The sequence below is a fragment of the Cornus florida genome, unplaced genomic scaffold (assembly GCF_030987335.1).
Source record: "Cornus florida cultivar Cherokee Brave unplaced genomic scaffold, ASM3098733v1 CherokeeBrave_3.0.0_Hap2_Chr01, whole genome shotgun sequence".
NCBI classification, from domain to species: Eukaryota; Viridiplantae; Streptophyta; class Magnoliopsida; order Cornales; family Cornaceae; genus Cornus; species Cornus florida.
Genome location: NW_026775571.1, coordinates 40,084,564 through 40,228,742, shown reverse-complemented (window position 1 = coordinate 40,228,742; position 144,179 = coordinate 40,084,564). Strand labels below are relative to the sequence as shown.

General features: G+C 37.4%; 1 pseudogene; it reads right to left on the bottom strand.

Annotated features, from left to right (window-relative positions):
- Positions 1-102,084: 102,084 nt before the first annotated feature.
- Positions 102,085-102,182, bottom strand: LOC132282996 (small nucleolar RNA R71; annotated as a pseudogene).
- Positions 102,183-144,179: the final 41,997 nt, after the last annotated feature.

The window sequence follows — 144,179 nt, the reverse complement described above, 5'->3', positions numbered from 1 at the left end:
CTAGTTTAATGTAGTTAGGTAGATGGTTCATACCAACCGTGGATGGATTATACTTAGTCTTTAATTACATGTGCATTTACCATACAAAGTAAGGGATTTGATAGGCCATTCCTAGGGGATTATACTTAGATGGTTTATACTTAGCTCTGATTGTATGAACTTCTTGAAGATAGTGTAGTTATCATGCATCTCTATATATCATGGTCATTTACATAAGTAGTTCCCCAAGTTAATTGCAAGCTAGCATGTTTATGAGGTGTGTGGTGGATTCATTTCCCTAGTCCTCTCCACCTAAGTTTCACTCCTTTTAATCTCCTTCAATTTATCGTTTTATGCATTCTGAATTCGTAGTTTCAGTGACAAACAAACAAACCCTTATTACCCATTATCATTCTAAGAACGATTCTAGACACTTAGGTTGCCATAGACTAGCGCAGTCCCAGTGATTCGACTTACCCGACCAATAGCCCTATTTTACAATGATTCGTGCTATTGCGAAGGTTGATGTTTAATTGACCAACCGATCAGCCGGCATGCACGCCGGTGGGCTCGCGCATGGGCGCCGTGTGCGCCATGGCCCCTCGTCGGGCCGCCGCGACGTCAATTATTCTTTTAGGCTTTTCTCCTTCGTCCGGATTCCGATTCAAGTGAATTTTTTTTTGAACTTGACTAATTTTTTGCTGTCTTTCCAACGGAATGCTCGGTTGCACCCGGTTCTTCCTGGATAATTACCATTTTACCCTTTTTGCTTTAAGTGCTCGTTTTTCTTCGTCATGCCGTTTCTCCTTCGTTCAGACTCCGAATGATCGGATCCGTTATCGGGTCAATTTTCGGTTCATCACAGGACACGCTGGCCTAAAAACCAGGGTCATCACAATAATACATTACCAAAACAACCACATCAACAATCTCCTCAAGATTGCCCATCATCATCATCTTTCCATTCAACACAAAATATTTACATAGTCTCACTTCCCCTTAAAATACCGACAAGAGTTATAGTTTACAATATATGACCATGGCTTGCAAAATGCATACACTTCACTATGGTTTTGAGACTTTACAAAAGTGTAGCAAATATACAACAGATAGCAAAAAATATATTCCTTGTCCTCCTTAAGTTTGTGAAGGGTCTGCGTCTCCTACTTCCTTCCCGAGTCCTAAAAAAATGTTAAATGTAATGGGGTGAGCAAATTAGTCAGTAGGTGGTTCCTAAGACACATCTCTTGTGGCCTTGTGAATCCAAATAATGAATAAGAATAGAGGATGGGGGTCATGCTATGTCGGGAAAGAATACAACATTAATTCCAATTTTCAAATAAACAATGCCATGCCATGATATGCGATGCCATGTATGTCGCTCCCCACTTTCAAAATCCAAATCCATCACTTTTCAAACTGTTAATATAACCCGTCCGTTGGTGACTCCGCAGCGACACAAGAGAAGGATTGGCTGCTGTCCCTGCCCCTTGGTACCCCCGCGGCATCATTTGGGGCCTAGATAGCTCAACCACGCTAGGGTGTTTTCCCTAATTCCCTCTAGGTTACATTAACACATCGGCCCTTTGGTGACTCCGTGGCGACCGGGTTTTCTCAAAACCATTTAATCAATATTTCTTCCTAAAAATCCCATTTTTTTTTTTCAAAACATTTCCTGTCCTTCATGCCCCATGACATGCATGTATGTCTCATGCCTTCAATACCATGGAAGCAAGATATTTTCAAGTAACATAATTAATCATTCTTTGCCAAAATTTTCAAAGAAAACACATATAGTTACATACATCATTTCTAGCACAATTCATAACATGATAGACATAGGAAATCAACATTTAAGCATGCTTTTCATACAAATCAACATGTATATATAGAATCATAAACTTTATATATTACTACATGATCATTCTAGGATAATTATCATCAATTAGACAAATTAACAACAATTACATGAAATTAACTTACAAAGGAACAAGAAAATGTGGGTTAGAGACCCCTACCTCAATTTTATACAAAACCCCCAATTTGTGCCCTAGATCCCAATTCTCCTAGAGTGCACCAAACACCAAATTACTCCAATCAACTTAAAGATCTTGTCGTGGGCTTTAGTTTGCCGCAAATGGCACTTAAAAACACTAAGTATTGAAGGAGAAATCTGAACTTGAAGTTTTGATAGAAAATAAAAAAGAAAGAAACAAGAAAAGTGAGGTGAAGGAAAGACCAGCGGGAGAGAGAAGGTGAAGGAGGAAATGAGACCAAAAATAGGTCTCTTGGCCTTTTTGTGTGTTAATGGTGGGTCCCACCTATTTCAATTTTATTTCCCTTTTATTTTTGGTTTCTTTCTACACCACATAAATACTTATACACATTAAATAATGCATAACCTTATACAACACATTAAACAAGATAAATATGATACAAATGGAACCAACCAAAATACCCATATGCAACAATTCCAGTAGCGGGTCACACACGGAACCGTCCAGCCCGAAAAATGGAAAAAATACAGAAATGGTCACCCTGGCATTTCAAAGAGTCCTGGACTCAGTGTAATGTCCCAAATAACTCTAGGACACAACCAGCACACTCCGCAGTGTCCGGTACGTAAGATGGTAAAAGACGAAATTGCCTTTGCAATTACAAAAATTTCTGAAAAAATAAAAAATGGAAATATCACATCAACCCTAGTTATACTCATGAGGGTCCATCATCAACATTGCCTTCATCACAACCTAAAAAATGTTAAAGGAAAGGGTGAGCACGGAGGCTCAGTAGAAGATGCCTAAGGCGCCAACTTTGGATTTCTTTGAGCCACACATCACACATTAGGGATTAAAGTAAATCGGGATCATACACTGGGAATTTTCATAACATCTAATTCATAAACAATCTCAACAATAATATTTAAGCATTTCATCACAAGTGTACATAGAATGCAATGCCATGTCCCACGATTCCCTTTCCTGACTTTAGTCTCAACCGACTCTAAACTTAGCCTTTACCTGCCCCAATTCCCACCTATGCTAACCGACTTTACTGAGCTGAGATAATGACCCTAGTTCCAATTCTGACAACTTTTTGAGGCCTAGTACCAACATTTCACGTCCTACACCAGCACACCCTCCTTCTAGGTCGATTTAGCATTGGGCTCGCGATACCCGGTCCATTTCTAAATTCCTCTTTTTTCGCCCATTCTAAGATGGCTTACTTTTCAATCTCATCCAACTTTTCTACCATTCTAAAATGGCTCAAATGCTATTCTCATTCAAATTCCCCACTATGCTATGCTTGTGATTCAATTGCATCAATTCAACTTTAATTCTTAATTATACAATAGCATTGACACCAACATTGCTTTCTTCATATAATAGATACAAGCATGACATTTCATAGATATTAAATACAACCATGACATTTACTATAATGTAGATACAAGCATGCTTATTTCATAATTTCATATCATCACACAATCATACTAGCATTTACATTTCCTGTAATTTTACACCAAGGCAACATCATACACTTCATTAACATGAGAATACACATTTGCCCACACAATAGTATGCTGTCACCACTTCAACATATCACCATCATTTTAATCCACAACTTAACATCCAATAATGAAATTAAGAGAAATCAAACAAGGATGTTCATTGAAAGACAAAGTTTAGAGTATTAGAAATCCTTACCTCATGTGTGCTAGCCAAATATGCCCTTAGTGAAGCCAAACAAACCCTAAGGCCTCCCAAATTTCAAAACCCCTCCAAACCCATGCTTGAATGGTGTCAAATGGAAGCTCTCTCCAAGCTCATCGTATTTTCCTTCTTGGTCTCCCTTCAAATCTTATTCTAAACCCTTCAAATTAAGGTTTGAAACAATATGTGTATATATGTATATAGATATATATATATAGAGAAGAAGACTAGAGAGAGAAGGGAAATCTCAAAAATGAAGAGGAAGGGGATGGGGTGGCTTGTCTCTATTTGGTTTCCATGGCTCACAATTGCCAAGTGTCAAACTTTGGTAGGTTACTAATTTTGGTAAAGTTATAATCTTGCCCTCATTCATCCACTTCAATGCCCTCTATATCCCACAAAATATCCCCTCTAATGTATACTTACAGATATATATATATATATATGTCTGTGTGTGTGTGTGTGTGTGTGTGTGTGTGTGTGTGTGTGTGTGTATGTGTGTGTGTGTGAAATACCAATAACGCCCCTTAATAAAAATGGCAAAACTAAGAGAAGTTCTTAAGCTCGGGAATTGTCTTGACTTTTGAAAAATTCTAAAATCAATTACGTCGCCTCTAATTGACTTAAAATAATTAAAATACACCTCCAAAATCCTTGGCTCAAGAAAATGACCTAAATGGCCATCAGGGCCCGCGTGGCACGCAAAACGAGTCACGAAAAATAAATAAATAAATACAAATTTGAAAAAAATCCAAAAAAATCGAGGACATTACAATCTACCATTCTTAAAGAGATTTCGTCCTCAAAATCTACCCTCCTTATGAAGGAGGCCTACAACTGTTAACCTTCCCGGGGAATACCTCATAAGACCCGTAAGACTTTGAGCTTACAAACCTTCATGACTTTGACACCGAATGTCAATAGGCAATCACGCAACACTGAAAATAGTAGCACAATGCTCACCACCCTATGTGGGCACTCATCACACGACATCCTACCATGCAAACCATTGGATTCTATACTTGACTTAAACCAACAACGACACATTCAACACATCACATTCAATGCATCTGTAATGACCCGGTCATTTTCATTCCTTTCTTTTTCCTCAAATTTCACGGATATATATATATATATTTTCTTCTGAGTTTGGTTTCTTGTCATCTCGAGTACTCAGGAATGGTTTCCGAGACTCTTTGCCTTGGATTGACAACTTCCTTAAAGGACTACGTCATTTCCACATTTTTCATTTTTTGATATTATTCATTTTTCGTCTTGTTCTCCTTTGGTCACTTTTTGGCATAACCTCACTTTTTGTGCTCGGAGTTAGTTTTTGACTTCACGTACCTTCATTCTAAGTGGTTTCCATGAAATATGTATCTTTACATTTGTAGAAAGGTACTCTGGTTGCTCCCAGTGTCCATAGGGGCATGGATGCATAGTTCTTTAGAAACATTTTCTTTTCTTTGGGTGTTTTTCATAAATATCTTTTGAAGATATTTTATTTTAGGGGTTTTTAAGAAAATATTTTTGGAAGATATTTTCATTCTGGGTCATTTGTGCAGTTATCACTTTTTGGAGGGGCTATTGTGCAATTAATGAAAGTTATTACAAAAATGCCTCATTTTAAGCTTGGATCCTTGATGAGTACTGAAAAGTGCACATTTAAACCCCTTAAACTCGAGTATTATAGGACCTTTATTTATCTTACTTTCCCATTTTAGACTAGTTTCATGTGATTGCCTTTTTCAGGTTTATCCCCAAAATAAGTCAATTAAGCCAAATTAGAGCATAAAAGAAGCAATCTCAAGCTGAATGGAAGAATGGAGCAAAGTGGAAGCAAAGTGGTGGAAATCAGCAAACTTCGATCGATCAGGAATATTTTCGATTGATTTCACATTGATTGATTTCACCTCACCTAGATGGATCAGACCCCCCATCCTTATCCTTAAAGAATTTCCAACTTCGATTGATCTAACTTTTTCCAGATCGATCAAACTTCCTTGATCTTATCCTCACCTACCACTTTTTTCTTTTTCCCAAAATATTCCAAAAATATCTCAGATTTGTCTTATTCTAAAAAGGTGCCGCCAAGGATTGATCGATCTGGCCTAACTTTGATCGATCTGGCCACGGTTCGATCGATCTCATATGAACTCGATCGATCGAACCTCCTCAAGTCCGAATTAAAACAAAGTCCAGCTCATTAAAAGATGGCTCATGGTGCAATCATTGAGGGGACCCTAGTACACAGACCTGACCATTGGGTGTCACACTGAGCTACCAATAAAAGGATTTTGCGCCATTTTTACATCATATCATCATATCTTGAGAGAACATAACTTAGAATCATATATCTTGGAGAGGAGGCTAGAGTTTAGAGAGACATACACTATTTTGGGAGTTCTTCCATTCTTCTAGGGTTTCCATCAAGAAGAAGAGCATTTCTACCATGGAGATGGCCCTTGAGGGTTGGATGACTACATTAATGAGTGGCTAAACATCTTCTTGGGGCTAGAGTTCACCCTAAGCATGCCTCTAGACCTTAATGGTTTGTATTTTGAAGGGATTTGTGTTGTAATGTTGTCTTGACACTTGATTTATATATGAATCTTGTTCTTACAATGATTTGTGTTGATTAATACTTCCAATTGATCATTTCATTCTATCCATATATCTATGTATGCTAGAGTATATTTTCATGTGTTTATCTCTTGGTTTTGTGATATTGATGCATGTCTATGTGTATTAATGCTATGAATCTAGAGATTGTCAAGGCATAGTGCTTAAATAGAATACTCTTGTGGTTTATTTGATGGTTCATACTCATTTCTTGATGGATTGTGCCTCTACCTTAGTTTAATTAGTTTAATTTTCATGTCCTTAGCTTAGAAGTAGTGTAACTGTTTTACTTTCTTAGATGTGAAGACAATCCATGCTTGTTGTTTGATGTTCCATACTTACGAATACAAGTAGCTAGTATAATTCTCTAACTTGTTAGTGTGTTGATTGAGAGCCTAAAGGAAGGAATAATGGCTGAGTTTGATATATTGTGCTATTTACTAGGTTGTTTAGATAATGCATACTTAATTAGTCAATCCATACTTGTTGATTCAATCAATCACACCTTATTATATTGCAACACATGTTTCCCCTCATTCATTACACATTGAGTGTCTAGAATGGTGATGTTTAGTGGTGACCTTTAGATCCCAGGACCTCTCTCTCTTGTTCTCTACCCTTTTATTTACTTTAGTTGTTTACTATTGAATTCATTTACATTGTACTTTAATTAACCAAACAAACAATCTTTTGATCATTGGACCTACTAATCTGACTTTGTTTCCATATCAACATAGCCCCCAATCCTTTGGGATGATCCCTACTCACTTTAGCCATATTAGTAGTTAGAGTTAGTGGTGGCCACTTTATAAATTTAAACTTGGCCACACTTTCATTGCAACTTTGGGTGTTAATACGACCTTGAGAAAGAAGCACACCAAGTTTTGGTGCCGTTGTTGGGGATTGAATTGGCAATACCGTGTTTTGGAACAATTAGGAATTAGTACTCTTTTGATCGTGTCTTTATTTACTTTATATTTTAGTTACTTATTGTGTTTGTTCTTATTTGGCTGGGTGAATTGAGCAAGGAAATCAAGCAAGGGAGAATTGAAAAGTAAGGAGCTAAGCTAAGCACAAAAAGGGTCTAAAATCAAAAAATTGCAAAGCTAAGCGAAAAAATTGAAAAATGAATTGAAGTTACTTAAGGACCATTTGTGAGATCTTTCTAACTCAATCTTAGTTAAATTGTCGGCCTGTGTGGTGGTAAGTTCTTAAATTCATCGTGAGCCCGCATGGAGGCAATTTACTTTTCTTTGCATATTGTTCAAGCATGGGAGTATTGGATCGTTGTATGTGGAAATTTGTTGATTCATTTGTTGTGGGGGCGAAGTGATTGCTAATTACTTGTTATTTGTTTTGCTAGTGCATGCATGGTCGTAGGTCATTAAATCCTACTTTTGTCCCTCCTAATTTGCATCTTGAATCGGTTGTTTGTAATCCTAGGGGAAGAGGTAGTTCTCATCACTCCATTTCATCAATGTAGGAGCAACATGACGACCATGTGGAGGACCTTGGTTACGTAGACCAACAAGGCATCCTCCACCCTAATGTGCACCATGATAACATCCAAGTACTATTAGGCATGCCTAGACCATTCAACCCACCACAACAACAAGGCCAAATTCCATTGGGAATGCCTCGATCAATTTTTGCTCCATAACCTCCCATGGTTCAAGTTAATCACGGTGTTCGTTTAACATCACCGGTTGGAAATCCTCCCATTGCTTTGCGTGATCATTATGTTCCAAATGAATACAATGCACTGATATGCATTCAATTACCCCCATTTAGAGCACATCATTATGAGATTAAATCGTAAACCATTCAAATGCTTCATAACTATCATGGACTTCCAAATGAAGAACCGTACAAGCATTTGGATGAGTTTCTTGAAGTGTGTTCCACCGTGAAATACACGGACATGCCAGAAGAAGTGTTAAGACTCAAACTTTTTTCCTTTTACCCTTAAGGACAAAGCAAAATATTGGTTCAACAATTTTAGGCCTTTTTCGATAACTTCTTGGGCAGAAATGCAACAAGAGTTCTTGAAGAAGTACTACCCAATATGAAAGACCAATGCTATGAGAACTTCCATTCGTGAATTTTTTAAAGGGGAAAGGGAACTGTTTCATGAAGCGTAGGAAAGATTTAATGATTTTCTTAGGAAGTGTCCACATCATGACATTCCTAAATGGCAATTAGTCCAATAGTTCTTCAAAAATTTGCCGGATAATAAAAAAGGAATGGTAGATGCATCTATGGGTGGTTCTTACCTTGATAAACATGAGAATGATGTTTGGCAATTGTATGAAAGTATGAGTGAAAATTTCATGCAAAGATCTTTGTCCTCTAAAAATAGTAGAATTCTAGGTGGAAGGAAGAATGTCGGCTTATATCAAGTTGACAATTCAAATGACATAGCCGTCGAGGTGAAATCTTTAACTCAAAAGTTTGATCAATTTTTGGTCAACCACAATTCGGCAAATCAGATATCTTCTTCCCCTAATCATGTTCATCATCATGCATCAAATGAATCTTGTATGACTTGTTCTAGTGTCTTACATACTACTTCCAATTGTCCCCATGGACATGTGCAAAATAAGCATCATGAACAAGTTAATGCGGCATTTGTAAACCAAGGGAATAATCCCTATGGCTCATACTACAATGCCGGATGGAGGAACCATCCAAACTTCTCTTGGAAAAGACAAGGGGAAGGCTCAAACCCTCCCCAAGGTGGTTTTCAAGGCAAATATGTTCCACCTCCAATGCAACGCCAAGGTTCCCAAGGTTATAGATCTTCGTTTCAATCATCACATGGAAACCAATTTTCTAATCAATCATCTAATTCCCAAGGAAATTCTGGGAGTCTCGCTTTTGAGGAGAAAATGTTGACTGCTTTGGGTATTTTAGAGGCAAACACTCAATTGCTTCATTCCCATTCTCAATCCATTGCTAAGCTAGAAACCCAAGTCAGGCAAATAGCTAGTACCTTGAATGATAGAGAGAAAGGGAAAATGCCTCTAAATGCCCCGCCAAAGCAATAATTCGTTGTAGAAACCAATGAAGGTCACACAATTGAACATGTCAATGCGGTGACGACCTTGAGAAGTGGGAGAATTGTGGACAATCAAATTGGTGTTTCTAATGAAGAGAGTGAACCGGTGCAACAAAAAGTTGACACCCGTCCCGTTTCACATTCTATTCCTCCTTCATTGCATGTGCATGATCATCTTGTTGAGACAGTGATGAAAAATGATTTAAAGAATGAGTTGAAAACTTTTTATGTTGAAATTGATCCAAAGAAAGATTTTGAAAAAGACTTTGAGCCCAGAGCTCCATTTCCAGATGCCTTGAAAGGGTCTATTTCCATTGATAAACAAAAGACCAAGGTAAATGAAATCATTGAAGTGTTTAGGCAAGTGAAGATCAATCTTCCACTTTTGGATACAATTAAGCAAATTTTGGCTTATGCTAAGTTTTTAAAAGATCTTTGCACCTAAAAGAGGAAGAACAAGAGCCAAGCACCAAAGAAAGTGGGTTTGACCGAGTAAGTAAGCTCCATCTTGCAACACAACACTCTCCCAAAGTTTAAGAACCCCAGTTCACCTACTACTTCTTGCATCATTGGTGACCATGTCATTAATCAGGCTCTTCTTGACTTAGGAGCAAGTGTCAATCTTTTTCCATACTCGGTATATGTTAAATTAGGCTTAGGAGACTTAAAACCGATATCGGTAGTGTTGCAACTTGCCGACCGATCCATCAAAAAGCCCTGGGGTATTATTAAGGATGTTTTAATTAAGATTGATAAGTTCTTCTTCCCCGTTGATTTCGTTGTCATTGACACGGAATCGGTCCCAAATCCCAAGAATCAAATTCTCGTTATCCTTGGCCGTCCTTTCGCGGCAACCGCAAATGCCAAGATAAATTATAGGATGGGGATAATGAAAATATCATTTGGGCATATGAAAGTGAAGTTGAACATTTTTAATCCAACTCCCAATTCAATGGATAAGCATAAAGAAGTGTGTGTTGTGGAGAAGTGTGTTGACAATGAATGTGACAAAGTTGAGTCTTTGCTTGAAGGTCAAATTTCCAAAAGTTCATTTTCTAATAGGATTTCTAAAAATGTTGTTTCGAAAACAAAGTTTGAAAGGGCATAAAAGCCCAAAAATTGTATAGACCAAGGACAATCAATCTCCTTTGATTCAAATCCAATGAGTACTTCAGGGAACAATTTGTTGGGTGGGATTCAAAGTGCCATTCACCCCGTCAATGTGGGCATGCACAACAAGATTTTCGATCGAGGCTAGAAAAACCCAATGTCTTACTAGAGACGTTAAAGACTAGTGCTTCGTAGTGTTTACAACCCTATTCCTTCGTCATTTCTATTTTAACTTTCATTTCTTGCGTCGTCTAGATATATTTTGGGTCATACACATTGATAAGGACTTTGGTTGGGAATGCATGCACTGTCATTTTCAAATTAAGCATTTTGTACCTGTTCAATCGATCTCGAAAGAGGTTTGATCGATCGAACTGCCAACCTTGTATCCAGTCATCTCTCTATCCCATCGAGCGTAATTTTCCTGGATATTTCATCTCTCTATGTATCTTGCGAACTTCATTTCTGATCGATCTGAGCGTTCCAAGATTGATCGAGATTTTTCTCAAATCGATTTTCAGACCATACTTAGAAAAATTTTTGGAACCCAAGAAAAAGGCCTCTCTGTGCATTGATCTGAGTCCCTTTCAGATCAATCTTTGTTCGATCGATCTGATTTCCTAGTGATCGATTGAGCTCGTCAGAAACAATTTGTAAAAATAGAACCCAAGGGTCATTTGGATTGATTCCAAAGATCGATCTAAGACCCCAGCTCTCTCCCGTCGCTGTTCATCATCTCTCCCACGTCCGGCGAGTCTCCGGCGACCATCCCAAGCCTTCGAACTCCATCTCTGGCCCCCGATTTCACTTTTCTCTCTCGGTTTCCACTTCTCTCGTTTCATTTTGGTAAGTTTTGAGATTCATTTCCATTTTTGAGCTTTAATTTTTATGATTCTTGATGATGCCATGTTATATCTAGGATTGCCATGTTCCATTGTTGCCGATTTTGATCTTTGAAGCATATGTATATATATATGTATATATCTATGTATATATTTTGCCCGATTTCAATTTTGGGGGTCACATGCCTATATAAGTGACTATTTGTGATTTGTTAAACTATAGAGGGACCCACAAGCTTGCTTGGGTGCCTCCTATGTTGTCCACGTCACAGATCTGTGACTTTTCGTATTTTTACAGAGTTCGATCGATCATGTTCTTCTATGATTGATTAGGGAAAGATTGATCTCACTCAATTCCTGATCGATCCAAGTTAGATCAATCCAACTTGGATCGATCTCATCTTTTTCTTGATCGATCGAACATCACAGATTTGCATATCCACTTCACATGCTATCTTTTGTGTTCCATGTTATCTTATATTTGCCCAATGCTTGTGTTTTCCACATTGGGTGCATTTTATTCTGTCATATTTAGCATGTTTCACTTATAACTTACATAGATTTATGTCAATTTTTATGTGTTGTCCATCTTACTTGTCATACATGTTTTTATATATTGTACTTCAATTCTTTATTCCTGTACTGACTTCATCTGCAAGTTTTCTTTACTTTTTGCAGGCCATGGCTCGAGTAAATACTGCCGCCCGTAGGCAGTATGAGCACAGAGTGAGACGGCAGATAGAGGAGCCCGCAGAGCCTTCCTATGCTTAGGGCCCAGCTCTAGAGCCGGCTATAGCTCAGTCCTCATTAGCTGATACTAGATTACAGTCCTCTACTTCCTCAATCTTCTTCTGATGAGGATGAGCATGTACCACCTCCTTCACCACCACCAGCACTGCCAGGCCAGATCTGAGATAGGCCTACAGGAGATATATACGTCTTTAGGTGGCGCATAAGTCGGTCTTCGACATTACCTTCTTTTCCCAGTTAGTTCTGACCCGGGCGGCATTCGATGATATTCACTAGCGGGGCATATCAGCCATTTTACTTTAGTCTCTTATCTAGTTTACCCGAGGCTCGTCCGGTTATTCTTCCAGAACCTCCGACCAGCCTCGAGTAACCTATCGGAGTTGCGGACTACTATAGATGGCCATCTCATCCGCATCACTGTTGAGTCATTGGCCACTTCTTCTCGATGCCCGCATATCTGCCCTCCCGGCCTTCATTATCTATTCTTAGGTGGCCCTCTGAAGCAGATATGGCCGTTGCCCTTAATGGCCACTACAGTGATGGCGAGACATTCGCCATGAGGCCTTATTTGCCCGAAGATCTTTGTTTCTTTGATTCGGTCTTGTATCGAAACGTATTTATGACGGGCCATAAGATCCAGCGGCGCTCAGATTTTCTGGCTGCTCTTTATGCCTTCTATACAGGGCATTGGTTCTCTGTTCTTGCACTCATCTAGAGTGTCATGATGAGGTTATATGCGAGCTACATCAGCAAGGACAAGCCTAAGTGAGCCACTTTCCTCCCATTTGGACACCTTATTACACAGATCCTCCGGGACCAACACTGTTCCTTTTACTCGGAGGAGCATAATGAGTCAGAGGATTGCCACTACGGTAAAAAGGATTGGAATAAGAGCTATAATGCTCTTATCAGGAGCTTGGAGTAGGAGGTCATTTTGGCAGCTGAGGAGGCAGCAGAGGAGGAGGCTGTAGAGGCAGAGCAAGCAGCGTAAGCAGCAACAGCAGAGCATGATCCAGTAGACCCACCGGTGGCTGCGGATGCATATATGGATATTGATTTAGAGTGAGAGCCTTCAGCAGAGTCACTACGTCACTCTTTGGCAGGGTCGTCATTATATTCTCAGGAACAGTGTTAGGATATACCTCCAGTTCATGATCCAGTTATCCCTGATGCTCTAGTTCTGACACCTGGCCTAGGAGAGTGTATACCGACCTTGGAGGACGCCTCTCTTTGGTAGATGTGGCCTTTCTCAGCACTGACGTGACTACCCTCCGCTAAGATGTTATAGCTGTGCTACAGGATTTATCTAGAGATATCCGGGGATCACGCCCCGCTCGCCTTACTTCCTCTGCCTGATCTCTATACCTCTCTTTCATCTATTTATATATCTGTGATATATTACTATTATTTTGATACTGCTATTTTTGCGGCTAGTCTGTTGGCCCTAATACTGTGATGCACTGTACATTATTTTTCTCTATATGCTATGTTTGGATGTCAGATTCTTGTATTGATACATTTATCTGTTCTTGACTCCATTATTAGGTGCATTCTAGTGATTTCAGTGAGAGAGAGTGCTGCTCAAAATTTTTCAAGACCATCCTTATTCCTATTTCCTTAGTTCATTTATCATCCCATTTACACTTACATATCCACTGTGCATTGTTATTATCCCATTTGTTATCTGATTAGTTTTTATCTCAATGCCATCTTTTTAGGACCACAATCAATCCCAAGTTTGGGGGAGTTATATCACCCACTTCAGATATTTGTGTCTTGGCCATTCTTTGCCTTAGCTACACTAGTATACTCTTTCCTTTATTCTCTTTGCACATTGAGGACACTGTGCCGTTTAAGTTTGGGGGTAATGGGTGTTAATTACAGTGTTTGCTTTCAATTCAAAATTTTGAGCATGACTTGTGTATTTGAGGGATTTTCTATGATTGGTGCATGACTAGTTGTGATTTTGATCTTTTGAGGAGTATATTGCTTAAAATTTAAAAATTGCTTGACTTGAGAGTCCAATACTCCTTGTATGCCTTGTGAATACCATTTAGGAGTAATTTTTTTGAAAGATTGATATCATGCTTGCACTTGTGGTCCATATCATCTTGATTTTATGATTGTTTTGAGATTCACTTTAGGATTCTACATTAGCACAGGCGAACACTAGCATTCATTTGTGGGGTACATGCTTTGTTGATTATTGAATTGGTTATATCCCAGTTAGGCTAGTAGTGCATTGAAAACTTTCATTCTTGATAAAGGTGGATAACAAACCCTTTTCATTGAGTAGCCGGGATTCTAGCCTCATAAAGCACTGAATTTCTTGCGTCGAAAGGTGGAGGGTCCAAACTCTAGGTTAATAATTGAACTTACAAAAAAAAAAACAAACAAAAAAAAGTTGCAAAAGCAATAAAAGTGAGGACTTCTCCCAAAAAATGAGAAGTGGTAAATGACTAGATGGAGGTTATTTTGATTTGTAGCCTAGTTGATTTAAGCTTGTAAGTCCTTAGGGGTGTTTGAACACTTAATGCCTTAAAGCCGTCCGGTTTGGGAGTCATTGACCTGACGCTTGACCTCATGGATTGCTAGAAAGCTTAATAGATCAACATATTGCATTATACTTCCATCTTTGATCCTTAGGATTAGAAAAAAAAAAAAATGAGTGAAAAGAATAAGTGCACCTAGATTAATAAAGCTTTAATAAAAGGTTCACTCTTTGTCTTGATGATCGGTACTAGATTTTTGTGCTAGTTTGAGGGTAAGGATGTAATCATTTATTTAGTTGGCTAAGATAGCAATATATTTGATACCGGTCCACTCAAAAAGGATTTTAGAGTTGTTTTGATTTACATGATCATTTTCTTGATGTGTGGAGGACCATACTTGTTTACTTGATGTTGAAATTTTGGGAGATTGCCTGGAAATGATTAAAAAATTACATATTTAATGTAGTTTTCTCCCAATGCTTGTTTGCAATATTGGTGCCTCTTTTGTGAGAATGAGCTTAATGTTTGTGGGTATCATTTCTGGAAACCCTCATGAGATTTCACTCGTCCACTAGGGGTAACCTAGGGGTTTAAAAGGCTTGTTGCATATGCTAAATGCAATCGTGTTCCCTACGAAAGTGGCGTTATCTATTTATTGCTTTGTAGTTCATAGTTGTATAGATGATCATTTCATTCCTTTACTTTATAGTTCATTGTTAGGGACTAGCAATATTTAAGTTTCGGGGTGTGATGAGCATTGAAAAGTGCTCATTTAAACCCCTTAAGTTCGAGTATTCTAGGAACTTTATTTATCTTACTTTTCCGTTTTAGACTAATTTCATGTTACTTTTCAGGTGCTTATCCCCAAAATAAGTCAATTCAGCCAAATTAGAGCATAAAAGAAACAATCTCAAGCTGAATGGAAGAATGGTGCAAAGTGGTGGAAATCAACAAACTTTGATCGATCAGGAATATTTTCAATCGATCTCACATTGATCGATCTCACCTCACCAAGATGGATCAGACCCCTTGTCCTTATCCTCAAAGAATTTCCATCTTCGATCGATCCAACTTTCTTCAGATCGATCGAACTTCTTTGATCTTATCCTCACCTATCATTTTTGTCTTTTTCCCAAAATATCCCAAAATAATCTCAGATTTGTCTTATTCCAAAAAGGTGCCGGTAAGGATTGATCGATCTGGCCTAACTTCGATGGATCTGGCCACAGTTCGATCGATCTCATCTAAACTCAATCGATTGAACCTCCTCAAGTCCGAATTAAAACAGAGTCCAGCTCACTAAAAGATGGCTCATGGTACAATCATTGAGGGGACCCTAGTGCACAGACCTGACCATTGGGTGTCACACTTGAGCTACATATAAAAGGATTTTGAGCCATTTTTACATCATATCATCATATCTTGAGAGAACATAACTTAGAATCACATATCTTGGAGAGGAGGCTAGAGTTTGGAGAGACATACACTATTTTAGGAGTTTTTCTATTCTTCTAGGGTTTCCATCAAGAAGAAGAGCATTTCTACCATGGAGATGGCCCTTGAGGGTTGGATGACTACATCAATGAGTGGCTAAACATCTTCTTGGGGCTAGAGTCCCTAAGCATGCCTTCTAGACCTTAATGCTTTGTATTTTGAGGGGATTTGTGTTATAATGTTGTCTTGACACTTGATTTATATATGAATCTTGTTCTTACAATGATTTATGTTGATTAATACTTCCAATTGATCATTTCATTCTATCTATATGTCTATGTATGCTAGAGTAAATGTTCTTGTGTTTATCTCTTGGTTTTGTGATATTGATGCATGTCTATGTGTATTAATGCTATGAATCTAGAGATTGTTAAGGCATAGTGCTTAAATAGAATACTCTTGTGCTTTGTTTGATGGTTCATACTCATTTCTTGATGGATTGTGCCTCTACCTTAGTTTAATTAGTTTAATTTTTATATCTTTAGCTTAGAAGTAGTGTAGTTGCTTTACTTTTTTAGATGTGAGGACAATCCATGCTTGTTGTTTGATGTTCCATACTTATAAATGCAAGTAGTATAATTCTCTAACTTTTTAGTGTGTTGATTGAGAGCTTAAAGGAAGGAATAATGGCTTAGTTTGATAAATTGTGCTATTCACTACGTTATTTAGACAATGTATACTTAATTAGTCAATTCATGCTTGTTGATTCAATCAATCACACCTTATTGTATTGCAACACATGTTTCCCCTCATTCTGTGACGGCCCAAGTTTTTCAACTCGGTGCGTCAGTGATGAACCGAAAGATGACCCGATAATGGATCCAAAATGTGGAAGTAAAGGACAAAACAATGGTCTCTAGAGATACTACATGGCTCTAAGACACCACTATGACCCTCAACGAGGTCATGGAACCCAAAGGAATCAAATGCGGAAGCAACGATTAAAAAACGAACAAAAATGAACCTAGGGGAAAAATTATCATTTCCAGCTTAAAAGTGGGTACCACCGAGCACACCATTGGAAATACAATGAAAAATTAATGAATTTAGACTCAAGAATCACTTGATTCAGAGTCCGGATGAAGAAGATATGGCTAACGGAAGAAGAAGGGGCAAAACGGTCCAAAAGAGGCAACCCATGAACATCTAACCGGTTAGGAGACCTTCCTAACATGTTAGGAGGCCAAAATTCATGAGAAATACACTGCCCACACTCATCTAACTGGTTATGAAACCCCTCATAACTGTTTAAATGTGAAGGCGGCAGAATGGGTAGCAAGAAACTCTGGCAGCAGGGGTTTTTTCGGGAAAAATGGAAATTTAAGCGTTAAGATGACATTTTCTGGAAAAACTCAAAGAAGAAACTCATTTTCTGTAAAATGCCCAAAATTCCCTCCCAAGAAAACTGGTCCAGAGGGTCCAAAAAGCTGCTAAATTTAAAAACTGAGAGCTAAACTTCGGATGCGATTTCCGATGCCAAGATGGCATTTTCTGGAAAAACACGAAGAAGAAACCCCCCCTAAAATCACATTTTCTAAGCGATCATGTGAAGTACGAAATTAATTTGTCAAGGTAAAATTCCTAAAATGCCCTCACATCAGATTTACAATTTAAAATGTCAAAAAGTATCCAAAGGAAGTTCATTTCATGAAATGGTGTGAATTTTGCCCAAGTGAGCATGCACGCAAATGTATTATGATGAAATAGACGTGCTACAATGGCCTACGACCTCATGGGACGTCATATGCAAAATATGACCCTTCAATGGATGAAATCCCTTAAGTTTCACATACAAACTATAAAGATAAAGTAGCATACATGGCATATATGTGTCCTTGGCCATTGGTCTCATTACATACATATTCTAAGAGTGTCAAAAGGTGCACTTAAGTGCACATTACGTAACTTAGACAATAAGTACAAGTTTTATCAAAGTAAGCAAAGTAGGACAAGATATGCTAACATATGCATATTCTATGTCATCAAAAATACTTTAAGAACTCTAGTAAGTCTAAGAATGCTATGCGTCCCACACTAAGGCTTCTTTACCTACAAAACACCCATTAACTTAGGGGTGAGTAAACAGTTTACTCGTAGGGAATGCATGGGTTTATCTTTGTAGCAAGTTACAATCTAATACCTTTTAATTCATGCTATCAAGTGACAATAGAACTTTCAACATAACTCAATGAGATGGAATTTCACAAAGTTAACAACATGGAATTTAAATGCGAAATCAAACCAAAGTGGATACTTGGACGTCATGTCGGATCAAACCGACAATGTGATTACTTTAGGGTTACTAGCCCATGGGTAACCTCCCTATGTGCGCACTAGACTTGTAGAGGGACTTTCTCCCTTACTAGAACCATGCCCTAGCCATAGTCATAACAACGACATCCCCAAGTTTCCAAAATCAACATTTTGTGCACATTACATATATGTATCAACATAACATATATATATACAATGTAAAGCCATCAACATGCACAAATCAATTTTGGAAACACAATACATGCCCTAAGTTCTCAACTAAAATGGCATGAAGAATATTGAATAATGATTATGCAATTTTCCACTAATTACAACAATATCATTCAACAACAAGAACATAGCCTCACAAGTATGATATAAGTTTAAAATCATAATTTGAACAATTAAATAAAACAACTAAATTCCCTAGATTTCACTTCTCATCTAAACATGCTCAATTTAATATATGTTGTTGTACATGTCATGGTTATTATATAAATCACTTCAAAACTTGATTTAAGTCACAGGAGCATATAAATAAAAAATAATTAAATTAATTCATTAATCCCTTTAGATTTTCAAAACGACTCTAAATGACCTCAAATTAACATATGTTATGAATCAAGCCATGGTCATGTTATTTATAAAGTCTAAAGTGAATTACATTCAAGTTACAATCAATCATTTATTTCTCATTTTAATACAAGACAAACATATAACTTAGATATCACTATAGGAACAAATAAAATCACTTGGAAGATAAATGATAACACCCCCTACATCACAAGAGGATTGTTCCTCTTGAATCCAATGCAACCAAGCTTAAAAATGAAAAACCAAACAAGGGTTTTGTAAAGGGGAGTGGGAGGAACCTAAAGTATTCCAAGTTCAAAGTTCTAAGGTGAGTGAAATGGCACAAAAAATGAAGTCAAAGCTACTAGTCAAGCTTTTCTCCAATGGTGGCTTCCTTAGGGTTCTTGAGAAGAAAGTGATGAATGAATTAAAATGTGTAAACCCAAAGCTAATTTGGTGGGCTTCTCCACTCACTAGGTGCTCTTGCACTACCTTTCCCACACACACTAATGCAAGACTAAAGGTGAGTCCTACACTTGTCATGAATCCAAGTAAGCTTCCAAGATTAAATATTAACCCTACACTTGTCAACCATCCATGCCAACAAGTGCACCAATCCTAGGACAACAAGTTGGTGAATCTCTACCCTCCATGTGTCATGAGATTAAGCCTCTAAGTGGTTTCACCACAAAATCAACAAGTGGCACCATAGTAATGTGACACTTGTCACATTTTTTAAAAATTGCAAAAAGGTCCTTTCTGAAAATATCTTCCAAATTAATTTACAAAATGGTCCCTAAGACGAAAAATAATTACTTAATTACCAAAAAACCCCTCAAGTTATAGATAATTACAAAAAGTCTTGTTTTCATGGCTTTTACAAAGAAAGTAAGCATTTCATATGCATTTCTTCAAAAGTAAAAATGTAGATGTCATGGAATTTAAATATCATGGACGTATGCAAAACCAGAATCAAATCTGAGCACAAAAAATGGGGTTATGCAAGTAAAAGTGAAAAACGAGAAGAGGACGAAAAAAGGAAAAGACGAAAATAGATAATTTCTGAAAAAAGAAAGGCCGTAAAATGACAGGGTCATTACAACCTACCCTCCTTAAAGGGATTTCATCCCCGAAATCGAACCGTACTTGAAAGAAAGAACAAATTGGGATACCGAGAGCGAACCTCCTGTTCGAGCTCCTAGGTAGCCTCCTCAATGCCATGGTGTCTCCATAAGACCTTGACCAATGGGGTGGTCTTGGTCCGCAAGACCTACTCCCGTGAATAAAAAATCAGGACCGGACCTTCCTCGTAGGTCACGTCTTTATCTATAACCACATCAGTCCACCGCAGAACATGCGATGGGTCTGGCTCGTACTTCCTCAACATAGAGACATGAAAGACGTCGTGAACCCTATCTAGGTCTGGCGGAAATACCAACCGATAAGCAACTTCGCCGACGCGCTCCAAAATCTCAAATGGTCCGATGAACCTAGGAGACAACTTACCAGTCTGTCAAAATCTCAGGAGCCCCTTACGTGGAGAAATCTTAAGAAAGACATGGTCCCCTACCTCAAAAGACAGTGATTGCCTCCTCCTGTCAGCGTAACTCTTCTGTCTACTCTGTAAGGTAGCCAACCGCTGCCGAATCAACTTGATCTTCTCTGTAGTCTCAATAACAATGTCGGGACCCAAGGCAACAGTATCACCGACCTTGGTCCAACAAACTGGAGATCTGCAAGGTCTGCCATACAACGCCTCAAAAGGTGCCATGCCAATACTGGCCTGGTAACTGTTGTTGTAGGCAAACTCAACTAAAGGCAAGTAGTCCTCCCAACTACCACCGAAATCCAAGATACAAGCCCGTAACATATCCTCTAATACCTGAATGGTGCATTTTGACTGTCCATCAGTCTGAGGATGGAATGCCGTGCTAAAATGAAGCCCCGTGTCAAGAGCCTCCTGAAAACTTTGCCAAAAGTGAGAGGTGAACCACGGATCCCTATCCGAAACAATGGATATAGGAACCCCGTGAAGCTTGACAATCTGTCTCACATACAGTCCACTCAGTCTCTCTACACTATCTGTCATTGCCATGGGTAAGAAGTGAGTCGTCTTAATCAACCTGTCAACTATGACCCAAACGACATCATTCCCTGCTTGAGACCTCGAAAGTCCCGTCACGAAATCCATAGTGATATGCTCCCATTTCCACTCAGCTACTGGTAATGGTTGCAATAATCCTGCCGATCGCTGATGCTCTGCCGTCACTTGTTGACAAGTAAGGCATCGAGCCACGAATTGTGAAACATCCCGTTTCATGCCCTACCACCAAAACTGTCGTCGCAGATTGTGATACATCTTTGTACCACCAGGATGAACTGCGAGCCTAGAGTGGTGGAAATCCCGAAGAACGTCCTCACGACAAGACAATGGAACAAACATAATCCCCTTGTACCTGAGACCACTGTCTGAATGTAAGGTCCAACCCTCTACATTCTCGTCGCCTGAAATCCGAACATGGATGGCCTTCATCTCCCCATCCTCCAACTGTCCCTCAATAACTTTACTAACAAGTGCCGGTTGGGCCACAAGGCTAAACAAAATAGCCGGTGAAACATCCTCATAACACTATAAACCAAGATCTGCCAGCTCTTCTAGCATCTTCCATCTGTGAATGGAAATGCTAGCAAGAGTTCCTCGTGACTTCCTACTCAATGCATCAGCCACCATATTGGCCTTACCCGGGTGATACTGTAATTGAAAATCGTAATCCTCTATGATCTCAACCCATCGGTGCTGTCTCAAGTTCAAATCCTTCTAAGAGAAGAGATACTTGAGACTCTTGTGGTCGGAGAAAACTTCAAACTTCTCCCCGTACAAATAGTGTCTCCACCCCTTTAGGGCAAAGATAACTGCTGCTAACTCCAAGTCATGTGTTGGATAGTTCAACTCGTGAGTCTTCAACTGTCGAGACCCATAAGCAACCACCCGCTCTGTCTGCATCAAGACACAACCCAAACCTTCTCGTGAAGCATCACAAAAGATCACATAACCTAAACCACGTTCTGGAATGATCAAAACTGGAGCCGATGTCAACCTGACCTTCAACTCCTGAAAAGCAAACTCACATGCCTCGTTCCATACGAACTTGACCCCCTTGTGGGTAAGTCGAGTCATAGGTGCTGCTAAACGAGAGAAATCCCGAACAATTCTCCGGTAATAGCCGGCTAGGCCAAGAAAACTCCAAATCTCAAACACTGTCTTCGGACGCTCCCAATCCATTACTGACTCAATCTTTATTGGATCCACTACAACACCGCCCCTTGACACAACATGTCCAAGGAACTTCTCTTCTGGTAGCCAAAATTCGCATTTCTTGAATTTGGTGTATAACCGATTATCCCTAAGGATCTGCAACACTGTCCTCAAATGATACTCATGCTCCTCCACCAAAGCTGAGTATACAAGAATGTCATCGACAAAGACTACAACGAACTGATCAAGATGGTCACTAAATACACGGTTCATCAAGTTCATAAAAGCTGCTAGAGCATTTGTTAAACTGAATGGCATCACTAGAAACTTATAATGGCCATACCGTGTGCGGAAAGCGGTCTTAGATACATCCTCATCCTTAACCCTCAACTGATAGTAACCCGATCTCAGATCAATCTTTGAAAAGCATGTTGCTCCCTTTAACTGATCAAACAAGTCATCAATCATAGGCAAAGGATACCTGTTCTTGATTGTGACATGGTTCAGCTTGCGATAATCAATGCAAAGTCTCAAAGACCCATCCTTCTTCTTCGCAAAAAGAACCGGTGCTCCCCAGGGTGAAGCACTAGGACGTATAAAACCCTTAGCTTTCAGATCCTCCAATTAAGACTTCAGCTCATCAAGCTCTGTCGGTGCCATACGGTATGGTGCTATAAAAATAGGTGCAGTACTGAAAATGACATCGATGGCAAAGACAACCTCCTGAAGAGGAGGGAGTTCTATCAACTCCTCCGGGAAGACATCCAGAAAATGGTCTACAATTGTTGGAAAAACGCGGCCTAGACTGCTACCCTCGTCAACTAACAGGCTAGCCAAGTAGGACCTGTGGCAACTCCAGTCACCGATACTGAAAATCATCGTCGGGTGGGAATTGCTCCGATCTTCCACGAAGTGAAAACAATCCCCCGCGGGAGTGCAAACAGACACTCACCCACGGAAGCAATCGATCGTGGCACGAAAGAAGGACAACCAATCCATCCCGAGAATGACGTCAAAGCCCGTCATGTCGAGAACAACAAAATCAAACTCCAATGTCCGTCTAGCTATCTCGATAGCACAACCCCGACAAACACGGTCTAAAAACACTGGACCACCAACTGGTGTGTTAACACAAAGGAAACCATCCCATTGCGTGACCTCCAGACCCAAAGAATGTGCAAATGATGCAGATATGAATGAATGTGCTGCACTTGTGTCAACAAGAACTCTAGCCCAAGAACTGAAAACTGGAAAGATACCTCGAACTGTAGAAGTCCCTACGGAGGTATCGGCTTGTGGCAGTGCATAAACTCGTCCTTGAGCCCCCGACTGCTGTGAACTGCCCTGCTGAGCTGACCGATGTCCGGAAGCAGTAGGTGTAGGGTTCCTACCCGGATACGAACTGACTGGTGCAACTGGCTGTGGTGCTTGAGGCACCCTGAAACCTGACTGTGCAACTATCGACTGTGCTGGTGTGGCCTGTGGGCCTGCGCCACTCTGTGCCCTGTTCTGTAGGCGCGGACACTCCCTCTTGAAATGTCCAGGTTGCTTGCAGTAATTGCAAACCCCCTGAAGTCCCTGCGTCGAAGCTGAAGACTTACTAGTCTGAGAACGACTGTCCTGAGACTGCAACTGTGGGCAACGAGGCTTGATGTGTCCCGGCTGCTGACAGTGGTGACAAATGACTCCCCAGGCTGACCCCGAAGATACTGGACCTTCAGATGCAGACCGAGCCTACTGTGACTATCCCTGAGTGCGTGAACTGTCCCCGGCCTTAGCCTTCTTCCACTGACCCCCAACGGATATTGATGAAGCCTCTCCACGTGGATGCTTATATGAACCCTTGATCCTAAGCTGATCTCAGTCCTCTGCCTCAACTAGCATAGCCTTCTGTACTACCTCTCCATAAGTCCTCAGATCCAACATTGAAATCCGTGGCCTAATATTAAGATGTAACCCATCCTGAAACTTTTTTGCCCTTAGCTCATCGGTAGCTACCATCTCCGGTGCATAGCGGGAAAGAGAAGTGAAGCATGTCTCATACTCAATGACACTCATCCTGCCCTGATAGAGACCTATAAACTGCACTCTCATATCATGCCTCATAGCCCTTGGAAAGAAGCGGTCAAAGAACGATGTCCGGAACTCCTCCCAAGTCATCACCTCCACATCGTGGATATTGGTCATAGACCTCCACCAGATATCGGTATCTCCCATGAATAGAAGCTGTCAAGGAGATCCTCAATTGGTCTGTAGGTACTGCCATGCTATCGAGCTTACATACCATGAGATCAAACCATGCCTCTGAGGCAAGCGGATCCATACTCCCTGCAAACTCGTCGATCTTAACCCTCTGTAACTTCATGAAGTAGTCCAATGCCTCATTAGCAACTGGTACCGGTGCTGGTGCCGGTACCGGAATCTGTATCCCCGCCATTTGTTGGCGAAACATCGCCTGAATGGACTCTAACATCCCCAGAGCCACTCCCTGTGCAATCTGCTCCTCGTAAGTCAGAGCTCGTGGTGGATTTGGACCTGTGCCACGAACTGGAATCCTAGGCCTCCCTGGACCCCTCGTAAACTCGGTGTGGTACACCTGCTCCTCAACATCCTGAAGTGAAGACTCCCCACGTGTGACAACCATGATGCTAAGCATATGCAATAAAAGAGGTCAACAATAACACAAGTTATTATGACCAAATACAACTCGTACTATGAAAGTAAGAGATACGAAGCAAAATGAGGTATGTAACATACGGTCATGATAAAGCAATCAAGGAAGGCTGTTTAAACAGTTAAACATTTAAGCAATATGTCAAATAAGGATGCTTCTTAAACATATAAGTATACAAATATAGAGACATATCATAATAACAAGTATGTCACCAAGAAACATGTAATCATGTTATAATGCCAAAAACATGTTATCAAAGGTATGCTAATAAATCAAAGTACAATAACAAAAGCATGTTATGCACCCAAAACCCGTCGTCTTAAGGTTTTCGAACCTAGGGACTCTGATACCACTTGTGACGACCCAAGTTTTTCAACCCGGTGCGTCAGTGATGAACCGAAAGATGACCCGATAACAGATCCAAAATGCGGAAGGAAAAGACAAAATAACAGTGTCTAGAGATACTACATGGCTCTAAGACACCACTATGACCCTCAACGAGGTCACGGAACCCAAAGGAATCAAATGCGGAAGTAACGTTTCAAAAACGAACAAAAATGAACCTAGGGGCAAAATCATCAGTTCTAGCTTAAAAGTGGGTACCACCAAGCACACCATTGGAAAGACAACGAAAAATTAATGAATTTAGACTCAAGAATCACTTGATTCGGAGTCCGGATGAAGAAGATATGGCTAACGGAAAAAGAAATGGCAAAACGGTCCAAAAGAGGCAACCCATGAACATCTAACCGGTTAGGAGACCTTCCTAACCGGTTAGGAGGCCAAAATTCACGAGAAATACACTGCCCACACTCATCTAACCGGTTACGAAACCCCTCCTAGCCGTTTAGATGTGAAGGCGGCAGAATGGGTAGCAAGAAACCCTGGCAGTAGGGGTTTTTCCGGGAAAAATAGAAATTTGAGGGTCAAAATGACATTTTCTGGAAAAACTCAAAGAAGAAACCTCCCTCAAAATCGAGTTTTCTACATGAGTCGCTAGAAAAATAAAAAAATACGCAATGTGAAATGCCCAAAATTACCTCCCAAGAAAATTGGTCCAGAGGGTCCAAAAAGCTGCTAAATTTAAAAACTGAGAGCTGAACTTCGGATGCGATTTTCGATGCCAAGATGGCATTTTCTGGAAAAACACGAAGAAGAAAGCCCCCCTAAAATCACATTTTCTAGGCGATCATGTGAAGAATGGAATTAATTTGTCAAGTAAAAATCCCTAAAATTCCCTCACATCAGATTTGCAATTTAAAATGTGAAAAAAGTGTCCAAAGGAAGTTCATTTCATGAAATGGTGTGAATTTTGCCCAAGTGAGCATGCACGCAAATGTATTATAATGAAATAGACGTGTTACAATGGCCTACAACCTCATGGGACATCATATACAAAATATGACCTTTCAATGGATGAAATCCCTTAAGTTCCATATATAAACTATAAAGATAAAGTAGCATACATGGCATATATGTGTCTTTGGCTATTGGCCTCATTACATACATATTCTAAGAGCGTCAAAAGGTGCACTTAAGTGCACATTACGTAATTTAGACAATAAGTACAAGTTTTATCAAAGTAAGTAAAGTAGGACAAGATATGCTAACATATGCATATTCTATGTCATCAAAAATACTTCAAGAACTCTAGTAAGTCTGAGAATGCTGTGCGTCCCACACTAAGGCTTCTTTACCTGCAAAACACCCATTAACTTAGGGGTGAGTAAACAAGTTTACTCGTAGGGATTGCATGGGTTTATCTTTGTACCAAGTTACAATCCAATACCATTTAATTCATGCTATCAAGTGATAATAGAACTTTCAACATAACTCAATGAGATGTAATTTCACAAAGTTAACAACATGGAATTTAAATGCGAAATCAAACCAAAGTGCATACTTGGACGTCAAGCCGGAACAAACCGACAATGTGATTACTTTAGGGTTACTAGCCCATGGGTAACCTCCCTATGTGCGCACTAGACTTGTAGAAGGACTTTCCCTCGTACTAGAACCATGCCCTAGCCATAATCATAACAACGACATCCCCAAGTTTCCAAAATCAACATTTTATGCACATTACATATATGTATAAACATAACATATATATATACAATGTAAAGCCATCAACATGCACAAATCAATTTTGGAAACATAATACATGCCCTAAGTTCTCAACTAAAATGGCATGAACAATATTGAACAATCATTATACAATTTGCCACTAATTACAATAATATCATTCAACAACAAGAACATAGCCTCACAAGTACGATATAAGTTTAAAATCATAATTTGAACAATTAAATAAAACAACTAAATTCCCTAGATTTCACTTCTCATCTAAACATGCTCAATTTAATATATGTTGTAGTACATGTCATGGTTATTATATAAATCACTTCAAAACTTGATTTAAGGCATAGGAGCATATAAATAAAAATTAATTAAATTAATTCATTAATCCCTCTAGATTTTCAAAACGACTCTAAATGACCTCAAATTAACATATGTTATGAATCAAGCCATAATCATGTTATTTATCAAGTCTAAAGTGAATTACATTCAAGTTACAATTAATCATTTATTTCTCATTTTAATACAAGACAAACATATAACTTAGATATCACTATAGGAACAAATAAAATCACTTGGAAGATAAATGATAACACCCCCTACCTCACAAGAGGATTGTTCCTATTGAATCCAAGGCAACCAAGCTTAAAAATGAAAAACTAAACAAGGGTTTTGTTTAGGGGTGTGGGAGGAACCTAAAGTATTCCAAGTTCAAAGTTCTAAGGGTAGTGAAAGGGCACAAAAAATGAAGTCAAAGCTACTAGTCAAGGTTTTCTCCAATGGTGGCTTCCTTAGGGTTCTTGAGAAGAAAGTGATGAATGAATTAAAATGTGTAAACCCTAAGCTAATTTGGTGGACTTCTCCACTCACTAGGTGCTCTTGCACTACCTCTCACACACATACTAATGCAAGACTAAAGGTGAGTCCTACACTTGTCATGAATCCAAGTAAGCTTCCAAGATTTAATATTAACCCTACACTTGTCAACCATCCATGCCAACAAGTGCACCAATCTTAGGACAACAAGTGGGTGAATCTCCACCCTCCATGTGTCATGAGATTAAGCCTCCAAGTGGTTTAGCACAAAATCAACAAGTGGCACCATATGAATGTGACACTTGTCACATTTTTTGAAAATTGCAAAAAGGTCCTTTTTGAAAATATCTTCCAAATTAATTTGCAAAATGGTCCCTAAGACGAAAAATAATTACTTTACTTAATTACCCAAAAACCCCTCAAGTTATAGATAATTACAAAAAGTCTTGTTTTCATGGCTTTTAGAAAGAAAGTAAGCATTTAATATGGATTTATTCAAAAGTAAAAATGTAGATGTTATGGAATTTAAATATCATGGACGTATGCAAAACCAGAATCAAATCCGAGCACAAAAAATGAGGTTATGCAAGTAAAAGTGAAAAATGAGAAGAGAACGAAAAAAGGAAAAGACGAAAAAAGATAATTTCTGAAAAAAGAAAGGACGTAAAATGACAGGGTCATTCCAACCTACCCTCTTTAAAGGGATTTCATCCCCGAAATCGAACCGTACCTGAAAGAGAGAACAAATGGGGATACCGAGAGCGAACCTCCTGTTCGAGCTCCCAGGTAGCCTCCTCAAAGCCATGGTGTCTCCACAAGACCTTAACCAATGGGATGGTCTTGGTCCGCAAGACCTACTCCAGTGAATCAACAATCTGGTCCGGTCCTTCCTCGTAGGTCACGTCCTCATCTATAACCACATCAGTCCACCGCAGAACATGCGATGGGTCCGGCTCGTACTTCCTCAACATAGAGACATGAAAGACGTCGTGAACCCTATCTAGGTCTAGCAAAAATGCCAACCGATAAGCAACTTTGCCGACGCGCTCCAAAATCTCAAATGGTCTGATGAACTTAGGAGACAACTTACCAGTCTGTAAAAACTCAGGAGCCCCTTACGCGGAGAAATATTAAGAAAGACAGTGATTGCCTCCTCCTGTCAGCGTAACTCTTCTGTCTACTCTGTAAGGTAGCCAACCGTTGCCAAATTAACTTGATCTTCTCTGTAGTCTCAATAACAATGTCGGGACCCAAGGCAACAGTATCACCGACCTCAGTCCAACAAACTGGAGATCTGCAAGGTCTGCCATACAATGCCTCAAAAGGTGCCATGCCAATACGGGCCTGGTAACTGTTGTTGTAAGCAAACTCAACTAAAGGCAAGTAGTCCTCCCAACTACCACCGAAATCCAAGATACAAGCCCGTAACATATCCTCTAATACCTGAATGGTGCGTTTTGACTGTCCATCAGTCTGAGGATGGAATGCCGTGCTAAACTCTGCCAAAAGTGAGAGGTGAACCGCGGATCCCTATCCGAAACAATGGATATAGGAACCCCGTGAAGCTTGAAAATCTGTCTCACATACAGTCCACTCAGTCTCTCTGCACTATCTGTCATTGCCATGGGTAAGAAGTGAGCCGTCTTAGTCAACCTGTCACCCAAACGACATCATTCCCTGCTTGAGACCTCGGAAGTCCCGTCACGAAATCCATAGTGATATGCTCCCATTTCCACTCAGCTACTGGTAATGGTTACAACAATCCTACCGGTCGCTGATGCTCTGCCTTCACTTGTTAACAAGTAAGGCATCGAGCCATGAATTATGAAACATCTCGTTTCATGCCCTGCCACCAAAACTGTCGTCGCAGATTATGATACATCTTTGTACGACCAGGATGAACTACGAGCCTAGAGTGGTGGAAATCCCGAAGAACGTCCTCACGACAAGACAATGGAACAAACATAATCCCCTTGTACCTGAGACCACCGTCTGAATGTAAGGTCCAACCCTCTACATTCTCGCCGCCTGAAATCCGAACATGGATGGCCTTCATCTCCCTATCCTCCAACTGTCCCTCAATAACTCTGCTAACAAGTGCCGGTTGAGCCACAAGGCTAAACAAAATAGCCGATGAAGCATCCTCATAACACTCTAAACCAAGATCTGCAAGCTCTTCTAGTATCTTCCATCTATGAATGGAAATGCTAGCAAGAGTTCCCCGTGACTTCCTACTCAATGCATCAGCCACCACATTGGCCTTACCCCGGTGATACTGTAACTCAAAATCGTAATCCTCCATGAACTCAACCCATTTGCGCTGTCTCAAGTTCAAATCCTTCTGAGAGAAGAGATACTTGAGACTCTTGTGGTCGGAGAAAACTTCAAACTTCTCCCCGTACAAATAGTGTTTCCACCCTTTCAGGGAAAAGATAACTGCTGCTAACTCCAAGTCATGTGTTGGATAGTTCAACTCGTGAGTCTTCAACTGTCGAGACCTATAAGCAACCACCCGCTCTGTCTGCATCAAGACACAACCCAAACCTTCTCGTGAAGCATCACAAAAGATCACATAACCTAAACCACGTTCAAGAATGATCAAAACTGGAGCCGATGTCAACCTGACCTTCAACTCCTGAAAAACAAACTCACATGCCTCGTTCCATACGAACTTGACCCCCTTGCGGGTAAGTCGAGTCATACGTGCTGCTAAACAAGAGAAATCCCGAACAAATCTCCGGTAATAGCCGGCTAGGCCAAGAAAACTCCGAATCTCAAACACTGTTTTCGGACGCTCCCAATCCATCACTGACTCAATCTTCGTTGGATCCACTGCAACACCGCCCCTTGACACAACATGTCCAAGGAACTTCACTTCTGGTAGCCAAAATTCGCATTTCTCGAATTTGGCGTATAACCGATTATCCCTAAGGATCTGCAACACTGTCCTCAAATGATAGTCATGCTCCTCCACCGAAGCTGAGTATACAAGAATGTCATCGACAAAGACTACAACGAACTGATCAAGATGGTCACTAAATACACGGTTCATCAAGTCCATAAAAGCTGCTGGAGCATTTGTCAAACCGAATGGCATCACTAGAAACTCATAATGGCCATACCGTGTGCGGAAAGCGGTCTTAGATACATCCTCATCCTTAACCCTCAATTGATAGTAACCCGATCTCAGATCAATCTTTGAAAAGCATGTCGCTCCCTTCAACTGATCAAACAAGTCATCAATCCTAGGCAAAGGATACCTGTTCTTGATTGTGACATGGTTCAACTTGCGATAATCGATGCAAAGTCTCAAAGACCTATCCTTCTTCTTCACAAAAAGAACCGGTGCTCCCCAGGGTGAAGCACTAGGACGTATAAAACCCTTAGCTTTCAAATCCTCCAATTGAGCCTTCAGCTTATCAGGCTCTGCCGGTGCCATATGGTATGGTGCCATAGAAATAGGTGCAGTACCGGGATTGACATGATGAATGCATATCTATTCAAATTTATATATGCACCTCACGCGCCATGAAGCAGGCAACAAGTCAGACCCTCAGGAGCGTGAAAAACACACACTGACCAAGTCAGCCGCCTCAAGGCGCGTGTGCGGCGCTTGGAACGCGTTGCGCACTCCTACACGTGCGTGGGGGCGCGTGAGAGACACTCTCAACTCCCTCCAGCGCGTGCAAGCGCGTGGCACGCGCTGGAAACCTAACAAGGCATGTGGCTGCTCGTGCATTACCTTTCAGGCGCGTCCTAAGCGCTATTTTACCTTTTCAGGCGCATACCAACCTCCTGCGAGTGTTTAAAAGTCGACGAAGGACCCTCGCACAATACTTAGAGCAATTGAATGTTAAAAGCTGATTCCATTGGCCATTTTATTTGTTTTATCTGTTATTTATTGATATATATGATGCATGAAATATATAATTGTTGATTAATTATTATTCATGCATTGGATCCATGATATTTAATTAAATGACTTGATTTATATTAATTAAATTATGAAAATTAATTGGATTTGATTACTAATTAATTTGAGGGCACTTATTAGGAAACGAAAAATTATTTTTGTAAATTATTTTTAAAGTGTGCTTCAAATTAAGCATTAGTGAATCATTTAAATGTCCAAATATTTTCTAAATTTAATTGGATTAAAATCAAGGCGTTTTACATGCATTATATCATGTAAATGAATAAATTCAAAACCCTAATTATTAATGATTAAAAATTGAGTGGGAGTGGGGATTTTTATACATTGCCCCATGGCCTTCGTTATTAAAACCATTGTAATTAGATCTTCAAAAATAAGGCCTCACGCATGACTTGAAGAGCCTTCATATTACAAGAATGGTTGTCTCATGAAAATAAAAATATTAAATGTTCATTGTAATTAGATCTTTAAAAATAAGGCCCTACGCATGATTTAAAGAGTCTAGATTATAATGACAAGATATTTAATGTTTTATTTTTCATTAAAGCATTAATAACGTTATACACTCAATCTAAAATCAATAGTGTTAGCTCCCCAACGGAGTGATCTACACTAGGTGATTTTAGAAAGGCTAAACATAATCGAGAATCATTTCATATAGATAGACAAGGCATTATCTTAAGAGATATGGAGATGATGGGATTTGCCCGCTAATAGCAACAATGAACTTCGCCAACCGAATAAGTTATTGGCGTATTGGTTATCGATTTTTCATGCAGTGGTTAAGGGACCCACATACTATTTTAATGGAAGTGCTCGCCTAATAGTAAATGAATCTCAACAATAGTAATAATGAACTCCTCCAACAGGATAAGTTATTGACATATTGATTGGTTGATTTATTATGCTACAGAGTTAAGGGACCCGCATTAATGAAAAGGGATTGTTCACCAATAATGATAGGGATCTCTTGTTCGATTGAGATTTATTATATTATGTGGTTAACAAACTCATTTTAATTTTAAATATGCATGATAGTATTAATAATTCACCTTGCATATTGTATGAATGCATTTATATTCAGATTAATTATGTCTAATCCATTTTATCTGCTTGCTAACATATTCAATGTATGTGGACCTCATTTATAATGACTGGAAAAGGAACTTAGATATTTTATTCACAACGCAAGGGTACAAAATGTATTTAATACTCCTACACCTAGTTCCTTTACTTTAAGATACTTAATGAGATGTTTTAGTGAGATTAGATAGAGAGTATGCCAAAGTACTATGTCAGACTTGAATACCATCAAGATAGCCTAAGGAACTCTAGTATGAGATCGAATTTTGGAAAATGATTGTTTATTATTTAAAAATTGAACTGGAGGTCAAAAAGGCTGCCTTGAATGGTAAGTTTAAGTTGACATGATTATTGCCTTGTTACCAAACTGGTTTGGCTCTTTCAGAGTAAACTAAATAAGGAATCAGTTTGAGTTCACACTTGCTGATATTCTTATGGACTTGGTAACAGATAAAGGGATAATCAAAAGTATAGGCATTCCTATCAATCTAACCTAGTCTATACCATCTTCTTCTAGGCCCAAGTGGATGGGCAATGGAAAGAAGAAGGATGATAATAGGACTAGGCTAGCACAAAACATGGGTATCCAAAAGGTTAAAGGGAATAAGGTAGTGTATGTTGAGGGCGAAGGAAACTGTTTCTTTTGCCCCTAACTAAGACACTAAAGGACGAACTGTCTAAGCAATGACGTGGCATAAGAAAATGTATATTTAATCATTGAGCTATGTTATGTGGTTGTATCTATTGATTCCTGATGAATAGATTCTGGAACCACTAAACATGTTTGCAATTCATTGCAAGGATTTCAGGAATCCAGAAGCCTTGATGATATGGATATATATTTGTCTTTTAACCTAATGCCAAGGTTGTAGCAAAGTCAGTGGGAGTATTACATCTGAAATTAGAGAGTATGAGGATATTAGTATTAGAGAACTATCTTAATGCACAGAAGTTAGACGCAATCTAATTCATGTTTCACTTGTGGTTTATAAAACTGGTTTTATAAAATTGAATAGATATGTGATTGCTTCTGGTGCATTGAAAGATGGTTAATATACTATAATCACAAACTCTTAAGATTTGTAGGATGTAGAAACTAATGTTACATCTTCTAGATTGAATGTTAAGAGAAAAATTGTTATTCCTGACTCATTGTATTTTTAGTGTTTATTTTTGGATTGTAATCAGTCAAAATGAGATTCAAAGATTGGTCAAAGAAAGTTAATTACCTAGTGAGGCAGAAGAGCCTAAACCAAACTTGTGAACCCTGTTTTGAAGGATAGATAACTCTAAGGGCTTAATCAGCTAGATGAAATAGACATAAAGGACAATTGGAGTCGGTACACACTAACACGTGTGGTCTTATGAACATCCAAGCAAGATTACTCACGTTTTGGATAAATTTATCTAATGCGACACAAGTCTTAAATTTTTGGTATATTCCGGAAGTGTCAAGACTGACGTGGAGCACAGATTAGGTAAACTTATCAAAACACTTTGATCTGATCGTGGATATAAGTATTTCTTGGGATAGTGCAAAGACTATATAGTCAATGAGGGTATTGTGTACCAGTTTTCTGCAATTGACGCTCAATGGGTTGAGGTGTCAAATAGGAATAATAGAATTTCTGCTTAACATGGTTAGATCTATGAACAATTATACTATATTATCTCTTTCATTTAAGAGTTTAGCGTTAATGATGTCGATGCGTATTATGAACTGCATTCCATCTTAGTCTGTCTCAAGGATACCGTTTGAGCTGTGTTTTTGACTAAATATTAGTTTGAATCACATGCATATATGGGGTAATCTTGCACATGTGCGCTTGATATGGACAAGTAAGTTGGAAGCAGATAATAGGCATGCTAGATTTGATAGCTACTCTAAAGTCACTAGGATGGATTATTTTATGATCTCAAGGATAAAAGTTGATTGTTTTCACTCACTATTTATCTATAGGAGAATCATATTATGAATCATATCCCTAGTAACATAATGTTAGAGAATTTGGTATAAGTACCATATGTACCACATGTGAACATACTTATTATAGAGATTGAGAATAATATATGAATTCCCTATTGATGCGTTAGCATCATCTAGTATACAGATTCTTGCATCGGTACATTGATGTAGTGGGAGGATTATCATCCAATCCGATAGAATCATGTTTTTAGGTGAGACCATTATGGACATCCCTGTTAAACATGAGTTGGACCCAGTAAGCTACCCGGAAGCATGAATCGATATGGATACAGATTGTTTTGGCGAGTTACTATGAAATCAGAGTTGGAATCTATGTATTCTAATAAATTCTGGGATCTTGTAGAACTTTCTAGTAGGGTGATTCCTATGGAAGATAATTTAATCTACAAAAAGATACCAGAAGATTTCTCAGTGAATAAATCATGAGTGTACAAGGGAATGTTATTATTTTTCTGATTCTATATATATTGATGACATCCTACTCATTTAGAATGTTGTGGAAGTTTTGTCATCGATAAAGAGGTAGTTGTTCAATTACTTTTAAATGAAGGATTTTCAAGATGTAAGCTATATTCCTAGGATCAAGCTTTTGCAAGATCAGGTTAAAAGGAAAATAGGCTTATCTCAATAATCCTACATTGATAAAGTTTTGACCAGGTTTGGTATGCATAACTCAAAGAATGAGTTCTTGCTTTATTGATATGGATTGCTCTCTCTAGTAAGTAGTTTTTCAAGACTAGCAGAGGAGATTGAGCAAATGAGACTGGAACTATATGCTTTGGCATATGGAAGTCTCATATATGCCATGGTCTATACCAAATAGGACATCCGTTACATAGTAGGGATAGTCAAAAGATATCAATCCAATCCTGGACTTGATAACTGGTCTGTTGTGAAAAATATCATTAAGTACCTAAGGAGGACCAAGGATATCATACTCATTTATGGATGTGATGATATGGTCCTAGTCAGGTATGCTAGTTCTGATTTTCAATCAGAAGTAGATACTATGAGGTTCATGACTTAGTGTATGTTCACTTAATGGAAGGGAAATCAGTTGGTAGATTGTTAAGCAGATTTCAACTGCTGACTCAAACCTGCAGGTGGAATATATTGCAGCCTTAAAGGCGGCAAAGGAAGCCTATTGGTTTGATCTCACTGATTTAGAGGTTGTGGAGTATACTAGGCTGCCTATTGAGCTATGTTGTGACAATAGTGCAGAAGTAGTCTAAACCAATGACCCAAGGTTCTATAGAGGAACAAGATACACTGAGAGGAAGTATCATGTTCTACATGATATTGTTCGGCAAGAAAATGTACTTGTAGCTAGAACATTGCATTGGAACATAACTTTGTTGATCCATTATCAAATGTGTCATTGATTAATAATTTTAATCATCATCTGGATAACATTGGAGTTAGGTGCAATTTGAATTAGCTATGAAGGCAAGTGGGAGCTGTTGGGATTTATATGCCCTGGCATAGCAAATTCCTGTTTGGATTAAAGTGACATATGTTCCTGACGTTTCTGAAATATTTATGTTTTATACAATTGGTGAATTCAATGTATTATATTTCGATTCATTATAGAATTGATAGTGTCCATTTGATTACAAGAGATATTTATATATATATGTATGTGATGGCAATCAATGCATGATATATAAATAGTAATCATAAATGGTTCATAGTCGGTAATTATGGATGGACTCATAATTAATTAAGATTTGAACTGGATCCGCGTTAGGTTGAGATATATTGTGAGAGCCGTCGTATGCAATTGCTCTCTATCACCGTCGTGGCATTTGACTCTTAAGCATGAGAAAATTATAGACTCTTTTATTAATTAATAATTACTTTGATTTGTTCGGCAGATTCTTCGGGATCCTTAGACCGACACTTTGGGTAGTTATGTAATTAATAGTTAGAGGGTTATATTTTCAATATTTGCATCATTGCTACTTGTAGTTATTTTGTATTGATTATGGTTGATCACAAAGTAAATTCAAAGGCCTTCGTGTGTTTTTAGACAAAATGATTTATTATATATTTATTTATTTAAATTATTATTTTTGTCAAACAAATGTTTTATTGTGATCGAGCCAGAAATAATTAAAGGTACCAAAATAAATATATTAATTAAGTAGTCGGATTGATGGCTTTATTTATCCGATAACTAATTATGCATAGAGGGGTCAAAGTGTAATATTGACTTAGAGGTTATTTATTATTTAATTAGAGTTCAATTAATTTCTTTTAGTGGAATAGAAATTAATTTATGAATTAATTGAATTGGGTCCATGGACCGGGCCAATTATTAATTCATTGCAGCCAGTAAAATAATAGGCCCAATGGATTCTCACTCATAGCCCAACTTGATATTTGAATCATATTAGATTTGAGACATGTGAATTAGAGATTGAGAAGGATTAGTTGTTTCCTTTTCTTTACCTTTATGTTGCCTATAAATATACATGGTCTATGTATATTTTAGGTGTGATTTTTAGAAGAAGGAAAAAGGAATTTATTTTATTTCTCTAGAAAATTAGGATTTATGTTCTCATCTAATGGAGACTCCCACAAGCCTAATTTTCCAAGGTCATTCATGGAGGCTTATGAGTGATTCCTAAAGGCAAAACAATTATCAAGAAGATGGAGATCCAAGGAGAAGGCATCTTGCTAAGGGATCTACAATAAGTGAGAACATTCACTTTAGAGGAAAGATTTAAAGGTTTACTCAGACCTTTGATGTAAGTATTCAATCCATTAATTGAATGGTACATCATATTTTTATTTTTGCATAAAACTTGTCTCTATGTGATTGAAGATGCAAGAAATTCTTCCTCCCTTTCTTGCATTTCAACCAAAAATATCTCCCCCTACTCTATCCATTACTTCTCCTATTTATAGATATTTACAAATGTCGATGGACTGCTGGATCTAGGCCCGTTCCTCTATAAGTTCTGGTCATCTTTGATGGGCTTATTCGCGTTCGGCCCATATGGCAGTGTCTTTCTATGGGCCTGACCCATCTGTACGGACCGGATGTCGCGTTTGCAAGTCATATCCAGCCCATGTCACTTCGGGCCTCCTCAACTGCCCCCATAATTACCCCTTGTTGAATAAGGGGGTAATTATTGAAGGCGTCTCATCATGACGTTGACGGCTCGAGAAACCCACATGGGGGAACGGACGGTCAGATCCAGAATCAATGTTCCGGGGCTCGATGAATTTCTCGCCTTCCTGACGCTTCGGCCCTCGGGTCCCCCTCGCCTTTATAAGACTCTAGAATACCACTTCATGCCTTTTTACCGTCTCCATCATCAGTCAAATCGCTCGCTCATCTTTTTAGAACAGTGCTAAATTTCTTCCGGTGAAATCCTTCAAGAGTCATTCTTCCAGCGGTCTTGCAGTGCTTTTTGTTACTTTCTACCTCAGAGGTTAGTTTTGTTCCTTTTTACTTTCGGCAGGCTTCTTTTCACCCTTTTAGATCCTTCAATCACTTCCACCATGGTTGTAGATCTAGATGTTCTTCGTATGAGACTTAGACTTCCTGACAACATCCAAGTTAGGGTTTGCCCTAAGGATGTTAATATTATGACCGGTGTCGGCCTCCTTCCCAGCGAAGTTTTATTTTCAAACCTTCAACTAAATGTCGTTAGGTTCCCTCTGCACCCCTTCTTTAATTATGTCTTCAATAGACTGGGGATATCCCCCCTGCAGGTAAACCCCAATTTCTTTAGAATCATATCCGTTATGCTACTGTTGATTCGTGACAGAAGTCTGGACCTTGACCTCATAGATCTTCTTCTGTGTTATAAGGTCAGTAAGATCTGAACTAACGAGCCCTTCTACCACCTCTACCCGATCGACAAGATGTCCATATGTACGGACACAATCAAATCTGAAAAGGGTTGGAGGGATAACATTGTGGGCATTAGTGGGGCCTGGTCTTCGCCGGCTGCAGAGGATTACCCAATCCCGAGCGCCTTTGGCGTCTGTTTTGTTTCCTCATATAAGAAATTCAAATCTCATAAAAACGATTGTCCCTGCGAAACATGCGTTCCTCGCTTTTGTACTTTCTTATGTCGCTCCTTAGGCATACCTTGTGATGACTTGAGCTACAATGTTTGTAGGAATAGGAGTAATTACTTGAAGAAATACGTTCTGAACGATATTCCTTCTTGCTCAGACCTCCTCACTTTAGACAACCTTCTAGCGCTCTCATCCCTCGTCTATACCATGAGCAGGCTTCAGATTTCATCCTTTGGTAGGAAGAAAAATACTCCCCCAGCCACTTCTGCTGCTGGAGCAACCTCCTCTCCTGCATCAGCCTCTTCCTCAGCCACCATCTCTGACACCATCCCGAGCACGGTGGCTATTGATTCTGTTGTCAGCACCCCTGCTACCAACCCGAGCGCGTCTCCACAAATCATTACTGCCCCTGCTGCCACTGGGGGCGCTCGGGACAAAGAACGAGGCAAAAGGCCTCATCCTGACGGTGGAGTCGACCCTGAGGAGGAACCTCTTATAAGAAGGACCCGGGTCTCTGGGCCGAGTGCTCTCTTGCATCGCCCAGTCAGAGCTCCTGCCCCCTCCGGGCCTATTGCAGCTGGTGCCTCTGCTTCTGCTTCAGCTTCCCCTTCTCTTCCCACTTTACCACCATGGGCTCCTCGGTACACCCGAACGGATGGGACGTTCGTGAAGCTGAACGAGACCATGCTAAAGGATGGCCAGACCGCCATGGCGTATTATAGGAGCATGTGGACTCCGAAAGACCTTGAGGCGGTGAAAGGTCTATCCCAAAAGGATGTGTTCAGCCGCTTTCCCCAATCTACCATGGAGGTGACTTTTATTTTCCAACTCATGAATCCTCTCATACTATTTGGTCTTGCCTTCGTCCGACCAGACTATCTGTTTAACCATTATTAATGTATATCTATGCAGACTTTGTTCGGTATGATGGCTATGCAGAAGCAGGTGGAAATAGGGAACGCCAGGGCCCGTAAGTTCTCTGATAGCCTGGAGGTGGCCAATAAGGAAAACGACCTTCTCGCCAGCAAGAATACCGAGGTATTGGCTAGGTTTGAAAAAACCGAACAAGAAAGGGATGTCTTGAAGAAGGAAAACAACTCTCTTCAGGATGAGAAGGATGCCCTCCAGCTTGAGAAGAGTGTCTGGCAGACTGAATGTGATTCAATCAGAGACGAAAAGGCAGAGCTCCAGCGCCTTCTGGCTGATGAACAGTCTGCTCGGATGGCTTTTGAGAAGAGAGCTCTGGACGAGCGTACTGCTCTGATTGATACCATCAGCAGAGTGAACGGTGGGATGCTGGCTCTTCATGCTCGGTTCTCAAGAGTCAGAGCTCTTAGATATGCTCAGGGATTCCGAGAAGGTTTCTCCGACCGAGTTCCGGCTGAGGGACAGACCAGCTCAACTCCAGATGAGGTCGATAAGGATTTAGGGATTGATCCTCTGGGGGTCTATGTTGACCCAGAACCCACCGAAGCGGAGCACATATTTGATGAATGTCAGGATATTGCTTCCTCTAGGATCACTACAGCTCCTCCTACCGTTGAGCCTCTAACCGCTCCTCATTCGTCAACTGTGGTATCTCCCATAGTCACTGCTGACGTTAGCCCCCAGCAGAATGACTCTGTTATTCATCTTGATTCCCCACCTCGTGAGGGTGAGATGGCTGACGGGACCGAGGAGGCGGATCGGCACAACCAGGAGGCTGTCGGTACTGGGGCAGCTAGCTAGGACTCCTCCAGACTCTTCGATTCCATACTTTTTTGTAACAATGTGACTTGAATACTTCATTTTTTGTAACTCCAATGTTTATCATGAATGAGATGACAGAACTCTTTTTTCTCTTTTTCCTTCGTGTTACGCTCTGTTCAAACCCATTTTCAATATATATATACCTTTTCTTCTTTTTTTTATATTAACTTTGTCGTGTGCGTGTTTATGGCAAGTGCCTGGCGTTCGGCTTGTGGTGCCAGCTGCCACTTATCTTGCTCAAGTGCCTGGCGCTCGGCTAGAATGCCACTTGCCACATGGCTTTTCATTTTTTTAGCAAGTACCTGGCGTTCGGCTTATGGTGCCAGCTGCCACTTATCTTGCTTAAGTGCCTGGCGCTCGGCTAGAATGCCACTTGCCACATGGCTTTTCATTTTTTTTAGCAAGTGCCTGGCGTTCGGCTTATGGTGCCAGCTGCCACTTATCTTGCTTAAGTGCCTGGCGCTCAGCTAGAATGCCACTTGCCACTTGGCTTTTCATTTTTTTAGCAAGTACCTAGCGTTCAGCTTATGGTGCCAGCTGCCACTTATCTTGCTTAAGTGCCTGGCGCTCGGCTAGAATGCCACTTGCCACTTGGCTTTTCATTTTTTTAGCAAGTGCCTGGCGTTCGGCTTATGGTGCCAGCTGCCACTTATCTTGCTTAAGTGCCTGGCGCTCGGCTAGAATGCCACTTGCCACATGGCTTTTCATTTTTTTTAGCAAGTGCCTGGCGTTCGGCTTATGGTGCCAGCTGCCACTTATCTTGCTTAAGTGCCTGGCGCTCGGCTAGAATGCCACTTGCCACTTGGCTTTTCATTTTTTTAGCAAGTGCCTGGCGTTCGGCTTATGGTGCCAGCTGCCACTTATCTTGCTTAAGTGCCTGGCGCTCGGCTAGAATGCCACTTGCCACTTGGCTTTTCATTTTTTTTTTTAGCAAGTGCCTGGCGTTCGGCTTATGGTGCCAGCTGCCACTTATCTTGCTCAAGTGCCTGGCGCTCGGCTAGAATGCCACTTGCCACTTGGCTTTTCATTTTTTTAGCAAGTGCCTGGCGTTCGGCTTATGGTGCCAGCTGCCACTTATCTTGCTCAAGTGCCTAGCGCTCGGCTAGAATGCCACTTGCCACTTGGTTTTTCATTTTTTTAACAAGTGCCTGGCGTTCGGCTTATGGTGCCAGCTGCCACTTATCTTGCTTAAGTGCCTGGCGCTCGGCTAGAATGCCACTTGCCACTTGGCTTTTCATTTTTTTTTTAGCAAGTGCCTGGCATTCGGCTTATGGTGCCAGCTGCCACTTATCTTGCTCAAGTGCCTGGCGCTCGGCTAGAATGCCACTTGCCACTTGGCTTTTCATTTTTTTTTTTAGCAAGTGCCTGGTGTTCGGCTTATGGTGCCAGCTGCCACTTATCTTGCTCAAGTGCCTGGCGCTCGGCTAGAATACCACTTGCCACTTGGCTTTTCATTTTTTTAGCAAGTGCCTGGCGTTCGGCTTATGGTGCTAGCTGCCACTTATCTTGCTTAAGTGCCTGGCGCTTGGCTAGAATGCCACTTGCCACTTGGCTTTTCATTCATTTTTTTTTAAAAAAAACCCATTGAAGAGGAAAGTTATTTTTATAAATTTCAGGAATTTGCACATTCATACGTACTTGATTGACAACAAACAACACCCAATAAAGCCGAAACTTAGCTTTTATTGGTAGTACTTCTTCAGAGACGTGGCATTCCAGGGTTTGCTGACCAATCTTCCCGCCATGGTCTCTTACGTATATGCTCCCTTGCCTATGACTTCTACAATTCTGTATGGGCCTTCCCAGGGTGGCATCATTTTTTTGACTATCCCCACCTTTCTTTTAAGAACCAGATCGCCAGGGGCAAAATCTCTGTGTTTCACTCTTTTGTTGTGACTATTTGCCAATACTTGCTGGTATAATGCTAAACTTATTGCTGCAGCGTCCCTCCTTTCGTCTATCATATCGAGGTTCAATCTTAACATTCTGTCGTTCTGATCTCGACTCCATGCTAAGCTTCTGATAGTTGGGACCAAGTGCTCAACCTATATAACCGCCTCGGTACCATATGCCATTGCAAACGGGCTCTCCCCAGTCGGCCGCCTTGGGGTGGTTCTGTAAGCCCATAGGACGTTCGGGAGCTCATCCAACCACTTCCCTTTATGGTCCTCCAGCTTCTTCTTAATGCAGGCGAAAATTGTTCTGTTTGTAATTTCTGCTTGTCCATTGGCCTGAGGATGACTTACTGTAGCCAACTTCTGATTAATTCCATACTCCTCCAGTAGCTCTCTTACTTGCTTGCTGTCGAGGTTTGTACCATTATCCATGACTATTGACCTTGGAATGCCGAAACGGCAGATAATATTGCTCCAAATAAATCGTCTCACATGAGTCTGAGTCACGCTTGGATATGGTTCTGCTTCCACCCACTTAGTGAAGTAATCTGTGTCCAGTAACACATACTTGTTCTGAGCTCTTGCCGTTGGCAGAGGACCGACCATATCCATCCCCTATTGCGCGAAAGGCCATGGCCAGGCCATTACGTGCAATTCCTCAGGTGGTTGGTGGATCAATGGTCCATATCGTTGGCATTTATCGCACCTTCGAGAGAACTCCTCCGCATCTCTTGACATGTTCGGCCAGAAATACCCTTGTGTCATTGCTTTATGCGCTAACGATCTTCCCCCAGAATGATTGCCACATACGCCTTCATGAATAGCTCGTAATACCTGCTGCGACTCTGCGAGGGTGACACACTTCAAGTATGGGCCAGAGTAGGACCTTCTATACAGCTGGTTATGCACGATGGCGTATTTTGCAGCATTCTTTTTGATTTTCCTAGCTTCATCCCTTTGCATAGGCAAAACGCCATCTCGAATATAAGTGATGATGGGGTCAATCCAACTCGGTTCATACGGTATGACATTGACTTGCCAAGGGTCAGAGTCCAAAGGTTCTTCAAAAATAGATGGCTGGGTTAGTATTCCTATTGGAATCACCCTCGCCAATGTCTAGCCAGAACTCAAAGCACTACATGCTAACCGGTCCGCATCTGCGTTCTGTTCCCTCGGTAACTGTATGAATTCAATCTTTGTAAAGTCCTTGGCTTTCTGCAGAACGGCAGAACTATATGCCTCCATCGTGTCATCCTTGGTCGCGTACTCACCATTTACCTGTCGAACAATCAACTGTGAGTCACTATAAACAGTCAAACTTCTGACCTGTAGCTCTCTAGCCAACTTTAACCCATTCAGTGCTTGACTCAAAGAAGTACCCTCTGGGGTTTGCAGTTTAACCCCAATTCCAGCCTCCATCTGGTTAGAGGGGCCATCTACATAAAGTTTCCAAGAGCCGCACCTAAGGTCTTCTTCCGTATCCTCAGAGTCACATTCTAGCAGGAAATCGGCTACCACTTGTCCTTTGACAGCTGTTCTCGGCTCATATGTTATGTCAAATAAACTTAACTCTATGGCCCACTTTGTCATTCTGCCCGAGAGTTCTGGCTTGTGCATAAGCACTCTGATTGGAAAAGTTATTAGAACATCTATAGGGTGGGATTCGAAATAATGCCTCAACTTTCTTTTTGCGTTTACAAGTGCAAGTATCACCCGTTCGGCCTTCGAGTATTTTCGTTCTGCCTCGGTCATTGTTTTACTGACATAAAATACTGGGTGTTGCACCCCTTCCTTGCAACGAATCAGAACGGCACTTGTCGCAACACTAGATACTCCAAGATACAAAAATAACTTTTCTTCTGGATCCAGGGCTGACAGGACTGGTGGATTCTGCATATATTCCTTCAAATGGGTCAATGCTTGTCGTTGCTCATCTCCCCAGACCTGTCTTCCATGACTCCGAATCGTGTCAAAGAACGGCTTGCAGCGGTCTGACAACTTAGAAATGAATCGACTTAATGCAGCTATTCGTCCTGTGAGGGCTTGCACCTCTCTGATCGTCTTTGGCTCGGCATTCTTAATCAAAGCCTCTGCTTGAGTGGGGCTAACTTCGATGCCTCTGCGGTTGACCACGTGTCCCAAAAACTGACCGGAACTCACACCGAATGAGCACTTGGTTGGATTGAGCCTCATCCCATATCGCCTCAGCACATCAAATATATCTTGCAGATGTTTCAGATGATCATCCTTCTTCCTACTCTTTACCACCATATCATCAATATAGGCTTCCACAATCTTTCCTATTTGATCCTTGAAAATTTTGCTAACAAGTCTTTGATAAGTTGCTCCCGCGTTCTTTAGTCCGAAAGGCATAACTTTGTAGCAGTATGTCCCTCGCTCAGTTACAAAAGAAGTTTTTTCTTCATCTACCGGGTCCATAGGGATCTGATTATAACCTGAATAAGCGTCCAGAAAGGTTAAACGCTCATACCCGGTGGTGGCATCCACCATATGATCAATCTTTGGCAGCGGGAAGCTATCCTTAGGACAGGCTTTGTTCAAATTGGTGAAATCAATGCATACTCGCCATTTCCCATTCTTCTTCTGCACGATAACGACGTTGGACAGCCAATCTGGGTAGTGTACTTCTCTGATAAATCCCGCATCAAGCAACCTATCAACTTCCTCGGCTATGATTTGGTTGCGTTCTGGAGCAAATCTTCGTTGCTTCTGTTTTACTGATTTGAAATTGGGATTGACATTCAAGGAATGACAGGATACGGAGGGATTAATTCCAGGCATGTCTAGGTGACTCCATGCAAATACATCGGCATTGTGAGACAAGAAGTCAACTAGCTCTTGCTGCTCTTCCCTGGTCAGTCTTATTCCTACTCTGGTAGTTCGCTCTGGCCTGGACTGATCGATCTGCACATCCAGAAGAGGCTCTTCGGTCAAGTCAACTGACTCCTCCACCCTGTTCTGCTTGGGCGGAGGTTCCTGTAATTGCTATCTGGGGCTTGCCGATCGGACGGGCGCCTTCCCTTTCCCAGCATACTTTAGTGTGACGGAATAACACTCTTTGGCTGCAACTTGATCCCCACGAATGTCTATCACCTTATTTCCATCGGGTCCGAGGCACCTCATGACTTGATGCAAAGTTGAGGGTACACCTTGGACTTTGTGAATCCATCCTCTTCCCATCAGGAGATTGTACGAGGGGTGAATCTCTACAACCACAAAAGTTTCCATAAGAGCTCGTTCTGCAGCTTGAACTTCTACTTCCACCATTCCAACGGGATCCACCCTCTTGCCATCGAATCCTAACAGGGGATTTCCAGTGGGCTTGAGCCTCTCTGGTTTAATCTCGAGCCAATCAAATGTGTCCCTCGGCATGACATTCGCACTGCTCCCGGGATCGATCAGAACTCTGCGCACCAGGCAGTCCACCACTATCAAACTGACTACCAACGGGTCTTCATGGGGGATTTGAACACGCTGCAGGTCTGTCCTGTCGAACTTTATCTGTATCGATGTGATCTGCTGGTGTAGAGTATTCACACTGCTGACCCTTTTCTTCATCTGCGCCTGCCGTAGGCGCACTCGGAGTAGCTCATCTGAATCTTCGCTGGGCTCAGGTCGACCGTGGATAGCATTGATTATACAAACTGGTTGTGAATTGTGGGAGCTTTGTTTATGACTCCTTTTTACTTGTTCCATCGGTCGATTCTGCCCTGTCGTCGAGCCTTGAATATAACTCGCGAACTCCCCTCTAGCTATCAACATCTCCACTTGCCTTCTCAAATTCTTGTATTCATTAGTCTGATGACCGAAATCGTAATGGAAAGCACAATGTTTAGTCTGATCCCTCTGTTCGAGGGGTTGCCTAATTGGCAGTGGTGGATGAAACTTATCTTTGTTCTCCTGATATAGCCTCGCCAGAGTGACCTTCAGCGGAGTGATCAGCTCTTCCTCCCTAGACCTCTTTTCTGTCTTCCAGGAGGTCTGACGCTGCGGCTGAGCCTGCTTCTGCCTGATCTTTGCCTTGGACTTTTCCTCGGTCGACACGAGCGACGCTGTCCGAGCATTGGCTGCCTCCTCTTCTTCTAGGCGCAAAAAGCTGTCGGCTCTTTCATTGAGTTCATCCATAGTCGTCGGCATGTTCACTACCAGACTGGTATGGAACGGAGTGCCACGTGTCATGGCTAACTTGAAGGCTTGAACCACTGTAGAAGGGTGGCATTCGATCACCATACTCTTAGTGAGATTAAACCTGGTGAGAAAAGCCTGGAGACGTTCATCTTTGTGCTGTCTCATTATGAATAGGCTTGAGATGTCCTTTGGTGGATGCTTGTTCCCATAGTACTGGCTTATGAACCGATCGCACAGGTCTCGGAAGCTACCAATGGAGCTCCTAGGCAAGTTCTTGAACCAGCTGAGCGCCGGTCCAGCTAGGCTTGTAGGGAAACATTTGCACATTAAAGCGTCGTTTTCCGTATTTAGGGCCATCTTCAACTGGATATGGTACACATGATCGATCGGATCGGTTGTTCCGTCAAACAGAATAAAGACTGGCATAGCAAACTTCCTTGGATGCGGGGCATTCAGGATCTCGTCGGTGAATGGTGAATCAACCGTCCGAGCCGCGGATCGGAGTGCTTCATTCTCTCTTTGGCGCCCAGTGGTAGCTCTGTGAGCTACGGTTCTGCTCTCCAAACTGCGATTAGTAATTGTAGCCATGGAGGGCCGGTAGGACGGATCGAACGACCGTTCCTCTATGAGCTCTCTTTGCCAGGGCGACGCAACTTGGCGGCGATCAACCTCTATCACCTCCTCTCGGTTGAACCTTTCCCGATGCGGATCGAAGGTCATGGCTTCGTTCTGTCTGATCTGCTCATGTCGCGGATCAACGTGAGTCGATCCTTCGTGATCCTCAACTCAACGAGCATTTGGCGGCAAATCATCCATCCTCCTTTCATCACGGTGGAGAGCTGACTGATTGTTCTCGTCCTGCTCGCCTTGATGCGCGATATTAAATTGAACACCTCCTTCACCGCCCGGAAGTGGACGCGAAACCGCGGGTATTTGCTGATGTTGTATTCCAGCTTTCAATTCTGCATTCTCTTTTTTGAGAGCCTCGATCAAGTTCATCAACTCCTCAAGCTTCGTTTGCTGGACAGCCTCCATCGGATTGGAGCTTTCACCTATCATTATTCCTGAACGGAGTAAAGGCATTAATCTCAAGTTCGTGAGTAGATCCGAGCTTCGTGAGTGGGAATTTTTTAGATCTGGATTCGAATTCTCCGAATTATGCTCACGGTTGACGAGATCTGAATTGTCCGAATTCTAAATCCGTCAGATCCTGCCACAATTGAACAACTCGTTGTTGCATAGATCTAAAGCCACTTCTGCCAAAGCAACAGGAATTCCTCCAGAGTAGGTCACAATCGCTCAGATCTGGATCTAACTCCCAAAGATTGAGTTTCGTTCCCACGGATTGGTCTGAATCCACGCGATATTAATCAATGATCAATCAATCTTCCACGCTTCCCACAGACGGCGCCAATTGAAGATGCAAGAAATTCTTCCTCCCTTTCTTGCATTTCAACCAAAAATATCTCCCCCTACTCTATCCATTACTTCTCCTATTTATAGATATTTACAAATGTCGATGGACTGCTGGATCTAGGCCCGTTCCTCTATGAGTTCTGGTCATCTTTGATGGGCTTATTCGCGTTCGGCCCATATGGCAGTGTCTTTCTATGGGCCTGACCCATCTGTACGGACCGGATGTCGCGTTTGCAAGTCATATCCGGCCCATGTCACTTCGGGCCTCCTCAGTGATGAATCAAGATCTATGAATCAAAATCACTCGAAAAGTTTTTAAAACTTGCACGTTTCCCAACACTGGCATCAAAATGTGTTGCATATCCTAGCAAATCAAAGTAATTGTATAGCCTCAGACTAGCATACAGATATAGTACCAATCATCAAGACATTGAATGAACCTTTTTTATCAATCAAACATTTTTTTTTTTATTATTTTTATTTTTATTTTTATTTTTTTGGGATCAAAGAAGAGTATGGTGCAATGTGTTGATCGCTTAAGCTCTCTAGAGGATTCATAAAGTGAGCATTAGGTCAATAATTCCGAAACCGGATGGTTATAGGGCATTAGGTGTAAAAACACCCCTAAAGACTTACAAGCTTAAATCAACTAGGGTACAAATCAAAATAACTGTAATTTTCATTTCCTCTTTTTCTCACCTTTGGTGAGTGCTTTTATTTCTTTTCTTTGCAAGGTCATTTTATCAAGAATGAAAGCTTTCAAAGCATACTACCTCAATTGGGATAAACCAAGACAATAATCAATTAAGCAAGTACCCTACAAATTGAATGCTAGTGTGCACAAGTGCAATTGTAGAATTCTAGAATCAACACTCAAAGTATGTACCCTACAAGATGATGTGTACCACAAGAGTAAATGATAAGTGCTTAAATGTTGCACATTTCAGCATCTAAGCTAAGGTATTTTAGTCTTTGCATCTATCTTAATTTTATGTTTTAGTCATAATTTATGTTTATGTGTATTTCAGGGTAATAAAGTTAAAATGAGTTAAGAACGGTCCAATTAAGCCTTTTTGGAGTTAAGCAAAGATTTTCAGACAATGGCACAAAGCGGTCAATTTCGGGCCTTTGATGATGTTCCCAAAGATGGAGAAGCAAACCAAATAGCCCGGGGCAAAAATGGAGCTGAATAAGGCTTAAAGGAATTTGTCAACTCTGGGGGGATCGATCCCCAGGGTGGGGGGATCGATCCCCCAGGACTTAGCAACATTACAGTTTTTATTTAATTTTTGGGCTCATTTTGGGAACTGTTGGGCTTTAATGAGATTGTTACTTAAGGCCCAGTGAGCCATTAGATTAGGGTTAGTTTTAGTTTTTATTTAGCTAAAGATTATTAGAGAAAAAAAAAGAAAGTTTTATATTATTTCTGTATCGTAGTATCGTATTTTCTCTCTGGAAAAACACGCAAAAAAAGAGAAAAAGCAAGAACAGGCTAGGGTTTGGAAGAAAAGTTCAGAGAAGATGAAGCAGATGATGGGGATTGTCCTGTCTTCGACTCCATCAACCATGAGTGGCTGATTCTTCTACTTAGGGTTGGATAAACCCTAAGCATGTAACCTATTCTCTCTCTCTTTTCATACTTTTTGGGGATTAATTTATGTAATTAGTGTATAGTCTTGAATATTATGAATCAAATTCTTCCAATTGATTATCTGTATTAATCTCATATTGTCTTATGTGTGGTTGATTAATAAACAAATTTTACACATGAATTCTTTGTTAATTGATTCTTGTGATGGCTATGCATGGTATTGCTTAGTTGTAATTGTGTTTCAGTAAACATGATATCAAAAATTAAAATTTACCCCTAAATGGCATCCTAGAGCATACAGGAAGTATTAGACTCTAATAACTTGCTTTTCAAAGGCACTTTGCTTCAAAAGTTCGAAATCATTGCCAAATATATCTCAAATCTCAATCATGCATTGAAAGCTCAACTTAAAGTGGAATGTAATAAGTGCTTAAATGTTGCACATTTCAGCACCTAAGTCATGGTATTTTAGTCTTTGCATTTATCTTAATTTCATGTTTTAGTCTTAATTAATTTTTATGTGTATTTCAGGGTAATAAAGTTCAAACGGGTTTAAATCGGTCCATTTCCGCATTTTTGGAGTCAAGCCAGAGCATCGCGATAAATTCTTGAAGAAAGCAAAGATGCAGCCAATCGTCAGATCCGGACGCCATTCCTCGCGTTCGGACGCCAAGCTCCTGGCAGCAGACCAATTATGGGATTGACTTATTTTAAGGGTTACAAGATTAACTCTTTTGAGCTTATTTTGTAACCTATTTGGCTCTAATGGGCTTGTTACCTAAGGGCCTAGTGAACCATTATTTTTAGGGTTAGGTTTCATTATTTAAATAGTGAGGTTTATGATTTTATTATTAACTTTTATTATTTTGGAATTGATATTTTTTCTGGAAAAACACGCGAAAGAGGAGAAACGAAGAACGGGCTAGGGTATGGAAGAAAAGCTCAGAGAAGATGAACCAGATGATGGAGATTGTCCTGTCTTCAACTCCATCAACTATGAGTGACTAATTCTTTTACTTAGGATTGGATAAACCCTAAGCATGTAACCTAAACTTTCTCCCTTTTCATATTTTTTGGGAATTTATTTATGTAATTGATGTATAGGCTTGAATAACATGATTTAAATTACCCTTTGGGGATCGATCCCCGAGGCTGGGGGATCGATACCCCAGCCTCTGGCAACATTGGGGGATTTATCTTTTATTTTGCTATGGGATTTTCTTATTTTGGGCTTATTTTGTGAACTATTGGCCTCTAATAGGGTTGGTATTAAAGGAAAAACAAGACCCATTAGTTGGGAGGAATTTTATTCATCAATTTAGTTTTTGTAATAGTTTTTCATATCATGTTCTCTTTGGGAAAAAGAAAAATAGCTATGGTTTTAAGAAGATGAACAGGCTATCTATCTACAATTGAAGGATTAAGAAAAAGGAGCCAAAAGATGGGGATTGGCCTTGTTGACACCGTAATTATCTGCTCCGTGAGCTAGTTCTTCACTTAGGGCTTGGATGAGCCCTAAGTTCATGTAAACTAAACCTTTGTATTTCGATTCTTGGGGAATTAATATGTTGTAATTAAATGTATGGCATTGTGATTTTTTTTTATTTTTTATACATACATGTGTGATTTGACAAATTAGGGCTTGTATTGATGAATTCTTCCATTGAAATCTCCAATTGATTGTATGTCTATGTATGATTAATTAGGGATTTTATTCTTCATTTGATGATTGAAAATTAATTCTTCCATTGATTCTATATGTAAATTGCATGTCTATGTGTGATTGATTTAGAATTATACTCTACATTAGATACTTCTTATAGTTGTGTTTGGTGATGGCCATGGCATAGTACTTATGTGATACAATTGTTAATTAATTTGATGGATAAAGGCTGAATCTTAACGACTTGTTCTACAAATTAGCTTACTTGTCATTAGTTAATTGTAGTTAAGTAGGCAATTTGTGCATGAATATGTTAATTTATGTTTCTAATTACTATTAGTATTATCCTCTTGATTAATGTGTGCTCTTATTGGATACATTTGTGAATGTGTATGGTGGGTTATGACGTAGTCTTGAATGGGTTTTATACTTTAGTTTAATTGTCATTAAGTAAATAATTCATTCTTGATGTTGATAATCTATGCTTATAATTGTGATTTGTGATGATAATTTGGTCACATCTATAACTACACTAATGATTTCCCCATTAATTGAAAGCAAATGGTTATTTGCATGAGCATTGTGACGGCCTTGTTTTTCAAACCAGTGCGTCCTATAATGAACCGAAGATTGACCCGATAACGGATCCGAATATGGAAGAGAAAATAGAAAACAGGACTCTAAGAAGTCAAAGTGACCTTCCATGAGGTCGTGGAACTCAATGAGAACTGATGCGGAAGCAAAAGATCAGAAATATGACAAATAAGCCCCTAGGGGTAAAATGGTAATTTTCTAAAAATATGAATTCGGGTGCCACCAGTACACCACTAGAAATACAATGAAAAACTAATTAAGATGGACTCAAGAATCACATGATTTGGAGTTCGGACGAAGGAGAAACGGCATGACGAAGAAAAACGAGCACTTAAGGCTAAAAGGATAAATTGGTAATTTTTCAGGAAAATATGGGTGCAACCGAATACACCATTGGAAAGACAGTGAAAAATTAGTCAAGTTTAAAAAAAAGTTCACTTGATTTGGAGTCCGGACAAAGGAGAACGAGCGAAAACAAGAATTGACATAATAATGTCGAGACGATCACCCCACGAGCACCCCACGGGCATCCCCACGAGCATCCTGACATGCTAGGGGAAGAAAAAAGGCTCAGCCAGAACTGAGAGCCAAAATAAGGTCCGAAATGACTTTTTATGGAAAAACACAAAGAAAAAACCTCCCTTAAAATTGAGTTTTCTACCCGACTACACAGAAGAAAACGAAAAAAACTCACTATGAAATCCCTAAAATGCCCCTAGATCAGAAGAGGTCAAGGGGGTTAAAAAGAACTGCTACAGTAATTGTCCACATCTGAGAGCAAAAATGGGCTATCATACTAATTTTTCTGGAAAAACATGAAAAAGAACCACCCCTCCCTCCCGAAATTGAGTTTTCTACTCGGCAGCACAAAAGAAAACGAAAAAAACATAATGTGAAATACCCAAAATGCCCCTAGATCAGAAGAGGTCAAGAGGGCCCAAAATGAGGCTACAGTGACTGTCCACATCTGAGATCAAAAACAGGCTATCAAACGAATTTTTCTAGAAAAAAATGAAGAAGAAACCCCTCTCGAAATCAAATTTTCTACCTAGCTGAGTGAGAGAAAATGAAAAAAGCACAATGCCCCTAGATCAGTAAGAGCTTAAAAACTCAAAAAATGCAACTTTGCACCAAGTATGCATTTGACCCTAAATGCATTTCTAGGTTAAAACGAATGTGCACGCAAGTGTAATAAATGATTCTAAGCGCGCGGGAATGGTCTGCGGCTCCCGAGAAGCCCCGACTCAAAATCCAACCCCCCGACGACAAAAAATGATAAAAATGAACAAGAAATGGGAAATTTGAAAACCAAAATTAACAAATGATTTCAAATTACCATTTGACCTTTGGCCATACTTCAAACATGATTAATGAGACCCTATAAAAGAATAAAAATGGAATTTCCACACCCAATGCAAACATGGTGAAGCAATGACTTGTCATTTTCTAATATTTTCATAACATTTCATGAAATCAAGAATTACATAAGATGCAATATAAATGTCATTGGCCTCCAGCCTTATCTCACATAAGTCAAATACATCGTAAAATGTGTACTTATGTACACATTACATATATGGAATCAAAGATACAAGTTTAGACATAGAAGGCTACAAAATGACATTTCATGCTAACATTTGCATGAAATGGAAACTTAAAAGCTATAAGTCATCCAAAGTCTGATGAGCATCACGAACCAAGTCTTCATACCTGAAACAAATCCCCATTTACTTCAGGGTGAGTAATATAAGGTTACTCGTAGGAAATGAGCATACATTGACCTAGCATTTTACAAAATTATCACCTTAAGGTGAAACAAGTCAAAGGGGCTCATGCTACCTAACGTTTATGTTAAGATGAGACTTGGGGAGCATTCTAAGCTACCTTAGATCATTTCTAGCATAAATCACATCATTCATGCAATTTAACAACATGGAAGCATGTTATACAAAGTAACAAGATATAGATTCTCAAAGTCCTCAACTTGAAATCTAAAACACGAAAACAACTAAAGTGGATCATGCCACCTAACGTTTATGTTCTAAATGAATCTATAGGATTGTTCCTAAGTTACATTTGAACATCAAAACACAAATCACAATATCGATGCATTTTAACCAACATTGGAACTTCCAATACAACGCATAAAACATGATTTCTCAGAGTTAACATCTTGAAACTCAAAATGGCAAATCAATTAAGGAACAACAAGTTACGATATCATCTAGTTATCAAATTGAAATGATAAGTGAAATAAAACAAGGTGGATACTTGGACATTACGCCGAATCAGACCGATACCATAGTTACTTTAGGGTTACTAGCCAATAGGTAACCTCCCTATGTGCGCACTAGACTCTAGAAGGACAATCCCCCGTACTAGAACCATGTCCTAGCCGTAGTCAAATAACAACATCCCCAAGTTTCCAAAATCAACAAGTTATGCAACAGCGTATATATCAACATGTATATACAAGATAATCAACTATCTACCATGCACAATCGAATTTGGAAACACATACAGTACATGCACTAAGTCCACAACTACTATGGCATGACAAATGTCGAATCTTCAGTGTGTGATTCATTACACGTTATAGTAATATATTTCAACATTGAAAACATAAACTCATGAATCTAATACAAATCCAAAATCATGATTTAAACATATAACAAATGTCAAACACATGATTAAATCATTAACGCTATAGAAATAGAAATTAATTAAATAAACTAATTAATTTCTTTAAGTTTAAAATCTCAATCAAATGACCCCTAATTAACACATATTAAACAACATTGCATGGTCATTACAACCATCCATTCAAAATCTTAATTAGGTCAATAGAACAACAAAGTAGAATTTAATTAAATCATGATAATTAAATCTTTAACTTCTAAACCAACTTCAAATGGTCTCAAATTAATATATATGCTAGTAAACAAGTCCTAGTCATTTCAAATATCAAGTTTAAAACTCAATTAAGCTAATGGAACCCTTAAATCGATTTTAATTAATTCTTTTAATTAAAATCTCTAGATTTTCATACTCATCCAAATGCTCCAAAATTAAAGTATGTTAAAGAGCATGCCAAGACTTAATTTAATAGCCTATCACAAGTTAATTCCATGCAAGGTACGACCATAATAATTAAACTTTCACAAAAAAAATTATTAAATAAAAGATGCAATCTTTATTCAAATAATCCCAATTTAATATATGTTAACAAACATACCAAAGCCTAATTTACTAGCATGCCACATTTTAATTCTAAGTTGAATATCATCATAAGAATTAAATCTTAAATATAGAAAATAATTAAATTAAATTCTAGATTTTGAACAAAAGCATGTGTTCAAGTTATATAAGCATCAATAGCATGCAATTCAACAAAAATAATAACCTATAACACCATCTACCTCAATTTGAGATGAAAATCTCAAAGGCCACCAAGATAAAACGGCTTCGAATTCAACAATACTTCGGGGTTTTGTCGGGGACAACGCTGTGATCATTGAACTCCAAAGAAGACATACCAAAATCTTAACTTGACCTCAATCCCGAACTCAAAAAATGGTCAAAAACGGATTCTAATAAGGACAAAAGATGCGCGTAGTCAAGACAAACATAAAACACAAAGGCACTACGACTTTTTAACAAAGGGAAGAAGCTCAAAAGAAGAGAGAGAAGGTGGCAGCCCCTTGGCTGCCATGGAATAGGGCGAAGAGAGGGACGAAGAAGGTGAAAAAGTGATTTTTTACTTTAAGGCATTATATTTATAGTAAAACCCTAAAAGTGTCCCGCCGAGTACGAAAAGTGAAATTTGCGCAGACGCACTCAAACGGCAAAACTCTGTGAAAAAAAAAAACCGAAATAAAAAAAGATGAACAACGGAAGAAATGGCGTCGAAAACTGAGTCCCGAGCAGGGAGATATGACCCGAACAAGTTCGGCGGTAACTAGAGCCAGAAACCTTACAACTGGGGGAAAATGACCAGAAGACAATTCTAAGAGTACATGACTCAACGAAAAGTGAAAATGAATCATGTACAAGGATCCAGGCTCAAAATGAGGCATTTTTGTATTAACTTTCCTTAATTGCACAATGGCCCCTCTAAAAAGTGAAAACTGCACTAATGACTCAGAATAAAAATATCTTCAAAAAATATTTTCTTAAAAACCCCTAAAATAAAATATCTTCAAAAGATATTTACGAAAAGCACCCCAAGAAAAGAAAAAGATTCTGAAAAACTATGCACCCATGCCCCTATGGACACCAGGAGCAACCAGAGTACTTTACTACAAAAGTAAAGATACGTATTTCATGGAAACCACTTAGAATGAAGATACGTGAAGTCAAAAATTAACTCCAAACACAAAAAGTGAGGTTATGCCAACAAAGTGATAAACGGGGAAAAGACAAAATAGGGAAAATGACGAAAAATGAATAGTGTTGAAAAAATAAAAATGTGGAAATGACGTGGTCCTCAAAGGAAGTTGTCAATCCAAAGAAAAGAGTCTCGGAAATCATTCCAGAGCACCTGAGATGATACTAAGTGACGAGAAACCGAACTTAATAAGGAAAAGATGAACGGAAAAAAAATATCCGTGAAAATCTGAAAAAAAAAAAGAAAGGAAGGAAAATGACATGGTCATTACAACCTACCCTCCTTAAAGGGATTTCTTCCCCGAAATCAGGAATAGATGCCAATGCAAAATATGACCCCTTGACGGCCAAAAATGGCAATAATGAACTAGAAATGGAAAATTTGAAAACCAAAATTAACAAATGATTTCAAATTACCATTTGGCCCTTGGCCATACTTCATACATGATTAATGAGACCCTATGAAAGAATAAAAATGGAATTCCCACACCCGATGCAAACATGGTGAAGCAATGACTTATCATTTTTCAGTATTTCCATAATATTTCATGAAGTTAAAAGTTACATAGGATACAAAAAAATAGTCATTGGCCTCCGGCCTCATCTCATACATGTCAAATATATCGTAAAAGGTGTACTTATGTACACGTTACATATATGGAATCAAAGATACAAGTTTTGACATATAAACCTATAAATAGCATTTCTTGCTAACATTTTCATGAAATAACATACTTCAAGTCTACAAGACATCCCAAAGCAAATGCAAAGCCCCAAGTCTTGAATCTTGTACCTGAAAAATGTCCCCACTATGTGGGTGAGTAACATAAAGCTACTCGTAGGAGATGAGCATGCATAGACCTAGCATTTTACAAACTTATTAAGTTGATATAAATCAATTCATACGGTCATGCCACCTAGTGTCAACGTCAAAGGTGAACATCCTAAGCTACCTTAGAGCATTTCTAGCATAAACCGCATCATTCATGCAATTTAACAACATATGAGCTTATAGTGTAACGTAACAAGACATAGGTATTCAAAGTTATCAACTTGGAGCCTAAAATGCTAAAATAACTAAAACGGTTCATGCCACCTAACGTTTATGTTCCAAATGAGTCTAAGGAATCATCCTATGCTACATTGAACAATTAAAACACAAATTACAATTTCAATGCAATTTTAACTAACAATAGAACTTCTAATACAACGCATCAAAGCACAGATTATCAAAGTTAACAACTTGAAATCTAAAATACGGAAACAAGAAGTTATAACAAATTAGTGCTATTAACTTATAATGAAAAGTAAGGTATACAAGTATACTAAGCACATGTATACTACACTTTATTGAAATGTCAAACACCACATCACAAGCTATAAATAATCCATATTAAACAACTTAGAATTGAATGTGAAATCAACGAGTGGCGGAAAGATAAGGACATACGGTCTCAATAACCAAGCAAGCTTATCTCGGGTTACTAGCCCACAAGGTACTACCTAGTGCGCTCTAAACCCGGAATCAAACTGTATATTGGTGCTTTAGGATTATTAGCCCTCAGGGAACCACCCAGGGTGCACTATATGTTGTAGGGGGACCTTTTATCCCCCGTACTAGAGCTATGCCCTAGCCGTAACACATTTCAATGTCTGTGTAAGCTTTCCTAAAATAAACAAGTTGTGAATCAAGGTATAATACATATACATAATATAATAGTCAACTACCATGTATAAACAAGTCAAGTAAAACACACAATATTCATCTTATGTCTTCAAGCTACAATGACATAAGACATGTCAAATGTATAATGTGTATATAAGTAAGTTAAACTATAACTTCTACTCATAGAATACTATAATGTAATCATACAACAAGTTTCAAATTTACAAGTTAAGCATGAAAACAATTTCAATACCTAACTACCTCAATGGAAGCATATAATGAAATTTAATTATATTAAATAATTAAATTCTTAAGATTAGAAAGTAACTCCAAATATTCTAAAATTAATACAAGTCAAAGGTCATGGCAAAGCCTAGTTTAATATCACATTACAAGTTTATTTCTATCTAAATTACAACTAGGTAAATTAAACTTCATACAAAAAAATAATTAAATAAAGTTCTCTACACTCATTCAAATATTTTCCTTTTCATAAATGTTAATGAACATACTAAGGCCTAATTTAATATCCAATTGCAAGTTCATTCCATGCTAGGTATAATCATGTGAATTAAATTCCATACAAGAAAATAATTAAATTCTTAAAGTTATAAAGCAACTCAAAAAGGTCCCAAATTAATACTTGCTAGTAAACAAGTCCTAGTGATTCCAAATATTAAGTTAAAACATAATCAAGCCAATGGAACCATTAAATGGATTTTAATTAATTCTTTTAGTTAAAATCCATAGATTCTAAAACTCAACCAAATGCTTTCAATTTCAAGTATGTCAAGGAACATGCCCAGACCTAATTTAATATCATATCACAAGTTAATTCTAAGTTAGATACAATTAGGTGAATTTAACTTTCATACAAGAAAATTATTAAAATAAAAGTTTCAAAACCTTTTCAAATATTCTCAATTTAATATATAAGGAAGAACATAGCATGCTTATCAACAATATCAAGTTAAAAATCTATTTAAGTGATTAGAACACCTAAAATATAATTACTTAATCTAATTAATTAATTATTACTAGATTTTAAAACAACTCCAAATGCTCTCAAATTCACATATGTAGAAGAACATTCTAAGGCCAAAATAATGCACATCACTTTAGGTTTAGAAATAATGTCAAGTGGATATCATATTTTATAATTTATAAAACCACTAAATACTTATACTATGGAGTATGAAGCGAGTAAGGATCATCCCAAGAGATCTAAACAATTATTGGTTTTCGGAATTGAATTCTACTTTAGTGCTTATGTGATTGCTAAAAAGGGTTTTGTTTGTGATGAAAACTAATTTTAAACTAAATGATTGCAATAAAGAAATAAAGTTAAAGAGATTGGAAAGAGACTTAGGGTGTAGGATTCACCACTAAGCACATTCCCTAACTTACTAACTTTCAACTTATTGCGGAAATAATACTATGTAATCTATATGTGGCTAACAATTGTAATGAAAAGTGTAAACCATCAATTTCAAGCATGAATCAACTATCTAATGACAATTAAACTAAGTGTAGTGCAATTCACTAATTCAAAGCATGATTCATCAATTCAAGTTACAAATTTAACACACATTAATCTAGAGGATATGTAATTGTAACAATAAGTATGGATTTCAAACAATTGTATGGATTGTCTACTTACCTAATAATTAAATTGCAATTAACTAATTTACCTTAAATTAAACTAACCAAACCTGAAATTAAACTATTTAAACTAGACATTAACCTAATTATGTAGTACAACCCATCTAATATAAGCAATTTCCATCAAATTAGAACACAATTACATCAAATTAATATAATGCATAGCCATCACATAATTCAATTCATAAAGAAATCAAGTGTAAAGATCAATTATCATTCAAAAACATATAAGACAATATGAGATTGACAAAGATAATCAATTGAAAGAATTATTATATATATATCAAGGCTATAACAAAAATTATATAAATTAGATCCCCAAAATAGCAAAAGAGAGAAAAGTTAGGTTACATGCTTAGGGTTTATCAAACCCTAAGTTGAAGAATTAGCCGCTCATGGTTGATAGATGCAAGATGTCAACAAGCCCCATCCTTTGATTCATTTGGCTCCTCTTCTTCTTCTCTGAACTTTTCTCAAGAACCCTAACTTTCCTCTTTTTCGTATTTTCTAGAGAGAGTATTGATATATCGATTATAGAAAATAAAAACTTAATAATCAAATAATAAAAAACTCTCCCAACTAGTGGGCATTGGTTTCCTTAAGTATAAGCCTTATTGGAGACCAATAAGTTACAAAATAAGCCCAAAACAAGAAAATCTCGTAACCAAGTAAACATAAATCCCGCAATGCTGCTAGGGGCTGGGGGATCGATCCCCCAAGGGCATTTTTAGTTCTATGAATAGGGGGGGATCGATCCCCCAGAGTTGGAATTTTCTTTTACGCCTTATTTAGCTCCATTTTGACCGCTTTTGAAGAATAAGCACACTATACAAACAATGGGCTGTGACCTCTTTTTGCCATTTTTTGAACATTTTCCGAATGTCTTTGCTTGTCTCCAAAAAGGCTTTAACGAACCGAAATTAGTCCATTTGAACCTTATTGACCTGAAATTGACAAAAACATAAATTAGAACTAAAACATGAAAATAAAATAGATGCAATGACTAAAATACCCTAATTTAGGTGATAAAATATGTAACATTTAAGCACTTATCACTAATTTAATATGATGTTACATTTGGATTTCATGCTAGTTACAACCATTTTAATTAAATCTTCATAAAAGAAAGTAATTAAATAAAAGTTACAATACTTTATCAAATACTCCAATTTTAATATATGTTAATGATCATATCAAGGCCAAATTTAATATTATGCCACAATTCAATTCCAAGCTAAATACATCATTGTAAATTAAATCTCATACAAAGAAATAATTATTACTAAATTTCTAGATTTGATACAAGGCATGCAAACAAGTTGTATAATCATGGCAAACACTCAATACAACACATACATAATCCTAAAATATCCCCTACCTCAATTTGAGATGAAATCTCAAATCCCCACCGAAAGAAAAGTGCTCCGAATCTAACGATACTCCTAGGTTATGTCAGACAACAATGGAAACAACTTTAGCCTTTGAGATACCAAGAAAATTTAAACCTGAACTCGAAACCCGAACTAAAAAATGATCAGAAATGGTTTTTAATAAGGGGAAAAGGTGCAGCTCGCCAAGGCCTACGATAAACGCTAAGGCACTACGACATTTTACACAAGGGAATAAGGTGGAAAAGAAGAAAAGAAGGTGGCAACCCTTTGGGTTACCATGGCTGCTGCTGGCCGGCCAAAGAAGAAGGGAGGAAATGTTTTAATTTTTTTATAACCCCCTATTTATAGTAAAACCCTAAAAGTGCCCCTAAAGGTACCCATTGGGTCCGGAAAAGTGAAATTCGCACAGACAGGATCAAATGGTAAAACATCGTGAATGAAAAAGAACCAAAATGAAAAAAATAAACAATGGAAGAAACAACGTCAAAAATTGAGTCCCGTGCAAGAAGATATGCCCCGAATAAGTTCGTCGGTAATCCGAGCCGAAAACCCTATAACTGGAAAAAACAATCGGAAGGAAATTCTAAGAGTACACGACTCGACAAAAAGTGAAAATGAATCCCGTACGAGGATGCAGGCTCAAAACGAGGTATTTTGCAATAACTTTCGTTAATTGCACGATGGCCGCTACAAAAAAGGATAACTGCAAAACTTCCCAGAATGAAAATGTCTTCCAAAAGATATTTTCTTAAAAACCCCTAATCAAAATATCTCCAAAAGATATATATGAAAAATACCCCAAGAAACATCAATGTTTCTGAAGAATCCTTTCATCCACGCCCCTACGGGAGGAAGAAACAACCAGCAAGTTTTTCTCCAAAAGTAAAGCTATGTGTTACGAGGAAATCAACTACAATGAAAGCTCGTGAAGTCAAAACTCAACTCCGAACACGGAAAGTGAGGTTGTGCCAACAAAGTGACAAATGGGAAAAGGACGAAAAGTGAATAGTGTCTAAAAAATGAAAATGTGTAATATGACTCGATCCTTAAAGGAAGTTGTCAATCCAAAGGAAAGAGTCTTAGAAACCATTTTCGAGGACTCGAGATGACACTAAGTGATGAGTAACTGAACTCAGAAAAGAAAATTCATGGAAAAAATTTATCCGTAAAATTTCAGAAAAAGGAAAGGAAGAAAAATGACCAGGTCATTACATCAGACGACACTTCTCTTCTGAAGATCTTCACCTTCTAAGGTTATGGAAACCCTAAAAGCTGCCACTACAATATGAAAGAATTCTAAATAATACAAGAAAAAAAGGACAATTCTTCTATGGCCTTGTGCCTCCTTTTATAGAAGATTTAAGGTTTAGACGGGCTTTTAGGTCTTTTGATGTATTCTTGCCTATCTTAGATGAAATTCAGACTTGAAAAGGTCCCGCAACCTATAATTCTAATCTGTCATGGAGGGCTCATGCTTTAGAAGCTTAAGCTCGAGCTTTTTAGCACGGGCTCAAGCTTTGGAGGCAGAGCTCGAGCTTTCTAGAACGAGATGGCTCGAGCTTCATGAAATGGTGCTCGAGCATCACTTTTATACTTAACCAAATCTCTTCAACTATTTTCCGAAGCGTCTTTCCCATCAACACTTAGAATATTTTTGGGTTTTTCCTTTTTAACAGTGCTTGATCTTCTCTTCATGGTGCTCGAGCTTTAGGTTTAAAGCTCAAGCTTTTGGCTCATGGCTCAAGCTCTGTAGAATAGTGCTCGATCCCTTTGATCTTGGCACGAGGTCTTCTATGGTTTTTTGAAATCAACTTTTTGAATTCCGATGCCAAAAGGGCTCGAGCTTTTGGGCAAAGGCTCGAGCACCCATAGGTAGAGCTCGAGCTCTAGTTGTCAAGGCTCGAGCGTTTGATATGATCAAAATGATGAAAGAACTTACGGAGGATTTGTATCGGATGTTAGGAAGAAAATGGGTTCTTAATGGCCTATTGGAACCACACCAAGAATTTAAAGAACCTAAAAAAAAATTGGAAAAGAGAAAATTTGGCTCTGATACCATGTTAGAAATAAAGAAAGAATAATATTATATTGTATTAATGTGTGATGTTAATGAATACAAGAGGGATTTATATAGGAGGGGTTATGTGTGGTGAACAAGTTAGCCGTATATGTATTTAGAATTCATTATTTATTCTAACAATATATTGGAACAAGACAACTACTTAGAATTCATTAAAGTTATTGCATAAAGCTTATGCTAAATGATATAAAATAAAATAAAATAAAATAAAAAGAAATTCAATAAAATTCATCAAAACTAACTAAAAATCCATCTTTATTGAATTATGATATAAAAAGTTGTATCGATGCATTTTGGTCACTGTATGTGAGTTCGAAAAAAAATCACAATTGTGATAACCGATTTTATTATGTTACATCGATATTGACCCGAATATGCTACATTGCGTTCGCATCTATGGCCACCACTGTCAACCTTGGATTATAGTCCATTACTTTCATCTCCATGTTTAAAATATTTTGTAATTGTTTTAATCATGTCACTTGGTTTTATTATTATTTTTAGGTTATTATTCAAGGAGGCGATATCCGCACTCCACTTTTCTACACTTGCACTACACTCTTAAAGAAAATGACTCTTCTATTCTTATTTTTTTTATTAATAAATAATAATTACTTTAAAATACCACAATTACCCTTTCAGTTATGGAAAGATATTTTGGTCTTGATTTACCCAAAAAAAAAAAAAAATACAAAGACATATATATTCGTCGGCCTCTCTCCCAATTGACGTTTTGTATCTCCTCCCTCTTTACTTAGGGTTTAGTATTTATCTTTGCAAGTAACGTGGAAGATCTCAAAGATGAAGACATGGTGGAGTTGAACAAAGTAATTGATCTTATTAGCATGGGAAGCATGGAAGAACTATCGAACCTTATGAGCCATTCAACTCCATGGATGCTGATGGTGATGGTAAATTTTTTTTTCTTTTATTTTAGTTTTCGTATTGTGTTCTTTGACTTTAATTTGATTTTTTTTCTTTTGATTTATGTGATTTTAAAGAATTAATTTGGAATGTCTTTGAATCTTGAATTTTACCTTGTTGAGAAGATCCCTAATTATCTTAGTAATAAAATCTCTAAGAAAACTAATTTTGTGAAAAAAAAGGAAAGACAGACATATGGGTATTATATATAATTTTTATACTTTTTGACGTGTTCTAATGTTTAAGCATTTGTGATTCTAATCAAGTTTTTGTTATAAATTATGTTTTAATAATAAACTAAACCACTCCCTAAATTCACTTGCCAAAATTTCCTTCTTATACCAGTGGGAATTATTAGATATAAGAAAAGTAGTGCTACTGTTTTTAATTTTCATTTTCTCCCTATTCATAGGCAGTGGGAATTATTTTTGGACATCGGAATGGTTTGCCCCAATGGTACTCATCTACATCACCCTATTTTAGGGCGTCACTTGTTAATGTGTTTGGATGTCTCACCATGAGTTTGCCTCATTCATTCAATAATAAAAACACAGTCACTACAAGTTTGTGGCAGTTTGTGGCTAGTTTATTTATTTATTTACTTTTCAAGATTACAATATATCTATGAAAATCTGGACAGCTTATTTTAAGAAAGAGAGTTGATACAAGAAAGTCCATTTTAATTGAAGCGTGACATTTAACTACTAATGCTATTCAGCTTTTACTTGAAAAGTGTTAATTAAATATTTTAATTCAGGTCATTTTTAACTAGTGGATCATATGATTGTGCTATTTATAAATTAAATAACGTTTTGAAAAATTTAATAGAGCATAGAATTACAATTCTAGCTTTTGGTTACCTAGCTTTGCATCTTATACGGCACTGGAAGTTCTCACCGACCAAAACATAGAGTTGCAATTCGTAAGTCCATTTATAATTATTATCTAGTCAACCAAATAGAATTTGTGAATTAGCTCATTTAGCAATACGAATAAATAAGTATCTACCTATAAAAAAATAAGAATGAATAATTGTCCAAGTTAAATAAATTTCTTGTGTCACCGGCTAGAATAGTAATAGATTTGCAATGAGTTGTCTTTTGATTATTTTCATAATCATTATTCATTAATTTGGTAAAATTTAAAATTTTTGTTGCGTTTTCAATTGGTTGATTTTTTTATTTATATATTTATACTTTGTGTGTCTGCATAGATTCATTAAATATGTCGTGTTATAGTATTATATTCTCTTAAAACAACGTGATTCTTACTATATGTCGAAAATATTTGGTACAAAATACTGAAGTTTATCTATGATATATTTGATGGCCTTCATGATATGCAAATTTTACAAATAAGAAAAAGAAAGAAGAAATGGGCACCAAAAATCAAGTAATCACACTTGGGTCTAACAACTTACTTTCTGTCCAAGAAAAAGTTTTCAAATAGGGAAGAGATTATTGGTAGTATTCGTAACATAGCAATATCTCAAGGATTTGCCACTACTATTAAAAGGTCCATAAGATATCGTTATGTGATCATTATCTGTGACAGAGGAGGTCAATACCGTAATTCTGACATTTCAATGGAACAAAGGAAAAGGATAACGACATCTTGTTTGATAAATTGTCCATTTGAAATTTGGGGTAAAAGAAAAGATGGATTTTGGAAGGTGGAGTTAAAAAATATGTCGCATAATCATGGACTTTCAATCGATATGTCTAGATGTCCGTTTTGTTGTCGATTTTCAAAAGAAGAGATTATGCAAATTAAGAAAATGACAAAGGCGGGAATACCACCATGACAAATACTTTCATCTCTTCGATAAAGTAATTCAAATCTTTAAGCAATATCTAGAAACTTATACATCACCAAGGCTAAAAACATGAAAGAGAGTTTGGCAGGTTGCACAATGATTCAAGAATTGTTTGAAGAACTAGGTCAAGGTAGTTTTACTTTTGATGTTAAGTGTGACAAGGATAATCATTTAACTCATTTATTTTTTGCACACCCTTCTTCAATTGCATTAACAAAGAATTATCAGTATGTTTTTGTGATGCATTGTACTTATAAGACAAATAGATATTGTTGGTCTTAAAGTTCCTTAAGCATTGGTTTACCTCTTTAATGTCAAAAACCTATGTAACAGTGGCTTCAAAGGGGTTTTTCATTATCAATGATGCTAGAAACATGTCTCAAGGATAGTGTGGTCATTTTCTCATTAGTAACTTATCCTTCACATTTACCTTAATGTTTTCATCACAGTGTGTTTTCATGTTCTTGCTGAAATTGCTGAATTGTGTATGGATTCAGCTCATAAAAATTGTCACAAGAGGTTCCACGGGTAGCACTGTCATTTCTCAATTGTATTCAACATTTACACGTATGTTCAGGATACTGCATTGCACTGGATTGACCTGATTGAATCAACATTGTCATTTATACAATCTCAGGATTTTTATTAGCTAAGAAGTTAAAAATCTATTACAAGGGTATTTTGGTAATTTCTTACTATGCTCATCATTCTGACACGTTTCAGTGGTCCTAAAGTAAGTGAATATGCAAGAATATTGCATTTCTTGGAGGTTAAGTCTTGAGCTGAATGGAGTGTGCAGCATTGTTGTGTGTATGTGTAAATTTCAGTGTGCATAGTGACAAAATTGCTGAGGTGGCCTTCTGTTACTGGCTCTTGCTCTTGAAAATATCAACATTATGCTTTACCAATGATTGGCTTGAGGTGACAGATGTATTCTGTGGGTGTATGAAGTTCTGTGCACTTTGTGATTCCATATATATATGCTGTTATAGCCATTTTAGGGCTTAAGCCTTATGAATGTGGAGTGACATTGAGCTGCAGCCTGAATTATCCCGAGAGCCTTGATTGAACAAGCTTTTCTGAAGGTTTTGGTGATGATTCAAGTCAGAAAAACCCACTAATTCGAGCTATGTGATTGTTGTAGCAGAGAAAATGCTGCTACTGTTGTTTTTCACCACTGCAAGGGCTGAATTGAGTATTGGATTTTAGTTCCAAGGTGTTGAGGTCTTTTCTAAGAGTTGACACAGGTATAAATCACCTTTATACACTTGCTCAGTACTGAGTTATTGTTGAAATCATGCTGAAATAAAAAATGGACAGTGAGTTCATCTGTTTTACTTAATTTACTGAGATATTCTCGGATTCAAGCACTGATTGGTTATACCTTGCTATATTATAAGATTTTAATCTTCTAACAAGTGTATTTTGATGAATCTAGTATGTTGAAGTTGGTTTTGTGATAGAATAATGATCTGCTGTAATTTTCAGTATTCAACCCTTAGTCATAAAACAGTGTTTTTGCTAAAACAAGGGTTGTCTTGGTTCTATTTGTTTATCTTATGCTATACTTCAGTGATTAAAAGTTATGAACATGAGTACCACAGTGAATAAAGACTGAGTATGATGCTATTGAATGAATCTCGAGCAAAAATTCCCATTTTACCCCTCAAGATCTAAATGCTGAAAACTGATGTTATGAAGTGGTAATTTGGTATTCTGAGTTGTCAGCCTTATTTCAATTGAAGAAAGAACTTGTGTTTACTGTTTTACATTTGCTATAATGTATTTGATGAGCTTAGAGAGCTTGTTTGGTCCTGGCCGGGTTGCCTAGGACAGGGGGAGTGTGTGTATACACTTTGTTGAGCTAGTGTGTGAAAGCTAGTGTTTACTTCTGATACAAGGGTGTGTACGGAGAGTGAGATAGCTGAGTGTGTAACAGCTTACTTATAACTAGTGGATGCTTGCATTGGCTGAGGCCAAGACCCAAGGTATTCCCTAATTAAGAGGGTTTCCTTGTAAAACCTGTTGCATTGCTTTCTTTACTTGTTTAAATTTAACTTTCAGTTTTATTAGAAAAAGATTTCATCAATTCACCCCCCCTCTTGGTCCAACAATTGGTATCAGAGCTCTGGTTTGCTGTGTAGGGTTCTAATAAGCCTACAGCTGTTCTTTGCAAATGATGAAGGCCAAGTTACAAACAAAGCTCCAGGGTTTAGTGGTGTGAACTATAATTCATGGAAAATTAGAATGGAGGCATTTTTAATGTCTCATTCTTATGATGTCTGGTATGCTGCTATGCATGGTATTGTTATTTTTAGTCCTGAAAATCCTACTGAAGCTGACAAAGTTGCTATTGCTAATGATGGTAAAGCTAAACATGTCCTTTATTGTGCTTTGAAGCAACAAGAATTTACCAGAGTTAAGAATTGTAAAACAGCTAAGGAGATGTGGGACTCTCTTCAAGCTGCTCATGAAGGAAGCACTGTTATCAAAGAAAACAAAATTTGACTTTTCAAAGTTCAGTATGAAGCTTGTAAGATGGAAGAAAGAGAAACTATGGCTGATTACTTGTTCAGGATCAATGACATTGTAAATAATATGAAATCTCTTGGTGAAGACATTAAGGACTCTGATGTTTGCAAGAAGATACTTAGATCACTTACACCTAGATTTAATGCAAAAGTTACAATCCTTGAGGACAAAGACTTATCTCGAATGAAGATTGATGAACTTCAAGCCTCCCTCACTGCCTAAGAAATGAGAATTGGTGTTCCAAATTTCAAAGAAGAGAAGCTGCTCTAAAAGCCAAAGAAGTTATAGAGGAATCTGAACCTAAATCTAAAGAAGATGATCTAGAAGAAGATGAAGTGGCCTATTTGTCAAAGAAATTCAAGAAGTTCAGGTTTAAGAAGAAAAATCAGTCTCAAAACCTAACCTGTTATGGTTGTCGTAAGCCTGGTCATTATGTCTCGAATTGTCCATCTTCCAAAGGGCAACATCAGAAAAAGAATGAAGGAGGAAACTTTAAAATAAACTTTGGAAAGAAGGCTTTTATTTCTAATTAGGACTCTATACCTGAAGAAGACAAAACTGAAGAACCACATGAAGATGAGTGCTTGTTCATGGCTACTCTTGAAACCTCACAAGCTGTATCAAAAGTTGAAGAAGACAGGGACTCAGAAATAGAAGAAATACTTGAGGAATGTGAAAGACTTGCTGTTAAGTGCAATCAATAGAAATCTCAGATAAAGACACTTAATTCAGAACTACAAAAATCCAAACAACTTCTTGTAAACCACTTCAGGCTTAAACTGTCAACTTTGTGTTCAGTTGCCCTAGTCTTCTCAAGCCTGCTGAAGTCTTAATACAACACACAATGGTCTACTAAAAGGTGCAGAGAAGAACTCTCATTAATTTTTGAAGAAAGATCTTTAAAGAAGGCTAAAATTTGGAAGCAATCCACTAAGCAAATTGGAAAGACTGGTATTGGTTATGTTTGTGACACAGCAACCAAGTTTAAACAAAACCACTCAGTGTTTGTCAAGACCTCCTCTGGTGAAGTTTATGCAAGATTTCCAAATTTAAAACCCATGAGATCAAAATATGATGTACTTGACAACACCTACAGCAATCTGAAGCTGAATGAAAATGACTTTATCACATCATCCATCAGAAATTTCAAAGTCACCAAGATGTATATGAAGAAATCTAACTTAGCTCAAGTTCAGAAAGTCAAAGATAAAGGATTTTTTGTGAAGTCCAAGATGATGTGGATACCTAAAAGAATAAATGCAGCGAGTATGTTGGTATATACAGCTTTCAAAGCCTGTAACACCAATGACAAATGGTATATTGATAGTGGCTGCTCAAGGCACATGACAGGTGATGGTTCCAAGTTTGTATCTCTGAAAAACTTTGATGGAGGAAATGTTATCTTTGGAGATAACCAAAAGGCCAAGATAATTGGAACTGGGACTGTGAATAAATCTGAAGAATTGCCTGAGATCAAAGAGGTTTTACTTGTTGAAGGCCTCAAACATAATCTTGTAAGTGTAAGTCAGTTGTGTGACAGTGGGAAGAATGTGTGTTTTGATAAAGAGAAGTGTAATGCTGTTGACATTGAATCAGAAAAGGTTCTGTTCTCAGCTTATAGATCTTTTAGAAATGTGTACACAGTCTATGAAGAAGCCACTCAATGTAACTTAACCACTCTAGATAAAGCTATACTATGGCATAAGAGACTAGGTCATCATCACTCAAGAAATCTAATCAAAATTCTGAAGCTGAAGGCTGTGAAAGGTTTCCTTGATCTAAAATTCAGTGATAATAATCTCTGCGAAGCTTGTCAACAAGGAAAACAAACAAAAGTAGCATTCCTTTCTAAAGAGATCAACACCTCCAGAGCTCTTGATTTGATTCACATGGATCTCTGTGGTCCTACCAGAACTACAAGCATTGGTGGAAGTAAGTATTTTATGCTACTCATTAATGATTTCAGTAGAATGGTGTGGGTTTATTTTCTAAAAGAGAAATCTGATGCTATTACACATTTTATTAAGTTTGTTAATCTGGTTGAAAATGAAAGAGATTGCACTGTAAAGCGACTAAGGTCTGATTTTGGCTCTGAATTTACAATGAGAGAGTTTGAAAGCTATTGTGATGTAAAGGGTATCAAGAAAGAATTTTAAATTGTTGCAACTCCTCAACATAATGGAATAGTGGAAAGGAAAAACAGGGCTGTGCAGGAAATGGGGAGAACTTTGTTGCTTGAAAAAGGTCTTGCAAAAGGTTTTTAGGCTGAAGCTGTCAGTACTACAGTATACATCATCAACAGGGTGCTTCTTAGACCTAATTCAACTAAGACTCCATTTGAACTATGGTATGGAAGGCCTGCAACAGTTCATTACTTTAAGGTATTTGGCAGCAGATGTTTTATTCTAAATCATACAGATAACCTAGGGAAATTTGACTCTAAGGCTGATGAAGGTATATTCTTGGGTTACTCTATCAAAAGTAAGGCTTACAGATGTTACAATCTCAGATCCTCTAAAGTTGTTGAATCAATCCATGTTAAATTTGATGAAAGTCCTCAATCCAGTATCAATGATAACAGTTGTTCAATACCTGGATCAACAGAAGCTAGTCCTTCTCATTCAGTTAAAAAGTTAAATGAAGCTGCTCAATCTTCTTCAGGGTTTGATAATCAAAGGGAAACTATCTATCCAGTACTGCAGAAACAAGTCCAAGCTGAAAATATCATTAGTTCACCTCAGGCTGGTGTTTAAACAAGACACAAGAAAAGGCTCACTAAATTAGAAGCTAAAGATGGAGAAGAGTACAGTCATTTTGCCATGTTATATTCCATTGAACCAAAGTCTTACAATGATGCTCAGAAAAGTGCAGATTGGATAGCAACTATGCAAGAAGAACTTGATCAGATTCACAAAAATGATACTTGGACTTTAATTCCTAGACCTACATCTAAAAATGTCATTGGTTCCAAGTGGATTTACAGGAACAAGTTGGATGAGAAAGGGTCTGTTATTAGAAACAAATCAAGTCTAGTCTGCAAAGGTTACTCTCAACAAACAGGAATTGATTATGATGAAACTTTTGCACCAGTTGCTAGGTTGGAATCCATTAGAATGCTTTTGTCATTTTTTTGCCACAAACAAGTCAAAGTCTATCAAATGGATGTAAAGTCTGCATTTTTGAATGGAGACTTAAAATAAGAAGTTTATTTGGAACAACCTGAGGGTTTTAAAGATCTCAAGCATCCTTCTTATGTATTCAAACTGAACAAAGCTTTGTATAGTCTCAAACAAGCTCCCAGAGCTTGGTATGAAAAATTACATCACTTCTTAGTTAAGCAAGGCTTTCACAGAGGAAAAGTTGACATCACTCTTTATGTCAAAAATCAACAAGATCAGTTTCTTATACTTTAAATCTATGTTGATGACATTATGTTCTGTGGTTCAGATACCTTTTTAGCATTAAAGTTTGCAAATTTAATGAAAACCACATTTGAAATGTCACTCTTGGGACCACTCAGATACTTTCTATGCCTGAAAATCCATCAAAATTCTACAGGGATCTTCATTTCTCAACAAAAATATGCATCTGAGCTGCTCAAAAAGTTTCATATGATTGATTGCAAACCTGTTTCCACTTCTTTATATCCTACTACCAAGCTCTCTCTTGAGTGTACCACATAATTAGTTCCTTCTACACTTTATAGGTCTATCATTGGAAGTCTCTTGTACCTCACAGCTTCAAGACCAGATATTATGTACTCTATGGGACTAGAAGCAAGATTTCAGAGCAATCCCAGAATCTCTCATCTTCAGCCTGTTAAAAGGATTCTTATATATGTCAAAGGAACTATCTCCTATGATTTGCATTACATTGATTCTGATGCGACCCGAGCGTGTGCACAAAATAATGCACAACACTTTAGGACACTTTAGGTTTAGAAATAATGTCAAGTGGGCATCATATTTTAAAATTTATAAAACCACTAAACACTTATACTATGTAGTATGAAGCGAGTAGGGATCGAACCCAAGGGATTGAACACGTGTTGGGATTAAACTTGATTTTAGTGCTAATGAGATTGCACAAGAGAGAGAGAGAAAGATAGAAAGAGAAAAAGATTTTTGGTGAAGTGATTAAACTAGAGTTAAATCGAAAACATGGAAATAGAAATGACAATGCAAGTAAATTAAATTAAATTAAACTAAGAATTAAAGAGATATGAAGAGAGTCTTAGGGTTAGGATTCACCACTAAGCTCATGCAATTAATCATATGCTTTCAATTAATGGGAAATTCATTAGTGTAATTATAGATGTGGTCACGTTATCATCACAAATCACAATTGTAAGCATAGATTATCAACATCAAGAATGAATCGTTTACCTAATGACAATTAAACTAAACTGTAGAACCCATTCAAGACTACGTCATAACCCACCATACACATTCACAAATGTATTCGATAAAAGCACACATCAATCAAGAGGATAATACTAATTGTAATTAGAAGTATGGATTAACATAATCAAGCACAAATTGTCTACTTTACTATAATTACCTAATGACAATAAGCTAATTTGTAGAACAACCCATCAAGATTAAGCCTTTATCTATCAAATTAATTTACAATTGTATAACTAAGTCTCATGCTATGGCCATCACTAAACACAACTAAAAGAAGTATCTAGTGTAGAGTATAATTCTAAATCAATCACACATAGACATGCAATTTTTATATAGAATCAATGGAAGAATTAATTTTCAAACATCTAATGAAGAATAAAATCCCTAATTAATCATATATAGACATACAATCAACTTGGAGATTTCAATGGAAGAATTAATTAATACAAGCCCTAATTTGTCAAATCAAGCATGTATATATAAATAAATCACAAGGCCAAATATTTAATTACAACTTAATAATTCCCCAAGAAAATAAAAACAAAGGTTTAGGTTACATGAACTTAGGACTCATCCAAGCCCTAAGTGAAGAACTAGCTCATGGAGAAGATGATCATGGTGTCAACAAGCTCCATCTCCATCTTTTGGCTCCTTCTTCTTCTTCCTTCAATTGTAGACAAAGCCTCTGTAAAAATGTTCTTCAAACCCTAGCTTTTCCTTTTTCCCCAGAGAGAACGTGATATCCCGGTATAGAAAAATAATATCGTAGTAATTAAAACTTAATAATAAAATAATAAAACTCTCTCCTAAATAAAATAAAAACTAACCCTAAACTAATGGCTCACTGGGCCTTAAATAATAACCCTATTAAAGCCCAATAGTTCACAAAATAAGCCCAAACAATAAGAAAATCCTATAATGTTACCAAGTCCTGGGGGATCGATCCCCCACCCTGGGGGATCGATCCCCCCAGAGTTGGAAATTTCCTTTAAGCCTTATTTAGCTCCATTTTGGCTTCGGGCTAATTGATTTGCTTCTTCATCTTTGGGAACATCATCAAAGGCCCGAGATTGACCGCTTTCGAATAATAAACACACTATACGAGCAATGGGCTACGACCTCTTTTTGTCATTTTCTGAACTTTTTCTGAATATATTTGCTTGACTCCAAAAAGGCTTTAATGGACTGTTCTTAGCTCATTTTAACTTTATTGCCCTGAAATACACATAAACATAAATTAGGACTAAAACATGAAATTAAGATAGATGCAAAGACTGGAATACCCTAACTTAGGTGCTGAAATGTGCAACATTTAAGCACTTATCACACCCCCAAATTTAAATATTGCTAGTCCCTAGCAATGAACTAAAGCATGGAAATGAAACAAACATATATACAACTATGAACTAATAAAGCAAATAAAGATAACACCACTTTCGTAGGGATCACGATTGCATTTAGCATATGCAACAAGCCTTTTAAACCCCTAGGTTACCCCTAGTGGACGAGTGAAGTGTCGTGTGGGTTTCCAGAAATGGTACCCACAAATATCAAAAGCTCTTTCTTACATGAGAAGCAACGACACATATTAAACAAGTGTTGAAAGTAGACTACCTCAAATATGCAAATTTCTGCCATTTCTAAGCTATTATCAACATTTCAACATTATGTAAGCAAAAATGGTCCTCCACACATCAATTAATTAATTATGCAAATTGAATCAATTCTATCATCCTTTTTGAGTGAACCAGCATCAAAATGTGTTGCTATCCTAGCAAATTAAAGTAATGGCGTAGCCTTACCCTCAAACTAGCATACAAATATAGTACCAATCCTCAAGACATTGAATGAACCTTATTATTCAATCAAACATTCTTTTTTTTTTTTTATTGATTTCATTTTTTTTTATTTTTTATTTTTTTATTTTTTTTTTTATGTATGACAATATGCAATGTCCAAGTTCATTAAGCTCTCTAATCACCCCATGTAACAAGCGTTGAGCCAACGACTCCCAAACCAGATGTTCTTAGGGTGTTAAGTGTAAAGACACTCCTAAGGGCATAATGACTCGGAATGGTTAGGTTACGAACTCAAACTAATCATACATCTTACATTCTTCCCTTGTCTTCCTTTTTAATCAGTTAACATGTTAAAATAATGCAGTTTGTTTTTTTTTTTATTTTTTTTTTTATTTTTATTCCTCACTTTTGGTGAGCGCTTTTATTTCTTTTCTTTGCAAGGTCATTTTATCAAGAATGAAAACTTTCAAAGCATACTAGCTCAATTGGGATAAACCAAGATAATAATCAACTAAGCATGTACCCCACAAATTGAATGCTAGTGTGCGCAAGTGCAAGTGTAGAATTCTAGAATCAACTTTTAAAGCATTTTCAACCAACAAGATGATGTGTACCACAAAAGCAAATATGATGTCAAAAACTAAAATTTACCCCTAAATGGCATCCTAGAGCATGCAAGAAGTATTAGACTCTAACAACTTATTTTTTAAAGGCACTATGCTTCAAAAGTTCGAAATCATTGCCAAATATATCTCAAATCTCAATCATGCATTTAAAGCTCAACTTAAAGTAGAATATAACAAGGCTACCTTACCCCCAAACTTAAACTGCACATTGTCCTCAATGTGCAATGAGAACAATGGAAGAAATGAAAAGAGTATACCGTGATGGCAAAAGTTTATGACGCCGGGCAATGATCCATGATGAAAGAGGTCTCCCCCAAACTTGGATACAAAAACCTACCGAAAAAGCCACACTAGCAACTCACACCAAATATCAAATGGGATAAGTAAAGCATGCATTCCAAAACAATATAGAATAAGATGTAAAGAGATATGATATCAAGCCCTTTATAAAAGATAAAAACAGTTATATCCAAGCATAAGGGCATACCAGTAACACATATTTTTTATTTTTTGTGATATGTTTTTTTTTTTTAATTTCAAGAATAGGATTAATCTCCTAGTGTTTTTTTTTTTAATTTTTTTTTTTTTTAACACAAAGAAAAATATTCCAAACTAAAAAGAAAAAATATATACTAAACTAAAAAGAAAAATATATATATACTAAAATAATATATATATATATATATATATATAATAATAATAATAATAATAAACAAATAATAATAAATGGAAATAAAATCAAGAATTTTTTTTATTTTTAAGAAACAAATAAAAAAGAACATGTATATATAACCTACAAAACAAAATAAATAAATAAAAAAAATAAATTGGGCTAACTTTAACGTCTCTAACAAGACGGAATGCTACTAGGAATTTTTTTTTTATTTTTTTAATTTAAAATAAATCAATTCAAATTTTTTTTTTATTTTAAAAAAATATATATCAATGAAATTGTTTTTTTTTTTTTTTTAAAAAAAGAAAACATCGATGCAATTTTTTATTTATTTAAAAAAAACAACAATTCAAATTTTTTTTTTGTTTATGTATTTTTTTTATTTAATTAATTTTTTAGTATTATTTATTTATTTATATTTAATAATAATAATATTATTTGTTATTTAATTTTGTTTTTTTATAGTTATTTAATTTTTTTCTTTTCTTTTTCTTTTTTCTTTTTTTTATTATTTATTTAAATTTTTTTTTTTTTTTTTTTAAGAAATCACAAGCTCGCCGGAGAAGACAACCGGCAGAGCTGGGTAAACCGGCCAAGAAGCAGACAAGCCGCGTTCGTCGGAGAAAGAACAGCCGCGATCGTGATCAAAAGCTCGCCGGAAGACCTTGAGAGCAAGCATGGCCGGTGACTGAAGAAGAACCAGCCACGAATCGCCGGAAAGACGAACCAGATGCGACCAGAAAGAACCCAGCCTTGATCGCCTGAAAACGAACAGCCGTGATCGCGATTCAGCCGTGAACTCAACCGGGAAAAAAAAAAAAAACCAGCTGCCGGAAACGCCGGAAAGATGAAGCCACGATCGCCGGAGAGAACAACCCAGATCCGATGCCGGAAAAACGAACAATTGCAAGGGCGAGTCTCAAACGGCGCCGGAATTTAAGCCAAGCCGGAATAGCCGGAAGAACAACAATCCAGCCGGAATCGCTGGAGGAAAACTCAGTCAAAGTTGCCGGCAGAACAACAATCCAACCGGAATCGCTGCACCAGTCCAGACGCGTTGCCGAAAGACCCAGTTGCGATGCTTGAAAAACGATGACCCAAATCAAATCGGTGCACCCACTTCCCCAATCACACCCAACTGAAACCCATGGCGCCGCCGAAGACGAACTCAGAACAATAGCGCCGGAATTTGAAGCCTTTTATGCCGCGGCAGAGAAGAACGAACCGTGAGGGTTGGATGATGAAATTGGGTTTAGAGATTTTTGGGGGAAGAAGCAGAATTTCAAGGAACAGAGACGAGGAATGTATTCGTGGTTTCAAGGGCTAAGGGGCGATCGATCCGCTTTGACGGGAGATCGATAATTTTAAGCAAAAAAATGTCTCCTTCACTATTTAATGCAAAGGGAGAAATATAAGTAAAATGGGATCGATCCTTTAGACGGGAACAATCCACTTGATTTATTTTTTTTTATTATTCTTTGTCAAGAAAATGGGATCGATCTCCTACCCATTTTGAGGATCGATCTTTTTTTTTTTTTTAAATTTTATTTTATTTTTTATTTTTTTTAAAGCAAAACTAAAAAGAATATATTCACTAAAATAAAATATAGATAAAATAAAATAAAGTAAATTAAATACACCAAACTGAAATATACATAAAAATAATAATAATAAAATCAAATACCCTACACTACCCATTATAAACAAAAAAAATTATTTTGTTTTTTTTTTCTAAAAGCAGAATTGTACAATAAATAAAATAAAGTAAAAGAAGAAAATAAAATAAAATTTTACTTAGACGAAGATGTACGAGATAAAATAAAGAGAAATGAGGGAGAAGTAAAGTCGGGAAACTCTACGAAAAACTAGTGTTTAACGTCTCTAGCAAGACGTTGTTGCGGCTCACTAGTCGAAAGAATCAAAAACCGGATATGAGACATCCTCATTGATCCGTTTATCTATTTTCCCCAATGGATATTCTCTCACAACAATGAATACATCTCCTAAAAGAATGATTTGGAAAGAAATGGTGGAAGATGTAATTTGTTCCCTTTCATCCACGGTCTTGAAAATAAAGTCCATCATGATCGGCCTTGCTCTTGGCAAGGTAATGTCTTTCAAAGACTCGGTTGGATTATTAAGAAACTCAATCTCTTCATTCTTTTTGTCAACTTCCACATTGATCACTTTCTCCTCCTTCACTAAGGTCGCCTCAATGACTTCATGCTCAATATTACAAGGACTATCCTCATAAATTGGATTGGCCATTAGTGAACTTACAACTTTTTCCTCTTTTTGATAAGAAATAGTACTTGCGATTGGAGGAAGAGGTTCTTTTGAGTTTTTCCATGGCGGGAAGTCTAAGATGGCCACGGAGTCCATTAGAGAATTCACTTCATATATAGAGCTTTCAATGTCAAATGCATCCATATTGAAGTGAGAGAGGCATGCCTCAAGAGGATCTTCAGAAAGAATAGAATGAATGGAAGGAATAGCTTCTTCAACAAATTTATCCAAGATATTCACCATGAAACACTCGCCTTCATTGATAGGATGTTGGCTCGTGTTGAACACATTAAGCTTAACCATCATATTGCCAAAAGATATGTCTATAATGCCGGACCTACAATTGATTGTCGCATTAGCAGTGGCAAGGAATGGTCTTCCTAAGATTATTGGAATGTTAGTGGTAGGATTGGGAACCGGCTCAGTGTCAAGCACAACAAAATCAACCGGGAAATAGAATTTGAAAACTTTGATGAGGATGTCCTCAATAATTCCCTTTGGTTGTTTTGTAGACCTATCGGCGAGTTGAATAACTACCAAAGTTGGCTTAAGGTTTCCCAAACCTAATTGAAGATACACGGAGTAAGGAATAACATTAACACTAGCCCCTAAGTCAAGAAGAGCCCTTTTGACCTCATGGTTCCCTATGGTACAAGAGATGGTTGGCGCGCCGGGGTCTTTGAACTTAGGTGGGGTGTTAAGCTTAATGATAGAGCTCACTTGCTCCGTGAGAAACACTTTTTTTGGGCTTGGTCCCTTGTTCTTCCGCTTTTGAGTACACAAGTCCTTCAAGAACTTGGCATATGGTGGAATTTGTTGAATAGCATCAAGAAGAGGAAGGTTGATTTTAACTTGTTTAAAAACTTCCATCATGTCATGGATTTTTCAATCTTGCCTCGAAAATGGAGTCAAGTTTAAAACTTGAGGAAATGGAGTTTTTGGCTCATAAGGCTTCTCTAAATGGGAGGAAGATGATGATGATGGAATTTGCTCCTTAATGTGACCATTTGTCCCTAGTGAAGTAGGAATGGAATTGGGAATGGTAAATGGGCTAACACTTGGTTGCACCGGAACACTAACTTCACTAGGTCTCTTAACTTTGTTATCAATTTTTCTCCCACTCCTCAAGGTGGAAATGGAGTATGCCTTTTGGTTAAGTTTGGGTTGAATAGGCCCTTTCCCTTTCATTGTTTGAACCATTTGCCCAATTTGGGCTTCAAGTTTTGCAATTGATTGGAATGCGAATAAAACACTTGATTTTCCTTTCGAAGATCACCCAAAGCTTCTAAAACCTTATCCTCAAAAGTGGGATTTCTAGGAGGCTCTTGAGGTGGATGAGAAAAAGATTGATGATTTGAAGAATGAGAATTGGAGAATTGATTCACATTTGGAAGAGGATAAGATGGAGAATGGTATGCTTGAGACTTTGCATTTTGAAGGTGGGGCGGTACATACTTTTCTTGAGAATTTTTATGAAGAGGAGGAATGATACCTCATCCTTGATTTCTCCAAGAGAAGTGAGGATCACTCCATCCGAAATTGTAGGAGTTAGAATTTGGATTACTTTCCGGATGAATGAAAACAGCATTGACTTGTTCTTGATACTCACTCGGAAAAACTTGTCCAAGAGGACAATTGGAAGTATTGTGAGTATAACTAGAGTAAGTCATGTACATCACACTTTGAGAATGGAAAGAGTTGGATGATTGAATTGCCGGGTTTTGGCTCGAAAGAAATTTATTAAACCTTTGAGTAAGGTTTTTGACTTCGGTGGCAATTTCCATGGAACTCTCCATTTGAGAAAGACTGGAGGTTTTCTTCCCTCCTTCATTCAAATTTTGGCCAAATCGGGACGATGAAGAATGATGCATTGAATTTTCGCTCATGCGATCAAAAAGATGCCACACATCGTCTTCATTTTTGTCCAAATAGGCTCCTCCACATGAAGCATCAACAATACCTTTTTGGGTATCGGATAAGCTTTCATAGAAGTAACGAACTAATTGCCACTTTGGAATGTCGTGATGTGGACACTTCCGTAGCAAATCGTTCAAACGCTCCCATACTTCATGTAAAGGTTCTCCCTCATTTTGGGAGAATTCACGGATAGAAGCTCTCATAGCATCGGTTCTACTTGCGGGGTAAAATTTTTTTAGGAATTCATATTGTAGTTGATCCCAAGATGTGATGGAATTCGCCCTCAAGTTGTTGAACCAATATTTAGCCTTTTTCCGAAGAGTGAAAGGGAAAAGCTTCATTTTTAAGACTTCTTCCGGAAGGTCCGTGATTTTCACGGTTGAACAAACTTCCAAAAACTCATCTAAATGTTTATGTGGTTCTTCATTGCTCACCCCATAGAAAATGGGGCACATTTGGATGGTTGCGGGCTTGATTTCATAATGGGTTGCCCGAAAGTTTGGCAACCTGATGCATGTTGGTGCATTGTATTCATTTGGAGTGTAGTGATCCCGAAGAGATAATTTAGGATTTGGGGGATAAACTACATGATCTTGCGGATGGATTTGTATTATTGGAGGTTGTTGCATTTGATTGGGTTGTGGAAACACATTAGGATGTGGAATTCTCAAGGGTGGATGCACACCTTGAGGTGGATGCCCATTAAGAGGGTGATACTCACCTAGATTATCCATATGCCCTAGATTTTAGAATTAGTTTTCCATTAAATGTGGGATAATCAAGAATGGGAAGAATTCTCCAAGAAACAACAAACCACAACAACAATCAACAATAATTCATTACTTCCACATACGATGGTCCCATACTCCCATGTTATATCAATACACAAAATTAAATTGCCTCCACACGGGCCGATGTTTTCTATCAAGAAAGCAATAGCCTCCTTTTGGGCTTATGCTTGGACAAGAATTTTTTAAAAAATGTGATAGCCTCGATAAGGGCTATCTCGCAAGCATGTAGAGAATTGAACAATTATAGTAAAAGAAATTCAAGAAAGCTCACGAAAGTCCCTAGCAACAATGTCACAATGGTGCCAAGATCCAATGCTTACTCCTCTTCTTTTCAAGTACCTAATATAACAAGAAGAATTAGTAAGAAAATAGTAATTTAAAGAAAACAATCAAATTAGCCCTAATGCCTAATTTAATTCCAACTAAACCGTCAATCCCCGGCAATGGCGCAAAAATTATAATGCGACCCGAGCGTGTGCACGAAATAATGCACAACACTTTAGGTTAAGAAAAAATGTCAAGTGGGCATCATATTTTAAAATTTATAAAACCACTAAACACTTATACTATGTAGTATGAAGCGAGTAGGGATCGAACCCAAGGGATTGAACACGTGTTGGGATTAAACTTGATTTTAGTGCTAATGAGATTGCACAAGAGAGAGAGAGAGAAAGAGAGAAAGAGAAAATGATTTTTGGTGAAGTGATTAAACTAGAGTTAAATCAAAAGCATGGAAATAGAAATGACAATGCAAGTAAATTAAATTAAATTAAACTAAGAATTAAAGAGATATGAAGAGAGTTTTAGGGTTAGGATTCACCACTAAGCTCATGCAATTAACCATATGCTTTCAATTAATGGGGAATTCATTAGTGTAATTATAGATGTGGTCACGTTATCATCACAAATCACAATTGTAAGCATAGATTATCAACATCAAGAATGAATTGTTTACCTAATGACAATTAAACTAAAGTGTAGAACCCATTCAAGACTACGTCATAACCCACCATACACATTCACAAATGTATTCGATAAAAACACACATCAATCAAGAGGATAATACTAATTGTAAGTAGAAGTATGGATTAACATAATCAAGCACAAATTGCCTACTTTACTATAATTACCTAATGACAATAAGCTAATTTGTAGAACAACCAATCAAGATTAAGCCTTTATCCATCAAATTAATTTACAATTGTATAACTAAGTCTCATGCTATGGCCATCACTAAACACAACTAAAAGAAGTATCTAGTGTAGAGTATAATTCTAAATCAATCACACATAGACATGCAATTTTTATATAGAATCAATGGAAGAATTAATTTTCAAACATCTAATGAAGAATAAAATCCCTAATTAATCATATATAGACATACAATCAACTTGGAGATTTCAATGGAAGAATTAATTAGTACAAGCCCTAATTTGTCAAATCAAGCATGTATATATAAATAAATCACAAGGCCAAATATTTAATTACAACTTAATAATTCCCCAAGAAAAGAAAAACAAAGGTTTAGGTTACATGAACTTAGGGCTCATCCAAGCCCTAAGTGAAGAACTAGCTTATGGAGAAGATGATCATGGTGTCAACAAGCTCCATCTCCATCTTTTGGCTCCTTCTTCTTCTTCCTTCAATTGTAGACAAAGCCTCTGTAAAAATGTTCTTCAAACCCTAGCTTTTCCTTTTTCCCCAGAGAGAACGTGATATCCCGGTATAGAAAAATAATATCGTAATAATTAAAACTTAATAATAAAATAATAAAACTCTCTCCTAAATAAAATAAAAACTAACCCTAAACTAATGGCTCACTGGACCTTAAATAATTACCCTATTAAAGCCCAATAGTTCACAAAATAAGCCCAAACAATAAGAAAATCCTATAATGTTACCAAGTTCTGGGGGATCGATCCCCCCAGAGTTGGAAATTTCCTTTAAGCCTTATTTAGCTCCATTTTGGCTTCGGGCTAATTGATTTGCTTCTTCATCTTTGGGAACATCATCAAAGGCCCAAGATTGACCGCTTTCGAATAATAAACACACTATACGTGCAATGGGCTACGACCTCTTTTTGTCATTTTCTGAACTTTTTCTGAATATATTTGCTTGACTCCAAAAAGGATTTAATGGACCGTTCTTAGCTCATTTTAACTTTATTGCCCTGAAATACACATAAAAATAAATTAGGACTAAAACATGAAATTAAAATAAATGCAAAGACTGAAATACCCTAACTTAGGTGCTGAAATGTGCAACATTTAAGCCCTTATCAGATTCCCCTACATTGCCTATAACAGCCTTTTCATATGCTGATTGAGGTGGCTCATTACCTGACAGAAAAAGTACTTCAGGTTGCTGTTATCTCCTTGGTTCAAATGTTGTTTCATGGCTGAGTAAGAAACAAGATACTGTCTCCCTTTATACTTTAAAAGTTGAGTATATAACTGCTTCTCAGGCTGCTTCCCAACTTCTCTGGATGCATACTACTCTTGTAGATCTTGGTCTTCACTTCTCAGGTCCTCCCACACTCTATTGTGATAATCAAAGTGCCATTGCAATAAGTAAGAATCCCGCACTTCACTGGAAGAGCAAACATATTGATATTAGGTATCATTTTCTTCGAGACAAAGTCTAAAAGGGTCTTATTGACATCACTTATTTACCCACTGAAAATCAACTGGCAGATATCATGACAAAACATCTTCTCCCTCACAGATTTTTAACCCTTAGAGCTCTTCTTAGGGTTATTCAATCTCCTTTTTAACCTTCTTATTGTTGGTCCTTCTCACCTTTTATCCTTCAATGTCAAAAAAGGGGAGAATGGACTGAAATAAGGGTAGTTTTTTAGCTATTCCTTATTTTAATTTACTGCTACTGTTACTATGCTTTGTAATATTCTGTATTCCTTGGGTTGAATCTGCTTCACTGAGGTCTTATTTTATGATTGAAGTTTTTGTCATTAAAGGCAAAATGGGGAGATTGTTGGTCCTAAAGTTCCTTAAGCATTGGTTTGCCTCTTTAATGTCAAAAATCTGTGTAGCAGTGGCTTCAAAGGGGTTTTTCATTATCAATGATGCTTGAAACATGTCTCAAGGATAGTGTGGTCATTTTCTCATTAGTACCTTATCCTTCACATTTGCCTTAATGTTTTCATGACAGTGTGTTTTCATGTTCTTGCTAAAATTGCTGAATTGTGTATGGATTCAGCTCATAAAAATTGTCACAAGAGGTTCTAGGGGTAGCACTGTCATTTCTCAGTTGTATTCAACATTTACACGCATGTTCAGGATACTGCATTGCACTGGATTGACCTAATTGAATTAGCATTGTCATTTATATAGTGTCAGGATTTTTCTTTGCTGAGAAGTTAAAAATCTGTTGCAAGGGTCTTTTGGTAATTTCTTACTATGCTCATTAGTGTGACATGTTTTAGTGGTCCTAAAGTAAGTGAATATGCAAGAATATTGCATTTCTTAGAGGATAAGTCTTGAGTTGAATGGAGTGTGCAGCATTGTTGTGTGTATGTGTAAATTTCAGTGTGCATAGTGACAAATTTGCTGAGGTGGCCTTCTGTTACTAGCTCTTACTCTTGAAAATATCTACATTATGCTTTACAATGATTGGCTTGAGGTGACAGGTGTATTCTGCGGGTGTATGAAGTTCTGTGCACTTTGTGATTCCATAAATATATGCTGTTATAGCCATTTTAGGACTTAAGCCTTATGAATATGTAGTGACATTGAGCTGTAGCCTGAATTATCTCGAAAGCCTTGATTGAACAAGCTTTTCTGAAGTTTTTGGTGATGATTTAAGTCAGAAATACCCACTGATTCGAGCTATGTGATTGTTGTAACAGAGAAAATGTTGCTGCTGTTGTTTTTCACTACTGCAAGGGCTGAACTAAGTATTGGATTTTAGTTCCAAGGTGCTGAGGTCTTTTCTAAGAGTTGACACAAGTATAAATCACCTTTATACATTTGCTCAGTACTGAGTTATTGTTGATATCCTGCTGAAATCAAAAATGGAGAGTGAGCTCATCTGTTTTACTTAATTTACTGAGATATTCTTGGATTCAAGCACTGATTGGTTATGCCTTGCTATATTATAAGATTTTAATCTGCTAGCAAGTGTATTTTGATGAATCTAGTATGTTGAAGTTGGTTTTGTGATAGAATAGTGGTCTACTGCAATTTTCAGTATTCAACCCTTAGTCATAAAACAGTGTTTTTGCTGAAACACGGGTTGTCCTGGTTTTATTTGTTTATCTCATGCTATACTTCAATGATTAAAAGTTATGAACATGAGTACCACAGTGAATGAAGACTGAGTATGATACTATTGAATGAATCTCGAGAGGAAATTCCCATTTTACCCCTCAAGATCTAAATGCTGAAAACTAATGTTATGAAGTGGTAATTTGGTATTCTGAGTTGTCAGACTTATTTCAATTGAAGAAAGAACTTGTGTTTACTGTTTTACATTTGCTATAATGTATTTGGTGAGCTTAAAGAGCTTGTTTAGTCCTGGCAGGGTTGCCTAGGACAGGTGGAGTGTGTGTATACACTTTGTTGAGCTAGTGTGTGAAAGCTAGTGTCTTCTGATACAAGGGTGTGTACAGAGAGTGAGACAGCTGAGTGCGTAATAGTTTACTTACAACTAGTGGATGCTTGCATTGGCTGAGGCCAAGACCCAAGGTTTTCCCTAATTAAAAGGGTTTCCTTGTGAAACCTGTTGCATTACTTTCTTTACTTGTTTTAATTTAACTTTCAGTTTTATTAGAAAAAGATTTTACCAATTCACCCCCCCTCTTGATCCAACAGATACAACATGCCATTGCTTGATATTACTGGAGTGTCAGGTTCCTAAAATTCATTTTATTCTTGTTTTGCCTTCCTACAAAAAAGAAGAAGAAGATGACTACGTTTAGGCTTTGGAAAGCTTCAAGAAAATTCTTGGTGATGATACGCATCCTTCAGTGATTGTATCTGATAGAGATTTATCACTAATGAAAGGTGTTGGTATTTATGTATCAAATTTCTACTCAAATTATGTTTCTATTTTAGAGTTATATTCTATTGGGTAATTTCTTGTTTGGCAAGTCTTGGCCTCTAAGAAATTGTAATCATTATCCAAAAAAGAATTGGGTTTGGAACTTTATAAATAGATAGATAGGCTTTAGATTGAGACTAATGAGACTGGGGGAGACGTAATCTCATGAGAGAGTTGATGGGTAGAGGTAGTTTATCGATTAATAGAGTAGGGAAAACATTGGTGACACTGTTAGTGAGGAGATAGGCTTGTGGAGTGGTACATGGTAAAATGACATGTACGTGGTGTTGGTACTCTATTATTGTAATATCTCTACGAATCACAGTGGAATCTCTTCTCATCCATGGACGTAGGCCGTTTTGTTGAACCATGTATATCTTGTGTTTGTGTGATTATTTTGTTGGCTTTTGTTAGATCTTTGTGTTTTGCGAGCTTCCACTACCCTAACAAACTAGTATCAGAGCTTTTGGTTTGAAGTAAAGATGTCATCCAATTTTCTGGAAATCAAGAAGTTTAACGGCAGAAATGATTTCAATCTATTGCGGGTTAGGATATAGGCTTTTTTAGTTCAATAAGGGTTATCCAAGGCATTGAACGGAAATGATGCATTGCTAGAAAAGATCAAGGACAAAGATGAGGTTATGAAAAAATCACACTGTATGATTTTATTGTGCTTGAGTAACAAATTTTTGAGAGAGTGCTATTGGATATGTTAATTCGGATTATGCTGGAGATCTTGATAGGAGGAGGTCCTTGACAGGGTATGTCTTTACCCTTTGTGGGAGTGGTGATCAGTTGGAAGGCGATTTTATAGCCCGTAATTGCATTGTCTATTACTGAGGCTGAGTACGTGGCAGCTACAGAGGTAGTAAAGGAAGCTATATGCGGGTTGGTAAGAGATTGAGGAAGAGAGACTCTGGAATTCTTACAGAAATAGGTGTGGGGTTGAAATCTTGTAATTTTCGATTTTACACATAGTGAAAACTTTCTCGACCGTGGACGTAGGTTATTGCCGAACCACATACAAATCTTGGTGTTCTTTGTATGGTGTGTTTACTTTTCTGCTGTGATTCTTGATCATTTGGGTTTATTATGTTTGTCATAACAAAAAGTACTCAAACAATCTTCTCATGAGTTGCCCATTTTTTATGTGTATGGCATATTGAAAAGAATATTCTTTCAAATTGCAATTGTCACTTTGAAGCGAAAGATGATTGGGAAATATTTCTATCTATTTGGATAAATTTGATAAACTCTCCTGATGAATCAACATTTGATGAAGCTTAGAATCATTTTAAAATTCAGTATGAAAAACAAAAATCTATTTTAAATTACATCAAAAGCACTTGGCTTCCATTCAAAGAAAGATTTGTAGATGCATGGATAGAGAAATATGCACATTTTGGAAATCGTGTCACTTCAAGGGCTGAAGGTGCACATGCAACACTAAAGAGATATCTACAAGTTTCAACAGGTGATTTTCGGGAGGTAAAATAAATAATTTCTCTTGTAATTAAAAATTAATTTCAAGAAATAAAAGCAAATCTTTTGGGTGAACAGGTTCATATTGTACATAATTTTAACATTATTTTCTTCAAAAACCTTATTACTCATGCTTTTAACATTACGTTTGGGAAGCTTTATAAATAATATGAGATGGCCCAATCTGAAACACCATTGCCTCCATGTAAAAATCATTTTTCAAGTATTATGCATCTTCTTTGTGCACACAAGATAAGGTGATATGTGCTGAAATATGCATATTTCAGCCCTAATCTCGAGTATTTTAGACCCTTCATCTATCCTTACTTTCCTGTTTTAGTCCTAATTTGTGTTTTTGTCTATTTTAGGTGAATAAGGTTTAAACAGGCGAAATTTGGTTCATTAACGTCTTTTTGGAGTCAAGCAAATGTATCGAGAAAAATTCCAAAAATTGCCAAAAAAGGAATCACGATCGATTGCACCTAGAGCCACGATCGATCCTAAATGGGTAAGCCCAGTCAACAAGATACAGCTTAGCATGATCGATCATACTTTTTGTGATCTATCCTAAGTATAATCAGCAGATAAGATTATCTAACTGCCTAAGTTACTATCTATCCTGCCTGAGTTGCGATCGCAACATCGTGCGATCGATCGCAACTTATGCTGAAATAGTTTTTAAGGCTCAATTTTGGCTCGAACTTTAAGGAACAACGGGATTGCATTATTTGAGGGTACATTTCTAATCCATATTGTGTTTAGTGATGACTATGCATGATTTTTATTAGATACAAATGTTAATTAGTTTGATGGATTATGCTTAGTCTTGATGAATTAAACTACACCATTAAGTTAATAGTAGTTAGGTAGACAATTCATGCTTAAATTTGATAATCCATGCTTATTATTGCAATTTGTATTATCCTCTTGATTGATGTGTGCTTGTAGCCACATTTTAATTATAATATGGTTTTCTCCCAATTAGTTGAAGACAAGTGGTTTAATGCATGAGTTTAGTGGTAATTCCTATGCCCTAAGACTACTCTTGATAACTGCTCAAATGTGATGCATTTTAACACCTAAGCTAGGGTATCTTAGTCCGTTCATCTATCTTACTTTTATGCTTTAGTACTTGTTTGTGTTTTAGTCTATTTCAGGTCAATAAGGTTCAAACAGTCTAAAAACAGCCTTTTAGCTCCGTTTTGGAGCTAAGGAGAAGACCCGAAAGAAATCAGGAAAATTACACTGAAATAACTTCGATTGATCGAAGGAAGTCCCGATCGATCGAAGATATCTATAATCGATCGTGTGATGGCCCTAGTTTTTCAACCCGGTGCGTTAGTGATGACTCGAAAGTTAACCCGATAACAAGTCCAAAATGCGGAAAAAAAAGAAAAAACCATAGTCCTTTGAGATATAAATCATCTCTAAGGCACCAATGTGACATTCCATGATGTCACGGAACTTAAGGAGAGTGAAAGAGAAAACTAGAGTTAAAACGAGCTAAATCCGTTAATTAAGGGCAAAATGGTCAATTCACAAATAAAAGAAGAAAATTGACTCTAAACAAGTCAAACAAATTGAATATAACCTAATCTAATCATTTCACAATATTCCAAGAGATTCTAAGAACTTTGAACAAGAATCCCACAAAATTGTCCTTTCCCGGTTTAAGCGAAAACTGACACTATCTCACTAAAACATCAATAACTCCTACTATGATTGGAATATGAGAATGGCATAGGTACCAGTGGAAAGCTGACTCAAAATCCTTGAGTTTAGGCTCAAGATTCATCCTATTTGGGTTATAAATGAAGGAGTTATGACCCTTTGAAGTTAAAACTTCAGTGATGAAACAAATCCTGGAAGGTACGTGCATGAGAGCTATTTCGGTCGACCGAAATAGAGTTTTGGTCAACCAAAACTCACAGAAATTTTGCTGAATTCATGATTTTAAGTGAAGGTTGTTTCGGTAGACCGAAATAGACCATCGGACCGAAATAGGCCATCGGTCGACCGAATTAGTCCAGAATAGTGAAAAAGGCTATTGGAATTGATGATTTACTTTGCATTGAAGCTTCCAAAAGCCATCGGTTGACCAAAATGGAGTTTTGGTCGACCAAAACACCTCGAAAACTAGCTATAAGACCTGCTATATGCCCAATGTGTTAAGGTTCAACCCATGCTTTGAATCCCCTTATGAATTGGTTCAAAAATGAAAGTTTGAAACTTATTTTCAATGTAGTTTGAGTATGTGAGCATGTCAACAACCTTTAAATGAATAAATGGATGTATTACAACAACTTATGGCCTTATACATGTTAATTATAAAGATTTCACATGTCAAATCCCCAAGGTTGGTTAAAATGCATTTTAAAGCAAAAGTTTGATACCAAATGAATACAAGTACAAAAATAAACATGCTTATAATGTCAAAAGTAAATACTTAAGTATCTTTACATATCAAGGAAGTTACATTAGCTTCCCAAATACCATACACTAATGGTATACAAAAATAGAACATCAAAAGTAAAACATGCTAAACACTTGCATGTTAAAATACAAAAATGCTTCAAGTTGGTCATAAGCCCCCAAGGATGATGAGCATCCAAGAACATAGTCTCCTCACCAGTAAAATAACCCAAACCACTAGGGCGAGCAATCAAGTTACTCGTAGGAAGAAGCATATGCGTATACCCTAAAGTTTCAATATCATTGCAAGGTCGATATAGATGAATACAAGGGATCATTCCACTTAACGTCTATGTTCAAGGTGTTCTAAGGGATCATCTTAAACTAATGCAATGATTCTTTAACAACACATATCAACATCAATGTACTTAACAACATCATTTCGCCAATAACAAAAATTACAAGTTACAATTAAGCATTGGTTGTCAACTTGGAATTGAATGCGAAATCAATTAGTGGAAGACTTAGACATCACGTCTCGGACTAAACCAAGATCAAAATGGTTATTTCGGGCATTAACCCGCTGGGAAGACCACCTTGTGCGCACTATCTCAATTGGGGAGAACTCATATCTCTCACAGTAGAGCCAAACTCTAGCCATATCACTTATAATAATGTCCCAAGAGAATCCAAAATATAGCAATTTCAAAACTCAAATATAGATATTAAGGCATATACCCTACCTTCCATGCACAATTATTTTGAAACCACACAAACCATGTCTTAGGGTTCTAAGTCTAAAATGGCATACCAAATGACAAGTTCTCATCATGATATTATGCACAATACCGTACCACTATCTTATCATTTTAAATCATGCCTTAACAATAAGCTTTATATACTATATTACAACATTATAGTAACAAGCTTCTAAAATAATTACAATTACTAATAGTAATCAACTAGAATGTAGGATAAACATCACAATAGTATAGTAAATCAAATCAATAAGAGTTCTATACGACATTAATAATCCTACTCAAGATACATACACAATATACATGCTTACATTAATAAATCCTAAGTCAATCATAAGGATTTCCTATAGTATGCAATACTACAATTCTAAAAGCATGTACACAATATATATTAAACCCCAAAGGATTATAAAATACTTAGAATATAAACATCCTACCACCCCTACCTCAATAGAGAATTTAATCTCTATAATCCAAACAACCAAGCTTAAAAATGGAAAATAATTCTAGGGTTTTGAAGAGGAGAGCAAGAGGAAACTTTTGTCTCCCAAGGTTTTTGGTCTAAGGTGAGTGGAAGGAGACAAAAATGACGAAGAAAGCTACTAACTAAGCTTTTCTGCAATGGTGGCTAGGTTTAGGGTTATGAAGAACAAATGAAATGAAAATGATAAAGTGTAAAATGGTGAGTGGAAGGTCTAGAAATCCTCCACTCACTATGTGTTCTTACAGTACCTCTCTCACACACACAATGTAAGACTAAATGATGAGCTTGCACTTGTCACAAATCCAAGACTCCTTCTTAGGCTTAATCCTAAGCCTACACTTGTCAACCATCTAAGCTAACAAGTGCACTAATCGTAACCCAACAAGTGGGTGAATCCCCACCCTCCAAATGTCAAGAGATTATGCATCCAAGTCACTCCACCCCAATGTCAACAAGTGGCACCATGAGAATGTGACATTTGTCACATTTTTTAAAAATTGCAAAAAGGTCATTTTTCAAAATATCTTCCAATTTAAATTGCAAAAAGGTTCCTAAGATGAAAAATAATTATTTTACATAATTACACTAAAACCGCGAAAATGAAAAATAATTACATTAAGTATGCATTTATGCCCTTTTACGAAAAGGTAAGCAACTAGAATGTATTTTCTACAAAAGTAAAAATACAAATGTCATGGAAATCAATTATCATGAACGCATGCAAAATCGGAATCAAATCCGAGCACAATAAGTGAGGTTATGCAAGGAAAAATGATAAACGGGAAAAAGACGAAATAGGAAAAAGAAAAAAAATAGGAAAAAGACGAAAAAAGAAAATCACCGAAAGAGGAAAAAAGAGGAAAAAGACCGGGTCATTACAACCTACCTCCTTAAAAGGATTTCGTCCCCGAAATCGAGTCGTACCTGAAAGAGAGAACAAATTGGGATACCAAGAGCGAACCTCCTGTTCGAGCTCCCAGGTAGCCTCTTCAACACCGTGATGTCTCCATAAGACCTTAACCAATGGAATGGTCTTGGTCCGAAAAACCTACTCCTGTGAATCAAGAATCTGGAGTGGACCCTCCTCGTAGGTCACATCCTCATCAACAATAACATCTGTCCACCGTAAAATATGTGTTAGATCCGGTATGTCCCTTCTCAACATAAAAACATGAAAGACGTCGTGAACCCTATCCAAGTCTGGCGGTAATACTAAACGATAAGCAACTTCACCGACGCGCTCTAAAATCTGAATTGGTCCAATGAACCTAGGAGACGACTTGCCCGTCAGCTGAAACCTCAGAAGTCCCTTCCGTGGAGAAATCTTGAGAAAGACGTGGTCCCCTACCTTAAAAGACAAGGATCTCCTCCTCTAATCAGCATAACTCTTCTGCCTGCTCTAAGCCGTAGCCAACCGCTGCCGAATCAACTTAATCTTTTCTGTAGTCTCAAGGACAATATCATGACCTAAGGCGACCATGTCACCTACCTTGGTCCAACAAACTGGTGATCTACAAGGTTTGCCATACAATGCCTCAAAAGGTGCCATACCAATACTGGTTTGGTGATTGTTGTTATAGGCAAACTCAACCAAAAGTAAGTAGTCTTCCCAACTACCCCCAAAATCCAAAATGCAAGCTCGTATTATATCCTCCAATATCTGAATGGTATGCTCCAATTGACCATTAGTCTAAGGATGGAATGCCATTCTGAAATGAAACCCTATGTCTAGAGCCTCCTGAAAACTCTGCCAAAAGTGAGATGTGAATCTGGGATCCCTATCCGAAACAATGGATACTAGAACTCCGTGAAGCCTGACAATCTGCCCCACATACAATCCACTAAGTCTCTTTGCGCCATCTGTGACTGCTATAGGCAAAAAGTGAGCCGTCTTAGTTAATTTGTCAACAATGACCCAAACGGCACCATTCCCTACCTCGGATCTTGGAAGTCCCCTCACAAAATCCATAGTGATGTGCTCCCACTTCCATTCTGCCACTGGCAGTGGTTGCAATAAACTTGCCGGTCTCTGATGCTCTACCTTCACTTTCTGATAAGTAAGGCATTTAGCCATGAACTGAGATACATCCCATTTCATGCCACTATCTCTGTAAATTATGATACATCTTCGTACCACCAAGATGAATTGCGAGTCGAGAATGGTGAAAATCTTGAAGAACAATGTCACGACAAGACAAAGGAATAAACATCTTTCCTCTGTACCTAAGCCACTATCTGAATGCAAGGTCCAACCCTTTACATTCTCGCCACCTGAAATTCGATTGTGGATGGACTTCATCTCTCTATCCTCCTATTGTGCCTTAATAACTTTGCTAACAAGAGCTGGTTGAGCCACAAGGCTAAACAAGATAACCGGTGAAACATCCTCATACAACTGTAAACCAAGATCTGCAAGCTCTTCTAGCATCTTCCATCTGTGAATGGAAATACTAGCAAGAGTACCTCGTGACTTCCTACTCAATGCATCAGCCACCACATTAGCCTTCCCCAGATGATACTGTAACTCAAAGTCATAGTCCTCCATGAATTCACCCATCTGTGCTGTCTCAAATTCAAATCCTTTTGAGAGAAGAGGTATTTGAGACTATTGTGATCGGAGAAAACCTCAAACTTCTCCCCGTACAAATAATGTTTCCACCATTTCAGGGCAAAGATAACTGCTTCCAATTCCAAATCATGTGTCGGATAGTTCAACTTGTGAGTCTTCAACTGTCGAGACCCATAGGCAACCACCCGTTTTGTTTGTATCAAGACACAACCCAATCTTTCCCGCGAAGCATCGCAATAGACCACATAACCCAAGCCACGTTCAGGTATGATCAAAACTGGAGCTGATGTCAACCTGACCTTTAACTCCTGAAAAACAAAGTCACAAGCCTCATTCCATATGAACTTGACTCCCTTGCGAGTAAGTCAAGTCATAGGTGCCGCTAGACAAGAAAAATCCTGAATAAATCTCCTGTAGTAGCCTGCTAGGCCAACAAAACTCCGAACCTCAAACACTATCTGTGGACACTTCCAATCCATCACAGACTCAATCTTCGACGGATCCACTGCAACATCGCCCCCTGACACAACGTGTCCAAAGAACTTCACCTCCGGTAGCCAAAATTCGCATTTCTTGAACTTGGCATACAAACAGTTATCCTTAAAGATCTGTAAAACTATTCTTAAATAATACTCATGCTCCTCTACTGACGCTGAGTACACGAGAATGTTGTCAGCGAACACCACCACAAATTTGTCAAGATAGTCACTAAATACACAATTCATCAAATCTATGAAAGCTGCTGGAGCATTGGTTAAACCAAATAGCATTACCACAAACTCATAATGGCCATATCATGTACGGAAAGCAGTTTGGATATATCCTCATCCTTAACCCTCAACTGATAGTAGCCCGATCTCAAATCGATCTTCGAAAAGCATGTTGCTCCCTTCAACTGATCAAACAAGTCATCAATCCTAGGCAAATGATACATGTTCTTAATCGTAGCATGATTCAACTTGCGATAATCGATGTAAAGTCTCAAAGACCCATCTTTCTTCTTTACAAAAGAACCGGTGCTCCCCATAGTGAAGCACTAGGATGAATAAAGCCCTTAGTTTTTAAGTCATCCAACTGACCTTTCAGCTCGTCAAGCTCTACCGGTGCCATATGGTATGGTGCCATGAGATGGGTGCTGTACCGGGAATGACATCAATGGCAAAAATAACTTCCCTTAAAGGAGGTAACTCTATCAGTTCCTCTGGAAAGACATCAACAAACTCCTCAACAACTGCCGGAAGAACACGGCCCAAACTGCTATCCTCGTCAACTAGCAGACTAGCCAAGTAGGATCTGTGGTGACTCCAGTCACCAATACTGAAAACCATTGCCAGGTGGGAATCATTCCGATCTCCCACAAAATGGAAACAATCTCTATTGGGAGTGTAAAGGGACACCCTCCCGCGGAAGCAATCGATTGTAACCCGAAATAATAATAACCAATTCATCCTGAGAATGACGTCAAAACCCATCATGTCGAGAACAACGAAATCGAACTTTATGGTTCGTCCAGCTATATCAATAGTATAACCCCAACAAACACGATCCAATGACACTCGACCCCCAACTGGTGTGTCAACACAAAGAAGACTATCCCGAAGTGTGACCTCCAGACCCAATGAATGTGCAAATGATGCAAAAATAAAAGAATGTGATGCACCCGTGTTAACAAGAACTCGTGCCCAAGAACTAAAAACTGGAAAAATACCTCGAACTGAAGAGGTACCTGCAGAAGCATCCACCTATAGAAGAGCATAGGCTCGTCCTTGAGTCCCTGAGCCCTGCTGTGAACTGCCTAGATAGCCTGATTGATGTGTAGAAGCAGTAAGTGTAGAACCCTGGCTGGATAAGTGCCAACTGGCGCCACTGGCTGTGGTGCCTAAAGAACTCGGAAACCAGACTGAACCACTGCAGATTAAGCCGGTACCATTTGTGAATCTGTGCCATTACGTGACTTATTCAACAACCTTGGAGAATCCTTCTTGAGATGACCTGGTCGCTTGCAAGAACCTTGGAGAATCCTGCTACCTGTCTGTGAATTAACTCCTGTAGGGATTCAGCGATCCCCTGATTGATTCCCTGAGCAACCCGCTCCTTGTAAGTCGGTGCTAGCGGTGGATTAGCATCCACGCCACGAACTGGAATCCTGGGCCTCCCCGGACCCCTTGTGAACTCAGTGTCATCCACCTGCTCCTCAATGCGCTGACACGAAGACTCTCCATGCATGACAACCATGATGCTAAACGTACATAAGGAAAGAGGTCAACAATAACACAAGTTATTATGACTGAGTGTAACTCACACTATGAATGCACGAAACACGAAGCAATACATGGTATGCAACATGCGGTCATGCTAAAGTAACCGAGGAAAGCTATTTAAATAGTTAAGCACTTAAGCAGATAAGCATACATGTCAAACAAAGATGCTCTTAACCACATAGGCATATAAGCATAAGGACATGTCATACTATCAAGTGTGTTGTCAAGAAACACATAAACAGGTTATAATGCCAAAACATGTAATCAAAAGCATGTGAATATAACAAAGTAGATCAATAAAAGCATGATATGCACCCAAAACCCGTCGTCCTAAGGTATTCAAACCTAGCAGCTTTGATACTACTTGTGACGGCCCTAGTTTTCAACCCGGTGCGTTAGTGATGACCCGAAAGTTAACCCGGTAACGGGTCCAAAATGCAGAAGCAAAAGACAAAACCATAGTCCTTTGAGATATAAATCATCTCTAAGACACTAATGTGACATTCCATGATGTCATGAAACTTAAGGAGAGCGAAAGAGGAAACTAGAGTTAAAACGGGCTAAATCTATTAATTAAGTGCAAAATGGTCAATTCACAAATAAAAGGAGAAAATTGACTCTAAACAAGTTAAACAAGGTGAATACAACATAATCTAATTATTTCACAACATTTTAAGAGGTTCTAAGAACTTTGGATAAGAATCCCACAAAATTGCCCTTTCCCGGTTTAAGCGAAAACTGACACTACCTCACTAAAACATGAATAACTCCCACTGTGATTGGAATCTAAGAATGGCATGTGTACCATTGGAAATATGACTCAAAATCCTTGAGTTTAGGCTCAACAATCACCCCATTTGGGTTAGAAATGAAGGAGTTATGACCCTTTGATGTTGGAACTTCAGTGTTGAAATAAATCCTGGAAGGTAGGTGCGTGAGAGCTATTTCGGTCGACCAAATTATAGTTTCGGTCGACCGAAACTCACAAAAATTTTGCTGAAATCATGATTTTAAGTGAAGGTTGTTTCGGTAGACCGAAATAGACCATCGGTCGACTGAAATAGGCCATCGGTAGATCGAAATGGTCCTGAACAATGAAAAGGGCTACTGGAATTGATGATTTACTATGCATTGAAGCTTCCAAAAGCCATCGGTCGACCGAAATGGAGTTTCAGTTGACTGAAACACCTCGAAAACCTGTTGTAAGACCTGTTATATGCCCAATGTGTTAAGGTTCAACCCATGCTTTGAATCCCCTCATGAATTGGTTCAAAAATGAAAGTTTGAAACTAATTTTCAATGTGGTTTGAGTATGTGAGCATGTCAACAACCTTTAAATGAATAAATGGATGTATTACAATAACTTATGGCCTCATACATGTTAATTATAAAGATTTCACATGTCAAATCCCCAAGGTTGGTTAAAATGCTTTTAAAGCAAAAGTTTGATACCAAATGAATACAAGTGCAAAAGTAAACATGCTTATAACGTCAAAAGTAAATACTTAAGTATCTTTACACATTAAGGAAGTTACATTAGCTTCCCAAATACCATACACCCATGGTATACAAAAATATAACATCAAAAGTAAAACATGCTAAACACCTGCATGTTAATATACAAAAATGCTTTAAGTTGCTTATAAGCCCCTAAGGATGATGAGCATCCGAGAACATAGTCTCCTTACCTGTAAAACAACCCAAACCACTAGGGCGAGCAATCAAGTTATTTGTAGGAAGAAGCATATGCGTATACCCTAAAGTTTCAATATCATTGCAAGGTCAATATAGACGAATACAAGGGATCATTCCATTTAACGTCTATGTTCAAGGTGTTCTAAGGGATCATCTTAAACTAATGCAATGATTCTTTAACAACACATATCAACATCAATGTACTTAACAACATCATTTTGCCAATAACAAAAATTACAAGTTACAATTAAGCATTGGTTATCAACTTGGAATTGAATACAAAATCAATTAGTGGAAGACTTGTACATCACGTCTCGGACTAAACCAAGATCAAAATGGTTATTTCGGGCATTAACCCGCTGGGAAGACCACCCTTATGCGCACTATCTCAATTGGGGAGAGCTCATACCTCTCGCAGTAGAGCCAAACTCTAGCCATATCACTTGTAATAATGTCCCAAGAGAATCCAAAATATAGCAAGTTCAAAACTCATACATATATATTAAGGCATATACACCACCTTCCATGCACAAGTATTTTGAAACCATACAAACCATGTCTTAGGGTTCCAAGTCTAAAATGGCATACCAAATGACAAGTTCTCATCATGATATTATGCACAATACCATACCACTATCTTATCATTTTAAATCATGCCTTAAAAATAAGCTTTATATAATAGATTACAACATTATAGGAACACGATTCTAAAATAATTACAATTACCAATAGTAATCAACTAGAATGTAGGATTAACATCATAATAGTATAGTAAATCAAATCAATAAGAGTTCTATACAACATTAATAATCCTACTCAAGATACATACACAATATACATGCTTACATCAATAAATCCTAAGTCAATCATAAGGATTTTCTATAGTATGCAATACTACAATTCTAAAAGTATGTACACAATATATATTAAACCCCAAAGGATTATAAAATACTTACAATATAAACATACAACCACCCCTACCTCAATAGAGACTTGAATCTCTATAATCCAAGCAACCACGCTTAAAAATGGAAAATAATTCTAGGGTTTTGAAGAGGAGAGCAAGAGGAAACTTTTGTCTCCCATGGTTTTTGGTCTAAGGTGAGTGGAAGGAGACCAAAATAAAGAAGAAAGCTACTAACTAAGCTTTTCTGCAATGGTGGCTAGGTTTAGGGTTATGAAGAACAAATGAAATGAAAAAGATAAAGTGTAAAATGATGAGTGGAAGGTCTAGCAATCCTTCACTCACTATGTATTCTTACACTACCTCTCACACACACATAATGTAAGACTCAATGGTGAGCTTACACTTGTCACAAATCCAAGGCTCATTCCTAGGCTTAATCCTAAGCCTACACTTGTCAACCATTTAAGCCAACAAGTGCACTAATCCTAAGCCAACAAGTGGGTGAATCCCCACCCTCCAAATGTCAAGAGATTATACATCCAAGTCACTCCACCCCAATGCTAACAAGTGGCACTATGAGAATGTGACACTTGTCACATTTTTTAAAAATTGCAAAAATGTCCTTTTTCAAAATATCTTCCAAATTCAATTGTAAAAAGGTCCCTAAGACAAAAAATAATTATTTTACATAATTACACTAAAACCCAAAAAATGAAGAATAATTACATTAAGTATGCATTCATGCCTTTTTACGAAAAGGTAAGCAACTAGAATGTATTTTCTACAAAAGTAAAAATACAAATGTCATGGAAATAAATTATCATGAACGCATGCAAAACCGGAATCAAATTCGAGCACAACAAGTGAGGTTATGCAAGGAAAAATGATAAACGGGAAAAAGACGAAATAGGGAAAAGACAAAATAGAAAAAAGACGAAAAAAGAAAATCACTGAAAAAGGAAAAAGTTGGAAAAAGACCGGGTCATTACAGATCGAGATCAAGGTGGTGCCAGCTCAATGGATAAGGTTGCCAGGTGTCCAAAATATCTTGCCACATCAACTTCGATTGATCGAAGCAAGTATTGGATTGATCGAAGTCCTGTTCGATCGATCGAAGTGACAGCTGGCAGTGTACTGTCTAACTCCCGAGCGCGCACGGACTTTACCAACTTTTGTAGCTGCGAGTTTCCACCAATCAAATGCAATATTTCTGACTTATTGCCTACTCAAAGGGCATTGTATTGAAATTAAATTAACCAATTTGTATAGTTCCTCTCTCTAGTTATTCAATTAGATTTTTTCCAATTATAAAAATTGTTTCTCTCTCTAATTGTTCAATTAGATTTTTAACAATTATAGAAATAGCTTCTCTCTCTAAAACTAGGGTTTTGGGAAGAAATTAAGGAGGAAGAAGATGATGCCAACCTTAAAGTCAACCCTTGAGAGTTCCATGGCCACTATAATGAGTGGTTAAATCCTTCTCTTGGGGCTAAAGATAACCCCTAGGCTTGCTTCCTAAACCTAACATTTTGTGATTTTTCGAAATTTTAGTTGTAATTGATGTTTTGACCATGAATAAATATAGATCTTGTGTTTTTACATGATTTGTATGAATTAATGCTTTCAATTGATCATTTAATTCTGTCTATATGTCTTTGTTTGTTAGAATAAATGTTTTGTGTTTTTCTCTAGATTTTATGAGTTTGATGCATGTCTATGTGTGTTGGAATTATAAATCTAGTGATGGTCAAGGAATGGTGCTTAATTGATTACTCTTGTGGTTTATTTGATGGATCATGCTCATTTCTTGATGGATTGTGCTACCTCCTTAGCTTAATTAGCTTAATTTCAATGTCATTAGCATAGTTGTAGTGTAATTGCTTTAATTTCCTAGATAGGTGGATAATCCATTCTTGTTGTTTGATGATCCATACTTATGAGTGCAAGTAGTACATTTCTCTAGATTTTTGTGTGTGCATTAATTGTGGTTTAATTAAATGGTTAATGGTCTTATTTGACAGGTTGTGCTACTCATTAGATTAATTAGACAATTTATGCTTATTTTCCATCCATGCTTAGTTTTCAATTGATGACACACACACAATTTACAACATGAATTTCCCCTTTAATTTATAATTGCTAGTGTTTGGTAAAGTGAAGCTTAGTGTTGAACTCTAAGCCCCAAGACCTTTCTCTCATATTCTTTTCCCTAATCTCGAGATTGTCATTTAATTTGCATTGTTTTAACTGAACCATTAGTTTAATTTAACTAACCAAACCCTATTTGATCATTCGACCTATTAATCCAACATTAATTCCAGAATACCTTGCAAATCCCTTGGGACGATCCCTACTCACTTTTGCTATGTTAGTAGTTAGTAGTGGTAGTGGCATTTTACAAATTTAAACTTGGCCACCAAATCACATATCAATTTTGGCATATGCAAGCAATGAGCCGTGCCAAGTTTTGGCGCCGTTGTCGGGGATTAGCAGCGTCGTCTTTGGAATAAATTTGGAATTAGTACTCCTTTGATCCTTATTTTTACTTTATTTTACTTTGTTTTCTTATTGTGTTTGTTCTTGATTGTCTAGGTACTTGGAGCAAGGAAAGCAAAACAAAGGAACTTCAAAACAAAGAAGCAAGCTAAGCTAAGTAAAAAGCATAAAAATAAAAAATTGCAAAGTAAAGCAAGGCAAAAAGCTTAAAAATATTTTGAAGTTACTTAAGGACCCTTTGTGAGCTATTCTAACTCGTCTTGCATAGTTAAATCATCGGCCCGCGTGGAGGCATTTTCATTTCATTGTTTATCGTTGGCCCGCGTGGAGGTAATTTATTTTTTTTCATTTGTTGAAAAGCATAGGAGCATGGGATCAATGTATGTAGAGGCTTGTTACTGTTGATTGATTTTTTGTAAAGGAGAAGTGTTTGCTATTTGCTATTTGTAGAGTTCATGTTTGTCTTGATTTGCAGTGTGCATGCATGGTCATAGATCTCTAAATCGCCCTCTTGGCCATTAAATTTTAATCTAGAATCAATTATTCGTAATCCAAGGGGAAGGGGTAATTCAAGTGAATCCATTTCATCAATGGATGACCATATTGAGGACTGTGTAGAAGACCTTGGTCACATAGACCAACAAGGCATTCTTCACCCTAATGTGTATCAACAACATAATAATATGCAAGTACCATTAGGTATGTCTAGACCTTTTGTTCCACAACCACAAGGCCAAGTTTCAATGGGAATGCCAAGGCCATTCTTTGTGCCACCTCCGCCTCCCGTTGCACAAGCAAATCATAGGGTTTATGTAGAGCCACCAATTGTGAATCTTCTTATTGCTTTAAGAGACCATTATGTGCCTAATGAGTATAATGCACCAACATGTATTCAACTTCCTCCATTTAGAGCACATCATTATGAAATCAAGCCATAAACCATTCAAATGCTTCCCTATTATCATAGGCTACCTAATGAAGAACTATATAAGCATTTGGATCAATTTCTTGAACTTCAACCGTAAAATATATGGAAATGCCGGAAGAAGTTTTGAGGTTAAAACTCTTCCCATTTATCCTAAAGAATAAGGCAAAATATTGGTTTAACAATTTGAGACATTTTTCTATAACTTCTTGGGCAAATATGCAACAAGAGTACTTGAGAAAGTATTATCCCGTGTCTAAAACCAATGCAATGAGAACTTCAATTCGTGAATTTTCACAAGGGGATAGGGAAATGTTTCTGAGGCGTGGGAACGCTTGAATGATTTGCTTAGGAAATGTCCTCATCATGACATTCCTAAATGACAATTAATTTAATATTTATTTGAAAGTTTGTCAGATAACCATAAGGGCATGGTTGATGCCTCTATGGGAGGTTCTTATTTAGATAAGCATGAAGATGATATGTGGTGCTTATATGAGAGCATGAGTGAAAACTCAATGCATCAATCTTTATCTTCTAAAAATGGTAGAAATGTAGGTGGAATGAAGAATTCAAGCTTATATCAAGTGGACAATTCAAATGACATAGTTGCCGAAGTGAAGTCTCTATCTCAAAGGTTTGATCAATTTTTTATCAACCAAAATCGGCCCATCAAGTGTTTTCCACCCTTAATCATACTCATCATCATTCCAATGAATCTTGCATGACTTGTTCTAGTGTGTTGCATTCTACTTCCAATTATCCTCATGGACATGTGCATAGTGAACACCATGAACAAGTGAATGCCACTTTTGTTAATCAAGGGAATTATCCTTATGGCACTCATTACAATCCTGAGTGGAGGAACCATCCAAATTTCTCTTGGAAAAGCCAAAGGGAAGGCTCAAACCTTCCCCAAAGTGGTTTCCAAAGCAAGTATGTTCCACCCCCTATGCAAATCTAAGGTTCCTAAGGTTATCGTTCATCCAACCAAGCACCAAATGGAAATCAATTATCATGTTCTCAAGGTAATTCAAGAAGTCCCGCATTTGAAGAGAAATTTTATCGGCTTTGGGTACTTTGGAGGTGAATACTCAATTGCTTCATTTTCACTCCCAATCAATTGCAAAGCTAGAAACCCAAGTAGGGCAAATAGCTATCACGTTGAATGCGAGAGAGAAATGAAAAATGCCTTTGAATCCCCCACCAAAGAAACAATTTGTTGTGCAGACCACTTCCCTTTCGGAAGGTCATACACTTGAACACGTGAATGTGGTGACCACTTTGAGAAGTGGAAAGGTTGTTTATAACCAAGTTGGTGTTTCCAATGAAAAGAGTGAACTGGTGCAACCTAGTGTTGACACTTGTCCCGTTTCACATCCTATTCCTCATTTATTAAGTGTAAAAGACCACATTGTTGAAAATGTTTCAAAGAATGATTTTGAAAAATCTTTTATGCCAAAGGCTCCATTTCCGAATGCTTTGAAAGCATCCATATTTTTTGAAAAGCAACAAAGCAAAGCTAATAAAATCATTGATGTGTTTAGGCAACTAAAAATCAATCTTCCTCTCTTGGATGCAATTCGACAAATTTTGGCTTATGCCAAATTTTTGAACGAACTTTGCACCCTTAAGAGGAAGAACAATAGCCAAGCACTAAGCAAAGTAGTTCTTACCAAACAAGTGAGCTCTATCTTGTAACATACCACCCTCCTAAAATTCAAAGACCCCGGTTTACCCACTACTTCATGCTCTATAGGTGACCATGTTATCAATTGGGCTCTTTTGGATTTAGAGGCGAGTGTGAATCTTCTCACCTATTTGGTTTATGTTCAATTAGGCTTAGGTGATTTGAAACCGACGTTAGTAGTTTTGCAACTAGCCGACCGATCAATTAAGAAGCCTCGGGGTATTAAAGAGGATGTTTTTATTAAAATTGACAAGTTCTTCTTCCCGGTTAATTTTGTTGTCATCGACAAAAAACTGGTCCCAAATCCTAAGAGCTAAATTCCCGTTATCCTTGGCCGTCCTTTCTTGGCTACCGCCAATGCCAACATCAATTGTAGGACGGGGATAATGAAGATTTCTTTTGGCCATATGAAAGTGAAGTTGAACATTTTTAATCCAACCCCCAATTCTATGGACAAACATGAAGATATATGTGTTGTTGAAAAATATATTTCACATGAATTTGAAAAGAATGAGTCCTTGCTTGGTGTTGAAACATCAAATGGTTTATTTTTCACATGAATTTGAAAAGAATGAGTCCTTGCTTGGTGTTGAAACATCAAATGGTTTGTCTTCAAAAGAGATTTCAAAAGACATTATTTTCAAGTCTAGTATTGAATGGGTATGGAAGCCCAAGAGTTTTGATAATCAAGAGCCATTGAACCAAATCCAACAATTTCCTTAGGGAATGGTTTGTTGGGTGGGGTTCAAAGTTCCATTCACCCTATTGAGAAGAGGATGACATACAAGATCTTTGATCTGGTCTAAAAGAGCCCAATGTCTTGCTAGAAACGTTAAAGACTAATGCTTCATAGGGTTTTCCATCTATATTCCTCCCTCATTTCCTGTTTTATTATTTTCTGTGTTGTCTAAATATGAGTTGAAGTTGATCAATCCAGTTTTCGGGCAGTTTCTTGCATTTCCTGCATTCCAGTGTCATTTCGATTGATCGAACCCTATGAATTTATGGCTTTTCATCTTCCATTTCGATTGATCGAAGCTCATTTCAATCGATCGAAATCCATTTGGGTCGATCAAAGTAAGTGATTGATCGATCGAAGACCCCTTCGATCAATCGGAATTACGTCTTTTGAACTTCCGGGAAATGCTTTGCTCATTGGGTTTCCTAACCCTAATTCATTTTTTTATTTCTTTTTTTATTTTTTTTTTCTCTCTACCTCTTCATCTCTCTCTCTCTTTCTCTCTCCCCACGATTTCTCTTTCTCTCTTCCCCACCGATTCCAAACCCTCCTTCTTAATCTCCTAACCCCTCACTCTGTCGAAACCAAGAACCCAACCATCTCCCTCTCTCATCATCGTCGGCGGAAGACCTAAGAAACACCCCAAGCAAAGTCGCCGCCACCTCTATTTTTACCGGCGAAGAGCTTTGGCCAAAAGCCAAGCTCTTTTTGATCTCTTTAGCCCAAACCCCTTTAGAGTTCTCTCCTTTTCACCATCTCCGGCCGATTCTGGCCAATGAGGATTCGAATCGCACTCCGGTGACTCTCTGAATTTTCCGGCAAGTTCCGACGAGCTTTTGATCATCCCTTCCGGCCATGGTTTGGCTGAAAAACCTCGGTTTCATCCTAAATTTTCTTCTCCATCTCACCTTCTCATTCTACAATCGGGTATGTAGGAATTTATTTTTTATTTTTATTTTTATTCTTTGTTTTTATTTTATTTTTTATTTTAGTTTTATTTTATTACATTTTTCCATTTTAGTTTTGTTTTCTGTTTATATATATGCTTGTTTTTTGTTTTATTTTATTTTCATTTTTATTTTAGTTTTGTTTGCCTCAAATAAAATGAAAATGGAGTAAAAAAAATTGCAAAATTAAAACACAAAAAAGAAAAAAAAAATTAAAAAAATCAAAAGAAAAATAAATAATGAAAAATTGTTAAAAAATGGACCTTTAGACTGTGAATGGAATTTGATTTTGTTGAATGAAGGATGGGAAAAACTTTATTGAAATGGATGGAGAAGTGTTGTAGTTTAGAAGGAGAACGGTTAATTATTAAATATGGTTCGTGTTGTGGGCGGTGTCCCTTTTGATGTGTTGGATACATTTTTAATGTGATTTGAACCTTATAAGAATGTTTGGATATTTGATTGAATGAGACTTATATTGTGGTTATGCCTTTGAAAAAAAAAAAAAAAATTGGAATATTCATTTTTAAGGGGAACCCATGCCGGATTTTTGCAAAATTAAGTTGGACTTTGATTTTAAATTCCAAATGGCATGTAGTATGTTTTCGAATGTTTGAATTTGAAATTGGAAATTGTAATAGAGTTTCGAAGTTAAGAGTTTGGAATTGAATTGAAAAGAAAGAAAATTTCAAGTCTTTAAAAAAATTGTTTTGAAACTTCAAGTTTTAAATGGAATTTCATATTTCTTGATTGCATTTGGGATTCGAATGTCATATACTTGATATGTTTTTTTGTGACTTGAAATGGAGACTTGAATTTCTACAAGGATTTGTTTTTCTTGATATTTGAAATGAAATGGAAATTTTCTTGAACTTGAAAATTCTTGATATTTTGAACTTGAAATGGCATTGCAAATTTGAATTGTTATGAGAATGATTCCCGACTTGTTTTAATTGTTTTTTTTTAGTATGAAATGCATGGATGTGTTTCGAGTTGTCTTAAATGCATGCAAGTTTGATTTGACTTGAATCTTGTGCTTTTGAACTTGAAAATGCAAAGTCTTGTTTAACTTGCATAAATCTGTTTCAAATGGACCGTCTTGAAAAGTTTTGATCTTGAATTGACTGTAGCTCATGGTTAAGGTGCTTTGTTTTGGTAAAATGACCCTTGAATGATTCAAATGTTTTATGAGCACACTTTTTGGTTTCTAAAATGTAAAAATGGAGTTTTTGAACTTTGTTTTGAAAATGAGAAGTCGAATTTCATAATTCCTTCTTTTGTTGTTCATTCAATGCATGATTCTTGTTATGAAGCTTTTATATAATGCATTTGAATGTTTTGACTCCAGAGTTTTCAAAAATTCCAATTTTACCCCAAAAGTGTTAAGGAATTCCAAAGTTGACCAAAATACGCTTAATTGAGTTGAAACTTGTTCCATTTGATTCCTTTTCATCCAAATGCATGTGCTAAGTGCTTTTGAACTTGTTTGTGCTCAATTCTTGATTCTTGCCATGTTAGGGCATAAGTATAACATCTTTGACCCTATTTGCCAAGGTTTTGAACTTTCTTGAACATAATTTATTGAATTGCAACTTTCAACCAAATTGTTTGAAGTCAAATGTCCAATGTTGTTTTATGACCTTGAAACTTGTCAAATGTGATCTTATTTGAATAATTATGTGCATTTTGGAATAACTGTTACTTGTTACTTGTATATACACCATTTTGCACACACTTTTGTCACAATGATGGTTTTGACAGTTTTTGTGCATACTTTGACCATATCTTCTTGAAATTGAACTTTGAAAAAGTTTCCGGGTAGGCAACGGATGTTTGAAGTTCAAAAGGCATGATTAGGATGTGATTACTGTTCTTAGCCTTAGTACATATTTATGAGCATGAACTGAACTTTAAATCTGTCATTTGAACTAAATTTGGGCGTATGTTTGCTTTGTCTTGAAAATTGTTTGTTAAATTACCATTTACTTGATATTATCCACTTGTGATCCATTTATGAAAATTCAAGTAAGGGCTTGAGACTGAGGTTCTTTTCGGTCCTGCTTTTGATTCCAAAATGGTAACCTCCTTGTATTCTAAGTTGTTGACCATTCTTTGCTTCATTTAAGCTTTAAAGGGGGTCGCGAGCCATAAGCGATCATTTTGCTTATTTATTGCTTAGAGAGGGTCACAAGCCATGAGTGATCGTAGGATGTTGATTTTATTGAAATGGAGTATGGGATATTTCTTTGTCTAAATTTGTTGATATTTGTGCATCATTCATAATATGCCATTTAGTTACATATCAGGTCTAGGATTCATTATTGAGCTTGTGTGTCATACCATGTCTTAGATTAAAGTGTTTTGCAACCGTGCATTCCACTTAGTCTTTATTTCATTATATGCATGTTTTTTGAGTCCTAGGTTGACATTTTCCATGTTTATATGCTCTATGTTATCCTACTTGCTCCATTTGATCTTAACATGCTGAATTTGTAGACAATCTTACATAGGAATTGATACGATGTCATCCTAGGGTCTACTTGCTATGAAATTGCAGAATCTCCTTAAGTTTTAGGTTTGTGAATGCACGTTGCATCCTTTATGCACATCACAGCCTAAGCTTGTCCTTTTGATCCCATTTTTACTCAAATATTTCAAAAGTGACTTTTCTGCCTTCTATGCTATCATTGCATTGTCTTGCTATACCTGAGATTACTTATTGTGCCATGATCTATTCTTGTAGTTGAAGTATGTTGAATGATTTTCTTAAAGCTATCTTTATCATTTCCTGCACAAGCATGATCATATTTGCCTATTTTCTATTTCTATTTGATTCAGGCATGTTTTGTGTTTTCTTATCAGATGCTTACTTTATTTTATACCTATGCACTGATTTATTCTTGTAGCTTTTGCAGATGCAGCACAGACAAGAGACTCTTGCTAGAAAAAGAGTTCCCAGAGATCCACAGCCTCTTCTATCTCCAGATGCAGAGTCTTTTTCTTCTTCATCTTGTGTAGCTACAACATCTACAGCAGTCCACTTAGAGCTATCTCTTATGGAGGCACATGGCCCTATTGTCCTAGCAGTACCTTCTCCTTCCTACTCTGGCAGGAGATTGGAGCCCGAGTACGTACAGATTCGACCATGATCTATTTTCTGAGTTAGAGAAGACCAAGTGGTCTTATGATGAGCTCACTTATGACACCAGCAGACACTGTAGTCTATCATCGGGTGGTTGCATTATTCTTCCAGCACCTCCGGTTGGATGAGGATGATCAACTCTTGATGCATACGACTATAGACGGCTAGGATATTGACATTTCTATCTCGGCCATAGCTGCTACTTGCTGATGCCCCCATCTCTCTCCATTGGTCGGTAACTCTGAGGATCCATTATATCCCAGCGCTCCACCTTATCCCTCCGAGATGACCATAGTTGTGACTCTATCTCCACATGCTGCCTTTGAGGGTAATACATTTACAGACCGGGTTGATATTGATCCCTGATACTGGTTTGTAGATTTCGTGCTGCACCTCAATGCCTTTCCCTCAGGCCATGGTACACAGTGGAGAGAGGGGATTTTCCAGGCTCTATACTGTCTGAGTCAGGGTTATTAGATTTCTGTCCCTACTTACATCTGGGAGCTCATTCATAAGTTCTGGAAGAATCTGATCGTCGCATATAATTCCAGAGCTGATGCTTGGCCGTTACCATATAGCCACCTGATTACACAACTGTTGATTGACCAGGGTTATCCCTTTGACCGGGATGAGATTCTAGAGCCTGATGCACAGAGAGCTAGGAGGGCATATGACATTGCCAAATGGACAAAGACTTATAATTCTTGCCTCAAGAACAGGAAAACAAAGATTATAAAAGGAAGTAAGATCAGGAGAGAGTTGAGGAGCATGCAGTTGTAGAGGACACAGCCGATAGATCACCTCTTAGACAGAGGCGTCGCACTACTACTTCTGTATCTACCGCACAGCCAGATGTACCTATTGCATCTTAACAGGCCAGCTCCTCTCATATCCCTCCTATAGAGCTATGCCACAGGCCGACACTCAATCCCGACATGCCAGTTTAGATTCTAGCTACAGATCTGATACCACTCAGCTGCATATAGACTTCATTTCCTTCAGAGCTGACATAACCAGGTGGCACAAAGATATTATGAGGTGGTATGATGATCTGGTGAGGAGACATAATGACTTGGTAGGGAGGCACGATGATTTAGTTCGGTGATCCGATGACTTGAGGATAAATATTGCTGAGGTGAGGCGAGACCTTAGAACATTGCGGACAAACCTTACGACAGCCCTCACTCGTCACAGCCGAGACATGTCTGACATGCTATAGCACATTGCCGACATGATAACACTGGATCCTACTCCCTGATTCCACCATTTTCTCTCTCTATTACTCATTATCTTCTCTGATACACTGTTATTTTTATACAATGTTATTATTGGGATATTTTTTTTGCACTATTGTGATATTTACACTGGATTTGGATATTTTGGATATTTTTGTACTACATTGGATATACATTGATTTTTGGATTATGGTTTTGGATTTACTTGCTATATATGGATTTTTGGATTTTGATATCGGTTTTAAATATTCTAAGCTTTATATTGCTAGATGCCATGATTTTTGCCTAGTTCTCAGTTTTCCCTCTCATTTATATCATTGATGCATATGCTTTGACAGTTGCTAGTGTGACCATTTTCAGACAGGTTTTTGGAATCTACGTTTGGGAGTATGCCTTCTAATACTAAGCTTCCGTTGCCGTGTCTCATTTGCTACACCCATTTGGTATACTCTTTTCATTATCTGTTACTTCTTTACACATTGAGGACAATGCACAGATTAAGTTTGGGGGTGTGACAGCATATTTTACATGTCATATTTAGTTTCTATGCATGTGGTAAGATTTGAGAGTCTAGAGCCATAATTTTGATCTTTTGAGGACTATGATACTTAAAAATGTAAAAATTATTCGACTTGAGAGTCCAATACTCCTTGTATGCTTTGAGGATGCCATTTAGGATTAAATTTTTTAAAAGATTGATATCTTGCCTGTATTTGTGGTCCACATCATCCTGATTGTGTGATTGTTTTGAGATTCACTCTAGGATTCTAAATTAGCTCATGCACACACTAGCATTCATTTATAGGGTACATGCTTTGTTAAGTATTGATTTGGTTATATCTCAATTGAGCTAGTAGTGCATTGAAAGTTGTTGTTCTACACAAAGATGGATAACAAACCCTTTTCAATAAGTAGCCGAGATTCTAGCCCCATCAAGCACTAAATTTCTCGCACTGAAAGGTGGAGGGCCCAAACTCTAGGTTAAAAAAAAAAAAAAGACAACTTTGCAAAAGCAAATAAAAATGAGCGCTTCTTCCAAAAGGTGAGAAGTAGGAAATGATTAGATGGAGGTTGTTTTGATTTATAACCTAGTTGATTTTGAGCTTATAAGTCCTTAGGGGTGTTTTAACACCTAATGCCCTAAAGCTGTCTGGTTTGGGAGTCATTGACCTAACACTTGACCTCATGAATCGTTAGAAAACTTAATAGATCAACACATTGCACGATGCTTCCATCTTTGATCCTAAAAAAAAAGAAAAAATTGAGTGAAAAGAATAAGTGCACCTAGTTGAATAAAGTTTTAATAAAAAGTCAATTATTTGTCTTAATGATTTGTGCTAGATTTGTGTGCTAGTTTGAGGCTGGATGTGATCATTTCTTTGATTGGTTTAGATAACAACATATTTGATGCCGGTTCACTTCAAAAGGATTCTAGAGTTGTTTTGAGTTGCATGATCATTGTCTTGATGTGTGAAGGACCATATTGCTTGATTGGTGTTGAGATTTTGGAGAGTTGCTTGGAAATGGTTGAAAAATTGCATACTTGAAGTAGTTTTCTCCTAATGCTTATTTTGTATGTTGGTGCCTCTTTAGTGAGAAAGAGTTCAATGTTTGTGGGTATCAGTTTTAGAAACCCTCACGAGACTTCACTCGTCTATTAGGAGTAACCTAGGGGTTTAAAAGGCTTGTTGCATATGCTAAATGCAATCATGTTCCCTACAAAAGTGGCGCTATCATTTCATTGCTTTCTAGTTCATAGTTACTTAGTTGTTTTTTCTTTCTTTTCTTTGTAGTTCATTGTTAGGGACTAACAATATCTAAGTTTGGGGGTGCGATAAGTGCTCGAATGTGATGCATTTTAGCAACTAAGCTAGGGTATTTTAGTCCATTCATCTACCTTACTTTCATACTTTAGTACTTATTTATGTCTTTATCTATTTTAGGTCAATAAGGTTCAAACAGACTAAAAAGAGCCTTTTAGCTCAATTTTGGAGCTAAGGAGAAAACCCGAAAGAAATCAGGAAAATTGCATTGAAGGAACTTCAATCGATCGAAGGAAGTCCCAATCGATTGAAGATATCTACAATCGATCGAGATAAAGGTAGTGCCAGCCCAATGAATAAGGTTGCCAGGTGTCCAAAATATCGTACCACGACAACTTCGATTGATCGAAGAAAGTGTTAGATCGATCGAAGTCCTGTTCGATCGATCGAAGTGACTGCTGGCATTGTGCTGTCTAATTCTGAGTATGCCTTGACTCTCCCAATTGTTGTAGCTGCAAGTTTTCACCAATCAAATGCAGTATTTCTGACTTGTTACCTACTCAAAGGGTATTGGATTGAAATTAAATGAACCAATTTGTATAATTCATCTCTAGAATTGTTCAATTAGATTTTTACTTATTATAGAAACAGTTCCTCTATCTAGTTGTTCAATTAGATTTTTACCAATTATATAAGTAGTTTCTCTCTCTCGAACTAAGGTTTTAGGAAGAAAGTAAGGAGGAAGAAGATGATGTCAACCTTGAAGTCAACCCTTGAGGGTTCCATGGCCACTACAATGAGTGGCTAAATCATTCTCTTGGGGCTAGAGATATCCCCTAGGCTTGCTTCCTAAACCTAGCATTTTGTGATTTTTGGGGATTTTAGTTGTAATTAATGTTTTGAACATGAATAAATAGAGATCTTGTGTTTCTACATGATTTGTATGAATTAATGCTTTCAATTGATCATTTAATTCTATACATATATCTATGTATGCTAGAATGAATATTCATGTGATTTTCTCTAGATTTTATGAGTTTGATGCATGTCTATGTGTGTTGGAATTATAAATCTAGTGATGGTCAAGGCATGGTACCAAATTGATTACTCTTGTGGTTTATTTGATGGATCATGCTTATTTCTTGATGGATCGTGCTACATCCTTAGCTTAATTAGTTTAATTTCCATATCATTAGCATAGTTGTAGTGTAATTGCTTTAATTTTCTAGATAGATGGATAATTCATTCTTGTTGTTTGATGATCTATGTTTATGAGTGCAAGTAGTACATTTCTCTAAATTTTTGTATGTGCATTAATTATGGTTTAATTAAATGGTTAATGGTCTTATTTGATAGGTTATGCTACTCACTAGATTGATTAGACAATCTGTGCTTATTTCCCATCCATGCTTAGTTTTCAATTGATGACACACACACAAAATTTACAAGATGAATTTCCCTTTTAATTTACAATTGCTAGTGTTTGGTGAAGTGAAGCTTAGTGGTGAACTCTAAGCCCCAGGACCATTCTCTCATACTTTTTTCCCTAATCTCTAGATTGTTATTTAATTTGCATTATTTTAATTGAACCATTAGTTTAATTCGACCAACCAAACCTTATTTGATCATTCGACTTACTAATCCAACATTGATTCCAGAATACCTTGCAAATCCCTTGGGATTATCCCTACTCACTATTGCTACGTTAGTAGTTAGTAGTGGTAGTGGCATTTTACAAATTTAAACTTGGCCACCAAATCACACATTAAATTTGGCATATGCAAGCAACGAGCCGTGCCACCTCTCCTATCCTTTCAACCCTAATTCATTAGTTCATTTTCATTGCATGTTTTAAATTGAACATTAGTTTAATCACCAAACCAAACTTCCTTTCAATCTCATGTTCACTAAGTCAAATTAGATTCAAATAACGTGTTTAATCCCTAAGGACGATCCCTTCTCATTATACTTAACGAACACATGTTAAGTGGCCTTTATAAATGTAAAAGTTGATGCCCATTTAACATTCTAAATATAACACATTTTTGTTGTAAACACCAAAGTCGCATCATAAGGGACAAGAAATATATAATTTTGCAGCTGGCTCATATAAATCCATAGTGGAGAATTGATAGATCATTTTTTGATATGGGCATCGGTATGATTAATCAAGAAGACCATATTGATGATCTTCTTAAGGAGTGTAATGATAATTACAAACAAATGCCACTTATTGAAAAAAAAAATTCTCGGAAGCAAATTGCTCAACTTGTTAATACTTCCATTCTTATGATTCTTTCATTTAAAATTCAACCCCATAAAGGACGTCCATTGGGTTCAAAAGGAAAAAAGAATAATAGTTCTATAAGTCAAGATCCTTCTGCATTTAAGATTGCTGAAAAGACATGACAATGTGGTGCATGTAAAAATGTTAGGCATAAGAGTCGCACTTGCAAACAAAAAGTTGGAACAATTAGATTGAGCCCTCCATGTGTTTAGCCTAACCAAAAAAAGAATGTATACATTATAGAAGCAAGAGATTTGAATGCATCACCTTTCTCTAGTAATAGTTTTGCACGAAATTAAAGCGTTTTTGTAAGTTATTTTTTCTTGTTTTTAATTATTATTTTACAAGCTTCGCCTTAGCATAAAATGACATGTTATGTCCTTATTTTTTTATTTTTTTTTGTAGGTGTAACATTAATTTTTGGAAATTAGCTAAGATGTTGATAACATCATTATGCATGTAAATTTCTTTGCTACGTATGGATTTTAAATTACATATAAATTGAAGTTACTATCATATGAAAGAATACTAATGCATTTTTTTTTCTCATTGTGCAGGTGATATGTTGTTTCCTTTGAGCTTAATTAGTTTATGAATGCGGATGGATGGTGAAAATAACTGGATAAATTATGAATAAAAAATGTAATTGAAGTAATTTTTGTCCTAATGTTTTCATGTTCACTTTAAAGATGATGTTAAATCTCATTAATGATTTCAATGATGTTGAAACTAGACACTGGTTTTGGCTTCTTTCAATGGCTTCCCTTTGATATTGACTCTTTTTTTTTTTATTTTGCTAATAAAATGTTATAAATTGTGCTGAATAATTTTTCTCCAGGATATTGCATTTTGATATAGAAAAGTATGTTGCATGACAGCCTTTTCTTCTGTATATGGCGTCATCTCTTCTGTTAAAGGTTGTCCACCTTTCAAATAGAAAAGAAAAATATTATACAATTTCTTCAGTATATCAATTCTTTTTTTATTTTGCTAATAAAATGTTATAAATTGTGTTGAAGAATAATATTTCTCCGAGATGTATTGCATTTTAACATAAAAAAGTTATGTTGCATGATAGCCTTTTTCTTTTGTATATGCATCATCAGTTCAATAAAAGGATGTCCACCTTTCAAATAAAAAAGAAGAATAGGGAGAATAATTTTTCTCCTGATGTAGTATTGGGGTGGCAATTTGTGTTGGCGTGTCATGTCGCGTTCGTGTTGACACAATTACGACACGAACACGATTAGAGTCGACACAAACACGACACAATTATGAATCATTTCTAAAACCTTTGACATGCATACAACACGATTATAACATGTGCAACACGATATGATGCGCGTAACCTGTTTAATAATTGGATCGAGACTTGACATGAGTCCATGACACAAAAAGACAAGTTTAAGTAATTTTTTACATTAGTACGGCATTTTTATTCTACACGTTAAGCTAAATGAGTCATCTGAGACCGAAACATAAAATGACTCATTTAGATTGACCCAAATTCAATCCCAAATGGACAAAGACTTATAATTCTTGCCTCAAGAACAGGAAAACAAAGATTATAAAAGGAAGCAAGATCAGGAGAGAGTTGAGGAGCATGCAGTTGTAAAGGACACAGTCGATAGATCACCTCTTAGACAGAGGCGTCGCACTACTACTTCCATATCTACCACATAGCCAGATGTACCTATTGCATCTCAACAGGCCAGCTCCTCTCATGTCCCTCCTATAGAGCTATGCCATAAGCCGACACTCGATCTCGACATGCAAGTTTAGATTCTAGCTACACATCTGATGCCACTCAGCTGCATACAGACTTCATTTCCTTTAGAGCTGACATAACCAGGTGGCACAAAGATATTACGAGGTGGTATGATGATCTGGTGAGGAGACATAATGACTTGGTAGGGAGGCACGATGATTTAGTTCGGTGATCCGATGACTTGAAGACATATATTGCTGAGGTGAGGTGAGACCTTAGAGCATTGCGGACAAACCTTACGACATCCCTCACTCGTCACAGCTGAGACATGTCTGACATGCTATAGCACATTGCCGACATGATGACACTGGATCTTACTCCCTGATTCCACCATTTTCTCTCTCTATTACTCATTATCTTCTCTGATACACTGTTATTTTGATACAATGCTATTATTGGGATATTTTTTTTTGCACTATTGTGATATTTACACCGGATTTGGATATTTTGGATATTTTTGTACTGCATTGGATATACATTGATTTTTGGATTATGGTTTTGGATTTACTTCCTATATATGGATTTTTGGATTTTGATATCGGTTTTAGACATTCTGAGCTTTATATTGCTAGATACCATGATTTTTGCCTAGTTCTCAGTTTTCCCTCTCATTTATATCATTGATGCATATGCTTTGACAGTTGCTAGTGTGACCATTTTCAGACAGGTTTTTGGAATCTACGATTGGGAGTATGCCTTCTAATACTAAGCTTCCGTTGCCGTGTCTCATTTGTTACACCCATTTGGTATACTCTTTTCATTGTCTGTTACTTCTTTACACATTGAGGACAATGCACAGATTAAGTTTGGGGGTGTGTTAGCATATTTTACATGTCACATTTAGTTTCTATGCATATGGTAAAATTTGAGAGTCTTGAGCCATAATTTTGATCTTTTGAGGACTATGATACTTAGAATTTAAAAATTGCTTGACTTGAGAGTCCAATACTCCTTGTATGCTTTGTGGATGCCATTTAGGATTAAATTTTTTAAAAGATTGATATCTTGCCTGTATTTGTGGTCCACATCATCCTGATTGTGTTATTGTTTTGAGATTCACTCTAGGATTCTACACTAGCTCATGCGCACACTAGCATTCATTTATAGGGTACATACTTTGTTAACTATTGATTTGGTTATATCTCAATTGAGCTAGTAGTGCATTGAAAGCTTTCATTCTTGACAAAGATGGATAACAAACCTTTTTCAATAAGTAGCCGAGATTCTAGCCCCATCAAGCACTAAATTTCTCACATCGAAAGGTGGAGGGCCCAAACTCTAGGTTAAAAAAAAAAAAAAAAAAGACAAGTTTGCAAAAGCAAATGAAAGTGAGGGCTTCTTCTAAAAGGTGAGAAGTAGGAAATGATTAGATGGAGGTTGTTTTGATTTATAACCTAATTGATTTGAGCTTGTAATTCCTTAGGGGTGTTTTAACACCTAATGCCCTAAAGCCGTCCGGTTTGGGAGTCATTGACCTAACACTTGACCTCACGAATCGTTAGAAAGCTTAATAGATCAACACATTGCACCATGCTTCCATCTTTGATCCTAACAAAAAAAAAAAAAAAAAAAATTGAGTGAAAAGAATAAGTGCACCTAGTTGAATAAAGCTTTAATAAAAGGTCAATTCTTTGTCTTGATGATCTGTACTAGATTTGTGTGCTAGTTTGAGGTTGGTTGTGATCATTTCTTTGGTTGGTTTAGATAGCAACATATTTGATGCCGGTTCACTTAAAAAGGATTCTAAAGTTGTTTTAATTTGCATGATCATTGTCTTGATGTGTGAAGGACCATATTGCTTGATTGGTGTTGAGATTTTAGAGAGTTGCTTGGAAATGGTTGAAAAATTGCATACTTGAAGTAGTTTTCTCCCAATGCTTATTTTGTATGTTGGTGCCTCTTTAGTGAGAAAGAGTTCAATGTTTATGGGTATTAGTTCTGGAAACCCTCGCGAGACTTCACTCATCTATTAGGAGTAACCTAGGGGTTTAAAAGGCTTGTTGCATATGCTAAATGCAATCGAGTTCCCTACAAAAGTGGCACTATCATTTCATTGCTTTCTAGTTCATAGTTACTTAGTTGTTTATTTCTTTCTTTTCTTTGTAGTTCATTTTTAGGGACTAATAATATCTAAGTTTGGGGGTGTGATAAGTGCTCGAATGTGATGCATTTTAGCACCTAAGCTAGGGTATTTTAGTCCATTCATCTACCTTACTTTCATGCTTTAGTACTTATTTGTGTTTTTATCTATTTCAGGTCAATAAGGTTCAAACAAGCTAAAAAGAGCCTTTTAGCTCAATTTTGGAGCTAATGAGAAGACCCGAAAGAAATCAAGAAAATTGCATTGAAGGAACTTCAATCGATCGATGGAAGTCCCGATCGATTGAAGATATCTACAATCGATCGAGATCAAGGTGGTGCCAGCCTAATGAATAAGGTTGCCAGGTGTCCAAAATATCCTACCACGACAGCTTTGATCGATCAAAGCAAGTGTTAGATCGATCGAAGTCCCGTTCGATTAATCGAAGTGACTGCTGGCAGTGTGCTGTCTAATTCCCAAGCGTACCCTAACTCTACCAATTGTTCTAGCTGTAAGTTTCCACCAATCAAATGCAGTATTTCTGACTTGTTACCTACTCAAAGGGTATTGTATTGAAATTAAAGGAACCAATTTGTATAATTCATCTCTAGAGTTGTTCAATTAGATTTTTACTAATTATAGAAATAGTTCCTCTATCTAGTTGTTCAATTAGATTTTTACTAATTATAGAAGTAGTTTCTCTCTCGAACTAAGGTTTTAGGAAGAAAGTAAGGAGGAAGAAGATGATGTCAACCTTGAAGTCAACCCTTGAGGGTTCCATGGCCACTACAATGAGTGGCTAAATCCTTCTCTTGGGGCTAGAGATATCCCCTAGGCTTGCTTCCTAAGCCTAGCATTTTGTGATTTTTGGGGATTTTAGTTGTAATTAATGTTTTAACCATGAATAAATATAGATCTTGTATTTTTACATGATTTGTATGAATTAATGCTTTCAATTGATCATTTAATTCTATCTATAAGTCTATGTATGCTAAAATGAATATTCATGTGATTTTTTCTAAATTTTATGAGTTTGATGCATGTCTATGTGTGTTGGAATTATAAATCTAGTGATGATCAAGGCATGGTGCTTAATTGATTTCTCTTGTGGTTTGTTTGATGGATCATGCTAATTTCTTGATGGATCGTGCTACATCCTTAGCATAATTAGTTTAATTTCTATGTCATTAGCATAATTGTAGTGTAATTGCTTTAATTTTCTATATAAATAGATAATTCATTCTTGTTGTTTGATGATCTATGTTTATGAGTGCAAGTAGTACATTTCTCTAGATTTTTGTGTGTGCATTAATTGTGGTTTAATTAAATGGTTAATGGTCTTATTTGATAGGTTGTGCTACTCACTAGATTGATTAGACAATTGTGCTTATTTCCCATTCATGCTTAGTTTTCAATTGATGACACACACACACAATTTACAACGTGAATTTCCCTTTTAATTTACAATTGCTAGTGTTTGGTGAAGTAAAGCTTAGTGGTGAACTCTAAGCCCCAAGACCATTCTCTCATACTTTTTTCCCTAATCTCTGGATTGTTATTTAATTTGCATTATTTTAATTGAAACATTAGTTTAATTCGACCAACCAAACCTTATTTGATCATTTGACTTACTAATCCAACATTGATTCCAGAATACCTTGCAAATCCCTTGGGATTATCCCTACTCACTCTTGCTACGTTAGTAGTTAGTAGTGGTAGTGGCATTTTACAAATTTAAACTTGGTCACCAAATCACACATTAAATTTGGCATATGCAAGCAACGAGCCGTGCCACCTCTCCTATCCTTTCAACCCTAATTCATTAGTTCATTTTCATTGCATGTTTTAAATTGAACATTAGTTTAATCACCAAACCAAACTTCCTTTCAATCTTATGTTCACTAAGTCAAATTAGATTCTAATAACGTGTTTAATCCCTGAGGACGATCCCTTCTCATTATACTTAACGTACACATGTTAAGTGGCCTTTATAAATGTAAAAGTTGATGCCCATTTGACATTCTAAATATAACACATTTTTGTTGTAAACACCAAAGTCGCATCATAAGGGACAAGAAATATATAATTTTGCAGCTGGCTCATATAAATCCATAGTGGAGAATTGATAGATCATTTTTTGATATGGGCATCGGTATGATTAATCAAGAAGACCACATTAATGATCTTCTTAAGGAGTGTAATGACAAATACAAACAAATGCCGCTTATTGAAAAAGAAAATTCTCGGAAGCAAATTGCTCAACTTGTTAATACTTTCATTCTTATGATTCTTCCATTTAAAATTCAACCCCATAAAGGACGTCCATTGGGTTCAAAAGGAAAAAGAATAATAGTTCTATAAGTCAAGATCCTTCTGCATTTGAGATTGCTAAAATGACACGACAATGTGGTGTATGCAAAAATGTTGGGCATAAGAGTCGCACTTGCAAACAAAAAGTTGGAACAATTAGATTGAGCCCTCCATGTGTTTTGCCTAACCAAAAAAAGAATGTATACATTACAGAAGCAAGAGATTTGAATGCATCACCTTTCTCTAGTAATAGTTTTGCACGAAATTAAAGCATTTTTGTAAGTTATTTTTTCTTGTTTTTAATTATTATTTTACAAGCTTCGCCTTAGCATAAAATGACATGTTATGTCCTTATTTTTTTATTTTTTTATTTTATTTTGCAGGTGTAAAATTAATTTTTGGAAATTAGCTAAGATGTTGATAAAATCATTATGTATGTAAATTTCTTCGCTACGTATGGATTTTAAATTACATATAAATTGAAGTTACGATCATATGAAAGAATACTAATGCATTTTTTTACTCATTGTGCAGGTGATGTGTTGTTTCCTTTGAGCTTAATTAGTTTATGAATGCGGATTGATGGTGAAAATAGCTGGATAAATTATGAATAAAAAATGTAATTGAAGTAATTTTTGTCCTAATGTTTTCATGTTCACTTTAAAGATGATGTTAAATCTTGTTGATGATTTCAATGATGTTGAAATTAGACACTGGTTTTGGCTTCTTTCAACGGCTTCCCTTTGATATCGACTCTTCTTTTTTTTTTTGCTAATAAAATGTTATAAATTGTGCTGAATAATTTTTCTCCAGGATATTGCATTTTGATATAGAAAAGTATGTTGCATGACAGCCTTTTCTTCTGTATATGGCGTCATCTCTTCTGTTAAAGGTTGTCCACCTTTCAAATAGAAAAGAAAAATATTATACAATTTCTTCAGTATATCAATTCTTTTTTTATTTTGCTAATAAAATGTTATAAATTATGTTTAAGAATAATATTTCTCCGAGATGTATTGCATTTTAACATAAAAAAGTTATGTTGCATGATAGCCTTTTTCTTTTGTATATGCATCATCAGTTCAATAAAAGGATGTCCACCTTTCAAATAAAAAAGAAGAATAGGGAGAATAATTTTTCTCCTGATGTAGTATTAAGGGTGGCAATTTGTGTTGGCGTGTCATGTCGTGTTCGTGTTGACACAATTATAACACGAACACGATTAGGGTCGACACAAACACGACACAATTATTAATCGTGTCTAAAACCTTTGACACAAATACGACACGATTATAACACGTATAACACGATATGACACGCATAACCTGTTTAATAATTGGATCAAAACTTGACATGAGTCTATGACAAAAAAAGTCAAGTTTAAGTAGTTTTTTACATTAGTACGGCATTTTTATTCTACACGTTAAGCTAAATGAGTCATTTTTTATACAAACATGAGACATTTAGTTAATCGGGTTATTCGTGTCATAATCGTGTTTATAGGGTCAAACACTAATACGACACGTTCAGTTAGCGGGTCAATCCATGTTGACACGATTATGACACGAACACGATTAGCCCAAATCCAAACCCTCTTATTTCGTTGGTGTCGTCCGAGACCGAAACATAAAATGATGTAATGTGGCCAAGTTTAAATTTAGAGATTGCGACTACCACTTCAAACTATAAATGTAGCTAGAGTGAGTAGGGATCGTCATAAGGGAATGGAGTGTATTTAGCTTGGAAATCAACGTTGGATTAGTAGGTCTAGTAATGAAAGATGTTTTGATTGGTTAATTAAATTACAATGTAAACTAAATGGATGCAAAGTAAAGCAATTAAGGTAGAATGAGATGTAGAAAATATAAGAAATGGATTTTGGGACTTAGAGGTCACCACTAAGCATCACCTTCCTAGACACTCTACGTTTAATGGATAAGAGGGATAATATGTCGCAATACGCGTATGTGCCATTAATTAATCAACAAGCATGGATGACCAAGTAAGTATACATTGTCTAGGTAAACTAGTGAATAGCACAACATATTAAATTAAGCCATTATTCCTTCCTTTAAGTCCACAATTAATGTACATCATCAAATTAGAGAAATATACTACTTGCATTCATAAGTATTGAATATCAAACGACAAGCATGAATTGTCCACCTATCTAAGAAAGTAAGGCAACTACACTACAACTAGTTAGTGACAAGAAAATTAAACTAATTAAGCTAAGGGTGTGGCACAATCCATTAAGAAATAAATATGAATCATCAAATAAACCACAAGAGTAATCTATTTAAGCACCATGCCTTGACCATCACTAGATTCATAGTATCAACACACGTAGACATGCATCAATGTCATAAAATCTAGAAATAAACCCATGAACATTCATCCTAGCATACATAGACATATGGATAGAATTAAATGATCAATTGAAAGTATTAAGCCACACAAATCATTATAGAAACAAGATTTGTATATATAAGATGACAAAACAATAATTACAACACAAATCCCCTTTAATTACAAAACACCAAAGTCCGGGAGGCATGTGCTTAGGGCTATCTCTAGCCCCAAGAGAATGGTTTAGGCACTCATTGATGTAGTCATCCAACCCTCAAGGGCTATCTCAATGGTAAAAATGATCTTCTTCTCCTTGATAGAAACCTTAGATGAGTGGAAGAGCTCTACTAAATGGTGTGTATCTCTCCCTAATCTCTAGACTCCTTTAACCTCCCTATTGTATATGGTTCCCCTCTAAAGTATATCATTGTAAAAATGGCCAAAATCCTTATATAGGTAGCTCAAATGTCACACCCAATGGTCAGACCTTGTGCACTAGGACCTCCAAATGATTGCACCACGAGCACACCTTTTAATTTGCTGGAACTCTGTTTTTCTAGCACTTGAGGAGGTTCGATCGATCACAAAGGTGCTTCAATCGATCGAACTATGGCGGTGCCTTTTTGCAATAATGACAAAGTTGAGATATTTTTAGGATATTTTGGGAAAAGGACAAAAGTGGTAGGTGAGGATAAGATCAAAAATATTCGATTAATTAAAGGAATGTTGGATCGATTAAAAAGGGAAATTTCTTGAGGATAAGTACAAAAGGCTCGATCCATCATGGCATGGTTGGAACGATCACTGTGTGATCGATCGTAGCTTGGTTCGATCAATCGCAGAGGCTATTTTTCACCACTTTACTTCTACCTTGCTCCTTTCGTCCACTAAGCTTAAGATTACATCTATTATGCTCTAATGCAGCTGAATTGACTTATTTTGGGGATAAGTGCCTGAAAAAAAAAAAAACATGAAATTAGACTAAAACGGAAAAATAAGATAGAATAAGGTCCTAGAACGTTCAAGTTTAAGGGGTTTAAATGCGCACTTTTCAGCGCTTATCACACCCCTAAACTTAACTATTGCTAGCTTTAGCAATGAACTACAAAGGAAATAAAGAAATGAACAACTATACAACTCTGAACTAGAAATTGCATACTTAAGTGAAGTCTTGTGAGGGATTCCAAAAATTATACCCACAAACATTAAGCTCATTCTTACAAAAGAGCCACCAATATTCCAAACAAGCATTAGGAGAAAACTACCCCAAGTATGTAATTTTTCAACCATTTCCAAGCAATCTCCCAAAATCTCAGCATCAAGCAAACAAATATGGTCCTCCATAAATAATGATCATGCAAATCAAAACAACTCTAGAATCCTTTTTAAGTGAACCGGCATCAAATCTGTTGCTTTCTAAGCCAACTAAAGAAATGTACACATCTTTACCCTCAAATTAGCACACAAATCTAGTATCGATCATCAAGACAAAGAGTGGACCTTTTATTAAAACTTATTGTTTTCACTCGAATTTTTTTTATTTCTTTTTTCTATCCCTAAGGGTCAAAAATAGAACAAAGTGCAATGTGTTGATCTATTAAGCTTTCTAGCGATTCATGAGGTCGAGCGTTAGGTCAATGACTCCCAAACCAGACGGCTTTAGGGCATTAGGTGTTTAAACACCCTTAAGGACATACAAGCTCAAATAAACTAGGCTATAAATCAAAACAACCTCCATCTAATCAATTCCCACTTCTCACCTTTTGGGAGAAGTCGTCACTTTTTTATTTGTTTTTGCAACAACTTTTTCTTTTTTTCGTTTTTTTTTACTCCTAAATGGCATCCACAAGGCATACAAAGAGAATTGGACTCTCAAGTTAGGTAATTTTTAAATTTTAAGCAATATAGTTGTCAAAAGATCAAAATCATAGCTAATCATGGACCAATCATAGAAAAATCTCTCAAATACACAAGTCATGCTTAAAATCTTAAATTGAATGCAAAGAACACACGTTACCCCCAAACTTAAATGGCATAGTGTCCTTAATGTGCAAAGAAAACAACAGAAAGAGGAAAGAGTATACCAGTGCAGCTATGGCAAAGAATGTCCTGAACACAAGTATCCGAAGTGGGTGGTGCAACCCCCTTCCCCCCCCCCCCCCCTCCCTCCCCAAACTTGGGATTAATTGTGGTCCTAAAAAGATAGCACTAGGATAAAACCTCATCAGATAACAAAAGGGATAATAATGGTGTACAGTGGACATGCAAGTGCAAGTGGGATAGTAAATTAAATAAAGATAGAGGAATAAGGGTGGTTCTGAAAAATACAGGCAGCACTCTGTCTCACTGAAGTCACTGGGATGCACCTGATAATGGAGTCAATAAATAATAGATATATTAATAAAGAAGCTGACATCCAAAATATCATACATAAAAATAAGATAAAAATAGTATAATGTACATTACAGTAGCCAGGCTAACAGACTGGCCGTAAAAATGGGATAACAATATCAAAGTATCAGTTAAAGAACACAGATATGTATAATAATAAGGGAAAGAGATCAGGTAGAGGAAGTCGATCTAGTAGGGCGTGAACCCCTGATATCTCTAGAAATGCCTTACAGCGTAGTCAGCACATCCGCACAGAGAGTGGTCACATCGGTGCTAAGAGAAGCCACATCTACTCGTAGAGAGACGACTGCATCCTCCAATGTCTGGATATGGTCTCCCAAGCTAGGTGCCTAAGCTGGAGGGTCAAGAATAATAGAATCAGGTAACTGGTGCTCGTCTTGACTCTACTCCTGAAAATGAAGTGGTGACCCCGCTAGAGAGTGATGTGGTGACTCCTCTGGAAGCTCCTGCTCCAAGTCAATGTCCATGGAAGTGGCCTCTGCCACCGGTGCATCTGTGGGATCCTCTGCTACTGCTACTACCTCTTCCTCCTTCTCTGCCTCCTCGACTACCAAGACTGCTTCCTCCTCTAGACTCTTGATAAGAGTATTGTAGCTCTTATTCCAGTCCTTCTTGCCATAGTGGTAAGCTCGAGTCTCTGGATGCTCCTGTGGATGAAAAGGATAATGATGGTCCTAGAGAATTTAACTAATCAAGTGTGCGAAGGGGAGGAACTTAGCCCACTTGGACTTGCTCTTGCTGATGTAGTCTGTGTAAAGCTTTATTATTACACTCCAATAGAGTGTAGGAACTGAGAACTAATGACCAGTGTAGAAAGCATATAGGGCTGCCAAGAAATATGTCCGCCTCTAAATCTTATGCCCTGCCATAAAAACATTTCGGTATAAAACCGAATCAAAGAACCATAGGGTGTCGGGCAAGTAGGTCCTGATGGCAAAAGTGTCGCCGGTACTGGTAGGGCTAGTAAGAGTTGTGGCAATGTCTACATCAGAGGGCCTTTGAAGAATAAGATAGTTTTCACCTGGAGGGCAGACATGTGGCCATTAGAAGGCTGTAGCTAATGTCTCAACTGTGATGCAGATGATATACCCATCTATAGAAGTCCGCAACTCGGCCAAATTACTTGAGGCCAGTCGAAGGTTCTGGTAGAACAACCGGACGAGCCTTAGGTAAACTGGATTGGCCACCGGGGCCAAGATAGGAGAGATATTGTGGCGGTAGATCTCGTCATAGGTCCACTTGGTCGTGATCGACCAGGCAAAGAATGTCCCATCAAAAACTGACTCGTGCGCCACTGAAAGGCGTAAATATCTCTCCTCAACCTTGTCACGGACCATACCGGGCTGTGCCGGTGGTGATGCTAGAAAGGCGAAGGAGGTGGCGTGTGCTCAGCTTCCTGAGATGATGAAGATGAAGAGGAAGAGCGCTCGGACTAAGCAAGAACTAGATCCTCTACTCGCTGTCGAACCCAGCGGTCATAAGTCCGGTGGGCCGTGGTCTTAAACCGAGTCATGGTCTGCAAAAAGAAAGAAACACTTGCAATTAAAGTCAATAATGAAAATAGTACATGAGATACAGAATTGAAAGCACAACAGATAGAAACATGCTTGTCAGATAAAGATAGATAACTCAGAATATAAGCACATGAACCTATCTATGCAAGTGGTTATGCAGCCAAGTATAAACAATGAATGGTCAAATATGTGAAACATGCTAGACATGATAAGTATGGAATACAACCAATGTGGAAAACACAGGCATTGGGTATAAACATAACAACATGGACACAAATGAGGGTGCAGGGGCATCAATATGCAAAAACAGTGAAGTTCAATCGATTATAGAAAAATGTGATCTATCCAAGTTAGATCGATCATGATATGTATTGGATTGATTATGCTCTGATCGATTAGAGCACTGGTGTGATCGATCGAACCTGCTGAGAAATGAAAAGTCTCCCGTTCGTGATGTGGACGACACGGGTTAAGTTCAAATGGTCACTTCAAGGCTCGTGACCTATACTCCTCAACAATGTAATTTTGGTTACCTAAGTTGGCACGTGACCCCCGAAATCTCATTCGGAAACAATATATATATATACATATATATACACATGCTTGCAAGCTTTAATATGGAAGCATAATCAACATGGAAGCTCAAAATTGAAGCATGGCAACATCAAAATACTTGACTCAACTTCGAAAATGGAAAGAGAAAACCAAAAACTTACCAAGGTTGAGGAGAGAAGTGGACCGAAAGAGAGAAAATGAGATCGGGATCGAGAAAATAAATAAATAAAACATTGTAGCTTTGAGAAGTCGCTGGAGGTTTGCCGAAGGTAGGGAAAATGAAAGAGAGACGCCGAGAGAGAGGAAGAGCTTTGGATCGATGTGGAAATCGATCCAAATAACCCTTGGGTCATATTTTTAAAAACTATTCCCGACATGTTCGATCGATCTCATGGGTTAATGGATCGATTGAACATTGATCGATTATGAAGGTGCTCAGATCGATCGAACCCACAAGACAACAAAATATTTTTGAAATTTTTTATTTTTTAGAAATATAAAATATTTTTGGATTTAAAAATTTTTTTTTTAAAAAAAATAAAAATAAAAATTGAATTTTGAAATTTGAAATTTGAAAAGTCAAAGTCAAACAGAAACACATAGATCGATCGAAACTCGATTGATCCAACAGGTGAAAACCTACCGAAATCTTCAAACGATACACAGAGAGGTGATTTTTCAGAGTTTCAAAAAAATTTCTAAGTATAGAATTGAGATCGATCCAAGAGTAAACTGGATCGATCAAGGAATTCTTGGATCGATCTGATAGAAAGTTTGCACGATACACAAAGAGGTGAAATATGTAGAGAATTTTCAAACGATGGAACAGAGAGGTGGGAATATGCAGAGACGGTGTTCGATCGATCGAACTTCTTTTGTGATCGATCGAACAGGCACTAAATGCCTAATTCGAAGATGAAAGTGCATGCATTCCCTATTAAAGTCCTAAACAATTTATATGATCCTAGAATATATCTAGAAGACGTAAGAAATAAAAGTAAAATAGAAATGAGGGAGGAATAGGGTTGAAAACCCTACGAATCACTAGTATTTAACGTCTTTAGCAAAACGTTGGGCTCTTTTAGCTCGGATCAAAAATCTTGTTATGCATCCCCTCCTTAATGAGGTTGAAAGAACTTTGAATCCCACCCAACAAATTGTTCCCTAAGGAACTCATTGGATTTGATTCAAGTGGAATTAATGGTCCTTGATCAAAGCAATTTTTGGGCTTCCATGCCCTTTCAACACTTGGTTTGAACACAACATCTTTTGAAACCCATTTAGAAGATAACCCCTTTGAAGTTTTATCATTAAGCAAAGATTCAAATTTTCCAAATTCAATTTCAAGGCATTTTTTAACAACACAACCCTCTTCATGCTTGTCTAAAGAATTGGGGGTTGGATTGAATATGTTCAACTTCACCTTTATATGCCCAAATGAAATTTTCATTATCCTCATCCTACAATTTATGGTGGCATTAGCGGTTGCCAAGAAGGGACGACTAAGGATAACAGGAATTTGGCTCTTGGGATTTGCGACCGGTTCCGTGTCTATGACTACGAAATCGACCAGGAAGAAGAATATATCAATTTTAATCAACATATCCTGAATAATACCCCGGGACTTTTTGATGGATCGGTCGGCAAGTTGCAACACTACCGACGTCGGTATTTGTGATACACCTCGATTCTAGAGCTACGGTGATCAAGTAAGAGCACAGATCCGAGGGACATTAAACAATTAATATATAATTAAGCACATAATACAAATCGAATAAATAAGAAATAAACAATAAAGTATAAAAGAATTCTAATTAAAAATCCTCAAAATAATAATGTTAAAATCCATTAATCCAAAACCTCCAAAGTAACTCCGTTAATTTAACAACTCGGGAATCCCTTAAGTGGACCCCTAATAAAATCTCAAACTGGAAAGGAAATAACTGTAATCAAAATCCAAAGCTAAATAAAGAAGTAGTCCTACGTAATCGGAGGAATGAATGTCTATATCTGCTCTGCACGACCAAGCTCTAACCTTGGAACTGACAAGCACCTGAAAAATAAGAGAATGGGTCAGGCCCACATGTAAGTCCTATTTTACTACGATCCATACAGAAACCCGATACGCGGATACATCCTAGATAGCTCAACAATATCTAGAGTAGTCCATATATGTATAATTATACACTATAAGATGCTCGCTAGTCCAATAGGTCTGTCTCAGCCTGAGTAGAGATACCATGCAAATTGCACATAATGTGGTTATGTCTACCTAGATCTACCAAGGAATAACACCTATGTCTAGTTATCCATTCTAGGCGATATATGTACCCTAACCATAGTCCTGAGACTCAAGCTCATGCCATGGCACAATAGCATAAATATATAAAGTCCGTATACTCCTAATACAAAATATCATCCATCTGGTATATTGGCTTGATATATGTATAACCATCCATCCAGTAGGTCATGTAATTATTTTATTGACATGACTCTAACATGAGTAGGACTTAACCTTTATGGTTAATCCATACTTCCATCCAGAATAGGTAGGACTTAGTGTTTGAACTAATCCATCCCTAGTATGCCACCGTCCCATACCGGTGCTTACAATCCTCCAAGTAACATAGTTAATAAAACAACACTATATATTCATCAACCATTCTACAAAATATGCATTAATATAAGTTAATACATATATAAAGATCTTAGGCATGCATTACAATACCTAAAAATCATGTTCCAACTATTTAAATGGCTAAAGTAAATTTAGGCATCTAAATCCTCCAAACAATTCATTACTTAATGCGGTTAATAATAAATTAAACACCAATTTAATCCAACCCAAGCACAGTAAATTTCAAGTAGTTCATTGTAATTATAACTCTATTTCAATATGGTTAAACAGTATAAACTCATATATATAAGAATCTTCAAGTTCTAGTATGTAAGTTGCTTAACAATCAAAGTACGACATGTAGGACTTTTCCCTAATTTCACACTGTCCGTTCCCTAATCCATTTATGAATTATTATTTCCCTATATGTTTGTAGGTTTATAACAATCATAAACAACATTCCAAGTAGTTTAAACGAATTAGAATTACCCTGCACAGTCCAAACAACACTCTAAAACCATCTGTACGCAAAACTGGGCGAGAGCAAGCTCTCACAAATTGAGAGCCTGCTCCTTTATCATGAGAGCTGGCTCCCTAACTTAGGGAGCCTGCTCTATGCAGCATGGAGCCGGCTCCATGTCCTTTAGAGCTGGCTCCATTGATGAGGGAGCCAGCTCCCTCCTTTTGGGAGCCCTCTCTCTCTCTCTCTCTGAAGCCCGTCTGTGTTTTTCTGTTGTCTTCCTAGCCTCTGGCAATACTGGGAGTCTCTGAACTAATTTTATTATGTGTTCTAGGGTTCCATCTTAGTCAAAGATTAATCATAAAATATTGTTATACAATCATGACATGAATTAAACAGATGATTTCAAAACAACAGCAACAGGATTTCAGTTCAACACTTTAAGCAAACTCAAACCAGATTAATTCAATGAAATTATATACTGTTAAACATGCATAAAAGATGTGTTTTAGCATTAGTTTAATCCCTGGAGTCTACCTAGGCATGCACAGAACACAGGTTTAAGGGAAAGAGATGGAATAGAGACTTGCCTTTAGGTTTCCGTTCAAACCCTTAAACCTCCGTCTCTGTAATTTTTGACCACTTCCCAGTCTGCCGTTTCACTCCTCTATTGCTCTTAGTTCATCCCAAAAGCACTCCATCTCATCCTCTTTGAACCTCTCCGTCTATCTATCAAAATCCTTCTCTGCCTCCCAATATCCTCTGTTTGTGGTTTTAGTCGTAAACCCTAGACAGAACCCATATGATAGTATATATATACAGACATCTCTAAACCCTAGTCCACTTAGAATTAGAGATTGAAAACCCTAATTAAATTCTAGTTGGCCTCCACGTGAATCCTAAAAGAAAAACTAAAACCTAATTTAAACATTAACTAAACCGTAATGTAAACCCATTCACGTATAAAAGTTACTAACCAACTACAATTCATTTAATTATAGCAAAACCAACATAAAATACAACTAATTTAATCTCATTAAAACAGGTGAATTCCAAATAGAAAATACAACTAAACAATTAAAGAAAATAACACACAATAATTCAAATAAATCAAAAATCAAATAAATAAACGATTAAACAAATAAAAATGCAATAAAATAAATATTAACATGCCGAGACTATCCTTTTAAAATTAGGGGTATTACATTCTTCCCCCCTAACAAAAGGAATTCTGTCCTCAAAATTCACTCTTACCTTCGTCCAATATTTCAGGAAACTGCGAGCGAATGACATCCTCCCGTTCCCAAATAGACTCAGCCTCATTGTGATGACTCCACTAAACACGCACCAAAGGGATAATCTTATTACGAAGGATTTGATCCCGACGGTCGACAATACGACACGGTGGCTCCAAATAAGTTGCATTCGGCTGCAACTCAATCTCCCCAACATCGATATGCTGATACCGATCCTCATCTCGCAGAAATTTCCATAACATGGAAACATGAAACACGTTGTGTACGCAATCCAAGTTAGCCGGAAGTTCCAACCGATAAGCGATAGTTCTAACTCGATCCGTAATCATGAATGGACCAACAAATTACGGAGACAACTTCCTTTTCTTCCCAAAATGCATGACACCCTTCATAGGAGACACCTTGAGTAGAACCTGATCCCCAACTTAAAACTCCAACGCACGAGTACAACGATCCATATAACTCTTCTGCCTACTCTGGGCAGTATGCATGTAATCCCTAATAAGAGTAATCTTCTCAGAAGTATCCTTGATGAACTCAGGACCTAAAAATCTGCTCTCACCAACCTCTATCCAACAAACAGGCGATCGACACAGTCAACCATACAATGCCTCAAATGGTGCCATCCCAATAGTCTTCTAAAAACTTTTGTTATATGTAAACTCCACAAGCGGTAAATAATCCTTACAGTGGCCCTTGAAATTAAGAACACATAACCGAACCATATCCTCCATGATCTGATTAACACTCTCAATTTGTCCATCAGTCTGAGGATGATAAGCAGTGCTAAGATATAACTCTGTACCCAAAGCCTGTTGAAAACTCTTCCAGAATCCTGACACAAAGCTCGAATCCCTGTCCGATATAATAGACAATAGAATTCCATGCGGCTTTATAATCTTTGTAATGTAAAGTCTCGCTAACTGCTCCGAAGTGAAGTTAGTGCGAATAGGCAAGAAATAAGCTGATTTCGTCAATCTGTCCATGATGACCCAAATAGAATTGTGATCCTTGAAGGAATTAGGCAATCCCTCCACAAAATCTATAGAAATACTCTCCCATTTCCACTCTGGTATAGGTAGTGGCTGTTGAGCTCCTGGTGGCCTCTAATAATCAATCTTAACCATCTGACAAGTACTACACCGAGAGACAAAAATAGCAATGTCCTTTTTCATACTTGCCCACCAAAACTACCGCTTCATATCCTGATACATCTTGTCTCCTCCTGGATGAACAGAAAACTCAGAGTGGTGAGTCTTCATCATCATATCCTTCCTTAAATCACTAGCAGAAGGTACCACCAAACAGCCCTTGTACCTCAAACCTCCATCAGTCCCAACATAGTAAAATGGGACCTCACCAGAAGCTATCTCTGTAACTCTATCAATGCATTGCTGATCCATGAGTTGTGCCTTCAAAACCTTGTGAATAATAGAAGGTGCAACTACCATGCAAGCCAAGAAAGCATCTGACAACTCATCCACCATCCTCAAGGCATTCCTTTTAATTGTGAATAGAGCAGAAAGACTACCAATGGGTCGGCGACTGAGTGCATCCGCCACCACATTCACTTTCCCTGGATGGTACTGTATAGAGAAGTGATAGTCTTTCATAAACTCTAACCATCGACGTTGTCTCATATTCAGTTCCCGCTGAGTGAATAAATACTGCAGACTCTTGTGATCGCTAAATAATCTAAAGGACTCACCCAACAGATAATACCTCCAGATACGTAAGGCAAAGACCATAGCTGCCAACTCCAAATCATATGTTGGATAATTAAGCTCGTGAGGCTTAAGCTTACGAGATCCATACGAAATCGATTGCTCCTCCTGCATCAAAACACATCCAAGACTCTGCAAAGAAGCATCTGTGTAAGTAAGATACTCTATCCCGCTCTGTGGGGTAAATAAAACTGGTGCAGAAGTCAACTTAGTCTTCAGCTCATCAAAAGCTTTCTGACAATGTTCATCGCACATGAACCGTACACCTTTTTAGTCAAATGAATGAGTGATCCGGCTATCTTGGAGAACCCCTTAATGAACCGCCGATAATATCCTACCAATCTGAGGAAACTCTGAATCTCGGTAGGTGAAGTAGGCTATCCTCACTCAACCACTGCTGAAACCCTAGCTGGAATTACTGCTATTCCCCTTTCTGACACCACGTAACCCAAAAATTTTACTTCCCGTTGCCAAAATTCACATTTCTTGAATTTGGCATATAAATGGTGTTCACAAAGCGTCTACAACACAATCCAAAGATGTCTAGTATGATCGTCCTCTGACCTCGAATAAATCAAAATGTCATCTATAAAGATAATGACAAACTGATCTAAATAAGCCCTGAAGACTCTATTCATTAAGTTCATGAAAACCGCAGGTGCGTTAGTCAGTCTGAAAGGCATGACTCGAAACTCATAAGATCCATATCTAGTGAGAAACGTTGTCTTTAGAATATCCTGCTCCCTAACCCGAAGTTGATGATATCCAAACCACAGATCAATCTTACAAAAGTACGTAGCTCCCTTCAACTGATAAAAAAGATCATCAATCCTAGTTAACGGATACTTATTACGAATAGTAACCTTGTTCAACTCCCTGTAATCTATACACAGCCAAAGTGATCCATCATTCTTCTTTACAAACAGAATTGGTGCTCCCCAGGGTGAGGTACTCATACGAATAAAACCCTGGCTGAGTAATTACTAATCTGATCTCTCAGCTCTCGCATCTCCATTGGTGCCATCCTGTACGGTGCCCTAGCAATAGGCGTAGTGCCCGGAGCTAAGTAAATCACAAAATCTATCTCGCGGTTAGGCGGCAACCCTGGAATCTCCTGAAATATATCTAGAAATTCTTGTACAATTGGTATACTATCCAATGATGCAGTAGTCATCTCCTCTGTTTTCTCCTCCATATGGAACAAATAAGTGCTAGTGCCCTCATTAGGACGTGGCATAGCAACGACGTACATATCCTGACCAGGTATGAAAAAAATAATAAACCTATCATAACAATCAACTTGGTATGGTAATGCGATAACCAATCCATCCTAAGTATCACATCATAAATGTGTATGTCTAGGACCAAAAGATTGGCTAGAAATCTGAGTCTACCAATATATAGTGTCACAAGCCCATCACTCCCATGTAGAATAGATGTATTGCCTAACGGTGTAGAAATACCCTGAGGTCTACTGCATACCCGTGTCGTCATCCCAGATAAAGTAACAAAATATCTAACTACAAATGAGTGTGTAGCACTCGTATCAAATAAAACACGGCCTTTTGAACCATGGATAAGAAACATACCCTCAACAGCCTGAGGTGCCTAAATATCCTGCGGCATGGGGTTGAAAACCCTGCCGTAATACAACTACTGCGGTGCCTGTCCCTGAGGCTGCAGCGGTGCTGGTAACGCCAAAAATGTCTGTCCCTGCATCTGTGGAACCTGTGGAGCTGGTAAAGGTACCGGTGCCCTCTGTCCCTGTTATACATGCTGTCCCCGTCCCTGCTTTACGACACTGCCTGGAAGTGAGACCATACTCTCTACAAGTGTAGCAACTATCCTGGAAAGTACCAAATGGCCTCCTCTGTCAGTTAGCCTATGGCTGACCCTGTCCTGCATGTGGTCCCCCATTCTGCTGTCGCTAAATAGGTGCCCCATCCCTATGAGCATCTGAACCACCCTTGTGCTTCTTCCAAGACTGTTGTCCTTGGAATTTGCTTTTGTCATTCTGTCAGTGTCCTTTGCCATTCCCTTTCTCAGCTGACTAATTAGCAGAGTCTCTCTCACCCCGCTTCTCACCCCGCTTCTCACCCTTGGCCTGTCTGAAGTCCACAGTCAACTGATACTGCTATAGAGCGGCATCTACCACCTGAGCATAGGTAGTATAGGCTAGACTACCTATAATAGCTCTCTTGATAGACCACATCAGTCCCTTAACAAAACTATTATGCTTTTTCTCCTTTGTATCCACCTCCTCCAGTGCAAAAAGAGATAAGCGCGTGAACTGCTGCTCATACTCTGCCACTATCATGTTCCTTAGTTGCAGATTAAGGAACTCAGTCTTCATAGCTGCCCTAACTGCATAAGGAAAGTACTTATCGTCAAAGGGAGCACTGAACTAATCATAAGTCAATGCCATCCTCTCCTTTGTGGTGGTAGCTAACTCCCACCACTGTAATGCATCTTGAACTAGCTTGAAGGTAGCAAGCATCTACTTCTAAACCTCCGTGCACTGAACCAGATAAAGATGTCGCTCGATATCCTTCTTCCACTGATGAGCTGCTTTTGCATCGGTAGAGTCTGTGAACTCAGGTGGGCTCCCCTTTGTGAAGGAATTCCTAGCCTTCTCCCAAGTATTAGTCTGAAAAATCGGTGCTGGTATCAGTGCCGGCTGTACCTGAGGCAGATTCTGAAGTGCAGTTATCACCCTTGCTTCTATAGCCCGAGCAATAAGGTCATTAATATGCGGAGGAAACTCTGGATCTCCTCCTTGATCTTGAGTCTGCTGGACGTCCTCCTGCTCTCCATAGAACAGACCATCATCATCCTGAAACTGCCTGTAGGCCGCTTCCCTTCGTTACTGATTGTTCTGTCTGGTTCTTGCGTTAACCATTCTATCAACACAAAAAGGCAGACATCAGTATGATTAAACCGAACCATAAAAGAATACAACGAATCCTAAACTTAAGCCCTAAACAATAGAGTACACTACGCAAAAGTCTTATACGATAGATTCCTAGAGACACTTGAACCTGGAGTGCTCTGATACTAACTGTGATGCCCCTCGATTCTAGAGCCACGGGTGATAACGTCCGAGCACAGATCCGAGGGACATCAAATAATTAATATATAATTAAGCATATAATACAAATCGAATTAATAAGAAATATATACTAAAGCAGAAAAGAATACTAATTAAAAATCCTCAAAATAATAATGTTAAAATCCATTAATCCAAAACCTCCAAAGTAACTCCATTAATTTAACAACTCGGGAATCCCTCAAGTGGACCCTAATAAATTCCCAAACTAGAAAGGAAATAACTGTAATCAAAATCCAAAGCTAAATAAAGAAGTAGTCCTCTGTAGTCAGAGAAATAAATGTCTGTATCTGCTCTACATGACCAAGCTCTAACCCTGGAACTGATGAGCACTTGAAAAATAAGAGAGTGGGTCAGGCCTACATGCAAGTCCTATTCTACTACGATCCATACAGAAACCCGATACGCAGATACATCCTAGATAGCTCAACGATATCTAGAGTAGTCCAAATATGTATAAGTACACACTATACCATGCAAATCGCATATAATGTAGTCATGTGTACCTAGACCTACCAGCGAACAACACCTATGTCCAGTTATCCATCCTAGGCGATATATGCACCCTAACCATGGTCCTGAGACTCAAGGTCATACTATGGCACCATAGCATAAATATATAAAGTCCGTATACTCCTAATACAAAATATCATCCATTTGGTATATTGGCTTGATATATGTATAACCATCCATCCAGTAGGTCATGCAATTATTTTATTGGCATGACTCTAACATGAGTAGGACTTAACCTTTATGGTTAATCCATACTTCCATCCATAATAGGTAGGACTTAGTGTTTGAACTAATCCATCCCTAGTATGCCACCGTCCCATACCGGTGCATATAATCCTCCAAATAGCATAGTTAATAAAATAACATTATATATTCATCAACCATTCTCCAAAATATGCATTAATATAAGTTAATACATATATAAAGATCTTATGCATTCATTACAGTATCTAAAAATCATGTTCCAACTATTTAAATGGCTAGAGTAAATTTAGGCATCTAAATCCTCCAAACAGTTCATTACTTAATGCGGTTAATAACAAATTAAACCCTAATTTAATCCAACCCAAGCACAGTAAATTTCAAGTAGTTCATTGTAATTATAACTCTATTTCAATATGGGTAAACAGTATAAAATCATATATATAAGAATCTCCAAGTTCCAGTATGTAAGTTGCTTAACAACCAAAGTGCGACATGTAGGACTTTTCCCTAATTTCACACTTTCCGTTCCCAAATCCATTTATGAATTATTATTTCCCTATATGTTTATAGGTTTATAAAAATCATAAACAACATTCCAAGTAGTTTAAACAAATTAGAATTACCCTGCACAGTCCAAACAACACTCTAAAACCATCTGTACGCAAAATTGGGCGAGAGTAGGCTCTCACAAATTGAGAGCCTGCTCCTTTATCATGAGAGCCGGCTCCCTAACTTAGGGAGCCTGCTCTATACAGCATGGAGCTGGCTCCATGTCCCTTGGAACCGGCTCCATTGATGAGGGAGTTGGCTCCCTCCTTTTGGGAGCCCTCTCTCTCTCTCTATGAAGCCCGTCTATGTTTTTCTATTGTCTTCCTCGCCTCTGGCAATACTGGGAGTCTCTGTACTAATTTTATTACATGTTCTAGGGTTCCATCTTAGTCCCAGATTAATTATAAAACATTGTTATACAATCATGACATGAATTGAACACAAGATTCTAAAACAACGGCAGCAGGATTTCAGTTCAAAACTTTAAGCAAACTCAAACCAGATTAATTCAATGAAATTACATACTATTAAACATGTATAAAAGATGTGTTTTAGCATTATTTTAATCCCTAGAGTCCACTTAGGCATGCACAGAACACAGGTTTAAGGGAAAGAAATGGAATAGAGACTTGCCTTTAGGTTTCCATTCAAAACTTTAAACCTCCATCTCTGTAATTTCTGACCACTTCCCAGTCTGCCATTTCACTCCTCTGTTGCTCTTGGTTCAACCCAAAAGCACTCCGTCTCGTCCTCCTTGAACCTCTTCGTCTATCTCTCAAAATCCCTCTCTGCCTCTCAATATCCTCTGTTCGTGGTTTTAGTCGTAAACCCTAGACAGAACCCATATGATAGTATATATATACAGACGTCTCTAATCCCTAGTCCACTTAGAATTAGAGATTGAAAACCCTAATTAAATTCTAGTCGACCAACACGTGAATCCTAAAAAAAAAACTAAAACCTAATTTAAACATTAACTAAACCGTAATGTAAACCCATTCACGTATAAAAGTTACTAACCAATTACAATTAATTTAATTATAGCAAAACCAACATAAAATACAACTAATTTAATCTCATTAAAACAGGTGAATTCCAAATAGAAAATACAACTAAACAATTAAAAAAAATATCACACAATAATTAAATAATTCAAATAAATCAAATATCAAATATTAAATACAAATAAACGATTAAACAAATAAAAATGCAATAAAATAAATATTAACATGCAGAGACTATCCTTTTAAAATTAGAGGTATTATAGTTTTTAGTCTTCTAAGCCCAATTGAACATACACCAAATATGGAAGAAGGTTCACACTTGCTCCTAAATCAAGAAGAGCCCGGTTAATGACATGATCACCAATAATGCAAGAAGTAGTAGGTGAACCAAGGTCCTTGAATTTTGGAAGAGTGTTGTGTTGCAAAATGGAGCTTACTTGCCTGGTCAAAACAACTTTCTTTAGTGTTGGCTCTTGATCTTCCTTTTTAGGGTGCAAAGATCTTTCAAGAATTTGGCATAAGTCGAAATTTGTCTAATTGCATCCAAGAGAGGAAAATTAATCTTCACTTGCCTAAACACTTTAATGATCTCATTTACTTTGCCTTGTTGTTTTTCAAGAGAATTAGATCCTTTTAAGGGATTCGGAAATGGAGCTTTTGGCTCAAAAACTTTTACAAAATCTTATTTCAAAACATTATTAACACAAGAATTTTTCAAATCATTCTTCAAATCTTTCTCAACAAAGGGTTCTTTCATATGCAATGAAGGAGGAATAAGATGTGAGATGGGACAGGTGTCAACTTTTGGTTGCACCGGTTCACTCTCTTCATTTTGAATACCAACTTCATTGTCAACAATTCTTCCACTTCTTAAAGTTGTCATTGGATTGACATGCTCGATTGTGTGACCATCCGATGAAGAATTGGTCTTCACAAAAAATTGTTTCTTAGGTTGTGGATTCAAAGGCATTTTCCCTTTTTTCCTGAGCATTCAATGTGCTAGCTATTTGCCCAACTTGGGTTTCTAGCTTCGCAATGGATTGGGAATGAGAATGAAGTAATTAGGTGTTTGCCTCCAAAGTACCCAAAGTGGTCAAGAATTTTTTCTAAAAACGGGACTCCTAGAATTTTCTTAAGAATAAGATTGATTAGGAAAATGAGAATTTGTAAATTAGTTTCCATGTGGTGCTTGGTATGATGATCTATAACCTTGGGAACCTTGGTTTTCCATTGGGGGCGGAACAAACTTGCCTTGAAAACCACTTTGGGGAGGGTTCGACCCTTCCCCTTGGCTTTTCCAAGAGAAGTTTGGATGGTTCCTCCACCCAGGATTGTAATGTGTGCCATAGGGATTATTCCCTTGGTTAACAAATGTGGCATCCACTTGTTTATGGTGTTCGCTTTGCACATATCCATGAGAACAATTAGAAGTAGAATGCAAGATACTAGAACAAGTCATGCAAGTTTCATTGGAATTATGATGAGAATGACTAGGGGAGAAAGACACTTAATTCACCAAATTTTGGTTGATCAAAAATTGATCAAACCATTGGGATAAAGATTTGACTTCAGCGGCTATATCATTGGAATTGTCAACTTAATATAAGCCAACATTCCTCATTCCACCTATGTTTCTACCATTTTTGGAAAATAAGGATCGATGTATTGAATTCTCACTCATGCTCTCATAAAGACGCCATACATCAGCCTCGTGCCTATCAAGATATGAACCACCCATGGAAGCATCTACCATTCCTTTATGATTATCCGACAAACTTTCAAAGAAAAATTGGACCAATTGCCATTTAGGAATGTCGTGATGTGGACACTTCCTAAGCAAGTTATTAAGGTGCTCCCATGCCTTATGAAACAATTCCCTTCCCCTTGAGAAAACTCTCGAATTGAGGTTCTCATTGCATTGGTCTTTGAAACCAGATAATACTTTTTCAAGAACTCTTGTTACATTTCTACCCATATAGTTATCGAAAAAGGCCTAAGATTGTTGAACCAATATTTTGCCTTATCTTTAAGGGTGAAAGGGAAGCGTTTTAATCGCAAAACCTCTTCTGGCATGTCCGTGTATTTCACGGTGAAACACACTTCAAGAAACTCATCAAGATGCTTATAAGGTTCTTCACTTGGAAGTCCATGATAATTGGGAAGCATTTGAATAGTTTGCGGTTTAATTTTATAATGATGTGCTTTAAATGGGGGTAATTGGATGCATACAGGTGCATTGTACTCATTTGGCACATAATGATCTCTCAAAGCGAGAAGAGGGTTAACAACCAGTGGCACTACACGAGCACCTTGATTGCCTTGAATAATGGGAGGTTGTGGTAGAACAAAATTTGGCCGAGGCATTCCCAATGGAACATGGCCTTGTTGTTGTGGAATGAAGGGCCTTGGCATGCCTAATAGTAATTAAATGTGGTCATGATGGTGCACATTAAGGTGGAGGATACCTTGTTGGTCGATGTGACCAAGGTCCTCTACATGTTTCTCATTGATGTCTTCCATTGATGAAATGGAATGACGAGAATTACCCCTTCCTCTAGGATTGCGAACAATAGATTCAAGATTTAAATTAAGTGGGACAAGAGTAGGATTTAAGGACCTATGACCATGCATGCACTATCAAAACAAACAACAAATCACAATAAAAATATGAAAAACAATTCTCCTCCTCAACAAATCAATCAACAATCCTCCACATACAATGACCCATACTCCCATGCTTTGAACAATATGCTAGAAAAGTAAATTGCCTCCACATGGGCTCACGATTTATCTAAGAATTTAAAACTTGCCTCTACGTGGGCCGATGATTTAACTAAAGATAGAGTTAGAAAAGCTCACAAAGGGTCCATAAGCAACTTCAAATTATTTTCTCAATCAATTTTTTCTTTTCCTTGCTTTGTTTATCAAATTTTTAGAATTTTAGGTTTTTATGCTTTTGCTAAGCTTTGCTTGGCTTGCTCCTTGCTTTAGAATTTCCCTTTACTTCACCCTCTTAGCTCAATTCACCTCGCCAATCAAGAACAAACACAATAAGTAACCAAAGTAAAACAAAAATAAAAATAGGATCAAAAGAGTACTAATTCCTAATTGATTTCCAAAATACGACGGTGCCAAATCCCTAGCAACGACGCCAAAACTTGGTGTCGTTTGAGACCGAAGCATAAAATGATGTAGTGTGGCCAAGTTTAAATTTAGAGATTACCACTACCACTTCTAACTATAAATTACCTAGAGTGAGTAAGGATCGTCCCAAGGGAAATGAAGTGTATTTAGCTTGGAAATCAATGTTGGATTAGTAGGTCGAGTGATGAAAGATGTTTTGATAAATTAAATGGATGCAAAATAAAGAAATTGAGGTAGAATGAGATGTAGAAAATATGAGAGAGGGATTTTGGGACTTAGAGGTCACCACTAAGCATCACCTTCCTAGACACTCAATGTTTAATGGATAAGAGGGATTATATGTTGCAATACAAGTGTGTGCCATTAATTGAATCAATAAGCATGGATAACCAAGTAAGTATACATTGTCTAGCCAAACTAGTGAATAGCACAACATATCAAATTAAACCATTATTCCTTCCTTTAAGTCCACAATTAATGCACGTCATCATATTAGAGAAATATACTACTTGCATTCATAAGCATGGAATATCAAACAACAAGCATGGATTATCCACCTATCTACGAAAATAAGGTAACTACACTACAACTAGCTAGTGACATGAGAATTAAACTAATTAAACTAATAGTGTGACATAATCCATTAAGAAATAAGTATGAACCATCAAATAAACCACAAGAATAATCTATTTAAGCACCATACCTTGACCATCACTAGATTCATAGTATCAACATACATAGACATGCATTAATGTCACAAAATTTAGAAATAAACACATGAACATTCATCCTAGCATACATAGACATATGGATAGAATAAAATGATCAATTGAAAATATTAAGCCACATAAATCATTGTAGAAATAAGATTTATATATATAAGATGTCAAAACAATAATTATAACACAAATCCCCTTTAATTACAAAACATCAAAGTCTAGGAGGCATGCTTAGGGCTATCTCTAGCCCCAAGAGAATGGTTTAGTCACTCATTGATGTAGTCATCTAACCTTCAAAGGTTATCTCCATGGTAGAATTGATCTTCTTCTCCTTGATAGAAACCTTAGATGAGTGGAAGAACTCTCATAAATGGTGTGTATCTCTCCCTAATCTCTAGACTCCTCTAACCTCCCTATTGTATATGGTTCTCCTCTAAAGTATATCATTGTAAAAATGGCCAAAATCCTTATATAGGTAGCTCAAATGTCACACCCAATGGTCAGACCTCCTGCACTAGGACCTCCGAATGATTGCATTGGCTGGAACTCTATTTTTCTCACACTTGAGGAGGTTCGATCGATCACAAGGGTGCTTTGATCGATCGAACTATGGCGATGCCTTTTTAGAATAATGACAAAGCTGAGATATTTTCGGGATATTTTGGGAAAAGGACAAAAGTGGTAGGTGAGGATAAGATAAAAAATGTTCGATCAATCGAAGGAATGTTGGATCGATCGAAAAGGGAAATTTCTTGAGGATAAGGACAAAAAGCTCGATCCATCATGGCATGGTTGGAACGATCACTGTGTGATTGATCATAGCTTGGTTCAATCGATCGAAGAGGCTGTTTTTCACCACTTTGCTTCCACCTTACTCTTTTCTTCCACTAAGCTTAAGATTGCATCTTTTATGCTCTAATTCAACTGAATTGACTTATTTTGGGGATAAATGCCTGAAAAAGGAAATAACATGAAATTAGACTAAAATGAGAAAATAAAATAAAATGAGGTCCTAGAACGTTCAAGCTTAAGTGGTTTAAATGCGCACTTTTCAGCGCTTATCACACCCCCAAACTTAAATATTGCTAGTCCTTAGCAATGAACTACAAAGGAAATAAAGAAATGAACAACTATACAACTATAAGCTAGAAAGCAATAAATGGATAACGCCACTTTCATAGGGAACACGATTGCATTTAGCATATGCAACAAGCCTTTTAAACCCCTAGGTTACCCCTAGTGGATGAGTGAAGTCTCGTGAGGGTTTTCAGAAATGATACTCACAAAAATTAAGCTCATTCTCACAAAAGAGGCACCAATATTCCAAACAAGCATTAGGAGAAAACTACCTCAAGTATGCAATTTTTCAACCATTTCCAAGCAATCTCCCAAAATCTCAGCATTAAGCAAACAAATATGGTCCTCCACACATCAAGATAATGATCATGCAAATCAAAACAACTCTAGAATCCTTTTTAAGTGAACCGGCAACAAATATGTTGCTATCTAAGCCAACTAAAGAAATGATCACATCCTTACCCTCAAATTAGCACACAAATCTAGTACCAATCATCAAGACAAAGAATTGACCTTTTATTAAAACTTTATTAATCTAGGTGCGCTTGTTTTTTCACTAGAATTTTTTTTTTTTCTATCCCTAAGGATCAAAAATGGAAGCATAGTGCAATATGTTGATCTATTAAGATTTCTAGCGATCCATGAGGTCGAGCGTTTGGTCAATGACTCCCAAACCGGACGACTTTAGGGTATTAGGTGTTTAAACACCCTTAAGGACTTACAAGCTCAAATAAACTAGGCTACAAATCAAAACAACATCCATCTAATCATTTCTCACTTCTCACCTTTTGGGAGAAGTCCTCACTTTTTTATTTGCTTTTGTAACAACTTTTTCTTTTTCTTCTCATTTTTTTTTTTTTTTTTTTTTTTGGTTTTGTTTTTTTGGTCAAGTTATTAACCTAGAGTTTAGGCCCTCCACCTTTCGGCGCGATAAATTCAATGCTTGATGAGGCTAGAATCCCGGCTACTTAGTGAAAAGTGTTTGTTATCCACCTTTATCAAGAATGAAAGCTTTCAATACACTACTAGTTCAACTATGATATACCAAATCAATAATCAACAAAGCATATACCCCACAAATGAATGTTAGTGTACGCCTGTGCTAGTGTAGAATTCTAGAGTGAATCTCCAAATAATCACAAAATCAGGATGATGTGGACCACAAGTGCGAGCAAGATATCAATCTTTTGAAAAATTTACTCCTAA